Source organism: Hippocampus zosterae, chromosome 11 (assembly GCF_025434085.1).
Source record: "Hippocampus zosterae strain Florida chromosome 11, ASM2543408v3, whole genome shotgun sequence".
Classification (NCBI taxonomy): domain Eukaryota; kingdom Metazoa; phylum Chordata; class Actinopteri; order Syngnathiformes; family Syngnathidae; genus Hippocampus; species Hippocampus zosterae.
Window position 1 is genome coordinate 22,776,366 of NC_067461.1, and position 141,992 is coordinate 22,918,357.

General features: G+C 45.6%; 3 protein-coding genes and 1 long non-coding RNA gene across 7 annotated transcripts in view; 3 read left to right on the plus strand and 1 right to left on the minus strand.

Moving 5' to 3' along the window:
* Positions 1 to 9,013: 9,013 nt before the first annotated feature.
* On the plus strand, positions 9,014 to 26,760 carry LOC127610694 (core histone macro-H2A.2). 3 transcript variants are annotated; one of them, XM_052081136.1, is made up of 10 exons: positions 9,014 to 9,157; positions 9,245 to 9,293; positions 17,933 to 18,110; positions 20,810 to 20,916; positions 21,205 to 21,402; positions 24,456 to 24,560; positions 24,687 to 24,786; positions 24,865 to 24,954; positions 25,120 to 25,294; positions 25,489 to 26,760. In XM_052081136.1, the coding sequence occupies exons 3-10, from the start codon at positions 17,939 to 17,941 to the stop codon at positions 25,652 to 25,654; spliced, it is 1,113 nt and encodes a 370-aa protein (XP_051937096.1). In that variant the 5' UTR covers positions 9,014 to 9,157; positions 9,245 to 9,293; positions 17,933 to 17,938; the 3' UTR covers positions 25,655 to 26,760. The 3 variants fall into 3 exon arrangements, with proteins under 3 accessions (XP_051937096.1, XP_051937097.1, XP_051937095.1); XM_052081137.1 differs by having other exon boundaries at positions 9,017 to 9,143; XM_052081135.1 differs by having other exon boundaries at positions 9,046 to 9,293.
* Positions 26,761 to 48,047: 21,287 nt separating this feature from the next.
* Positions 48,048 to 119,659, minus strand: pcca (propionyl-CoA carboxylase subunit alpha). 2 transcript variants are annotated; one of them, XM_052081051.1, is made up of 23 exons: positions 119,422 to 119,659; positions 118,918 to 118,995; positions 118,262 to 118,309; positions 98,276 to 98,344; positions 84,347 to 84,460; positions 82,141 to 82,194; positions 80,752 to 80,883; positions 80,533 to 80,569; positions 80,201 to 80,279; positions 72,748 to 72,850; positions 65,782 to 65,876; positions 63,720 to 63,870; positions 61,799 to 61,942; positions 59,718 to 59,792; positions 59,531 to 59,599; positions 56,205 to 56,280; positions 55,910 to 56,123; positions 54,805 to 54,907; positions 50,304 to 50,402; positions 50,155 to 50,208; positions 49,945 to 50,085; positions 48,505 to 48,582; positions 48,048 to 48,401 (listed from the first exon to the last, which is right to left on the minus strand). In XM_052081051.1, exons 1-23 carry the CDS (start codon positions 119,473 to 119,475, stop codon positions 48,333 to 48,335), a joined length of 2,136 nt encoding a protein of 711 aa, XP_051937011.1. In that variant the 5' UTR covers positions 119,476 to 119,659; the 3' UTR covers positions 48,048 to 48,332. The 2 variants fall into 2 exon arrangements, with proteins under 2 accessions (XP_051937011.1, XP_051937012.1); XM_052081052.1 differs by lacking the exons at positions 72,748 to 72,850; positions 80,201 to 80,279; positions 80,533 to 80,569; ... (5 more) ...; positions 118,918 to 118,995; positions 119,422 to 119,659 and having other exon boundaries at positions 65,762 to 65,876.
* Positions 107,489 to 117,846, plus strand: LOC127610755 (uncharacterized). The gene is made up of 3 exons (XR_007965026.1): positions 107,489 to 108,374; positions 117,585 to 117,628; positions 117,701 to 117,846. It is a non-coding gene; the product is annotated as an uncharacterized LOC127610755 (long non-coding RNA).
* Positions 119,660 to 140,709: 21,050 nt separating the features above from the next.
* Positions 140,710 to 141,992, plus strand: part of chchd1 (coiled-coil-helix-coiled-coil-helix domain containing 1) — a 5,316-nt gene continuing 4,033 nt past the window's right edge. The window contains exon 1 of the mRNA XM_052081188.1: positions 140,710 to 141,026. Coding sequence (XP_051937148.1) covers positions 140,888 to 141,026 — 139 coding nt within the window. The 5' untranslated portion in view covers positions 140,710 to 140,887. The remainder of the gene's footprint in view (positions 141,027 to 141,992) is intronic.

A 141,992-nucleotide genomic window follows, 5' to 3' on the forward strand; every position in this document is an offset into this window, starting at 1 on the left:
CTATCAGTGGCAAGTCAACAGTCTGATTTTCATACTTCACTTTAGCCATGAACTGTCCTTTTACAGGGATTGTCTCTCTGTAGCCTTTTAGTGCTACACTACTTCCCTCTAGTGGTATACGAGAGAATGATCGTTCATACACGTTTTGAGAGATAACGTCAAGTCAAGATGGCGCCCGAGTAGGCAGCCGTCAGCAAGTGCTCTCTTGAGCCTTGCTTTTTTTGTTGTTCTTGTGTTTCTTTTGTCACTTTGTGTTTGTTGTTACGTCGTGTGGACTTGATGTGGACCTTTTTTCAGCATTTTTTGGCCACGACATTCATCAAGGAGGAGACTCTGTGCTTGGTGGTTGCGCCTTCTCGGCAGCATGGGTATACCAGCACTGTTTTTGACTGGAGGAATGTCGGCGCCATTTGACTGTCGTTGCTGGACAGTCCCGGGGCGCTTGTGTCTTGCGCCTGTAATGGGCAGCATTTTTCACAGCCCCGCTTTGTTCAGCGGAGAGATCGGTGCTGTTGAACGGTCTGCGGCTGGATGGATGGAGGTCTTGAGGAGCCGACGATGAGAAGAAAGGAGCGTTGGCGCGGAGTGCTGATGCGGATTTGGAGCTGGGAGTCGCGGCTTGGAGTTTGAAGCGGATTACGTGGGACAGGAGAAGTGAAGTAATCTCTTTTCGTCAATGGATGCTATAGCTTTGTGTTTGCTTTCAAAACTTAGCTTGTAGCAGACGTGTGCACATTTTCAGCATGACGTCTCTGATCCACTGGAGAAAGGACACTTTGATCCTCTTTCATCTATAACTGCTTCAGACAACAAAGTGTATGCAGAAAAGTGGTGAAGATTGCACGACTGTCTCTGTCCTATGTGTTGTGTTGTTATTTTTGTTATTTTTGACTTCAAAATGGCACCGCGAGAGTGGCTGCCTTTCCAGCAGCTCCTATTTTTTTGTTGTTCTACTTCTTCCTTTCATAACTTTGCTGCTGTGAATCTGGAATTTCTCCATTGTGAGACTAATAAAGGTTTTCTTCTTCTTCTTCTTAATGCTGACTCCTGCTCCAGTGTCAATTTCCATTGGAACCTTCCTTCCATTTACTCAAAAATGGCCCTATATCCCTCTTCCTCAACTGGCGGACCGCGATCCACGACCGGACCGCCGACCTCCTCTGTCCGGGCCTCCTCTGTCCGGACCCTCTGCAAATTGTATAAAATAAGAAATTATAAAGTGATTTTTACGTTATACATTTTCTATTTTTGGACTATAATCTGCGCATTACTGCGATCGCTTGTTAAAATTATCCGTTGTATTATTTGCGTGCACGAACAGATGTATTGCAGAGGACGCAGCAGCGCAACTCTGTGTGTGTACAATGTTTGACGAACTGGAGACGGGGGCATGTCGGCGATAAGGATGCGCTGATTGGCTCCTCTGAACTTAAGGTGTGCCCATACATCAGCGTCACGCATTCAAAATGGATGATTCTGTCAGGAAACAGACGCATGCGCGACGCCACAGTGTGCGCAAAGCTTCAGCACAGGAGAGCCACACAGAGACATTAATTAGACAAGACAAATCGCGGGACGTTTCGATTGCGTCCCGCAATCGAAAAGTGACCCGGAGATCTTTGCAGCTGTTTAACAGCAGAACACCGCAACATGTTAAATAAACATCCCAATGGCGTCCTCAAATAATATTTGCATGCCTCAGACATTGCATTCACCTTTAGTGGAAGAACAGCACTGCACATTCCTGTGCTCCCTTGTGTCAGTATTTAATATGGTTCTTAACTCCTCTTCTGATATATTTTTCAATGATTTCAGAGGGGATGTGAAAAGGGGAAATGTACAAATGAAAATAATATTTTTGTTTTAATTTTTAGTATTTATTTTGGTAAAATTAGTATTTTGATTTTCTTTTGTTAAATTAAGGGGGAAAAAGACAACTACTGTTACTATTAAGCAGGCACAACTTCACAAAATAAAAGAGTTCCTCTGCCTCAACACAATACCTCTCATTATTTGCGGTGTACTGGTGGTATATTAAGATATTTTGTGATGTTTTCTTTAATCAATGTACCGTATTTTCACGACTATAAGGCGCCATTAAAAGTCTTAAATTTTCTCCAAAATGGACAGGACGCCTTATGGTGCGGAGCGTCCTTTATATGCGCTGAGTTCCAAAATCTGACTGACAGCCGACACGCTGTTTATACAGAGAAAAGGCGGAAGTGACTGTGAAAGAAGTCGGCCAATCAGGGAAGGGTGGGCGTGTATATATACATATATGGAGAGGGAGAGAGAGAGAGAGGGAGAGAGAGGACAGACAAGCTAGTCCGCCAATGGTGAAGGGTGGGCGTGTAAGTGGACGCCTCAAGCCAGTACCAACACTTGTATAGCGTGTGGCAATGTGCATTGTTGCAAAACAACTCCGGTTTTGGTTTCTAAGAACCCCTGAAAATAAATTCGACAAAGAGACATGCCTACGAAGCTCAGTTAAAACTTAAAGCCACCGGTTATGCTTTTGGCATGCGTGACCATCTCACAGCAGCGGTGAAAAATCAAGTCAAGCAAATGAACTCTGAGCTTGCCGTTATTCCCGGAGGCTTGACTAAAGAACTCCAACCGCTGGACATTGGCATCAACCGGGCGTTCAAAGTAAAGTTGCGAACAGCATGGGAACAATGATCGATGGCAAACACAACTTTACAAAGAGTGAGAGGCAGCGCTGGGCGAGTTACGCCACAATACGCAACAACGAGAGGGAACGCGGCGTTTTTGATGGATTACGGTACTTGCACAATTGTTCAATTCTTTCTACACACACACGCGCTGCCACCATTTTTCGCTCTGTTCTTTACTTTCAAATGTGGGAAAGCTTCACACGAGAGAAATGTTGACTTTGCTGTTGCTACTCCTTCTTTCCGCTCGGCAATGCGTAGCAACTCACACTAGCATGTGATGCATTCAATGACAACTGAGATGTGCAGTCCTCTGCTTCTGATACAGAGGATGAGGACTTTGATGGATTTCTGGGTGATGATTGATCGAAAACGTGAGAACATTGTACGATGGCTAAATAAAATACACCCGAACTCAGTTCTGCTTTCGTTGCCTTTTTAAAAACGTGTTTTTATCTTATCTGTATGTCTTGGCATGCTACCGTATGCTTCAAGCTAACGTGTTTGAGTGCGCGCATGCATGCCGTATGTTTAAGCTGGCGTATGTTTTACCACTGTAAAACTGCGGCTATTCGTACGATGCGTCCTGTGTATGTGTAAAATACAGAAATGTCACGCATTAATGAGACTGCGGCCATTAGTACGATGCGTCGAATAGTCGTGAAAATACGGTATATCTTCTCAGTGAAAAACTGCTTTGAGATGATTGCATGACTTGGTGACTTGCTTGCCTAAGCAATTTCAGAGATGGACTCTGGAGCCTGCCTTGACGACTTCAGAGATAAACTATTGAGCCTGCTTTGACGACTTCATAGTCTGCTTTGCTTGAATTGTCAAAACTTGATTGTGATCAATGCCACTTGATTACACAACAAACAGTGTGGCGTAGGGAGGGATGAGAATGGCCACTCACCCCTCCCGATGCACACACTTTAGAGGATAAAAGGAGGGGAGCGATGCTCCTCAGCAGAGTCCGCTGTGGGTTAACGTACGAACGGCCAGCTCGTATTGAAGCTCACTCTGCTGAGGGTGTTGGCTCTCCACCCTAATGGCATACGGTAAGAGTTCTTTAGCTTCATACAACTTGTTTGAACTGTGTTATCATTTCTGTGTGGGACCAATAAAGTGCCTATTGTTGGTAGCCAGAAGTGTCTTGTCGTTATTTCTGAGTGCCTATCTCCGACGATCCTTTATAAAACTTGATATTCATTCAAATTGAGTATCAGAAGTGTTTCAAAACAACTGGCAAAGTGAATAATTGTTATTTTCATGCACCCCATTATTGGTTGGTTGTGAGGAGTGTTGATTTGTATAAGCTTGGCTTGACCATACTAAATGGGCATATAGCCCTGCTCCCCATGACCACTGTGCATGGGACCGGACCTTGGTCTTAAAAAAAAAAAAGTGGACCGACAGCATTTCTAGTTGAGGACCACTGCCCTATATGGTCTACGGCCGCCGTTAGCACAATACACATGGACATGGAACATGGGAACATCATCATCTTTCTTTTCATCAGTTTTGCACATAGCCAGTCATTTTACTAAATTTTCTCTCATTGCTCATCTTCTTCCCCCTTTTCTTGCTCTTATCATCAGATACAGGTGCTCGAGCCCGACATGCTTTCTGAATGTGACCAACTTTACCACACTGATGGCATTTTGAAGTCTTGTAGAAGCAGTCACTTGCACTATGATTCATGCCTTTACATCGGAAGCATTCATTTTGGTGTGTGGGTGAGCGTCCTCTCCTTTGGTTTTCCTTAACCTTGTGTGCAGGTGTGGCGACATCTTCACCTTTCCTCATCTGCTATGCATCCCGGTGGGCAGTCTCCATGTTGACAGCAAGCTCCACGGCTCTAACAAAACGACAGGCCATCCTCTGAGAGTAACTTGCGTTGCAAAGCCTCCGAAGCAACACCGCTGACGAAGCCATCACGGAGAGCCTCGTCCAGTGTGTCCCCGAAATCACACCTTGTAACTAGTTGACGTAGCTCAGCGGCATATTCTGTAACCGTCTGGCTGTTCTTCTGCACACATTTTCGGTATCTGAAACGCTCCGATATCATCAACGGCTTGGGCTCATAATAATTCCTCAATATAGATACAATATCCGCAAAAGTCTTGTCTCTGGGCTTGGCAGGTTGCACTAAATTACGGAGAAGTCCATACGCTGATGCGCCCAAAGAGCTCAGTAAAACGGCAAAACGTCGCTGACATCATGCGCCTAGAACAGCAGTTCCATGCGTTCCATCCATCCATCCATCCATCATCTACCGCTTATCCGGGGCCGGGTCGCGGGGGCAACAGCTTTAGCAGGGAAGCCCAGACTTCCTTCTCCCTAGCTACTTCTTCCAGCTCTCCCCGGGGGATCCCGAGTCGTTCCCAGGCAAGCTGGGTGACATAGTCTCTCCAGCGTGTCCTGGGTCTTCCTCGGGGTCTCCTCCCGGTGGGACATGACCGGAACACCTCACCAGGGAGGCATCCGAATCAGATGCCCAAGCCACCTCATCTGGCTCCTCTCGATGTGGAGGAGAAGCGGCTCGACTCTGAGCCCCTCCCGGATGACTGAGCTTCTCACCTTATCTCTAAGGGAGAGCCTGCGGAGAAAACTCATTTCAGCCGCTTGTATCCGGGATCTCGTTCTTTCGGTCACGACCCATAGCTCATGACCATAGATGAGGGTTGGGACGTAGATCGACCGGTAAATTGAGAGCTTCGCCCTTTGGCTCAGCTCCTTCTTCACCACGACAGACCGATACAACGTCCGCATCACAGCAGACGCTGCACCGATCCGCCTGTCGATCTCCCGCTCCCTCCTACCCCCACTCGTGAACAAGACCCCAAGATACTTGAACTCCTCCACTTGGGGCAAGATCTCCTCCCCGACCCGGAGGGGGCACTCCACCCTTTTCCGACTGAGGACCATGGTTTCAGATTTGGAGGTGCTGATTTTCATCCCAACCGCTTCACACTCGGCTGCGAAACGCTCCAGTGAGAGTTGGAGAGCCCCGTTTGAAGGAGCCAACAGCACCACATCATCTGCAAAAAGCAGGGATGCAATACTGCGGCCCCCAAAACGGACCCCCTCAACGCTTCGGCTGCGCCTAGAAATTCTGACCATAAAGGTTATGAACAGAATCGGCGACAAAGGGCAGCCTTGGCGGAGTCCTACCCCCACTAGAAACGATTCCGACTTACTGCCGGCAATGCGAACCAAACTCTGACATCGGTGGTATAGTGACCGAACAGCCCGTATCAGGGGGTTCGGTAGCCCATACCCACGAAGCACCCCCCACAGAACTCCCCGAGGGACACGGTCAAACGCCTTCTCCAAGTCTACAAAACACATGTAGACTGGTTGGGCGAATTCCCACATACCCTCGAGAACCGTGCTAAGGGTGTAGAGCTGGTCCACTGTTCCACGGCCGGGACGAAAACCACACTGCTCCTCCTCAATCTGAGGCTCGACTTCCTGACGGACCCTTCTCTCCAGCACCCCTGAATAGACCTTACCAGGGAGGCTGAGGAGTGTGATCCCTCTGTAGTTGGAACACACCCTCCGGTCCCCCTTTTTAAAAAGAGGGACTACCACCCCGGTCTGCCAATCCAGAGGCACTCTCCCTGTTGACCACGCGATGTTGCAGAGGCGTGTCAACCAGGACAGCCCCACAACATCCAGAGCCTTGAGGAATTCCGGGCGGAATTCACCTCAGAGTCCCCAGGCTCTGCTTCCTCCAAGGAAGGCGTGTTGGTGGAGTTGAGGAGGTCTTCGAAGTACTCTGCCCACCAGTTCACAATGTCCCGAGTCGAAGTCAGCAGCGCCCCATCCCCACTGTACACAGTGTTAGTGGTGCACTGCTTCCCCCTCCTGAGACGTCGGATGGTGGACCAGAATTTCCTCGAAGCCGTCCAGAAGCCGTCCATGGCCTCACCGAACTCTTCCCACGCTCGGGTTTTTGCCTCGGCGACCACCGAAGCGGTGGTCCGCTTGGCCAGTCGATACCCGTCAGCTGCCTCTGGGGTCCCACAGGCCATAAAGGCTCGATAGGACTCCTTCTTCAGCTTGACGACATCCCTTACTGCTGGTGTCCACCAGCGAGTACGGGGATTGCCGCCACGACAGGCACCAACCACCTTACGGCCACAACTCAGATTGGCCGCCTCAACAATAGAGGCACGGAACATGGTCCACTCGGGCTCAATGTCCCCCGCCTCCCCCGGAACATGGGAAAAGCTCTGTCGGAGGTGGGAGTTGAAACTCCTTCTGACAGGAGATTCCGCCAGACGCTCCCAACAAACCCTCACTATACGTTTGGGTCTGCCAGGACGGACCGGCATCTTCCCCCACCATCGGAGCCTACTCACCACCAGGTGGTGATCAGTTGACAGCTCCGCCCCTCTCTTCACCCGAGTGTCCAGAACATGCGGCCGCAAATCCGATGATACAACAACAAAGTCGATCATCGAACTGCGACCTAGAGTGTCCTGGTGCCAAGTGCACATATGGACAACCTTATGTTTGAACAAGGTCTTCGTTATGGACAATCCGTGACGAGCACAGAAGTCCAATAACAAAACACCACTTGGGTTCAGGTCGGGGGGGCCGTTCCTCCCAATCACGCCCCTCCAGGTCTCACTGTCATTGCCCACGTGAGTATTGAAGTCCCCCAGCAGAACAATGGAGTCCCCAGCAGGAGTACTCTCCAGCACACCCTCCAAGGACTTCAAAAAGGGTGGGTATGCTGAGCTGCTGTTTGGTGCATATGCACAAACAACAGTCAGGACCCGTCCACCCACCCGAAGGCGGAGGGAGGCAACCCTCTCGTCTACCGGTGTGAACCCCAATGTACAGGCACTGAGCCGGGGGGCAATGAGTATGCCCACACCTGCTCTGCGCCTCTCACCGTGAGCAACTCCAGAGTGGAAGAGAGTCCAACCCCTCTCGAGAGAACTGGTACCAGAACCCAGGCTGTGTGTGGAGGCAAGTCCGACTATATCCAGTCGGAAATTCTCTGCCTCACACACCAGCTCGGGCTCTTTCCCTGCCAGAGAGGTGACATTCCATGTCCCAAGAGCTAGCTTCTGCAGCCGAGGATCGGACCGCCAGGGTCCCCGCCTTTGGCTGCCGCCCAGCTCACATAGCACCCGACCCCTTTGGCCCCTCTCATGGGTGGTGAGCCCATGGGAAGGGGGACCCACGTTGCCTCTTCGGGCTGTGCCCAACCGGGCCCCATGGGTGTAGGCCCGGCCACCAGGCACTTGCCAACGAGCCCCACCTCCAGGCCTGGCTCCAGAGGGGGGCCCCGGTGACCCGCGTCCGGGCAAGGGAAACCTAGATCCATTTATTTCATTCATCATAGGGGTCTTTGAGCCGTGCTTTGTCTGGCCCCTCACCTAGAACCTGTTTGCCATGGGTGACCCTGCCAGGGGCATAAAGCCCCAGACAACTTAGCTTCTAGGATCATTGGGACACACAAACCCCTCCACCACGGTAAGGTGACGACTCTCGGAGGCCATAGGCCGATCACGATTCATTCTCGGGTTTAAACTCGTCCGGTCTTTGAGAAAAGTAAGCCATCTTACCTCACTAAACTTTAGAGTAATGCCTCCTACCCTAAAATCGACTTTTACTCGTCGCCAGATGTTGTGTCTTGAAATGACGAGGCACACACACGCGTTTTCTATAATGTATTTGACCGTCGAGTTGCACCATTAACCTCGTGGGGATTGGGGCTTAGACCTCCCAGGTAACATTTCACACGTGCGCAGTAGATGGCAATACAAAGTACGGGAAGTCAATGCGTCCAAACAACATAAAAATCTATGATGGTTAATACACCACACATACTAAATATCTGATTGCTGCTGCTAACTGTAGACTCTCACTTTGACTCAAGCCAATTTAATTGTATGAATTATCCATGTTGCTTGACACCTCGATAAATGATCGTTGCCTGTTTATTTTAACGTGTAAAAAATTTTAATAACTTGAAAAACATAGCGTAACAACAACCTGAATGGAATTACAAGAGGCTTGCAGAGACATTTTCCTCTCAAATTTTAGGTCCGTTTTGGCATTCTATTTTGGATATAAAGGTACGTGATTAGAAAAACGATGCTGCTTACATTAGTTCAAACATTGTTGTCAAATTTTACAATGAGTCTCAAATTACGTGTTGTGCGAAATTGCTGTACCTTCGTTATCATTTTATAGCTGCTCCACAGATCAAAAGGTGACATTATTTTTGTTTTGTTTCCAATCTGCCTGATTTAACACGTTCAAATCACATCGCCATTGATCAAACGTTTCTTTTGGACTGTCGCTCCGGGGGGAGGGGGGGGGGTGTTATTTTCATCGACTTTTCTCCGGTATTGAATTTTTCCCCTTTTCAGCATCAGTAGCACAGAGACAGCCTCCATACAGCTTGCGCGTGCCCTTCTTGCTTTATTTTTTAAGAGGGGCTTGAGGGTAATTAACCTTAGGTAGTACACACGAGCAGTGAATTCAAATTAAGACTTTGGCTTTCTTTGGCTGGGGGTGTGTTGGTTCATCTGCTGTGTTCTCTTCAGGAGCAACGAGGGCGCGTGTGTGTCGAGTGACAGGAGGACAGAAAAACAGGTAGGAAACTTGGACCATTTGTCTAATTTTCACGCATCGGCGCCTCATGTTTGGCAGGCAGGACAGGTTCTATTCCTAGTCTCCGTTGCCTGATGAGGTTGTCGTAAGCACCGGAGCTGTACATGAGAAAATAAGTGGGCGGGAATGGCCTTGTTGAAGTGTGTTATTGAGGGAAAATGTATCAGAATAACTAACAGTCGAAGCTCGCGAGCTGTGCGGAGTAATATGACACAGGCAACTCGCTATTTCTTCATGTATGTACATATAAATGTATAGGTATAGACATATATTGGCACTGCATTACGTTGATTGCTTCGTGTTTGTCAGTGTTGCACGAGTCGCTCAAGCCATTACTGCTGGGGATAGCTTTTGTACAAAGTAAATGGCTGAAATGCTTAAATCGAGCGTCTGCGTAGCTATGTTGAGTTGTGCTTAGCACCGTCTTTTCCATTGGCTGAGTGAACTGTGCCTGTATCCCTCCACTAAAATGCCAGCCTTTCAGCCCCGGAGAACCCGTGCGAGTTAGTGCGAACACGAACATGATGCACGATAACCAAATAGCGTCGACATACGTCGCCGTGTTCCAAAATGATGCAATAACGAGGGCCAACAACCTTTTATACATACAAACGTTATGAAATGATTCCTAAAAACACATAAAAAACTAGACCCAATATTATTGCTTCCTACTCAGGGTGAACGTGACGTAAATGGACAAACGAATTGGGACACCTGGCCATTCCATTATCAGGTTATGAAAAAGCAAAACATGTTGAAGCCTCCACTTCCTTCTCAGTTGGCAGATAGACAGTGTACAATGCTTACCAGTTTGTTTGTTTTTAACTTTTTTTTTTTTTACATTTTTGTTCTGTGCCTGACGGGCCACAAAAGGGTACTGTGTGGATCCCTCAACTTTTCCTCCTGTAAGTCTGACCCAAACTGTCTCTGTAAAGTAGGAAGCACAGAATAGATTAAAACTTGAATGATTGGTTAACTAATTGATCAAGATATATGATACAAGAGTTTTTCTATGGCACCGGTGTCAAACTGGAGGTCCGCACCAATTTATGTGGACCGCAAAATTAAATCATGTGGAGAAACTTCCATAATTATTTCAAATTTTTTTTACCAAAATTTAAAATTGTCACGTCTAATAACAGAGATGGGCACTTTACCCTATTTTGCAGGTCCATCGTGTGTCTGCGACCCAGACACCCTTCCATCATCGTCTCTCTCTCCTTATAAATAAAATAGTCGTCTTCTGTCCCTATTAGTCTTTGTCCTTTTAAAGCACTGCCGTCCTTACGTTTCACGTTTCCTTTGGGGTGTTGTATTTAAGTCCACGCACGCCTTCCTGAAGCTCTGCCAGCACGTTCCCAAAGCAGTACACACAGTTGGGTGATCAGTGTTCCAAGGCAATTTTTGTTTTAACCCGTTTTGCCCAAGTAGGTTGAAATGAACTTTTGGCCACCTTGCGTCGGTGTACAGTACGTCACATGCATGCACATAAAAAAGCGGACGCAACCAAATAAAATTAAAAAGTAAAAAAAACCCAGCCGGCTGGATTGAACCGTTTACAACTGTTGAAGTCTCAACCAAGATACGAAAACCTTTATTAGTTTTGCAATGGAGAAATTCCCAATTTACAGCAGCAAAGTTATGAAAGGAAGAAGTAGAACAACAAAATATAGGAGCTGCTGGAAAGGCAGCCACTCTCGCGGCGCCATTTTGAAGTCAAAATAACAAAAACAACACAACACAAGACATAGGACACAGACAGTCGTGCAATCTTCACCACTTTTCTGCATACACTTTGTTGTCTGAAGAAGTTATAGATGAAAGAGGAGAGGATCAAAGTGTCCTTTCACCAGTGGGTCAGAGACGTCATGCTGAAAATGTGCACACGTCTGCTATAAGCTAAGTTTTGAAAGCAGACACGGAGCCGGAGCGTCTATTGACGAAAAGAGATTAGTTCACTTCTCCTGTCCCACGTAATCAGCTTCAAACTCCAAGCTGCGACTCCCAGTTCCAAATCCGCATTGGCGCTCCGCGCTAACGCTCCTTTCTTCTCATCGTCGGCTCCTCAAGCCTTACATCCATCCAGCCGCAGACCGTTCAACTGTCAACACAACCACCATCGGTCACCAGACTGATTGGCAATGTGTAAGCTTTCTTTGGATGGAGAACGAGTGCTTCTCTTCTTTGTCTACTTGAAACAAAGTGAAGTCACTCCCTCCCGTTATACAAAAACGGTCAACACGCATGAAGACAAAGCGGCGCGTCACTTTCGGTCAGAAGTAGTGTATTGGCGGATTAACCACGCAAGACAGGCTGGGCGTGTTTCTGTCAGAAATGGTTATCCGTAGGTACAAGACCCGGTTAGGAACGATTATAGGAACAGAGAAAAACGTACTTATGTCCTTGAGTAGTCCATCCTTTAAAAAAAAACAACAACTTCTTGTCCTCCATCCACAAAATGGGTGTCCGTCCGCATCGTACTGTCCCAGGAACAGAATGGCCATTTCTGTTTAATCAAAACGTTGAGATTTTGCAAGGATTTGGTTTGGTTTTTGGTTTTGGTTTGTTTATTGAACATAAAACATATACAGTAATAATTTGACAGAAAATAAGGTAGATAAAAAAGTAAAAGAAAGAAATCAGTCTTCATTCAACACAGTTATTATGTTCAAGGGAGTAGGATGAAGTAAAAAAACTTATCTAGTCCTACCCCGTTATGTGTTTATATCTACTAAATCATTTTTTAATCAATCAGAAAAGAAAAAGTAATGAGAAGTCTCCATTAAGGCCCATACTTTACCCTTAACCGTGATATTTTCACAACTTTTGGTTTGTATCGGGATTATATACATCCTCACCCTGGCACTCTTGTGTCAATTTTCTCTTGTATTCATAATGGATATTGCAATACCTTTCTCTATTTATCAACTTAGTTCTGATTTATCATTATATTTAATGTTTAGAATTTATCATTTTAACTCTGATTGATGTAGGTTGTTTGTACTATTTTTTTAATTAGTTTTTGAACTCGGCAAGCGATTTACTCATTTTCAGGTCCGTTTTGAGATTATTCCACAGATTAACACCTTTGCTAGATACACTTCTTTGCTTGATGTTTGTTCTTGTTTTGAGTTTTTTGAAAAAGTTGGTACCTCTTAATTCATAGTTGCTTTCTCGAATTTCAAAAAACTTCTGAATGTTTTGGCAGAGCAGGTTATTGTGTGCTTTGTACATTAATTGGGCGATTTTAAAGTCAACCAGGTCATAAAATTTCATCGTATTTAATTTAATAAATAGTGGATTTGTGGGTTCCGTATATTTTGATCTATTAATAATTCGAATTGCTTTTTTTTGCAGTTTGAGAATAGGGAGTGTGTTTGTTTTGCAGGCATTTCCCCATATTTCCACACAGTAGGTCATGTATGGTAATAATAATGAAGTGTATAATGTGTACAAGGATCTCTTATTTAGCACTTCCTTGGTTTTGTAGAGGATCCCTACGGTCTTGGCTATTTTTCTTTTTACGTTATCGATATGTGGTTTCCAACATAGTTTTGAGTCTATTACTAATCCGAGAAACTTGGTTTCATACGCTCTTTCTATTTCAATTGAGTTTACCATAATTTTAGCTTGGTGTTTGATTGGTCTTGTGCCAAAAACAATTGACTTCGATTTTTTCAGGTTAAGTGACAATTTATTTCTGTCGAACCAGTTTTTTAATTTGTTTAATTCGTTTTCTACGGTTGTCAGGAGCTGTTTCAGATTTATTCCAGAACAGTAGAAAGTTGTATCATCAGCAAATAGGACACATTTAAATAGTTTTGAGACCTTGCAGATATCATTTATATATAAGATGAATAGTTTTGGACCAAGCACTGACCCCTGAGGTACTCCGTGAGTGATTTTCAGTTGATTCGTTTTTTTATTGTTGAGTTGCACGTACTGATATCTGTTTTTTAAATAACTTTTTATCCATTTATAAGCTACACCTCTAATGCCATATCTTTCTAGTTTTTTCAATAATATACTGTGATCTATTGTGTCAAAAGCTTTTTTTAGATCTAGGAAAACCCCAACAGTAAATTCTTTGTTGTCTATATTAGTGGCTATTGCTTCCACAAACTCCATAACTGCCATTGAGGTGGTCCGTTTTTCCCTGAAGCCATATTGATTCTCACTTAACAGCGCATGCTTTTGTATAAAACTATCAAGTCTGCGAGAAAATAGTTTTTCTAATATTTTTGAAAATTGTGGTAGTAGTGATATTGGTCTATAATTTGTAAACAGATGTTTTTCTCCACTTTTATAGATTGGAATAACTTTAGCAATTTTCATTTTTGATGGAAAGATACCAGCTTTGAATGACAGGTTGCATATGTGTGTGAAAGGTCGCACTACATATTCTATAATCTGCTTGATTATTGTCATATCAATATTAAAGCAATCAGTTGACTTTTTATTTTTAAAAGTTTTTATAATATTTGATACTTCTTCTTGTTTTACTGCAGTAAGGAACATCGTGGAGGAGTTTTTTTCTACGTATCTATCCACTTCAAACAGGTCTGTTGGATCAGGAATTTGTTTTGCTAGGTTACTGCCGATGTTGACAAAATACTCATTAAATTCAGTTGCTATTTCTGAAGTTTTTTCCAAAATAGTATTTTTGCCTTTGATAAAATACTCTGGATAATCCATTTTTTTAGGACTATTTCTGATTACTTGGTTAAGTATTTTCCATATTTCTTGTGTGTTACCTTTATTCTGCTCTAATAGTGCATGATAATGATCTCTTTTACTGGTTCTTATAATATTTACTAATTTATTTTTATAGGTCTTATATTTTTTTTCTGCTTCTTCAGTTCTGAATTGTAAAAACAATTTATATAAATTGTTTTTCTTTTTACATGCGTTTTCTATGCCTTTCGTTATCCATGGCTTACTTGGGTCTTTATACTTTTTGGAAACTTTAGTTAATGGAAAATGTTTATCATATAAGAAGATTATGGTAGACTGAAATACTTCAAACGCTGTATTTGGGTCTTCGTTTGAGTAGACCTCGGTCCAGTTTTGTTTTTCTAGGTCTTGCTTAAAGGCATCGATGGAACGTTGGGTTCTTAGTCTTATTTCTGTTATACAAGTTGTTGATTTAGCTTTTCTATCGAAATAATTATGAAAAACTGCAAAAACAGGCAGGTGGTCACTTATGTCATTAATGAGAAGTCCACTTTCCATTTTATGATCAATCTTATTTATAAATATGTTATCTATTAATGTGGCCGTGTCAACTGTTATTCTGCTAGGTTTCAGGATTACTGGGAAAAAGCTGTTGCTGTACATAATATTTATGAAGTCAGTTGTTTTTTTGTGTCTATTTGGGTTTAATAAGTCAATGTTAAAGTCACCACATATTATTCGTGTTTTCTTATCGTTGCAGGAACTGAGCATATCTGTTAGTTTTTTATTGAATGTGTCAATACATGTTCCTGGTGTCCTATAGATGCAACTTATGATGATATTTGATGCCTTTTTATTGTGTATAGACATTCCATTAGGTTTTCTATTGTGTTTGTCAATCTCTCGATTTTACTGCATTTAAGTGCTTTGTCTACATATATTGCAACCCCCCCTCCTTTTTTGTTTTCTCTATTAGTTGCAAACATTTCATAACCTTCTATTTCCATTTCAGTTCTTTTATCTTCATCAAGCCAAGTTTCTGATATGGCAATTATTTTAAATTTATTGAATTTAGTCAGGTATTCTTTAATTTTTGTGAAGTTTTTATAGAGACTTCTACTGTTTAAGTGTATTACCGAAAGTGCATTTTCGAATTTTATATTAGTGTTGAATTGTTCATCCAGGTAATAGTCAGAGTTTGTTACCCTTTGTTTGTTGTTGAAGAAGTTATTGTGTGGGTCCAAATTGTTCTCGGGATCGAATGGCTTATAGTCAATATCTTCAAAGGGTTGGAAGTTCATGTTTTTGGGATGTGAATTTCCCGCTCCCACACGGTCGTCGATGGCTCCCTCACGGCCGTCGTTGGTTCCCTCGCTGTCGTCGCTCGCTCTCTCACCGTCATCACTGGGTCCCTCGTGGTCACTGGCTCCCTTGCGGTCGTCGCCGACTCCCTCACGCTCGCCGGCTGGCTGCCTCCCGGCTCTCTCACGCGCGCTGGCTGGTTGTCTCCCGGCTGCCTCAGGCTCGCCGTCTCCCGGCTCCCTCGCGGTCACTGGCTCCCCTGCAGTCGTCGCTGGTTTCCTCTCGGTCGTCTCTCGCTCCCTTGCGGTCGTCGTTGGCTCTCTCACGGTGGTCGCAGGCTGGTTGTCTCCAGGCTTCCTCACGGTCGCTGGCTTTCCTGCAGTCGTCGCTGGCTTCCTCGTGGTCATCACTGGCTCCCTCACGGTCGGTCGTCGCTGGCTGCCTCGCGGTCGGTCGGTCTTGAAAAAGTTATTGTCCGGGTCCAAGTTGTTCTCAGGGTCAAACGTCTTGTGGTCAGTAGGGTTGGAGGTCATCAAAGGGTTGGAAGGGTCATCAAAGGATTCGAAGTCCATGTTTTTTGGTATGTGAATTTCCTGCTTCAGTAGGGTCAGAGTTTTTATTGTCGGGTGGTGAAAAATTCTCAGTATGCTGCTTGATGGTGTTGAACTCGAGCCTGTTGTGTTGGAGTACTGGTGCGGGGGTGGACAATAAGTTTGTTATGTCTTAAGTAGGCAGTTTACCCTCTGTCACGTGCAGCTTTTAATTTTGGGAGGAGCTCTTTTCTTTTTTGTCGTACGGCATCTGTAAAGTCTTCGTTAATGTAGATGTTGGAGCCTTTTAAATATTTTGCATTTTGTAGGATCCTTGATCTGTCCTTGTATCTTAGAAATTTCACCACAACTGGCCTTGGTCGAGGTCTTCCAGGGTCTTGTCTTCCTGTGCGGTGAGCTCTCTCCACCTCAATTTGCCCCTGTATCAGCAGTTTCTCCTTAAGGATTTTTTGAACTTTTTCCTCTGTTTCAGTCCACGTTTCTCCCGGTTTTTCCTCAATTCCATCAATTACTAAGTTGTTTCTTCTTGACTGTCCTTCCAAGTAGTCCACCTTGTCCGTTAATACAAGCATCCCGTCACATACTTTGTAGAATTCCGTTTGCATGTCTTTGGAATGGCCAGTTTGACAGATTAGATTTTTTTTAATGTCGTCTACCTCTTTTTGGGTAAAGTTGATGCTGGTTTTTATTTCTTGGACTTCCCTGGTAAAAGTGTCAAGTCGTGAGTTTGTTGAGTCTATTATCATCTTGACAAATCCTTTGAAATTTTCCTGTTGTTGTTGCAAGAGCGCCGTGAAAAGTTCTTTTTGTTGCTGGAGTAATTCATTTACTTGAGTGAGGGTCAGGGAATCCTCTTCCTGCTTTGTGTCTTGCTTCTGTTTGGGTGGCATTTTGTTGGGTCTCGTTGCTAGCCGGTTGTATTCTAGTTTGTGACGTGTCCAGTAGGCTTGCTGCTGGGTGTTTCTAACGTCGCAAGTGGGTTTACCGGCTCCCTCACGCTCGCTGGCGTTTGGTTGGTTGGTCTCTGGTCGTGGGTTCCAGCTGCGTAGCGACTTTTCGCAGTTAGCTTCCGTGCTAACGTCCGCGGTTAGCTTCCGTGCTAACCAGCTAGCGTTTCGTCCAGCCCCCTCTTCACGTCGCCAATTTCTACACACGCGCTGCCACCGTGTTTCGCTCTGTTCTTTACTTTCAAATGGTTATTTTTTATTCACATGAAAAAAACATGATCCTTGACTTCTGATTTCAAAAGTAGTCATCCATCAATTTGCTGTGAATATGTAATAATATCCATCCATCGATTTATCGATCCGCTTATCCTCACATGGGTCGAGGGGGGCGGGAGCTGGAGCTTATCCCAGCCGTCTTCGGGCAGTAGGCGGGGGACACCTTGAACCGGTTGCCAGCCAATCGCAGGGCACAGAGACGAACAACCATCCACGCTCACTAAGGGGCAAAATTGGAGTGGTCAATCAGCCTGCCATGCATGTTTTTGTAATGTGGGAGGAAGTGTTCTTTACATGTTGTGCCCCAGGGACAACATGCAAACTTAACACAAGGAGGCCGGAGCTGGAATTGAACCCGGTGACTCAGCACTGTGAGGTCGACGCGCTTACCACTGGCCCACCGGGCCGCCCATGTATTAATATGATAAGATAATTAAACATTTACTATATTTTTTTAGTCAGAATGGCCATTTGAAGGTAGCCGTAATTCCAATATAGCCTGCGGGGGTGTAAAAAAAAAAAAAAAAGAAGAAGACACTTCTGGTTTATGGTTTGAAAGTTGAAATGCCTTTCAGTTTTAACAAACGTGAGTCATGTGTGCAAAATCAACCTTTTACTTGTTATTAAATAACCGAGTAATATTACTGTACATATTGTTGGTATTTTGCCTACTCATATAATCAAATAACTAAAATATTACAAACACCACTCTTGAGTATGGAGTGCAGTTCTACGCCCACAATAATAAACTGTTACAATGCCCTGCATGACTGTCTCACTTGAAACCATCCTTTGATATCTTTGGAAAGGTACAGTGTGTGTCCTTTTGATATTCTTGGACTCTTGTCTCTTACCCTGTTTGGTGCTGCAGAAGGAGATGTCTGCCAGAGGGGGGAAAAAGAAGGTCACCAAGCTGTCCCGCTCATCTCGGGCAGGGGTCATCTTCCCTGTTGGCCGAATGATGAGGTATCTGCGCACCGGCACACATAAATATCGCATCGGCATGGGAGCACCCGTCTACATGGCAGCAGTCATCGAATACTTGGCAGGTAGGGTGACAGCACAATGTGTTTATCCAAAAAGGCTGCCCTCTGTTTACATTTAATGTGGCAAACATCGAACGGTGCCCGCTCATCTTGATCACTCCGGACTGCCACTTGATTGTAATTTCTTCCTGTTGGCATATACTATATTATGTTACACAAGTTTGATTTTATAATCTTTAAAAAAAAACGTTTTTTAATGTAATGAATTTGTAGCTGAAGGGGAACAGTGAAATCTTGGTTAACTTTAGGCCCTCATGTGCCGAAAAACACACATGCCACATCGATTAAAGACAAATTTGTCCAATGGTGCACAATTGCACACACAAGTATGAATTGTTGGATGAACTGTGACCAGTCCGGGGCGTATCATGTGCATTCTGAAGATATGAGATATTTTAGCACTTCAGTGATCCCTCGCTATTTTGCGGTTCGTTAGCGCGGATTTGGTGCATCGCAGATTTGTTCAAATGTACTGTAGTACTGTATATGTTGCTCTATGTGACTCGCTGTTGTTTTGCAGGTTCTCACAGACTGTTCGCGGACTTACCTGTATATGTTAATTGATCGCTACTTTGCAGATTTTCGTTTATCACGGGTGGTTTTGGTCCCCACTAACCCCGATAAACGAGGGATTGCCGTATTTACATTTCAAGTTACCAACATCCAATATCACTGTTTATGTTTTCATCTGAAAAGGGGTCCGACCTTAAAACGATGGCCCGGAGCCACCATATGTCTGCGTCAGACAAACCGGGCCACAAGAACAAATGTCATAAATAAATGAGATGAAATCAACAAGTTCTCACTTGAAATCTACAAGTTCTCACAATATTGAATATGAAATATTTATAGTTGTATCTCCATAAATTGATCAATAATCTTTTCTCCCTGCTGTGCACATTGAATTGTCACTGACACTTTGTGTGCCATGTACTCGCGTGCATTGTGTCGCATTTCTTTAAGAATTGTTTTAAATAACACTAGCTGGTTCGCCGCCCGGAGGGTGGCTCATCAGCTAGTTCCTGCGGAAGGCTGGTAAGGTGGTGGTTCGCCGCCCTCCGGGCGGCTCATCAGCTAGTTCCTGCGGAAGGCTGGTAAGGTGGGCCTTTGGCCCACAAAAGTGTTGTTGCTTGGTTCAACTTTTTGTTCATCTTCATTGCTTATCGCGAAAATAAAGAGATGTTTAGCTCTACTAAATAACTAACAATTTTATTGCAATGCTTGTGGGTAGACAACATTTTTTCGCTAAGATGCCCGCGCGATCGTAGTGAGCCACTGCCTGAGCGGCGCGCAGTGGCGGCGCGCAGTGGCGGCGCGCAGTGGCGGCGCGCAGCGACGCGGTGAAGTAGGTACGTTTTGAAAAGGGACAGACGGAAGGACAGACCGCGTGCGGGACGACGCGCAATATATATATATATAGATGACCAAAATGCATGCAAGTACGGGCGATCAAGATCTATATCGGGGATGGTCAAGGGGCGGCCTGCAAGCACCACACTGAGTGGTCCCAAAAAATTACGCTGATACACATTCATTCATTCATCTTCCGAGCCGCTTGATCCTCACTAGGGTCGCGGGGGGTGCTGGAGCCTATCCCAGCTGTCTTCGGGCAGTAGGCGGGGGACACCCTGAATCGGTTGCCAGCCAATCGCAGGGCACACAGAAACGAACAACCATTCGCACTCACACTCACACCTAGGGACAATCTAGAGCGCCCAATCAACCTGCCATGCATGTTTTTGGAATGTGGGAGGAAACCGGAGCACCTGGAGAAAACCCACGCAGGGGAGAACATGCAAACTCCACACAGGGAGGCCGGAGCTGGAATCGAACCCGGTACCTCTGCACTGTGAAGCCGACGTGCTAACCACTGGACTACCGGGCCGCCCGCTGATACACATTCAATATTTATTTCTCTTAAAAAAATAAAAATACAAACATGGGAGGAATTGGCAGGAAAATATCCTGGGGAAAAATATCTAATATGTAAAAAATATTAAACGTTTAATTTTAATCTAAATTTGAATGTAACATGCATTAAATAAATATATTTAAGAAAAATGACAGTTCTGCAAATATGTGAACTACCAAACTGCAAATAGCAGACTGTCGTTTCAAAGTTGTTTTATTACCAATCACCAATAGATGGCAGACATGTCTTTGTTGTGCTGACATTGGGTTTTATAGTGCCTTACGCTACAATGTGAGTAGGCTTAATATTTTTATGTGGATTTGGAATAACATGCAGGACAAACATAATATCGCAGTTATACAATTTTAGTTGAGTTGGGTTTTTTTTTTGTGATTAAAAAAAAAGTTCAAAGTGAGTCCTTGAACTCAATTATGATTTCTTGGTCAGAGGTGTAGTGCTGTCCTTTAATGGTCATGTTTTCATGCGCGAGAGCCCTTTGCACTGAAAAAAAAGTGTTGCCTATCCCTCATCTATATACTGGGGAGTGGCTGTCTTGCTCGCCCGTACTTGCATGCATTTTGGTCATTGAGATTACACTTTTGACTATTTCATTCACTGGGAGGCCCACATTTCTCGTTCAGTACTCCACATTGCGCTTTCAGAGAGATAGAAAACGAATCGGCTCGTTTTCTTTCCAATTGTTCCCAAGACAATGGGCATCAACTACATGAATTAAAATGTAAATTAACATGTTGTATATGTCATGGATTTCCACTTGCCTTCTTTATAGCTGAGATTTTGGAGTTAGCCGGAAACGCCGCACGGGACAACAAGAAAGGCAGAATCACTCCGAGACATATTAAGCTGGCTGTGGCAAACGATGAGGAGCTTAATCAGGTAGGCGCAACATTCTCTGAGCAACCACTTTCTGTTGGTAGTTACCATTTTACGATAAAGATGATTTTCTAGTAAAATGAAGGTATCATTTTCAACTTAAAAATACTTTGCATGTTACATGGAAGACATTCGCATATGTCCTGTATTGCCCCACTTCCCTGTTCAGCATTATAGAAGGGGGTGTTTCTGACGTGAGCTACGTCGTCATATGTACGAAAAATTGAGAACATACAGTGTCATAAGAAATACCTTTCCCGATGAGTTGGTTAAAAGTTGGATGTTTTCCAGCTTCTTCGTGGCGTGACCATCTCAAATGGAGGAGTCCTGCCTCGCATTCACCCGGAGCTTCTTTCCAAGAAGAGAGGAAGCCGAGTCAAACCGGACAGCCAGGCATCCGTCCCCGAGAAGAAGGCATTACGCGCCAAAAGCACCAAAGCCGTCAAACCCTTGAAAAAGGTTAAAGGCAAACGAGGGCGAAAGCCAAAGGTCGGTCAGTTGAATGTGTCTCTTCCTTTCATGTATGCACGAGAAACAGCCGCGATCCAGGCCAAGTTTGACTTCACTTGTAGCTCTCTATAATGCTTTTGCTTCAGGTGTCAATAGGAACTGAACAATGAATCAAAGTCAAATTGACATTGCAATGTCATAGAATGCAAGTTTCAAATCGCAAAGGCTGAAGTTTAAAAAAAGCATTATTTTTATTTACTATTGTTTATATGATACATTTACCCTCACCGACCACTTTATTAGGTACGTCTGTCCAACTGCACGTTGACACTTAATTTCTAATCAGCCAATCACATGGCGGCAACTCAGTGCAGACATGGTCAAGACAATCTCTTGCAGTTCAAACCGATCAGTATGGGGAAGAAAGGTGATTTGATTGACTTTGAGCGTGGCATGGTTGTTGGTGCCAGAAGGGCTGGTCTGAGTATTTCAGAAACTGCTGATCTACTGGGATTTTCACGCACAACCATCTCTAGGGTTTACAGAGAAGGGTCCGAAAAAGGAAAACTATCCAGTGAGCGGCAGTTCTCCGGGCGGAAATGCCTTGTTGATGCCAGAGATCAGAGGAGAATGGCCAGATTGGTTCGAGGTGATAGATAGGCAACAGTGACTCAAATAACCACCCGTTACAACCAAGGTAGGCAGAAGAGCATCTCTGAATGCACAGTACGTCAAACTTTGAGGCAGATGGGCTACAGCAGCAGAAGACCACGCTGGGTGCCACTCCTTTCAGCTAAGAACAGGAAACTTAGGCTACAATTTGCACAAGCTCATCGAAATTGGACAATAGAAGATTGGAAAAACGTTGCCTGGTCTGACGAGTCTCGATTTCTGCTGCGACATTCAGATGGTAGCATGGATCCATCCTGCATTGTGTCAACAGTTCAGACTGGTGGTGGTGGTGTAATGGTGTGGGGAACATTTTCTTGGCACTTTTTGGGCCCCTTGGTACCAATTTAGCATAGTTGCAACGCCAGAGACTACCTGAATACTGCTGCTGACCATGTCCATCCCTTTATGACCACAATGTGTACTCAACTTCTGATGGCTACATTCAGCAGGATAATGCGCCATGTCATAAAGCTAGAATCATCTCAGACTGGTTTTTTGAACATGACAATGAGTTCACTGTACTCAAATAGCCCCCACAGTCACCAGATCTCAATCCAATTGAGCAGGGGGGCCCAAACTCTTTGGACCGAAGATCTACTTTTCGATCAAGTAACCTCCCGGGATCTACCCTTACCGGCACGCACACGCGCGCGCACACACACACACACGCCATGATGAGAAACAGCCTGAAACTGAGGCAACTGACTTATGCAGCCCTGTTAACGATAGTAGCTCACACGTACCAGTGCTTCCCTGGGCCCACCTAGATTCCTATTCTTTGCCTGTGCCCTCAGTGAATTGTACATGAAGCAAACTCTTTAATGAGAATAATGACGATAATAGATAGAGCGCAACAGCTCTGATCACAAGCTGCAATTGTAGACTGCTGAGCGTTAACAACTTCCGGTGACATAATCACGTGCTACTGTAAATTCAAGATTTACCTGCTTTATTTTATTTTTTAAATATTTTTTTGTGAAAATGAGACTTTGTCAAAATGAGACTGATTATTAGGGTGCAGTGTACATTAAAACAAACAATATATTTCTAACATTTACAAAGGCACACAAATGGTTGTTTGTTTGTTTTTCTCCTTGACACTCCTCTGATCTACTTGGGACCTATCTCAGATTTACTGGAAGATCAGGATCGATGTAATGGGCACCCCTGCAATAGAGCATCTTTGGGATGTGGTGGGACGGGAGATTCGCATCATGGATGTGCAGCCGACAAATCTGCGGCAACTGTGTGATGCCATCATGTCAATATGGACCAAACTATCTGAGGAATGCTTCCAGCACCTTGTTGATTCTATGCCACGAAGAATTGAGACAGTTCTAAAGGCAAAAGGGGGTCCAACCCGTTACTAGCATGGTGTACCTAATAAGGTAGCCGGTGAGTGTATATTGTGTCTAGATAAGTGCAGTACTTAAGTTCAGTCCACATATATTTTTTCTGAACGTTGTAGTGATAAAGCCATAGATTTGTTGTTATTATCGTTGTAATTTGATGTATGATTTACTGATTCCAGGTTTTTGCTCGTTTGGTAGCAATTTTGTTGGCGCGAATGCTTAAAGACTGCAAGTTCAAGTGTTTACGAAGTTACTGTAACTAAAGAAGATAAAGTCTCATATTATTCATGGTAATTTTAGACTATGCGTACTATTACGAGGTGTCAAAAATGAGTTGAGGGAAAAACACAGTATCACTTGAGAGTTGTTTTATTCACAAATCAGAGTGGTGATAGGATTAAAAAGTACAAAGGGAGCAGTAGCACATGAGGAAAAAAATCAACACAAAAGTACAAAAGCTCAAGATAGAAAGTACATACTGAAATAGGCTAAGACAAAATGCTGACGCAAAACTAACATAAAATAAGATGAGATTGAAGTAAGCTTCACAAAAACAGAAGGTTCCACTTACAGGGACTCTGAACTCAAAAAATACTCACAAGATTAGACATGCAGGACCAAAAAAACAACAAAAACCCCACTGGTGAGCAAAGCAAGCAATAATCTGATGTCATCCCTCATTGGGAGCAGCCTTCAAGTACCCTGCTAATCATCATAACGGGTGTGAAGCAGAAAGCTCAGCCCACCAGCCCATTACTGCAGGTAACTGGAGAAGAAAAAACAAGTAAAAGCAGACCAGGAACATAATATAACCTGTAAAGATGAAAACATTTACTGTATGTCCAAGAAATCTGGTATTGTTATATTACAATACAAACAGATACATTTCTTGCCCGTGTTTTGTTAAAAAAAAGAAATATCACACATGGCAAGAGGACGTAAAAACATTTGCATATAAAATTGCAGATGGACTCACACTTGAATCATTTTTCGATATCATTCAGCTTCAGTGTTAATGTGTGTGTTCGGTTTCATGGTGCCATTCTTGTACCTCTGCATGGTAAAAAGAACACTGCAAAGGACAAAGAATCTGTACCAAACTCCACGGTGGAAGATGGCCCAGGAGATGGATTTACCATCCTCTCAGCCAAGAGCCTGTTCCTTGGTCAAAAGGTAATACCGCATAATAAGGGCCGGATTTCTTTATTATTATTATTTTTTGCTTTGGTCCAATGTCACGTCAGCTGCTTGCATGCTAACTTGGACTCACACAATGCCGTTAACGGTTGGGAACGTCAGCTTTCTCTCACAGTGACTGAAATTGGCAAAATTGGAACAATCAAGGTAGATGCCATAATTAACCCAACAAATGCAGAGATGGACCTCAGAGATGGTGTAGGTGAGAAAGCAGCGCTTTGGAGAAATGGTTCGGCCTTTTTGCATTCACCTGATCTTCTGCTGCTGGTGTTGTTTGCAGGGAACGCTTTGGAGAAGGCAGGAGGCCAAGAATTCCTGGAGGATGTCAAGGAACTACGGAAAGCACAGGGACCTTTGGGGGTGGCATCAGGTACCGATTGCACTGATCCTACACAGATGTTGGACGATTGGCTGTTAAAACAGAAGTATGGAATAAACGATTGTTCTTTTGTGTGTTGTGCTTGCGAGTCGTGTCGACAGTTGAACAAAGTGCACATCTTTGAAGTTGAACAGTACGTTTCTCCCCCCCGCGCAGTGGCAGTGAGCCAGGCCATTGGAATGACAGCCCGCGTCATCATCCACTGCAACGTTCCACAGTGGGGGTCGGACAAGTGTGAAGAGCATCTAGAAAAGACTGTGGAGAACTGCCTCTCGGCTGCAGAGGAGAAGAAATTCAAGTCTTTGGCTTTTCCTTCACTCCCTGCTGGACGGTGAGGACACACCCACTTTTATGCAAATACCTGACCTGCGTTTCAGATCAAGCGTTCTGACAACTTCCGAGGGGTAGCTTCAAATCCAGTCACAAATGAAATAGAAACCCGGCCCCGTTTCCCAGTACGGGACCAACTGAATTTGAGAGCCTTCATTGTTGTAACAACTGTTCTTCCATAAACTTCTTCCGCAGGCATGGATTCCCAAAGCCGACAGCTGCCCAACTCATTCTCAAGGCCATCTCCAACCACTTTGTGTCATCGACCAACTCCTCTCTGAAAAACATATACTTTGTTGTGTTTGACAGTGAGAGCATCGGAATATACATTCAGGAAATGGCCAAGTTGGACTCCAAGTGAGGAATTTGACTTGTTGGTTTTTCTTTGTTGGTCATGCTGATGGTGCCAGTACAGTGCTGTGAAAAAGAACTTATCCTCTTCTCCCTAAAAAAAAATATTTGTGTGTGTGTGTGTGTGTGTGTGTGTGTGTATTTCTTTTTCTTCCCAACAGAGTTTTCACACTTTGTATAACACCATCAGACAAAGTAAACATTACACATTTTACTTATAAAACGTGGGGTGGGGGGACTATTCAAAGCTACTTCTTCCACACAGGGCCAAGTAGCCTTGAAAATGTGTTTTTGCCCCCTTAATAAATGCAGTAATCCCTCGTTTATCGCTGTTAATGGGGACCAAAACCACCCGTGATAAACAAAATTCTGCGAAGTAGCGACCAATTAACACACACAGGCCAGTGCTCCCCAGGCGTGCAGCAGACTTGTTTATGATTAGTCAATTAAGGTTGTTTAGACAATTAAGGAGGAGAGACCTGCTTTTGTTCTTATAAGTCTCTCTCTTTCTCTCAGCAACACACATACACTCACCTGCTCCACGGTCCATGCGCTCCCACACACACAGTGCCCCACGTGGACCTTCAGCGCTTGAGCAGAGTGCGCACACACAGCACGCATAGTAAACAACATTTAGACACTGATTTTTGCGGACTTTAAATTTTTTTTTATTTTTTATGAATGTTTGAAAAAATCCGCGATGCACCGAAGCCGCGATAAACGAACCGCGAAATAGCGAGGGATCACTGTATGCCATTTATGTTTTTCTAATATTTACATGTTTGATCATCTTTAAGGGAAACTATGCACAAAGAAAGTGTGAATTTGAGAAGAGGACATCCTTATTCATGGCACTGTAGTGGATAACAGAAGTAGGTGACAGTTAAATCAAGAAATGTTCGAGGGAAGCTGTTGGCTGAAATTGTATGTTGCTCTCCTTTAGAGATTAGATAATTTAAGTACCTGAAGTTTACTGTTATGTTGGTGTGTCACGGATGGTTTTACATTCCATGTAGAAATAGAAGTTATTTCTGGGCTTATGTAGTTTCTGGTACTCTAGTTATTAAAAAAAAGAAAATGTTCTCATTCTGCTTTGAAATAAAACGTTTTACATCATTTGCGTGAAGACTACTCATTTCAATGAACAGAGTACAAAAAGCCAAACCTGCACTTTTTGTCCAAATATAACACAAGCCGACACAAAAAGAACACCGTAGTGAAACATGGCCGTGGAATCGTCCCGCTTTGTGGCTATTTTCCATCCAGCTGCACCAGAGGTAAGATCTTTGGGCCGGGCCTAAAATGTCAATCATTGCTTTGGGTCGGGCTGGGCTTCTGTCTCGCTGACTTTTTTAAAATAAATATGTGTTTAGTGCGCTGAGGCGTTTCGAGCCCATGAATAGTTTTGGCCACGAGAGGCCGTGGTTCGCAAATAAACAACCGTCGCCTTCTCACAACATATACTGTACTAAACTCTTGCAATGACAATTCAAATAACTCCTTCCTGTCTCTGTCTACTGTCCACCCGTCATTGTTCTTCGTCTCTCTGCTTCTCTCTCTTAAAGTGCCGCACTAGATTCTTAAGAACGTACAGCTGCAGTGGTTTGTGGCCCAATTTTCAACCCGTCAAAATGACGGATGGCCTGAAATTTTTCCCGTCAACTCTTAAAAAAATTGTCAAAGATAGAAAATTGTAGCGTACACTCTGCAAAAACAGATATACTGTATAAAAGATGTAAATGTTTATACATTCTTGTTTAACTCAGATTTTGTTACAAAAGACAGGCTTTAATTTGTTTTCACAAATCACCCCTCCTCCTCCCGAATCCTCACAAATAAAATATGAAATTTCGGGTTTGCTTCGGGCTTGGGCCTGCAAATCAAGTTAATTGGTTGGGCTCAACCAATTAACTTGACCCGTGGGCCAGGTCGGGTCGGGCTGGATTTTTTAGGCCCGATCTTACCTCTTAACTGCACCAGGGACCTAAGACAAGGTCGAGGGATTGGAGGCGGTATTGGCACAGCACCTTCAGGCGGCTGCTAGGAAGTAAAGCAAAAGCCAGGAAAAGCCTCCGAGAACAACTTTAAATGGTGGTGGGTGTGTGCTGACTCCAATTTAACAAGAGTTTGAATCTGGTTGTTTAATTTTGAACACATTTTAGTGGGGCAGACTGGGGTAACCATGTTATTTCAGATGTTTGTTTTGAAAAACTAAGATTTTTTTCAGTCGAGTTATACAGGTTGTAGGACACATTAATCTCTCTCTCTCTATCTCTCTCTCTCTCTCTCTCTGTCTCAAACCCCCCCCCCCACCCTCCAAGGGTGTGTAAACTGGAGGTGTCAAATTATCGCAGTAATTGTGAATAATTTATTAAAGATTTTTGCGCGTTATGGTTTTTAATCGCGTTAATCTACATTTTAATTTCTAACGTTATTGTTTCTGTAGGTGGATTGCCTTTTTGTAATACAGTGCACTCCGCTTAATAGAACACCATTGGGCCGAAGCGCTTCTGTTCTACTAAGCGGGGTTTCTATTAACTGGAGACACTTATTAGGTACACCTTCAGACACGTCGACGACCAAGTTATGCACGCAGAAAAACCCCTGCTGACGAGTTAGAAGAGATATTTCGACTGTGGACGTCCATATCTTTAATCAAACAACAAAACAACAACTTTAATCAACTTCAGTCAAACATCTCAAATCACGAGAAAAATTTCGTTACTTTTGTCTGGAAACAGGAGTCCGTAATTTTGCGGTTGACTTCCCTCTCAATGCGCTGGATAAGAGGGAAGTCCTGGAAACCGCGGGCGTCCCTTCTGAGAATCCGGCAATGCATCGTATCGTCTGAGTGTGTCCTTCTTATCCGCAGGTGATAGCCCTCGTCTCTTGAATGAAGTTGAAGCCATTGTGACGTGCGTGTGTCTATGTGTGGAGTGACGCGTGCTACCCGTTACTGTATACGGCTAGAACTACCGCGTTTTCTCGCGATAGTGGTACAGTATCGCGATAGCTACACTTCGTCTCTCTCTCGTCTCTTAAATGAAGTTGAAGCCATTGTGACGTGCGTGTGTCTATGTGTGGAGTGACGCGTGCTACCTGTTACTGTATACGGCTAGAACTACCGCGTTTTCTCGCGATTGTGGTACAGTATCGCGATAGCTACACTTCGAAAACCACTAGTTTACAATGTTCATTGCTTACGGCCTGTTCTACTAAGCGGAGATCTGTTCTACTAAGCGGAGTATCTTTATAGGAAATTGCATTAGGCAAATCGGTTCCAGAGCCTTTTGCTCTATTAAGCGGATTACTCTATTAACCGGTGTTCTATTAAGCGGAGTGCACTGTATCAATTTTTATGTGTTGGCTTCCTGTGTTCGAGTTGTTGAGGGTGGGGAAACAATGGTCAGTCACAGCCTGAAGCGGACATTGATTCGCTGTCCTTATGTTTGGGCGTGTTTAGCAGAAGCTGATAGGCTCACTTTGGAGTTGGGAGGTCCAGCTAAGCAGCTGTGAGGAGTTCTCGGCCCAAGGAATTTATTTTCAATAAACGCCCTAACTGTACTATTGAAAGCATTTGCATGTTGTGCCTAATTTGTAAGAAGGAGTTTGCTTCCCATCGAAGCAAGTTTAGCCTACCACATCAATGCAAAGCACCCGTCGCAAGTGCAGCCACAGGTAACGTTAGCACCGAAAGCGTTCGCAATGTAGCGAGTCGTAGCAAACTAAACACGAGAACTGCCCGCGTCCGAGGCATGAAGTTAGCATAGCTGCTGTGCCCTCTTTAGCCTACTAGAAGTGGTTGATGTTTATTTCAGCACTTTATTTTGCCATAATGTGCAGTGTTATTTTTGAAGTGCTGACTTATGGCACTGTGATTTAAGGGTCTCTTTTTTTTCTTCTCCAAAGTAAGTTCAGTGTTCAGTACTTATATTGCTCAGAAAAGTCTTCTGTTTTTGACATGTTAACCTCAGCACTTTTAATGGACCTGATGTCCTATTTTATTTTTATTTTGTAATTTGTTGGAGATTTACAAAGACAAACAAAACTGTGACATTCCTCCTCGTGGTTGAAACTGACGAGTCACAAATACAGCAGAAAGTAAATGGCTAGGACTGCATCTGTCCAAGTCTGCTGAAAAACAATGAAATACGTTATCATAATAATAATAATACATTTTATTTGTGGGTGCCTTTCTAGAAACTCAAGGACACCTTACTAGAAGCAGTTAAAATCCCGAATACTATGTTAAAAACAACATCAAATAAAATAAGAAAAAATACAACAAAAATAAATAAATAAAAATAATGGCTTTAAGGTTTGAGTGAATAGGCTTGTCTAAACAGATGTGTTTTGAGGCTGGATTTGAAATGTGTTAATGAGTCTGTATTACGAAGGTCAGCAGGGAGTGAGTTCCAGAGCTGGGGAGCAGAGTGACTGAAGGCTCTGTTTCCCATGGTGACGAGGCGAGCAGGGGGGACAGAGAGGAGGAGAGAGGAGGAGGAACGAAGAGAGCGGACAGGTGTAGGAATATAGATGAGGTCAGATAGGTATGGAGAGGCTAGGTTATGGATGGATTTGAATGTGAGGAGCAGGATTTTATATTGAATGCGGTGTAAAATGGAGAGCCAGTGGAGATGTTGGAGGACGGGTGGACGAGAGGGGAAGATGGAAGAGCTGTCGAAGGGAATGGAGAAATTGTTTATTTTGTTTAGGTTGGATTTGGTGCCAATGAGGAGGAGTTCAGTTTTATTGCTATTCAGTTTGAGGAAATTTGAGGTGAACCAAGATTTTAATTCCTGCAGGCAGTTGGTTAGGGAGGATGGTGGAAGTATGGTATTAGGTTTGGTAGAGATGTAGAGCTGGGTGTCATCCGCGTAGCAATGAAAGTGAATGTGATGTTTCCTGAAGATATTACCAAGGGGAAGAAGATAGACTAGAAACAGCAAGGGGCCAAGGACAGAACCCTGAGGAACACCTGAAGTGAGGGGAAAGGGGTGAGATCTAAAACTGGAGAGAGCTGGATAAACTGGATGTGGTCAGAAAGATAGGACCGGAACCAGGAGAGGGGAATGTTGGTGATGCCAATGGAGTCTGTCGAGGAGGATGGAGTGAGAGATGGTGTCAAAGGTTGCACTGAGGAGGAGGATGGCGAGTGAACCGGAGTCAACAGAGAGAAGAAGGTCATTATATATTTTGAGGAGGGCAGTTTCGGTACTATGGAGGGGACGGAAGCCAGATTGAAATTGTTCAAAGAGGTTATTGGAGGAAAGATGGGTGTGAAGTTGAGCAGCTACTGTTTTTTCTAGAAGTTTGGAGATGAACGGAAGGTTTGATATGGGACGAAAGTTGTTCAAGTCGGAGGGATCAGAGCCAGGTTTCTTCAGTATGGGAGTGACAGCAGCAGTTTTGAGATGGGAGGGTACAATGCCAGTAGAGAGGGAAGTTTGAATAATGTTAGTGATGAGAGGGGAGAGGGCCGGGATAGAAGCTTTGACTAGAACAGTAGGGAGAGGGTCAAGTTGACAAGTAGAGGATTTGGACTTCTGGATTAAGGTGGAGATTTGGTGGACAGATGAGAATGTGAATGCAGAATGCAGAGAACAGGTGTTTCCCATTTTGACCTTGAGGTTTACAGTCCATGCCTCTTTGCACACCCTACACCTTGGGTCTTGTCTGGTGTGTCTTGTATGCGGTAGGCAGTGGCGTGAAGGATCTTGCCCAAGGACCCACACTGGATGGTGTTATGTGCTCATTTTTTTTGCCCCAAGCAGGATTCGAACCACCGTCTCCCGTACGCCAAACCGATGCCTTACCAAATGAGCTATCCAGTGTGTGTGTGTGTGTGTGTGTGTGTGTGTGTGTGTGTGTGTGTGTGTGTGTGTGTGTGTGTGTGTGTGTGTCTCTCTCTCTCTCTCTCTCTCTCTCTCTCTCTCTCTCTCTCTCTCTCTCTCTCTCTCTCTCTCTCTCTCTCTCTCTCTCTCTCTCTCTCTCTCTCTCTCTCTCTCTCTCTCTCTCTCTCTCTCTCTCTCTCTCTCTCTCTCTCTCTCTCTCTCTCTCTCTCTCTCTCTCTCTCTCTCTCTCTCTCTCTCTCTCTCTCTCTCTCTCTCTCTCTCTCTCTCTCTCTCTCTCTCTCTCTCTCTCTCTCTCTCTCTCTCTCTCTCTCTCTCTCTCTCTCTCTCTCTCTCTCTCTCTCTCTCTCCTCTCTCTCTCTCTCTCTCTCTCTCTCTCTCTCTGCAGAAACTGGCACCTAAAAAAAAGTTAATTTTTTTGTAAGCTAATTACCGTATTTTCCGCACTAAAAGGCGCACTGGATTATGAAGCTCACGTTCAATGAATGGCTATTTTGTAATTTTCTTTCATAGATTGGATGCGTCGCATTATAAGGCACAATCTACAATGCCTCCACTAGACAGTGCTACGCTCCTTACATTCAACTGGAGAGGCGTCTGTTCAACTCGAGAGGCGTGACCGCCTCTGAAAAATGTAAATTATTACTGTACTTAAATGAAACTATGAAAATTGAAAATAATGCATCAAAAGCGAGGAAATCACAAAATAAATTCTATATCCTCCCCTACAGAATTAATTTTGTGATTTCCAAACTCGATTTTCACAGTAGTTTCATTGAAGTAATCATTAATTTACGTTTTTAGGAGGCGGCCATGAACGCCTCTCGAGTGTAATGGAAGAAGAGAAGGCACAGAGACGGACAAAGACGTACAGTACCTGTATTTGTTGACTGTGAAAACCATTAATAAAGTCTGAAAAACGCATTGACACTTCCTTGATCATAGCTCCAACAGAACGATCAAATGTAAGTTGTAGTTGTTTATTGCTTTGTTGAGTATTCACAGTGGGGGGCCCGGTAGTCCAGTGGTTAGCACGTCGGCACAGTGCAGAGGTACCGGGTTCGATTCCAACTCCGGCCTTCCTGTGTGGAGTTTGCATGTTCTCCCCTGCGTGGGTTTTCTCCAGGTGCTCCGGTTTCCTCCCACATTCCAAAAACATGCATGGCAGGTTGATTGGGCGCTCTAAATTGTCCCTCAGTGTGAGTGTGGGCGTGGATGGTTGTTCGTCTCTGTGTGCCCTGCGATTGGCTGGCAACTGATTCAGGGTGTCCCCCGCCTACTGCCCGAAGATGCCTGGAATAGGCTCCAGCGACCCTAGTGAGGATCAAGCGGTTCGGAAAATGGATGGATGGATGGATGAGTATTCACAAGTGATGGAATCACAATATAAATTCTGTAGGGGCTATAGAATTTATTTTGTGATATGCTCACTTGCTTACAAGTTTTGATGTATTATGAAGAAAATAATAATAATAATAATAATTTTCGTAGTTTCATTGAAGTAATTATTAGTTTACGTTTTTTTGGAGGCGGTCTTAAACGCCTCTCGAGTCGAACTGAAGAAGAGAATGCACGGAGATGTAGCTGCATTTGTTGAGACTGTTTTAAAAAAACACCACCACAGCTCTCCTTTTTTCGGAGCCACAACAAAAACCTATTTAATAAAGCAGTGACACAGTGCACTGAACCAACAGCAAGTTATAACATAGTAAGCATCTCTCCAGCAAGGAGCCATTTTGGAGTCAACATATTACTGTAATGACCATACGCAAGGCGCACCGGATTTTTAAGGCGCGCGGTGAGCTAAACAGCAATAAAACTGAACTCATACTCGTCGGTACCAAATCCACTCTAAACAACGCCGACAGTTTCTCCCTCACAATTGATAATGCTACTATATTTCCCTCAGGTGAAGAGTCTGGGTGTCATCCTTGACAGTTCACTATCCTTTCACTCCCACATCAATAACATTACCCGGTCCGCTCATTTCCATCTTCGCAATATAAACCGCCTCCGTCCCTCACTCACTCTGCACACCACCGCTATCCTTGTTCACAGTCCCGTCACTTCCCGTATTGACTACTGCAACTCACTCCTCTTCGGTGTCCATCAGAAATTCCTCCATAAACTTCAACTTGTTCAGAATTCAGCAGCCCGGATCATCACGAGAACCCCCTCCTTCCATCATATCACCCCCATCCTCCGACAGCTCCACGGCTTCCTGTCAAACTTAGAATCAACTTCAAATTACTTCTCTATACATTCAAATCCATCCACAACCTTGCACCCCCCTATCTGTCAGATCTTCTTCAAATCTCCATTCCCTCTCGCCCACTCAGGTCCTCATCCTCCCTCCACCTTTTTCTACCCTCTGCCCGTCTCAGTACAATGGGGTGCAGAGCCTTCAGTCGCTCTGTCCCCAAACTCTGGAACTCACTTCCTCCCAACATTTGTAATGTTGACTCTCTTTCCTTATTCAAAACCCAGATCAAAACCCACCTATTCAGACTTGCCTACCCGCCTTAAATCTTTCTTTCTTTATTTATTATTTTATCCGTGTTTTACCATTGGTCTTGGCTGTACAGTGTCCTTGAGTGTTGTGAAAGGCGCTTACAAATGTGATGTATTATTATTATTATTGAGCTTTTAAGAAAGTGGAAGACTTTTTGGTGCGCCCTATAGTGCGGAAAATACGGTATTAAGAAAATGTCACTCGGCATAACATTAAGTACAGCTACACCGTACAAAGAGATCTAGTCGAAGAGCTGTCAAAATCCAAGAGGTTTTCAGAGAGAATCAGCAGCTGAGAGTTGAGACCCAGTGCCTGAGAGATGTCTGCAGCCAAGAGACCAAGAAAGCTCAGGTACGACCGCAAGGAAAGTTTCTGCATTTTCAGCATGTTTTAGAGGTAAGATCGGGCCTAAAAAAATTCAGCCCGATCCAACCCGCGGGTATTAAAGCCCAACCAATTAACTTGATTTGCTGGCCCGAGCCCAAAGCAAACCCGAAATTTCATGTTTTATTTGTGAGGGCTAGGGAGGAGGAGGGGTGATTTATGATAACTAATTAAAGCCTGTCTTTTGTAACAAAATCTATGTTAAACAAGACTCTATAAACATTTACATCTTTTATATATGTTTCTGCAGAGGGTACATTAACCGACAATTTTCCATAATTGACAGATTTTTTTCAGTGTTGACGGGAAAAATTTAAGGCTAGTACAGGTTAAAAATTGGGCCACAAACCACAGCAGCAGTACGTCCTTCAGAATATAGCGCGGCACTGTGAGAGAATCAAAGAGACAAAGAACAATGACGGATGGTTAATAGACAGGGAACTCTCAATGAGAAACTGATTCACTTTCACGTAGTGTTCATGGAACGGCGCTGCAGTCACACACTTGAAATGCCACTTGAGGCACAGGACTCGATTCACGTTCAGAAACCATATCGCTAAAATTAACGCTCCTTTGCCAACATCAACGGTGCATGTTCAGTCAATGTACTGTACATTGACCTCGCGAACAGAAACGTCCCTTCCCCAAGCAGCAAATGAATGAAGCATATTCGCCAAGATTCGTGTTTTTCAATCTTTTTCGAGCAAAGGCACATTTCTTTCATTGAAAAAATCCCGCGGCACACCACCATCTGAAAAGGTGAAAAAAGTGTATTTTAACAATTAAGAGTTATATTGTTACTATAATAGTTTTTTAACATTGAAAAATAACGCTATATTATAACACATTGAAAAGGAATCAAATCAATCGAACATTTGGTGCATTCATTTTAATGGCAAGTAAAATATAGTCAATTAGAATTTTAACTTGCTACGGATCGCATTTTTTACTGTGTGACAGCCGGTTTGTTTTCTCCCAGTCGTTTGCGCTCTCCCGCAATATTTTTCCAATCACTTTTCCCTTGAGTGTTTGTACAATTCCAACACAATTCAAATGACTTTTCTGCTGAATGTGTCCCTTGAGGTAGTTCAGCTTCCATTTAGTCCATAGAGTATTTTTCGCTTACAACTTGAGCTTTGTTGCATGTTTTGCAGAACATACCTTTCTGTTAGAGGAAACTATGAGCTAAGTTGTATCATGTTTAAAGTTTCATTTAATCTGGGCACATCTAAACATTTGGGTGCATATCCAGCACCCCCAAATGCCTACACACAAAGGCGCCGGCCATTCGGCCGGCGGGCTGTTAAAGTCCACACTAACACGTTAATACAGGTGGGCGACCACAGGGGAGAAGGCGAAACTTGGTCACAAAAGTGGAATGAATAATTCGGGAACAGCGGGTGAGCAACAAAAGACGAGGTGAGAACACACGTCGCGCCCAGGCGACATTGGCCATCCGCAAAGTCTGCAACATGTTGATTCAATGTAGATCAGACAGAAAAGGCGCCAATGTACTGGTGGTTCGAGGTTGAAAAACAGGTAACCAATCACTACTGAGGGGCCCGACCGGGCGTGCGCTATGCAAATATCGGGGCAGTGTTTTTCTTGTATTTTGCATATGTTACAATAAAATATAGAACTCGCGGAGACGGGATTTTGAGTGTGATCGCGGAGCAACAACCGTCGTTCGCTCTCAGAGGTCCGCTTCCGCCGATATTGAAGACTATTTTCCTGTGTGCCGATCGTTTCTTTAACTTTCCGAGTCGTTTCTTTAACTTTGTCCGAGAAAATCTCTGACACTTTCTCACTCGAAAAAGAAAATATCTCACGAAGTTTCATTTCTTGTTCTATTTGCACATATTCATTCCAACTTAAAAGAGCCGCAGTTCATTCTTATTTTGGTTTGGGGGGGTTAACGTATCACATTCACTGCCCTGTCGTTTCGCCATGTTAAAGGATTAGCATCCATTCCTCTCTGTCGACTGGAATTGTTCCTGTGCTCTTCAAAACTGCAGCTGTCACCCCAATCCTGAAAAAAACTGGTTCAGATCCCAATGACTTCAATAACCTACGCCCCATTTCCCATCTTCCCTTCATCTCGAAAATTCTGGAGAAAACTGTCGCCTCTCAGCTCCACTCCCACCTCACCGACAATAGTCTTTATGAACAATTCCAGTCCGGCTTCCGTCCCCGTCACAGTACTGAAACAGCCCTCATAAAAATCACAAACGATCTTCTCATGGCAGCAGACTCTGGCCTTATTTCCATCCTCATCCTCCTTGACCTGAGTGCAGCCTTCGACACAATCTCTCACCCCATCCTCCTCAATAGACTCTCTACCATAGGCATCACCAACACCCCTGTACATTGGTTCCACTCATATCTCACTGGCCGCTCTCAGTTCATTCAAGTTGATTCTTTTACTTCACAATCCCTCCCCGTTTCTTCTGGTGTTCCCCAGGGTTCTGTCCTCGGTCCGCTCCTCTTCATTGTCTACCTCCTTCCACTCGGAAACATTTTCCGCAAATGTGGCTTACACTTTCACTGCTTTGCGGATGACACCCAGCTCTATCTCTCCAGCAAACCCGACGCTTCTCTCCTACCCTCGTCCCTCTCTCACTGTCTCTCAGAAATCAAATCTTGGTTCACCCACAATTTCCTCAAGCTAAACAGCAATAAAACTGAACTCCTACTCGTCGGTACCAAATCCACTCTAAACAAAGCCGACAGTTTCTCCCTCACAATTGATAATGCCACTATATCTCCTTCCCCCCAGGTGAAGAGTCTGGGTGTCATCCTTGACAGTTCACTATCCTTTCACTCCCACATCAATAACATTACCCGGTCCGCTCATTTCCACCTTCGCAATATAAACCGCCTCCGTCCCTCACTCACTCCGCACACCACCGCTATCCTTGTTCACAGTCTCGTCACTTCCCGTATTGACTACTGCAACTCACTCCTCTTCGGTGTCCATCCAAAATTCCTCCATAAACTTCAACTTGTTCAGAATTCAGCAGCCCGGATCATCACGAGAACCCCCTCCTTCCATCATATCACCCCCATCCTCCGACAGCTCCACTGGCTTCCTGTCAAACTTGGAATCAACTTCAAAATACTTTTCTATACATTCAAAGCCATCCATAACCTTGCGCCCCCCTATCTGTCAGATCTTCTTCAAATCTCCATTCCCTCTCGCTCACTCAGGTCCTCATCCTCCCTCCACCTTTTTCTACCCTCTGCCCGTCTCAGTACAATGGGGTGCAGAGCCTTCAGTCGCTCTGCACCCAAACTCTGGAACTCACTTCCTCCCAACATTCGTAATATTGACTCCCTTTCCTTATTCAAACCCAGCTCAAAACCCACCTATTCAGACTTGCCTACCCGCCTTAAATCTTTCTTTCTTTATTTATTATTTTATCTGTGTTTTACTATTGGTCTTGGCTGTACAGTGTCCTTGAGTGTTGTGAAAGGCGCTTACAAATGTGATGTATTATTATTATTATTATTATTAGCATGCGCGTCACTTATCGCAGCCGCACTGTTATTGTTATGGAGCAGAGAACATGCGCAAGTGCTGTCAGTGCCGTGATTGGCTGCATAGCTTCATTGCATCGTATCGTGTGGATTGGCTGGACAGCTGAGTTGCTGGCATGTCACTCACTGAATTGCACAGCAAATTGATAGAGGAAAAAAAAGTTATACTGTAGAGTCATAGCTCGGTTTTCGATTATAATCCGCTCCAGAAGGCTGTTCGAAAACCAAAACCATGATTCCCATTATACTGTAGTCAATGTAATAAATTTTAATCTGTTCCAAGTCTAGAAAACAACTTTTTAACGCATTTTTTTTTTTACTATTTTTACACCATAAACTCTATACACATATAATAAGAGAGCAGGTAATATGTAAAATACTGTGTCGACTCAGTCCAGGTTGTGTCGACGCCGCAAAAGCCCGCTAAACTGTGTTGATAAGGAAGTGCATCGAGCCGCGCGATGCCGTCTGCCGAAACAAGCCAGACCTCACCCTCGCTTGAATAAAAATATATATTTGGGCAAAAAGGAAAACACACAGATTATCAGAAAAACATGTCCGTCTGACTTCGAGCGTTGTGTCGGCAAGGCTAGCTTAGCTGTTGTCGTAGTTCAAAGCTTTGATATGTGACGTAGGTTGCGTCGGCGCTGATTGTTTGAACCATGCGAGTACGTGCTCGCACTCACACGCGCACAGTGGACAGCTGCGGACTATCGACTGCTGAGGCGCGCTTCACTCGAGTGGCGTTGCTACAGTACGTGCAGGATGGAGCAGCTCCCGGAGAAACGCAAATTGTCTGCTGTGTAGGGACATTTTGATCTCCTTTTGGAGAATAGGGTATTTCTTCAAATCTCGTCTCACCAAGTGCCTCTTGGATTTTTGACATGTCTTATTCCATTCTAGTTCAAATTAATTTCAAGGTAACTCTTAGTTTACTATTCACATATTTTATTGCAGGTGAAATGTCGAATTTACCATACAGAAATATCATATACCAACAAAAGCACCTCTGCAACTAGATCTGGCATGTTACTCATCATTATTAGTTTGTTTTTTGGAACCTGTTCTAAATGCCAATTTTGTTAGGTTTGGTTTTTTAGATGACCTGTGGCAACATTTGGATGATGAGGTAGGGAGACTGGGAAGAAGTGCAACAGTAGATGCTATGTCTGGACCTCAGACATAGCATCATAGCAGACAATCAAAATTGCACGCAGTCAAGACCCGCTGTTATAATCAAAGGACCAACAAACTACTTTTCCAAAACATCTCCCACCTCGCAAAGCAGTTTCCTCTGTATGCCACCATCACCAGTGCCATGCGAGCGTGTGTTCTCCACAGCAGGGGAAATAGCATGGAAGAAATGCAACAAACTGAAATCCAAAACAATGAAGCAACATATTTTTCTGAATAAAAATTTGTGAAGACAAAGCGCACAAGCATCCTCGTTTAAATAATTTTGACCTTATTCAAACATATTCAAACTTTTCTTTTGATGGCCTCGCGGACACCCGCACCTCTTGTTTTATGTTGAGAGGGAAGAAATTTCATCTGTGCTGTATGGTACAGATACACAGGGATGACGATGGCTAGTGATGAAAAAAGCGGAAGGGGCGTGGCCACTTACAAAAGTGGCACTAAACATGCTGAAGATGAAGTGTATTCAATTTACACGCTATTTGAAACTTGAACAGAAAAACATTCCAAGATTGTTCACTATTCTTTCAAGTGAAAATTTGTGCAATTTTGCTTATGCGACCTCATACTCAAATCCAAGCCCACCACTTGCCAGCTTGATCCCCTGCCTTCATCCCTTGTTAAATCCTGCCTTCCTTCTGTGCTTCCTCACATATCTGCTATTATCCACTCCTCACTCTCTTCTGGTATTGTCCCATCACTCCTCAAAACTGCTGCTATCACCCCCACACTGAAAAAACATGGCTCTGACCCCAACAACTTTGATAACCTCCGCCCCATCTCCAACCTTCCATTTATCTCAAAAATCCTTGAAAAAACTGTTGCTGCCCAACTCCACTCCCACCTGTCCCTTCACTCTCTCTATGAACCCTTTCAGTCCGGTTTCCGCCCCCGCCACAGCACAGAGACTGCCCTAATCCGTATTGTAAATTATCTCCTCATAGCATCTGACTCCGGTTTAGTCTCCATCCTCATCCTCTTAGACTTGAGTGCTGCCTTTGACACAATCTCTCACCCTATCCTCCTCAATAGACTCTCCTCCATTGGTCTCTCCCACACTCCCCTCAGTTGGTTCCACTCCTACCTCACTGGCCGCACACAGTTTGTCCAGCTCAAATCATTCACCTCAAAGGCCTCCCCAGTCACCACAGGTGTACCACAGGGATCTGTCCTAGGTCCACTTCTCTTCATCATCTACTTCCTGCCTCTTGGCCATATCCTCCGCAAATTTAACATCCACTTTCACTGCTTTGCTGATGACACTCAGCTCTACCTCTCCTGCAAGCCAAACTCCATACTCCCACCCCCCTCCCTCACCTCTTGCCTCTCCGAACTCAAAACATGGTTCACAACAAACTTTCTCAAATTAAATGCTAATAAAACTGAAGTCCTCCTTCTTGGCACCAAATCCACTTTATCCAAAGTAAACAGTTTTTCCTTCAACATTGACAGTTCCCTCGTGTCCCCCTCCCCCCAGGTTAAGAGTCTGGGTGTCATCCTGGATAGTATGCTCACCTTCCACTCACATATCAACACCATCACCCGCACTGCTTATTTCCACCTCCGCAATATTACCAGACTTCGCCCTTCCCTCACCGCCCGCACCACTGCTATCCTTGTCCACAGTCTTGTCACATCCCGCCTTGATTACTGCAACGCTCTCCTCTTCGGTCTACCTCAAAAGTCCCTTCATAAAATCCAGCTGGTTCAGAACGCGTCTGCTCGTATCATCACAAAAACATCTTCCCACCAGCACATCACCCCCGTTCTCCAACAGCTCCACTGGCTCCCTGTTCAACATCGAATCAACTACAAACTGCTTCTATATACATATATGGCCATCCACAATCTGGCCCCTCCTTACCTATCTGACCTTCTCCAGGTGCATATCCCCTCTCGCTCCCTCAGATCCTCGTCCTCCCTCCGCCTGTCAGTGCCCCCTGCCCGACTGATCACCATGGGAGCCAGAGCCTTCAGTCACGCTGCTCCAAAGCTCTGGAACAACCTACCTCCGGACCTCCAAAACTGCACACCTCTTTCCACATTCAAGTCCCGACTAAAAACACACCTGTTCAGGATTGCCTACAACAAATAGCTCTTCCATTTCCTATGTTTTTATGATTTTATGTCCTGTTTTTATATAACATCTCGTTTACAAATTTTTTACATTGTATTTTCTTATTGTTTGTACAGTGTCCTTGGGTGGCATGAAAGGCGCTTTTAAATAAAATGCATTATTATTATTATTATTATGCATTCCTGGTGAGCACCAATATGTAACTTCAAATTTGCTACTCAAAATCAAAACTAAAAAAGCAAACACATTCCCTGCCATATTTAAGATTTGTTCATTACTTGTATTCATAAAGTGTTGTGTAAATGTGATAAAAAGCTGTTGATTCTTGCCTCATACAGTGATAGTGAAGTCCCACACTGTTTACTATATATGGGTTATGAATGTACAGTATTTTATTAAGATAAGATATCCTTTATTCGTCCCACACTGGGGAAATTTACAGCCTCCAGCAGCAAGAATGTATGTAGAAAGAAGAAAGGAGAAAGAGAAAAAAAAAACCATCTTTCAATTAAATACAATATGAACACAAATGGATAAATCACAGTACTATTTACAATTTTCCTTCACATAATTTAATTATTATTATTATTATGATTGTTATTTTTTATTCATCAGCCTGACAGCAGTCGGTAGGAACGAGCGTCGGTATCTCTCCTTCTTGCAGCGCGGGTGTAACAGTCTCTGGCTGAAGGAGCTACCAAGTGCTGTCAGGGTGGGCTGGAGTGGGTGGGAGGGACTGGCCATCATCGCTTTTACCTTAGTTAGCATCCTTCTGTTACCCACCTCCTCCAGAGTGTCAAGGGAGCAACCCAGGACAGATATTTATATATATATATATATATATATATATATAAAAATCCTCATCTCACCCCTCGGGTGGTGTCCGTCCCTCATTCAGCTCGGGTCCTCTACCAGAGGCCAGGAAGCTTGAGGGTTCTGCGCAGTATCCTTGCTGTTCCCAGCACTGCACATTTCTGGACTGAGATGTCCGATGTTGTTCCCGGGATCTGTTGCAACCACTCATCTAGTTTGGGGGTCACTGCCCCGAGTGCTCCGACCACCACAGGCACGACTGTCACTTTTACCTTCCAGGCTCTCTCCAGCTCCTCTCTGAGCCCTTGGTATTTCTCGAGTTTCTCATGTTCCTTCTTCCTGATGTTTCCATCACTTGGGACCGCTACATCCACTACAACGGCTTTCCTCTGCCCTTTATCTATGATCACGATATCTGGTTGGTTCGCCATTACCATCTTGTCAGTCTGGATCTGGAAGTCCCACAGGATCTTCGCTCTGTCATTCTCCACCACCTTCGGAGGTGTTTCCCATTTTGACCTTGGGGTTTCCAATCCATACTGCGCACAGATGTTTCGGTAGACTATGCCAGCCACCTGGTTATGGCGTTCCATGTAGGCTTTCCCTGCCAGCATCTTACACCCTGCAGTTATGTGTTGGATCGTCTCAGGTGCCTCTTTGCACAACCTACACCTTGGGTCTTGTCTGGTGTGGTATATCTGGGCCTCGATGGCTCTGGTGCTCAAGGCCTGCTCCTGAGCAGCCAGGATGAGTGCCTCTGTGCTGTCCTTCAGGCCAGCCCTCTCTAGCCACTGATAGGACTTCTTGAGATCAGCCACTTCAGTTATGGTCCGGTGGTACATCCCGTGTAGGGGCTTGTCCTCCCATGATGGTCCCTCTTCCAGCGCCTCATCTTCTGTTCCCCATTGTCTTAGACATTCTCTGAGTACGTCATCCGTTGGAGCCTTCTCCTTGATGTATTCATGGAGCTTGGATGTTTCATCCTGGACAGTGGCTCTCACACTCACTAGTCCCCGGCCTCCTTCCTTTCGGCTTGCGTACAGTCTCAGGGTGCTGGATTTGGGATGGAACCCTCCATGCATGGTTAGGAGCTTTGGCCACCTTATTATTCCTGCAGGGTATCTGATCACTGGCAGGGCATAGCTGTTTATTGCCCGGGTCTTATTCTTGCCATTGAGCTGGCTTCTTAGGACTTGCCTCACTCGCTGGAGGTATTTGGCCGTAGCCGCTTTCCTTGTTGCCAGTTCGAGGTTGCCATTGGCTTGTGGTATACCAAGGTACTTGTAGCTGTCCTCAATGTCTGCAATTGTTCCTTCAGGGAGTGAGACCCCTTCAGTGCGGACTACCCTTCCTCTCTTAGTCACCATCCGACTACATTTCTCAAGCCCGAATGACCGAATGATATATATATATATATATATATATATATATATATATATATATATATATATATATATATATATATATATATATATATCCATATACCATGGAAAAGACGGTTGGAGGCTAAGATCAAGGCGGCCCGGAAAGATGTGAGTCAATTGACGGAGGCCCAGAGAGGTGTGATGAAAAGGCCGATACCCGAGAGGTACATCCAGATGACCATACCTGAAGCACTCGAAACTGCCAAACAAAGGCTCCAAGCCTTGTCCAGTCGCCTAAAGCGGTACACGAAAGAGAATGAGGCCAGACGAATAAACAGGCTGTTCGCAACACAACCTGCGAAAGTGTACGCTCAGTGGCAGGGTCCTAACAACAGAGCTGACCCACCAAGACTGGAAACTGAAAGGTACTGGAAAGGCATATGGGAGAAGGAGGTTGCACATAACAGCAGTGCACAATGGCTGGTGACCCTGAGAGAGGAGCACAGACACCTCCCTGAACAGAACCCAGTTACCATAACAGTGGCAGACATACAGGAAAGAGTCTCAGATATGAAGAACTGGACAGCACCAGGCCCGGACATGGTCCACACCTACTGGCTAAAGAAACTCACAGCACTCCATGAGCGCCTAGCAGTACAAATGAACCAGCTGCTGAGGGATGGGACTCACCCAGAATGGCTAACCAAAGGGCGAACGATCCTGATCATGAAGGATCCCTCGAAGGGTGCAGTCCCATCCAACTATCGGCCAATAACCTGTCTCTCCACAACATGGAAGCTCATGTCAGGCATCATTGCGGCTAAGATAAGTGGACACATGGATCAATACATGAACGAAGCGCAGAAGGGCATTGGTAGAGATACCAGAGGAGCCAAACATCAGCTCCTGGTTGACAGAACAGTCGCACAAGACTGCAGGTCCCGACGTACCAACCTGTGCACAGCTTGGATTGATTACAAGAAAGCCTATGACTCGATGCCACATACATGGATCACTGAATGCTTGGAGTTGTATAAGGTGAACAGGACCCTTAGAGCCTTCGTTGCGAACTCGATGAGGATGTGGAAAACCACACTTGAAGCCAATGGCAGGCCACTTACCCAAGTGTCCATCAAATGTGGCATATACCAAGGTGATGCACTCTCCCCACTGCTGTTCTGCATAGGACTGAACCCCCTAAGCCAAGTAATCACCAAGACAGGCTATGGATACCGCCTCCGAAATGGAGCTACAATCAGTCACCTCCTCTACATGGAAGACATAAAGCTGTATGCTAAGAGCGAAAGGGACATAGATTCCCTGATCCACACAACCAGGATCTACAGCAGCGACATCGGGATGTCATTCGGGCTTGAGAAATGTAGTCAGATGGTGACTAAGAGAGGAAAGGTAGTCCGCACTGAAGGGGTCTCACTCCCTGAAGGAACAATAGCAGACATTGAGGACAGCTACAAGTACCTTGGTATACCACAAGCCAATGGCAACCTCGAACTGGCAACAAGGAAAGCGGCTACGGCCAAATACCTCCAGCGAGTGAGGCAAGTCCTAAGAAGCCAGCTCAATGGCAAGAATAAGACCCGGGCAATAAACAGGTATGCCCTGCCAGTGATCAGATACCCTGCAGGAATAATAAGGTGGCCAAAGGAAGAGATTCAGACCACGGACGTTAAGACCCGAAAGCTCCTAACCATGCATGGAGGGTTCCATCCCAAATCCAGCACCCTGAGACTGTACGCAAGCCGAAAGGAAGGAGGCCGGGGACTAGTGAGTGTGAGAGCCACTGTCCAGGATGAAACATCCAAGCTCCATGAATACATCAAGGAGAAGGCTCCAACGGATGACGTACTCAGAGAATGTCTCAGACAATGGGGAACAGAAGATGAGGCGCTGGAAGAGGGACCATCATGGGAGGACAAGCCCCTACACGGGATGTACCACCGGACCATAACTGAAGTGGCTGATCTCAAGAAGTCCTATCAGTGGCTAGAGAGGGCTGGCCTGAAGGACAGCACAGAGGCACTCATCCTGGCTGCTCAGGAGCAGGCCTTGAGCACCAGAGCCATCGAGGCCCAGATATACCACACCAGACAAGACCCAAGGTGTAGGTTGTGCAAAGAGGCACCTGAGACGATCCAACACATAACTGCAGGGTGTAAGATGCTGGCAGGGAAAGCCTACATGGAACGCCATAACCAGGTGGCTGGCATAGTCTACCGAAACATCTGTGCGGAGTATGGACTGGAAACCCCAAGGTCAAAATGGGAAACACCTCCGAAGGTGGTGGAGAATGACAGAGTGAAGATCCTGTGGGACTTCCAGATCCAGACTGACAAGATGGTAATGGCGAACCAACCAGATATCGTGATCATAGATAAAGGGCAGCGGAAAGCCGTTGTAGTGGATGTAGCGGTCCCAAGTGATGGAAACATCAGGAAGAAGGAACATGAGAAACTCGAGAAATACCAAGGGCTCAGAGAGGAGCTGGAGAGAGCCTGGAAGGTAAAGGTGACAGTCGTGCCTGTGGTGGTCGGAGCACTCGGGGCAGTGACCCCCAAACTAGATGAGTGGTTGCAACAGATCCCGGGAACAACATCGGACATCTCAGTCCAGAAATGTGCAGTGCTGGGAACAGCAAGGATACTGCGCAGAACCCTCAAGCTTCCTGGCCTCTGGTAGAGGACCCGAGCTGAATGAGGGACGGACACCACCCGAGGGGTGAGATGAGGATTTTTTTTTTTTTATAAACTGGATGTCCATTTACAGTATATTCAACAATATACAGTTTCATGAGGTAAGATACTTTATTTTCTCTTAATTTTAAGCTTTTTAGCAAGCGCTAAAAGCTTATTGGTCCTCTCCGTCTTTTTCCACTCTCTTTTTAGCCAAATCCTCTTGTTTTTACACATGCTCCAGGCTGTCGAAAAGCGCTTGAGATTGAGTACCGGTAGTTACTTTTCAGTAGAAATGTCTGTTTTTGGTGTTTCACCGAGGTTGCGTGACTGTAAAGCTTTCCACCCTCTCGATCCGTATAGAATGATATCGTCACATATTGTACACAGAGCTTTACCAGCGACATTGAGCTTTTTCACGAAATCCGACAAAAGCACAATGGTTCCTCTTTACTGTTCCCTGCTGGGGACACCGTCAGCTTTCTATCCAACCAGTCCCATCGAAACGTGTTTTTCAGATCCGCATCTATCTGACGCATTTTAACTTCGTCGCGAGTCTCGATAACATTCAGCATTCGCGAGAAAGGGGTTTAAGAAGGCGAACACGGATTGGTTGTGATTTGCATTTGCCGATGTTGCGAACAATCACAACAAGTAAGACATCATACACGTCCAATCGCAGGTTTGTTTACAATCGGAAGATGGAAAGACTGATCGGGAAAGCTCGTGAAAACTTGACGATAAGGTACCTGACCCCCTAAAATTTTCTCAACGGATTTAGACGATTCACAAAAATGATCAATTTAAGAAATAAAATGGCGGATTTCCGCTTATCCGCAGGAAATTGCCATCCCAGCATACAGTACACATTTGACAATAAAGCTTATCCAATCCAATCCAAACATTTTTTACTCAGATTTAGGGTCCAACATTAAACACCACATTTAAAAAAACAAAACAAAACAATACAGCAAGTTATAAAAATGGCTGCTTGGTGCCCCTTTCAGATGTGGTGTGCTGACTCCCATATAACATGAGTTTGTGTCACGTTGAGCCCGAGGCGATGAGAAATCGCCTCGTGCACAACAGAAAAAAACGAGGTGGATCCCAGGAAAAAGCAGACAACGAAAAGAACAGGGAAAACGGTAACAGAAAACGCTGGTCAAATAAGGACCAGGAAAATAAGGAAGACAACCGAAAACGCTCGCGAAACAATAAAGGGCGAGGAATTACCGAAATAGGAGAACCGTAGCGATAACAATTTGGTCACAACGCGAAATACACGAAGGTAGTGGCCGTAAGGCAATAGGGCAGCGAGAAATAGTCAAACGACGAGATTAGCGATAGAGAGCAATGGCACGGTAAGGAATTCTCCGGCAGTGAGAGGACTGCCGGAGTCTCTTAATATAGAAGGGCAATCAGTCCGAGATTGCGAACAGGTGTACCGAACAGGCGGAGGGAAAAACCCGCCACCTGCCGGCGAGCACGCGACGTGACAGTTTGAAGGTCATCATCCAGAACACAGCCACAATCCTGGTTACAAGAGTGTGTGCGCACTTCCGCAAACATTTTATCGAGGTTTATTTTTGCCTCCTCTTTATCAAGTATATATTTCTTCAGCTGAGGCCATATTAAAGTGAGTAAAATTTTGAAATATATATTTTTTTACATTGCAAAAACCTGGCAATATGTTAATATATCCACCGTCAGTGAAAGTTAAGCTCGGTCAGCCTCTCCACGTCACAGCGGTAAGCAAGAGCTCATTTTAATCACCAAAGATGTCCATGACTGTGGCATCCGTTGACAAGATGAACAGACCTTATATGCTTGAGGACAACAGTTTTCCTTTCCTCATATTGGCAACAAAACCTCTGCTGAGGAATCTGCATACGAATATGAAAAAAGAATGAATGTGATCCAAAGTGAGGGATGGCCCCCAAAGGATTTACTTTCATGAAGCCAAAAAAGGCAGCAGTCTTAGAAAACTGGTGAGATGATTTTATTTTTATGTTTAAATGAAAGTTACAGAAACTCTTTGAAACCAAAGTTCAAATAGATGATTGGCTGGAATAAGATTTGTTGATAAAGCTCAACACTCAGGCACTGTTGAGGTCACCGATCTCTCTCGGTATTCTATGATGACAGGAGAGGTTAATCAAAAGTCAAGAGTTTTTAAAAAATCTTTTTGTGGGGTTTTTCCCCCAATGTTGCTCATCCATGATGGACTCAAGAGGGCTAATAAATATCATGCCATTGCTTGATTTATTCAAGCTCCACCAGCAAATCTCCTTCGCCAACTGTCTCTCCTGGCTTACAGTGGACACGCTTGACCTGACGAGACACAAAAATAGACAATCGTATTAGTACTCAAGATGAACATTTCTTTCACCCACTGGTGACGCACTATTTATTATAACTAAATAATTTCACTGACCTTTGCTTGTTTGACGGCAGTCATACTGTTCTGCATTTTCATAGCTTCTATGACACAAATCTCCTGGCCTTCTGCAACCTTTGTGTCCACAGCAACAGAACAAATGAAGAAAAAAAAACATCACAAGTGCATTCACGATGAGTTTTCAAACTGCCCGAATAAGTATTAGATATTATTGCGGAGATAAGAGCCCACTGTACTGAGTGATTAGTATTTATTTGATGACAATGATATACCGTATTTTCACGACTACAAGGTGCCATTAAAAGTTTTACATTTTCTCCAAAATGGACAGGACGCCTTATAATGCGGAGCGTCTTTTGTATGCGCTTACTGACAGCCGACACGCTGTTTATATAGAGAAAAGGCGGAAGTGAGTGTGGACAGGCATGCGGCGAAGAAGTCAGCCAATGGGCATGTAAGTGGACGCTGAAGGGACGCCCCTAGCAGGTACTAACACCTGTATAGAGTGTGGCTATGTGCATTATTGCGAAACAACTTCGGTTTTGGTTTCTAAGAACCCCCGAAAATAAATTCTACAAAGAGACGCGCCTACGAAGCTCAGTTCAAACTTCAAGCATCGGTTATGCTTTTGGCATGCGTGCCCATCTCCCAGCAGCGGTGAAAAACAGAGTCAAGCAAATAAACTCTGAGCTTGCCGTCATTCCCGGAGGCTTGACTAAAGAACTCCAACCGCTGGACAATGGCGTCAACCGGTGGTTCAAAGTTAAGTTGCGAGCGGCATTGGAACAATGGATGATCGATGGCAAACACAACTTTACAAAGACTGAGAAGCAGCGCCGGGCGAGTTACGCCACAATTTGCGAATGGATTCTGGCTGCTTGGACGAACGTGTCTGCTTGCACTGTTGTTCGAGCTTTTGGCAAAGCCGTCATCATTTCTGTGGAGCCACATGGCAATGAGAGTGACTCTGACAACGAGAGGGAACCCGGCGTTTTTGATGGATTACCGGTAATTGCACAATTGTACAATTATGATACGTGTTAGCGTGCGCGCATGAATGCCGTATGTTTAAGCTGGCGTATGTTTTACCACTGTAAAACTGCGCCCAATAATACAGAGCGTTTTGTCTATTTGTCAAATACAGAAATAGCACCCGTTAATGAGACTGCGCCCAACAATACGGTGTGCCGAATGGTCGTGAAAAAACGGTACTTATTTATTTTGAAAACACAAGCCCCTTTTGAGTTATTGGACATTTTCAATGTGGTCCTAGTTACTTCATCTCTAGGCAGTAAAAAAAAAAAAAAACAAAAAACAAAAAACCAGGAGAGCAAAAGTGCCTTCTGAAAAAAGTCCCTGCAAAGTACCCCAATAACACAAAGGGTGAATGTAATGGAAGAACAGTTTGGCTTGGCCATTGACACAGTATGTTATCTATCCTATGTGACGGACACACAGTGCACGCACATCACTTACCTTATCACCGGGCTTCACAGTAACTGCCACCACTGTGCCGGGCATTGGGGACCGCAGGATGCTGCTGGTGTCTTCAGGAACTTTATCTGGCATATAAGTGTTTAATTTTGCCGCCAACTTGGACAGAATGTGAACTTTAAACTGGGGAAAAAAAGATGTAAGTAATTAAGTAATTATGAACAAAGTAATGAGAAAGCCATATAACCTTACCGATGTGCCCAGATACTGTAGAACTATGTTTCCTGAAGCATCTCGACATAGGCACTACACCAAAATATGAAACCATTGTGAGCACAGATGTAATAATGAAAATATCTATTTTTAAGAAGTAGTACAAGATCGCATATTTTGTTCATTACCTGTAACATTCTGTGCTTACTATTGATAGTGAGCGGTAACAGCGGTGAAGCCAAGTTCCACTGTCCGTGGACCTCCACCCGTTCTCCGTCGATGTACACCTTTGGAGAGAAACCTACCTTTGAGACTTGTGACGTGATACAATAGCTCCAAATAGAGCTTAGAAAGGCATTGTGTCAACACGCAATACCTCAAGCTGCATCATCTTTGACAATTAGTCGACGTTCATGTTTTGAAATCATGTAGTGAGCTCCGGTTTCCTCACACATTCCAAAAACATGCATGGTAGGCTGATTGAACACATTGAATTGTCCCTAGGTGTGAGTGTGAGTGCGCATGGTTGTTCGTCTCTGTCTGCCCCGGTTCAGGGTGTCCCCCGCCTACTGCCCGAAGACGGCTGGGATGGGCTCCAGCACCCTCCGCGACCCTAGTGAGGATTGAGTGGTTCGGAAAATGCATGGATGGATGGATGTTTTGTTTCAGCCTTATTCAAAAATTGAGTGCTTTGACCGATCCGGCCAGCTGTTTTTTTAGACACGTCACAAGGAAGACATGACACTGACAGCTCAGGCGAAGATAGAGAAAACGGTGAGTTCGGTAAGATTTTTTTTTTTCCTTCAATAAAAAAAAGACCATTGTCTGATAAAAGAGAAATGGCTCATACGCACTCTGTGGCTAGTTTCCCCAGACATGCTGTGGTATGCTTCTCCCGCTACCGTAACTGAGCACCCGGATGCAACTTTGCGGGTTGCTTCCCCCCCCTATTTCGCCCTTTTTCTTCATGTTCAACTCATTCATCATCAGGACTCTTCATCATCGTGACCAAGGTCTATATACTCTCCTTAACGATGGTGCATATTGACTTTTGAAAGCATAATCTGGCCTTTGGATGCTTCACACGTTGACCCTCTTTATTCACTTTTCACACACCCATTTCTCAATCATCTCTGTTACTCTTTGCAGTTTCCATTTTTCCCTCATTCACCTTTCTTTTGGTTGAGCTTGTTTCCGAAACAGAAGTCCATTTTGAATTGTTTGTGTGTTTGCATGTGCTTGAATTGGAACTCCAAATTGTTATTATCAGTGGGGCTCCTCCATACCCATCTCAAACTGAGGTTTTTCAGTCCATTTTGACCTATTAAAGCAAAGGTGGGCAAAGTACGGCCCACAGGCCCGATCTGGCCGTTTGTCTTTTTAATCCGGGCCACCGAAGGTTGGCACACAATTAAGGTTCGATGTGAATGATTGCATTCATTTCATTTGGACTTGTAATGACAGGCTTTTCAACACCAGGTGGCGCAGTTACTTGAAGCTGCAGAGCACAGGGAGGCATGGGGAGATGAAGAGAGCGGGAGAAAGATAGAAAAAATCCTATCTACCATCTGCAGACCTCTTTCAAATGGAAATTCCCGATCCCAGTAAAAAATAAATAAAAAAACGTATGCATTAAACTTTTGACTACTACAGTACATTAACGATCTATTCTTAAGAACACAAGTTTCGGAAGTCATACGCAAGCCTGCAGTAGCGCCAACTGCAGCACCTCCGGCTCGATACGATGTAATAAGCGTGTCCGCGCCGCAGCTATTTTCTATCATTGGATCCAGAACGGCGACATGCAAGTGACTCTTGATTGCAGTGAGTTTTACTGGAATTGCGAAAGTTTTTAATTTAATTCATTTACGTCCTGTGGATAATGGCATCCAAACGAAGAGGAACAGTAATGATCACGGAAGAGAAAGTGAACTGTATCTGATTAAACGAAGCGGGCTACAAGGTATGAAACATTCAGGAGACGCTTGGAGTCGGAAAGACTCAAATCAACGAGACTTTGAAAAACAAAGAAGAGATTCTTGCAATTTCCATGCCCAGAGTGACTTGCTTGAGGCTCGACGGACAGTCAAGTAAATCAACGTTTCCTAGAATGGTTTGACTGTTATTGCGCTAAAAACTTGACGCAAACTGGACCGCTAATAAGAGAGGAAGCGTGTTCCATAGCGCTTTGGGCATTGAAGACTTCAAAGCGTCCCATGGCTGGCTTCAAAAGTTCGTTGCACAACATCAGCTGAGCAACGCTGTCATGTGTGGTGATCGAGGCGAAGTAAAGTTAGAAACTGTGAGCGAGTGGAAAGAAAAGCCACCTGGGTCTGTTACTCGTCTCATTTTGTAGCAAATAGTCCTAACTTTGTTATATTTTATATTTTGTAGATACCTGTATTGTATGCTGCAGTTTTGGGGCAATATATTGTTGCACTTTGTTGCTTGTGTTGTCACACGTATATTGTTAACATACTTGGACGTTCATACAGGATACAGACCAGAGTTGTTTCACTGTTCTCATTAAAAAAGTATGTTAATACTTTAATGCTTTTGTTCTGTTGATGTTTGGTATGTTTGTCAACATATGCAGTTTTATAGCTATAGTGTATCTTACGCTGACCCGGCCCGCCTGTCAAATTTTAGAATCAATGTGGTCCCAGAGACAAAAGGTTTGCTTACCCCTGTATTAAAGTAAACCAAAAGAGACGTGGTGCTCCAAGCCCTGCGTATGATTATTGTGGTATTGTCCGTTTTCATCGTGTTGCTCCACTGTTTGTTCAAATATGTGAAGATTGGCCCAATAGTTCCTGAGATGTAAGCGTTCAAGGAAGGCAGCCTTTTTGCCGAACTAATAGGTCAGTGGGCCACAGCTCCCAAACACAGGAATGAGAGTGGCTAGTGATGGAAAAAGCGGAAGGGGGCGTGGCCGGCACAGGGGGCGGGGCCACTTACAAGTGGCACGAAACATGCTGAAGATGAAGTGTATTCAATTTACACACTACAGTAGTTGAAAATTTGACAGACAGTTTGAAAGTCCAGAAACCCCCCCCCCCCTCCCACACACACACACACACCCTGGGGTTTACGGATTTGGAACAATATAAAATAGGTCCATTTTGACAGAAAAAAAGCGTAATTCCGCCAAAAAGCGGAAAAATCTCATCCCTGCAAACACCTGCCCCGACTGACCTAAAATTTGAGATGCCGTGTGGTGCCATCACATCACATCAGTCATTTTTCAGATTTTTGTGGGGAGTGAATTGGCATGGAATAGTTTCCCTCACACACTGTAATTTTTGAATCAACAGCATTTTTATGAAATACCGTATTTTCCGCACGAAAAGACGCACTGTATTATGAGGTGCACCTTCAATGAATGGCTATTTTGTAAATTTTTTTCATAGATTAGACGCCTCGCACTAAAAGGCGCAACCTACAATGCGTCCACTAGATGGTGCTACGCTCCTTCCATTCAACTCGAGAGGCGTTCATGACCGCCTCTGAAAAATGTAAATTAACTATTACTGTACTTAAATGAAACTACGAAAATTGAAAATAATGCATCAAAACAGAAAATCAAGCGAGGAAATCACAAAATAAATTATATATCCCCCATACAGAATCTATTTTGTCATTTTCTCACTTGATTTACTTCGTGGTTTCATTGAAGTAAGAATTAATTTACGTTTTTCGTAGTCTTGAGTGGAACAGAAGAAAGCACGGAGACGGACAAAGACGTACAGTATCTGGACTTGCTGAGACTGTGAAAACCATTAATAAAGTCTGCGTTTAAAAAATAATAAAACTACAACCACAGCTCTCATTTTTTTCAACAAACTCAGGTGCGTCTTTGTCCATCACCTTCCCTTTTTCTTCCGGTCAACTTGAGAGGCGTTCATGACCACCTCCGAAAAACCCATTTGGCATTTCCTTTATCGTAGCTCCAAGAGTACAATCAGATAAGATAAAATAAGAAAACTTTTAATAGTCTCACAATGGAGAAATTCCCACTTCACAGCAGCAAAGTTATGAGAGGAAGAAGGAGAAGAACAAAATAAATAGGAGCTGCTGGAAAGGCAGCCACTCTTGCGGCGCCATCTTGAAGTCAAAATAACACAGCAAGATGTCAGTCCTACTTATTTATTCCTTTGTTGTGTATTCACAAATGATGAAATCACAATATGAATTCTGTAGGGGGGGAATAGAATTATTTTTTTTATATCCTCACTTGCTTTTCAGTTTTGATGTATTATTTTCCATTTTTGTAGTAATCGTTAGTATTAGTAAGTTTTTCGATGGCGGTCTTGAACGCCTCTCGAGTTGAACGGAAGAAAGCACGGAGATCGACAAAGACCTACCTGAATTTGTTGAGACTGTTTTAAAAAAATAACACCACAGCTCTCCTTTTTTCGGAGCTGCAACACATACTTATTTAATGAAGCAGCGACACAGTTCACTGAACCAACAGCAAGTTATAACATTGGAAGCATGTCTCCAGCAAGGAGCCATTTTGGAGTCAACATATTACTGTAATGACCATACACAAGGAGCACCGGATTTTTAAGGCGCTCGGTGAGCTGTTAAGAAAATGGAAGACTTTTTGGTGCGCCCAACAGTGCAGAAAATGTGGTATGTTGTGTGGCTGAAATGTTGATAAATTCAGCAGAAACAAACTTTACTCACCGTATAAATGGGTCCGGATTTATTCACTTCCACGTCATGCCATTGCTCTCCCAGCTGTGCACTTAGCCGCCAGCAACTACTCTCCACGGGTATTGAGGGTACCCTGCAAAGAAAACACACGTTACAAATAAATTGGGTGTTTTGGGAGAGCGAGGAACAGATTAATTTCATTTGCCTTGACTTCAGTGACGAAAGAGGACTTGTGACAACATGAATGTCATGTGTCAAGGCACTGCTAGTAGTCCAGTCTTTTTACAGCCCGCAGATTTAAACAAACAACAAAAATGTGCATTTGTGGAACGCAAGCTGCTTCTTTCTCGTACTGACTAAAACTGTCTTGAATGGCATTTGCTAGTTCATAACGATTCACTACAGTCAACACACGTATGTGTCTTGTCAGTCTTGAATTAATTTTATTGAAAACCAAACCTTGCTAACGTTTCATTTCACAGAGGCGTATAAAACTCATCTCACAACAAAGATTTTCTGCAAACACTGGAACTTCTATCGATGTGCAACCACTCAATTAAATAACTTTTCACCAAAGTTTTTGATGGCGGGTGATTTGCTAACTCACTTTGAAGCATTTCTAATGAACGGGAACTTAACATATAATGCTTTTTTCCCAAAACATGATTTCATCACAGAGACACAAAAGATGACTATCGTCTATTTAAGCTGTTCATGTTTCCATGCATAGTATACTTGTATTAGTAACTGATATGAAGTATGTGCATTACATATTTATCCAAAGACACCAGCCATAATATATAAGCAATCATGTCATCGATCTTTTTATGACCAATTTCTGCAGAACCCGTTTCTTACAACTGCATCAACCAAACGGCCTCCTTAAAATTGCATTCTCACTCATCCTGAAACGAAAGTCTCAAGAAACTTTTCAATGCATTTGCAATCTTAGTTGAGAAATGTGAACACGAAGACTTTCCAGAAGGACATTGTCCAAAACGAGCTATAAAACACAGGCAATATTTCTAGACGACTGTGAATCGATCGAACCTCTTTTCTCGGTTTTTCCTGCCGAGGTATAAATTTGAGAGGATGAAAGAAAATAACGCCTGCTGTAATGTACGGGGATTCTTACCTTAAATTACCTCGTACGTTCTGGAAAGTGAGCTGGGATGTGATGTAAAGTGCTGCTGCAGAGGCTACCAGTTCTCGCTGTTGTTCCACCTGCAGCTGGTGACCTTTAAAGCCATCAGGGTAAACCTCTGGAAGGAAATTCGTGCTAATGTCGCCGGAAATAAAGCGTGGATGGGTGATTATTTCTCTCAGGAGTGGAATGTTGTGGGTTACACCTGGAGTCAAAACCACACATCGTTATGAGCCCAAAAAATATTCAAAAGAAAAAGATGTTTGGATCCTCAAAATCATAATACCTCTGATAACGTAGTTATCCAAAGCATCTTCCATCTTGGCAAGGGCTTCTGCTCTCGTAGCACCATAGGTTATCAACTGCAAAGAGATACAAGATTGAATCAGAGCCATGCTTGCTTTTCATAATTTACTTGCTATTGTGACCATATCATCTAGAGCTGGATAAAAATTTAAATCGTGACTTGGATTTAGGCTTCCCTCAATCTTTTAAACATGACAATCAAACAAAAACTATTAATAAGCAGGATGACACGGTTCCGGAAATTGTGAGACAGCCCTGAACTGTAGTATCAAGAACACATGCTTTGTATGAAGACAAGAGGGCTTGGCGGAAAAACATGCCTTAAAAAAATAAACAACAACAAAAAAAAAACAATGCAAATATCGCCGTCAGAGGTAATCATTGGACTTCGTTGAACAATGATAACTACTTGGGGGTAAAACTGCATTTTATTGACAAAGAATGGACTCTGCAGTCATTTGTGTGAGACATGCGCTGACCATTTTGTGGATGCCGCAAATAAATAGGCAACGGAGAAGCTAATGGCATTGATAGGACTTGAACATGAATGCAGCCGTGGGGACTACTTCCATTTGAACACCTGCCTGCATAGCCCACAGTCTGCAAAGAACAGACTGAGTGTTTCCTTTTGGTGACAGTGGCTTTGAAAGTGTGTTGGCCAAACGTCGCAAGATTTTTGAACAGGTGTTTGCCGTCCATCAAGACAGAGAGAGTGTTCCTATGAAGGCTGTGATGTATCAAAAGCGGAATAGATCGAAAAAGAGGGAGAGAGAGACTCAAAGGGGAAAAAAAGACACAAGTGGTGCGCACGGCTGTGTATGTTAAGTTGAAGTGTTTAATTTGAGCAAAGAGTCAAGTGCAATACAGCCATCCCTTCAGTGCGACCCCAATCTAAGCTCATCTGTGAATTTGCCTGGTGTGACAACAATGCTTCGGGGGGCATTGTTCGGTTAAAAAAAAAAAGTATCATGGTATTTATAATATATAATAATAACATGGAGATCTGAGGCGATTGGCCCAACACACTTTTCCACACGACATGACACAAAATACAATCCCCGAGATCCCAGGTTAGCCTGGTAACTCCCATAACTTGTGAAAAGAACATACAAACCCAATTCCAATGAAGTGGGGACATTGGGTTAAACATAAAAAAAAAACTGAATACAATGATTTGCAAATCATGTTCAGCCAATATGTGTTGTTAATATTATTATTGTTTTTAGCAAATAATAATTAACTTAACATTTTATGGCTGCAGGCATTGTAAAAAATCTAGGGGACAGGTTTACCACTGTGTTACATCTCCTTTTTTTTTTCAACAAGATTCAATAAACATTTGGGAACTGAGGACACGAATTGCTGAAGTTTTGTTGGTGGAACTATTTCCCATTCTTGCTTGATGTACAGCTTCAGCTGTGCAAAAGTCCGGGGTCTCCGTTGGCGCTTGATAACACATTTTCAATGGGAGACAGGTCTGGACTGCAGGTAGGCCACTCTAATACCCGCACTCTTTTACGACAAAGCCAGATTGTTGTAACACGAGCAGAATGTGGTTTGCCATTGTCTTGATAAAATAAGGGGAGTCTATGAAAAACACGTTGTTTGGATGGCATGTTTTTCCAAAACCTGTATGTACCTGTCAGCATTAATGGTGCCTTCACACAGATGAATAAGTTGCCCAGGCCATTGGCACTAACACAGTCCCATACCATCACAGATAAAAACATTTAAACTATGCGTCCATAACAATCTGGTTGGTTCTTTTCTTCTTTGGCCTAGAGCATGGGTCCCCAACCTGTTTTGCCCCACGGACCGTTTTATGTCAGACAATATTTTCAGGGACTGGCATTTAAGGTGTGGCGGAAATAATACAACCAAATAATAAGGTATGAGCTGCCTGAAAACTGTGGTGTTTTCGAAATATAATAACAATAAACACAAGGAGCGTATCATCTGGCCGCAACACTCTGATCATGATGGTAATGTTTAATGCCTTCAAAATACGATACAATGCAAATTCAAAGTGCATGAAAATGATGACTCACCATAGCCCCAAGCTTGATTTTCTGCAACCAGATGGTCCCATCTCGTGTTAATAGGAGACAATGACACTTCAAGTGTGTGTTTTATGTCCAGTCTACTTTGTAATTTTGTTTTAGTCGCCGTGTCTGCAGAAAACTCCCGCCTCATACAGGTAGCATGTCAGAAATAGCAACAGTGCTATTGTGGTGATCTCAGAATATTCAGCCATAACTTTAATCCAGTTGTCTCAAACGTCCTTTTAAGGCCACCGTCATTTGCGATCTCCAGCAGTTAAAATTATATTTTTTTTTTAAGCGTAATCGGTCACGTGACGCAGAAGCGTGGTTTGACGCGTGTCAAGCGTGACACAGACGGATCTAACGGAGAATCTGGTAATTTTTCAAAATAAAACATTTCGTATTCCGAAATAAATAAAACCGAATTAAGGCAAGTTCTTTTTGTGCGGCCCGGTACCAAATGCCCCGCGGACCACCGGCGTTTGGGGACCCCTGGCCTAGAGAACGTGACATCCACAATTTTCAAAAACAATTTGAAATGCGGACTCGTCAGACCACAGAAAACACTTTTCCACTTTGCATCAGACCATCTTAGATGAGCTTAGGTTCAGAGAAGCCAGCCACGTTTCAGGGTGTTGCAGATAACCAGCTTTTGCTTCACATAGATTTAAGTTGCACTCATAGTGATGTAGTGCCAAACTGTATTTATTGACATTGGTTTTATGAAGTCTTCCTGAGCTCATGTGGTGATCTCCTTTCCAGACTGATACAAGTTTTTGATGAACTGCCACCTGAGGGCTCGAAGGTCACCGGCATTCAATGTTGGATTATGGCCTTGCTGCTTACATGAAGTGATTTAACCAGATTCTCTCAACCTTTTGATGATATTAAAGACCATAAATGAAGAAATCTCAAAATTCCTTGCAAATGTACACAGAGAACATTGATAAGCCTATCTCCACAAGGTCAGTCATTTTTGCCATCCGTGCAGGCTTTTTTTGTGTATTTTGTGTTCAAAGTAACATGCAGAGATGAATCAACAGGAGGCTCCAGTGATCCATGATGTTTGAGAAGATGAGTTTTAGTCGTTGAATAAATATGTTTTGAAATCAATACTATGATCATTTTAACAATCGTGATTTAAATCTTAATTCAAATAATCATGATTGTTTTCCCATCATCGTCCAGCCCCAATACCTTTTCATAAACGTTTGTGTTAAAAGAAAAAAAATAGTTCTAATATACAGTATAATGATTGACTAACCTTAGAAATCATAGGATCATAATAGATGCTGATGTCACTTCCTTCCTCAATGCCACTGTCCACCCGGACCTGTCAGTAACAAATTGATTTAGCCCAAAATGTGAAAACGTTTATCCGAGTAAAGATGTAATGTCTCGTTGAGGTCGTATAGAGACATTCAAAGCATTTTCAGAAGCACACTACCTACATTGTTGAGATCCGTTGGCTCTTGGTATTGGGACAACCTTCCAATGGAAGGGAGACCAAATGACTTGTAAGGGTCCTAAAAGAACAAATGCAAAGATGAAGTGCAACTTCAGGTTCACGTACATGTGAAGAACAGGAATATGAGAAACAGACCCTTTAAAATGACAAACTCACCCAGAGTCATGTACCTGATTGTGTGCATTACATTCAAATGTTATAAAAACACCAGTGGCATTTGTTACTGCTCTTGCATCAGTGATATTCACATTCAAATGAGTTATCAACTTTCAGATTGTAACAAAGTCTACCGCTCATCAGGATGAGCGCCGCTAGTCAGGATGAGCGCAAGCCAGAAGCTTGGATGTATGGCGCTCGCCCCAGGCATTTCATGCTCCTTACCCAATATGTTTTAAAGTGGGAAGTTGATGCACATCCTTATTATATTTTAAATTATAATTTATATTTATTTCTATACTTTTTGTTCTATATTATTACTTGTACACAAAAAAATGATGGCTCATTAGTTTTGAAGTCAGTCAAGTATTTGTTCATTTATTGCTCAACCGAGCGACGCGGACGAAAAATGACCAGCTGCACGGTCACCGTTGCGCTCCGCATTCATTGGAGCAATGAAGACGATGATAACAAGGATGTGTATGCGCGTGTGCTTGTCCAGTCGCGTATGTGTATGCGTGTACAGGTCATAGCTTCTTCGTTGAGGTCTGCTCATCATGAAGACAGTCCCAGCTTATCAGTCCATGTCCGAGAAAGAGGGGGGTGGTGGTGGGGGCCCTAGACTCCATGCATATTTCCATCCAGGGGAAAGGCCAGATAGCGTTGTTTGTTTTGTAGAGACGGCCGCCAACAATTCCAGACAGCCTTGAGTACTTGGTCTGTATCTCCTCACTGGCGCCAATCATTCAGATCCCAAAATTCTTTCGCAGCGTGGATTCCAACGTCTCCATGGTATTTTCAATCGCGCGGAGTCGCTCCAAAACCGCAGTCGCAAAAGTCGCAACAAAATTTCGGTTGAGCTCAGTCCCCGCTTAGGTGTGAGTGTTGGACATTCACGCCAAGCCATCCAGAGTGACCAGCAGCTTCTTCACTTCCAATAGAGCCGCTCCCGTCGGTTGAATTTTGCGATAGAACAGCAAGCTGCCAACACCAAACGGCAGCATACCTGTTATCAAAAGGCCAATGATGTAGATGTCTTCCACATCCTCCACGGACAGTACTGTCAGGCACACCGGTCTACACTTTCTCCATGGATCCAGGGCGTATCCGGCACCAAGTGTCCCCCCTGATGGCAAGCAGGCTCCCCACTGCCCGCTCTTTCCGTCGAAAAAATGTTGTCGATTACATCGAGAGACCAGCCAACTAATTCCATGGTTAGTTCTTCGGATGAAAACATGGTAGGAGGCTAGGGAAAAAAAGTTGGACAAAGACAGCACAAAAGACTAAGTGGTGAGCAGGGGAAAAAAAGGTGGGAGGGCAGGGGAGCTGTGCAAAAAGCGTCCGCCTTTGTCGAGAGCCAAGCAGAAAAGAATCTGTGCCATAAAGCCTTGAGTTTGACACCCGTGTCTTCAAGGATCTGAACTCTGAATGCTATGTAGTTATACTTGGATACCTCCGTTTATATTTTGCTAGCTGCTTTCAACAATTAGATCTCTGTAGAAGACTTTATTTAGCTTTTGAAGCAAGCGGAAATGTAAGCAGAAAAAAAAAGAATCCACAATGGACCGCTCTATACTATTTAACATAATGTTTGAATATGACTGGTCAATCTTACACATAGGCACGCTGGATCAGACGAAACATTGATTCATTTCAATTTGAAGTAAGCTTTTTTTTAACTTTCTTTGCAAACTGCAACTTGTTTCCAAATAAACTAAATAATTGTTTTTCCTCCTTCAGTTTCGAGGGGAAACTGTACTGTAATTAAAGGCTCAAAGTGACAGGTTGTTGTTTTAACTGATGATTGTTGATCCTTATTTTTTTTAAATACAGTTTGAAGTGTTTTCATGAAGGATGATTCGGAGAAGTTTGCAATAAATGCAAGCATGTGGAGAGAGCAATTCAAACCTCAGCATAGACGCGGCTCTCAAAGGCCCAACCATTTATTGGGATATCTTCCTGTTTGTGCTGCAGTTGGTAACCCTTGGCAACTCGGATCATCTGCTCAACCAGGTCAAGACCGGTAATACACTCCGTTATGGGATGTTCAACCTAGAGACCAAAGTTAAGACAACAATGGTTAAACGCCCGTATTTTCTGCACTATAAGGCACGTTGTAGTATAAGGCGCACCCTCAATGAATGGCCTATTTCGAAATGGTTTTCATATACAGTGATCTCTTGCTCTAACGCGGTTCACTTTCTTCGGCTTCGCTGTTTTACGGATTTTTTTGTGCAGTTTTTAAAAATGTTTTTAAACCGTGAATTGCATTCTGCATCCTGATTGGCTAAGGCACTGACCGACGTGAACAGTCCAACCTTGTACTGACTATTAAGAATATTATTTTACAGTACAGTATTTCCAAAAACTATTATAGATATTTGTTGAAAAAGTTTTTTGTGCTTGGGCCTGAAAACAGGTTTTGCTCTTTGGTTTCATTCTATACATAGTTCAGCATTGTATAATAACTGTAAAAAATATAGTTCACTACTTCACGGATTTCACTGGTTCTTTTTGGACCGTAACCCCCGTGATGAACGAGAGATTATTGTATTGGGCATACCGCATTATAAGGCGCATAGAATTAATTGAAGTTACAACAGTGGCTGCGTTTGCTTTATGCATCCACTAGATGGAGCTCCACTAAAGATAATACAACATAATACAGCTTTTTTTATATAGAGCCTTCACAACCGCTGTTGTGAAGGCTCTATATAAGTATTGTAAAGTGCTGTAAGAAAGCACTTTACAATACTTCATCCAAGAAATCAGAATATTGGTCTATGTATTAGGCGCATCAGTGCTTTTAGGTGTGTTTTATGGTGCGGAAAGTATGGTAACTAGGATCGTAGAGCATGAAATGGAAACTCAGGCCATTACAGACTGCTAAAAACTGAGAAAGGTTTCAGGACAGGTTTTTATAAATAAGAACAACAATACAAAGGTGCCGAAAACATAATAAAGCCTAGAGTGTTGGTGTTTTTTGTGAGCATACCCATACTGAAACATCTAACTCATGTCATTATTGTCATGTGTCCCTGATCCAGATGTATCATAAATACTTGCAAAAAGAGATCGAACTGCTGAACTCCTTTCTTATATTAAGCTGTTGATAACAAGCCCAAATATGTTCGGGAATAATAAAATAAAGGAATTGCTGCTCCCAAAGTATTGCAACAGAGGTCAATTTCACAACTTTTGCCATGTTTCATGAAAAATGCTGCCAAGCCAAACATCATCCCTCTCATAGAAGTGAGTGCGGCATACCCATCACATTTTTTGTAAACATTTCATTCGGTTTCTCATTGGACAACACTGAAAAAAATGACACTTTGCTACAATGTACAGCAGTCTCTGTGTATGGCTTATGACACCGGGAATTTACAGTACTGTCCCTTCAAGATAACTCAGCACAGTAATAAATCTCAAAACCGCTGGCACCAAATATGAGGACAACATTATGTGAATTGAAAATCTGCGTAAAGATGGCCTCCGCTATCAGATTACCAATTCTTTGAACTGCAGAAATGTGGCCAAGACCATTTAGAGATTTCGTGGCGGTAGCAGCTTATGTGTAAAAACTTTTGAGCTTTTGAACCAGACGGTTCCTGTTCAAGTCTCAATTAGGACAAAGAAATTAGGGGGAAAAAAGGCAACTCATTGTTGGAGAGATACTAGTCTACTTCCAGACTGCTTTTCAAACAATTGTTTGCTTCTTCTCTTGTGTCTAGAATGTGCGGATTCAATTCAATTGCAAAACACAACATGTCGAATAAAAACAAACGGAATGCACATGAATAAATTTCGACACACACATGCCTGCACAGACCTGCAACCGTGTGTTCATTTCCAAGAAATAGAAGTTCTTCGAAGAATCGACTAGGAACTCGACGGTACCAGCAGAAGAGTACTGCACTGCCTTTGCAAGCTGAACTGCTTGCTCACCCATCGCTCGTCTTGTCTCAGAGTCCAGGAAGGTACTACAAGAGTCAAAATTGCAGAATAAGAACACGTATTTCTGTCGAACATTAAAGTACTCATCGAGAACACTGTGAAATGAGACTTTAACCCCAACTGTATGCAGAAAATTGGTGAAGATTGCACGACTGTCTGTGTCCTATGTGTTGTGTTGTGTTATTTTTGTTATTCTGACTTCAAAATGGCGCCGCGAGAGTGGCTGCCTTTCCAGCAGCTCCTATATTTTGTTGTTCTACTTCTTCCTTTCATAACTTTGCTGCTGTGAATTGGGAATTTCTCCATTGCGAGACTAATAAAGGTTTTCTCATCTTATTCACTGTTTGGAGACAGAGTACTGTTTGCGCTCACAAAGCAAAACAATCCCTAAAAATCTGCTGGATGTGATTTGTTGCAAAAAAAAAAAAATGCTGATCTGACACTTGATATCTGAGGCATCTTGAATCTGGTGTCATTGAAACTGATTTATACAATGCCTTGAAAAAGGATTCACATCTTCCTTGAAATGTTCAAAACTTGAAGTCTTTTAAGAATCTAAACATCCTTTGAACCTGTCCACAACTTTAGCCCCGACCTGTCTGTTGTTGGTCTCTGGTCTCATTCTCAAATAAACTGCTGAGGCTTTCACAAAATATGTGTACCCTATTTTCCGAAGAATAAGTCGCTCCTGAGTATAAGTTGCACCGGCCATAAAATGCATTATAAAGAAGAAGAAAAAAGAACTCCATAAGTCACACTGGAGTATAAGTCGCATTTTGGGGGGAATTTTTTTGATAAAATCCAACACCAAGAAAAGACATGTCATCTTAAAAGGCAAATAAATAGAGAATAACAGGCTGAATAAGTGTACAATGTGCTAACATTACATGACGCAAAAACAACAAACTGAGAACGTGCCTGGCATGTTCACATAAGGGTTACCCACTCTTCCACTTGCTTTTGATTTATGGACCTTTTAAGGACTTTTGAGGGCTAATTTAGCCATTTTTAAGAACCTTATCTCTATTCAGCAGCGGATTCACAGTGGATTTAATGCCCGCTCAGCAATAGGCGGGCTGAGCAGAAAGACACATATCACTAAGCTGGTGTTCAAATTATTGCTGCCAAAGGAAGGGCACACATCTTTATTTTTCGGGGCAATCAGCTAACCCTTTATTTGACATACTGTATGAAAAAAACTTGAATTCAAAATGAAAATTAAGGACAATTTAAAAAGTAATTTTACAACTTCTTTTTTTATGGATTTTTATGGATCTTCATCCTCGATGTCACTTTTAACGAACTCCACAAATTCCGGAGGCAGAAGATGCGGTGGTTACACTTCTATGTGGCTTTTGTCTGAGTCATTGTCAGTTGTTTTTATCAGTTACCGCCAATGTGGACAGTATCAACACAGGCCTAGAGCACCCTCTTATATACCGGTACTGTAATGTGTTAATCGATTCAAACATAGGTTGCTCCAGAGGATAAATCGCATCACCGGCCAAACTATGGAAAAAAACCCCGGACATTTTCGTCTGGAAAATTACGGAACTAATACTGAGAACAAATTACACACAAGGGGACTTCATTAGGTTACACTTGAAGACAATCGATTGCACTGGATATTGTATTTGGGGTTCTCGGAGTACAAGAGGCTGAATAGAAATACACCATACCTGCAATTCTACAATCAATTGCCCTGTTAATTTGTCATGTTGTTTTTCTTTAATTGTTTGATGAAAACTTTGCTTCAGGTTCCCGGGAAAAAATAACGATCCTCAAAATTTTAAAAATGCTCCTCAAATGAAGTCAGTGCTGAACAAAACTGCTCCCCCCACCCAAAAAAAAGGTTTCAAGCCTTGAATATATCAATTTATACCTCTTAAAAGGAAATATTATTTTTTTAAAGCAAACCTCATTCCTTTCTTGCTAACCTGGGAGCTTCTTCCACGACCTTCTGGTTCCTCCTTTGGATAGAACACTCTCTTTCATTCAACCAAAGAGCATTACCGTGTTTATCAGCCAGTACCTATGAGAAGAAACATAGCTCATTTAAGAGTTAATTGTGTAACAATAAATATGACTTAAACAAGAATGTAATTACTGTACTTTGCAAAACATCAATTTGTAAATTACAAAATATTTGTTTTATTTGGACCTAGTATTGAAATATCACATATTTGCACTCAATATATTTAGCAGAGTCCCAGAGAACAATTTCAAAGCAAATGATTCTTAAAACACTGAAAAATAAATATCAAATGAGGATTAAAATGGGCTAGGACAATAATGTTGAATGCTTGGAATCATTTGCAAAAATGAGTGCATCCAAACTGGCATCCAGGACCGGAAAAAAAAGTACCGTAAATTCTGGATTACAAGCCGCTACTTTTTTTCCACACTTTCACAATACTGGGGCGTGTAATATGAAGTGGCATTTTAAATTTTTTTTCCCATCGCGGGAAAAACATGGACCAATAAAATGAATGAGTCTTTCACTGAGGTCCAATGAGATTGTATGACTAATCACAACTTCCGCTCTTTTTGCCGTAGCGGGGGAAAAATGTGTTACCTGGCAACAGTCGACCAATAAAATGAATGAGTAGTACACACAGGTCCAATGAAATTGTATCATTACCGGTAATCACAACTTCCTTATTTCAGTCTTTCTTCTAACCCTGATCAACATGGAGGATACCAGACGAAAAGCATACGATGCAGCATTTAAACTAAAAGCGATCACTCTGGCAGTTAAAGAAGGAAATCAAGCTGCTGCCCGTAATCTTGGCATAGACGAACAAGTCGATGGTGTGAAGGTGGAGGCTCCGGCAAGAAGAACTGAGCTAGTGTAAAAAGACAACCAAAGCTTTTAAAAGTTTTAAAGGTGGGCCGTCGTGGTATTATAGATTCATGAAACGAAAAGCCTGTCTATTAGGGAACGCACAACGTTGTGTCAGCAAGCTCCCTCCCAATTACGAGGACAAACTTGCTTCGTTCAGCACATTCACACAAACAAAGACAGCGGAGAATTCCATCAGCCCAGATGAAATAATAAATATGGACGAATACCCTCGCACTCGGACTGTAAATAAAAAAGGTGACTCCGCCGTCATACTGAAAACAAGCGGCCACGAGAGAACACATTTTACCTGTGTTTTGAGCCGCGCAGCATCGGGCCTAAAGCTGCCAACGATGATCATTTTTAAGCGGCTGACTAGAGAAATCATTTCATACATCTTTTCCCATTTATATGATTTGCATTATTCTATTTAAAGCATAGAGGGCTGCAGTATTTCTCCTCCTAATTACGCAAATGCACATCAAGATTTCTCTTTGTCTGGCCTCTTATTATGTGTTTCAGCGTAATTTCGTTGTGCAAATGCATTGATCATGCTCATAAAAATATGGAGATTATTTTAACCTGAAGAAATTTTGCTTTTTATTTCTGCGGAGGTTCAGCAGGAGACCGCGTCAGCGGCCTCACCGGGAGGCGATCCACGGCGGCAGGGACGCAGAAGCAAACCCCCGCCTACTCATTGGCCAGCGGTTTATAGTACAGTGCGCCGCATATAATAACAAAATTGATGCGGCTCTTAATCAGGTTTGGTCTGTAGCCCGGAATTTACGTTATGTGCCCGCTCCTTTCTTTCAGATTTGCTTTTTTACACATTAATCACACTTTGTTTCATATCATTAATCCGATTTTAATATCTCACAGACAACCACACACAGGCAACCTTATGACCAACAGATTTGTTTAAAGATATCAATTACATAGTACCTGTCAGACAAAATTAAATGTAAACCCCATTTCCAGACTCAAAAAAAGTTAAGACGTTGTGTAAACCGTAAATAAAAATACAGTAAGATGATTGGAAAATCCTTTTCAACATATAATCAATTCAATATACTCCAAAGACATTAGTAGTTTCATTTGTTTTGAATTTACAATAAATGGATCTAATTTTCCCTTGCCTGGACGCGGGTCACCGGGGCCTCCCTCTGGAGCCAGACCTGGAGGTGGGGCTCGTTGGCAAGCGCCTGGTGGGCGGGCCTACACCCATGGGGCCCGGCCGGGCACAGCCCGAAGAGGCAACGTGGGTCCCCATTCCCATGGGCTCACCACCCATGAGAGGGGCCAAAGGGGTCGGGTGCAATGTGAGCTGGGCGGCAGCCAAAGGCAGGGACCCTGGCGGTCCGATCCTCGGCTGCAGAAGCTAGCTCTTGGGACATGGAATGTCACCTCTCTGACAGGGAAGGAGCCCGAGCTGGTGTGTGAGGCAGAGAATTTCCGACTGGATATAGTCGGACTTGCCTCCACACACAGCCTGGGTTCTGGTACCAGTTCTCTTGAGAGGGGTTGGACTCTCTTCCACTCTGGAGTTGCTCACGGTGAGAGGTGCAGAGCAGGGGTGGGCATACTTATTGCCCCCAGGCTCAGTGCCTGTACATTGGGGTTTGTTAAGGAATTATTCCGCTAGAAGTAGTAGTAGAACATTGTTGAGGAATTTCATCTTGCTATGAGAACTATTGACACTAGTCTCTGTCCTGAACATCTGCTGAAGTACTTAAAACAAAGAATGTAGTGTGAAGTTCAGATCCTATTTTCACTTGGTTAATTAACAGCCCCCGAGGGTTTTTCTGCATCCACCACCTCGTAAAAATCCCTGAAGGCTGTCAAGTGCCCTCAAAGAGGAACCCTAATCTGTGACCAGCAGCTGTGGTCCATACTTTGTCATCATATCAAGATCGAACTTTGCTTGACCTTCTTTGTCTCTACTTTTTCTTGGTTAGGTTTAATGGTTATGGTGTTATTCCTCTCTGTTAGTTGTGTTTGTTCAGACACTAAAAGAAACAATGTACAAAGCGGTTGAAGGTATTCCTGCTCACTGTTTTTACAATCACCTTTAGTGCCCTCGACCCCCACCACCCACCACTTTTAGGGCCCCCCTCCACAGGACTCGTTTACCGTCAAAAGAGGGGCTGTTATCTCAAGTGTCTGTGTTCCTGCCATCGCACCAAATGGGGGGTAGTGGTGGTCTGGTCTCACCTCACCGCTCCTGGCTTCCTCCGGCCACATCGGGTCAGCTGACATGTTACTTTCTTTGTTTCGGGATTTGCATGAGAGGCGTACCTCCCCGCCTCTCATTATCATATTGTCTCTATATAATCTCATGAATGTGTTTCTTCGGGGCTTCCTGGTGAAATCTGAGCCTCACAGGAGCCTGAATCGATTTATGTTGCGTTGTGATAAACTGAAGAAAAGACTACGTGGTGTTGGGTCTTCTTCCACCTTATAGAGAGATAAAAGAACCTGTAACCAAGGAGGGCCAAGAGCAAATTGACAGCTCCCATTCCTCAACAGGTTCACACCGGTAGACGAGAGGGTTGCCTCCCTCCGCCTTCGGGTGGGTGGACGGGTCCTGACTGTTGTTTGTGCATATGCACCAAACAGCAGCTCAGCATTCACACCCTTTTAGGAGTCCTTGGAGGGTGTGCTGGAGAGTACTCCTGCTGGGGACTCCCTTGTTCTGCTGAGGGACTTCAATGCTCACATGGGCAATGACAGTGAGACCTGGAGAGGCGTGATTGGGAGGAATGGCCCCCCCGATCAGAACTCGAGTGGTGTTTTGTTATTGGACTTCTGTGCTCGTCACGGATTGTCCATAACGAACACCTTGTTCAAACATAAGGGTGTCCATATGTGCACTTGGCACCAGGACACCCTAGGCCGCAGTTCGATGATCGACTTTGTAGTTGTATCATGGGATTTGCGGCCGCATGCTCTGGACACTCGGGTGAAGAGAGGGGCGGAGCTGTCAACTGATCACCACCTGGTGGTGAGTAGGCTCCGATGGTGGGGGAAGATGCCGGTCCGTCCTGGCAGACCCAAACGTATTGTGAGGGTTTGTTGGGAGCGTCTGGCGGAATCCCCTGTCAGAAGGAGTTTCAACTCCCACCTCCGACAGAGCTTTTCCCATGTTCCGAGAGAGGCGGGGGACATTGAGCCCGAGTGGACCATGTTCCGTGTCTCTATTGTTGAGGCAGCCAATCTGAGTTGTGGCCGTAAGGTTTTTGGTGCCTGTCGTGGCGGCAACCTCCGTACTCGATGGTGGACACCAGCAGTAAGGGATGCCGTCAAGCTAAAGAAGGAGTCCTATCGAGCCTTTATGGCCTGTGGGACCCCAGAGGCAGCTGACGGGTATCGACTGGCCAAGCGGAACGCAGCTTCGGTGGTCGCCGAGGCAAAAACCAGAGCATGGGAAGAGTTCGGTGAGGCCATGGAAGCCGACTTCCAGATGGCTTCGAGGAAATTCTGGTCCACCATCCGACGTCTCAGGAGGGGGAAGAGTGCACCACTAACACTGTGTACAGTGGGGATGGGGCGCTTCTGACTTCGACTCGGGACGTTGTGAACCGGTGAGCAGAGTACTTCGAAGACCTCCTCAACTCCACCAACACACCACCTGGGGACTCTGAGGTGGGCTCTCCTATCTCTGTGGTTGAAGTCACCGATGTGGTTAAAAATCTCCTCGGTTGCAATGCCCCAGGGGTGGATGAGATCCGCCCAGAGTTCCTCAAGGCTCTGGGTGTTGTGGGGCTGCCCTGGTTGACACGCCTCTGCAACATCGCGTGGTCAACGGGGAGAGTGCCTCTGGATTGGCAGACCGGGGTGGTAGTCCCTCTTTTTAAAAAGGGGGACCGGAGGGTGTGTTCCAACTACAGAGGGATCACACTCCTCAGCCTCCCTCGTAAGGCCTATTAAGGGGTGCTGGAGAGGAGGGTCCATTAGGAAGTCGAGCCTCAGATTGAGGAGGAGCAGTGTGGTTTTCGTCCCGGCCGTGGAACAGTGGACCAGCTCTACAATCTTAGCAGGGTCCTCGAGGGTATGTGGGAATTCGCCCAACCAGTCTACATGTGTTTTGTGGACTTGGAGAAGGCGTTTGACGTGTCCCTCGGGGAGTTCTGTGGGGGGTGCTTCGTGGGTATGGGGTACCGAACCCCCTGATACGGGCTGTTCGGTCACTATACCACAGATGAAAGAGTTTGGTTCGCATTGCCGGCAGTAAGTCAGAATCGTTTCCAGTGGGGGTAGGACTCCGCCAAGGCTGCCCTTTGTCGCCGATTCTGTTCATAACCTTTATGGACAGAATTTCTAGGCGCAGCCGAAGCGTTGAGGGGGTCCGTTTTAGTGGCCTCAGTATTGCATCTCTGCCTTTTGCAGATGATGTGGTACTGTTGGCTCCTTCAAGCAGGGCTTTCCAACTCTCACTGGAGCGTTTCGCAGCCGAGTGGGAAGCGGTTGGGATGAAAATCAGCACCTCCAAATCTGAAACCATGGTCCTCAGTCGGAAAAGGGTGGAGTGCCACCTGCGGGTCGGGGAGGAGATCTTGCCCCAAGTGGAGGAGTTCAAGTACCTTGGGGTCTTGTTCACAAGTGGGGGCAGGAGGAAGCAGGAGATCGACAGGCGGATCGGTGCAGCGTCTGCTGTGATGCAGGCGTTGTATCGGTCTGTCGTGGTGAAGAAGGAGCTGAGCCAAAGGGCGAAGCTCTCAATTTACCGGTCGATCTACGTTCTAACCCTCATCTATGGTCACGAGCTATGGGTCGTGACCGAAAGAACGAGATCCCGGATACAAGCAGCCGAAATGAGTTTTCTCCGCAGTGTGTCCGGGCTCTCCCTTAGAGATAAGGTGAGAAGCTCGGTCATCCGGAAGAGTCGAGCCGCTTCTCCTCCACATCAAGAGGAGTCAGATGAGGTGGCTTGGGCATCTGATTCGGATGCCTCCTGAGCGCCTCCCTGGTGAGGTGTTCCGGGCATGTCCCACTGGGAGGAGACCCCGAGGGAGACCCAGGACACGCTGGAGAGACTACGTCACCCCGCTGGCCTGGGAACGTCTCGGGATCCCCCGGAGAGAGCTGGAAGACGTAGCTAGGGAGAGGGAAGTCTGGGCTTCCCTGCTAAAGCTATTGCCCCCGCGACCCGGCCCCGGATAAGCGGTAGATGATGGATGGATGGATGGATGGATGGATGAATTTGATGCCTGCAAAACCTTATAAAAAAGCTGGGGCAGTGGCATGTGTTCCACTGTGTTACATCATCTTTTCTTTTATCCATCCATCCATTATCCGAACCGCTTATCCTCACAAGGGTCACGGGTATGCTTAAGCCTATACCAGCTGTCTTTGGGCAGTAGGCGGGGTACACCCTTTGAACAACATTTAATAGTCGTGTGGAAACTGACAACACAAATTATTTTAGCTATGTAGATGGATTCTTTCACATTCTTGCCTGACTTCCAACTTCAATTGCTCAACAGTTCGGGCTCTCATTGTATTTTGCACTTCATAATGCGCCACTGACCTTTAATTGGAAACAGGTGTGGACTGCTGGCGTGGCAGTCTAATACATGTACTTTTTTACTATGAAGCAGCACAGTTGTGACATATGCAGAATGTCTGGATGGCAACTTATTCGGGTCCTACAAAAGCTGGCCAAAATCCTGAAGGCTTGTATGTTGGAGGCCTCCAAAGAGCGCACATGGATGAATCAGTAGCCGACATATTTTGTGGGACAAGGTGCAGGGGCTCCTTGACTACCAGGAGCAAAAGATCAATTTTGAAAGCAGGATAGGAATGCAGCATAAGAGTTGATTTTGATCATCACATACACAAGGCAAAAACTTGGGTTCAAATATAAATATAATACCGCAAGGGCGGTACAAGCAGTTTTTAGGTTCAGGCGGCAATCACATTTCCACATAAGCCGAGAGAGAATATTTATTCCATAATTAATTTTATTAAACATTCAATGACACTAGCTTACAGTGTACAGGATTTTGAGACAAAAATTGATGGAACACATCAAAACATTTTCTGTACACTTACTGCGGCATACCTGTATCTCTATGTGTCTCGGGTTATCGATGTATTTCTCAATAAGAAGTCTATCATCTCCAAAGCTTGATGCTGCTTCCTGGGATGAAAACCGGAACCCTTCCCTATAATAACAAACAAGAAAACACACAAACAAACACATTTCAGCAGCAGCAGCAGAGCTTGATATATTGTGTACACCATGTTGGTGTATTTCATCAATTAAAAACCACTTAATAATAATAATAATAATAATAATAATACATCACATTTGTAAGCGCCTTTCATAACACTCAAAGACACTGTACAACCAAGAGCAATAATAAAACACAGGTAAAATAATAAATAAAGAAAGAACGATTTAAGGCGGGTAGGCGAGTCTGAACAGGTGGGTTTTGAGCTGGGTTTTGAATATGGAAAGAGAGTCAATGTTTACGAATGTTGGGAGGAAGTGAGTTCCAGAGTTTGGGGGCAGAGCGACTGAAGGCTCTGCACCCCATTGTACTGAGACGGGCAGAGGGTAGAAAAAGGTGGAGGGAGGATGAGGACCTGAGTGAGCGAGAGGAAATGGAGATTTGAAGAAGATCTGACAGATAGGGGGGCGCAAAGTTATGGATGGCTTTGAATGTATAGAGAAGTAATTTGAAGTTGATTCCAAGTTTGACAGTAAGCCAGTGGAGCTGTCGGAAGATGGGGGTGATATGGTGGAAGGAGGGGGTTCTCGTGATGATCCGGGCTGCTGAATTTTGAACAAGTTGAAGTTTATGGAGGATTTTTTTGATGGACGCCGAAGAGGAGTGAGTTGCAGTAGTCAGTACGGGAAGTGACGAGACTGTGAACAAGGATAGCATTGGTGTGAGGAGTGAGTGAGGGACAGAGGCGGTTTATATTGCGAAGGTGGAAATGAGCGGACCGGGTAATGTTATTGATGTGGGAGTGAAAGGATAGTGAACTGTCAAGGATGACACCCAGACTCTTCACCTGGGGGGAGTGAGATATAGTGGCATTATCAATTATGAGGGAGAAACTGTCGGCTTTGTTTAGAGTGGATTTGGTACCGACGAGTATGAGTTCAGTTTTATTGCCGTTTACCTTGAGGAAATTATGGGTGAACCAAGATTTGATTTCTGAGAGACAGTGAGAGAGGGATGAGGGTGGGAGATGCCATGAGAAGATTGTTTGTTATTTTTATGAGGGCTGTTTCAGTACTGTGACGGGGACGGAAGCCGGACTGGAATTGTTCATAAAGACTATTGTCGGTGAGGTGAGAGTGGAGCTGAGAGGCGACAGTTTTCTCCAGAATTTTCGAAATGAAGGGAAGATGGGAAATGGGGTGTAGGTTATCGAAGTCATTGGGATCTGAACCGGGTTTTTTCAGGATTGGGGTGACAGCTGCAGTTTTGAAGAGCACAGGAACAATTCCAGTCGACAGAGAGGAATGGATAATGGCTGAGATGAAGGGAAGCAGAGAGGGTAGGCAGGATTTGACCAGAACTGTGGGGAGGGGATCGAGCTGACAGGAGGAAGGTCCCATTTATACCACATTATGAAGCAAGTGGCAAATTTGTCAACGAAACACTGTTGCGGAGGATAATAACCTGTTGTCTGATGCCCAAACGGCTACTTGCCTTCCGTTAAAAATAGAATAGAGAAACAGCAACTTGAACCAAAGTCAAAGAAAATCAGAGCTGGCATGATCAGCGTAGTTCTGGCATTGAAGGCAAAGCTGTTGTTTGAGACTGAGCAATTTAGAAAAACTGTTAACATTTTTCCTCTATTGAAACAGCATTTTTTTTCAGTTTTTAGTCATCAAATTTAGGCAGACATTAAAACCATTCTCTTTTGTGTGGTGTGTCAAATTTATAAGATGCATTCTGCGTGCATTCTGCAGTGCGCGTAAGCTGTCCAGTACAGCATGAAGATGAAACATATATTTCACATTTTGTTTCTGTTAAACTGCCAACTGACATACGGCCCCACAACAAGTGACAGTGCAGGACATACTTGGCCCATAATGCTCACCTACAGCCACCGACTTCCCAAAGGTCGTACGTGTTTCCCACCACATTACACCTACGGCCAAATGTTGACAAATTGTATCATAATAATTATAGAAGAATAGAACAATGATATTTTATTTATATATGCACGCAGCACATGGGTGAGAGCAATGTTGGTGCTGGATTTTCCGTTGCCGCATCCTAACCTGCCTCTACGCTCGACGGTTCAGTATCGCAACGTTATATTCTTGGCTAGATTTTGCACAAAATTTAGAACTCAACGACTGAAATCTTAAATACTTCTCTTCAACATGTGAAATCTAGTAGTTGGTACCTTTTTAAGACCATATCCCATATCAGACACCTACCCAAAAAGGAATATTTTTTGGTTTGGATTTCACCTTCACAACCATCCGTTCATTAGGTAGTCCTTCAAAAAAAAAATATATAAAAAAAATATATATTCCTGTATATATATATAATATACTAGCTGGTTCGCCCCCCTCCGGGCGGCTCATCAGCTAGTTCCTGCGGAAGGCTGGTAAGGTGGTGGTTCGCCGCCCTCCGGGGGGTTCATCAGCTAGTTCCTGTGGAAGGGTGGTAAGGTGGGCCTTCGGCCCACAAAAGTGTTGTTGCTTGGTTCAACTTTTTGTTCATCTTCATTGCTTATCGCGAAAATAAAGAGATGTTTCGCTCTACTAAATAACTAACAATTTCATTGCAATGCTTGTGGGTAGACAACATTTTTTCGCTAAGATGCCCGCGCGATCGTAGTGAGCCACTGCCTGAGCGGCGCAGTGGCGGCACGCAGCGGCTCAGTAAAGTAGGTACGTTTTGAAAAGGGATAGACGGAAGGACAGACCGCGTGCGGGACGACGCGCAATATATATAGGAATATATAATATATATATATATATAATATAATCTATATATCATATACATATGTATATATATAAAAGACCTTAGAAAGAATATATTATATATATATAATATATTTAATATCTATATATATTATATGATATATATATATATATAATTATATATATATATATATATATATATATATACCCCTCCGTGAGCCGTGGTGGAGGGGTTTGCGTGTCCCAATGATCCTAGGAGCTAAGTTGTCTGGGGCTTTATGCCCCTGGCAGGGTCACCCATGGCAAACAGGTTCTAGGTGAGGGGCCAGACAAAGCACGGCTCATAGACCCTCATGATGAATACAATAGATGGACCACGGTTTCCCTTGCCTGGACGCGGGTCACCGGGGCCCCACTCTGGAGCCAGGCCTGGAGGTGGGGCTCGTTGGCAAGCGCCTGGTTGCCGGGCCTACACCCATGGGGCCCGGCCGGGCACAGCCCGAAGAGGCAACGTGGGTCCCCCTTCCAATGGGCTCACCACCCATGAGAGGGGCCAAAGGGGTCGGGTGCAATGTGAGCTGGGCGGCAGCCAAAGGCGGGGACCCTGGCGGTCCGATCCTCGGCTGCAGAAGCTAGCTCTTGGGACATTGTGGTTCACACCGGTAGACGAGAGGGTTGCTTCACTCCGTCTTCGGCTGGGTGGACGGGTCCTGACTGTTGTTTGTGCATATGCACCAAACAGCAGCTAAGCATACCCACCCTTTTTGGAGTCCTTGGAGGGTGTGCTGGAGAGTACTCCTGCTGGGGACTCCCTTGTTCTGCTGGGGGACTTCAATGCTCACGTGGGCAACGACAGTGAGACCTGGAGGGGCGTGATTGGGAGGAACGGCCCCCACCGATCAGAACTCGAGTGGTGTTTTGTTATTGGACTTCTGTGCTCGCCACGGATTGTCCATAACGAACACCTTGTTCAAACCTAAGGGTGTCCATATGTGCACTTGGCACCAGGACACCCCAGGCCACAGTTCGATGATCGACTTTGTAGTTGTATCATCGGATTTGCGGCCGCATGTTCTGGACACTCGGGTGAAGAGAGGGGCGGAGCTGTCAACTGATCACCACCTGGTGGTGAGTAGGCTCCGATGGTGGGGGAAGATGCCGGTCCGTCCTGGCAGACCCAAACGTATTGTGAGGGTTTGTTGGGCGCGTCTGGCGGAATCCCCTGTCAGAAAGAGTTTCAACTCCCACCTTCGACAGAGCTTTTCCCATGTTCCGGGGGCGGCGGGGGACATTGAGCCCGAGTGGACCATGTTCCGTGCCTCTATTGTTGAGGCGGCCAATCTGAGTTATGGCCGTAAGGTGGTTGGTGCCTGTCGTGGCGGCAACCCCCGTACTCGCTGGTGGACACCAGCAGTAAGGGATGCCGTCAAGCTGAAGAAGGAGTCATATCGAGCCTTTATGGCCTGTGGGACCCCAGAGGCAGCTGACGGGTATCGACTGGCCAAGCGGAACGCAGCTTCGGTGGTCGCCGAGGCAAAAACCCGAGCGTGGGAAGAGTTTGGTGAGGCCATGGAAGCCGACTTCCGGACGGCTTCGAGGAAATTCTGGTCCACATACGACGTCTCAGGAGGGGGAAGCAGTGCACCACTAACACTGTGTACAGTGGGGATGGGGCGCTGCTGACTTCGACTCGGGACGTTGTGAACCGGTGGGCAGAGTACTTCGAAGACCTCCTCAACTCCACCAACACGTCTTCCTTGGAGGAAACAGAGCCCGGGGACTCTGAGGTGGGCTCTCCTATCTCTGTGGCTGAAGTCACCGATGTGGTTAAAAAAGCTCCTCGGTGGCAAGGCCCCAGGGGTGGATGAGGTCCGCCCGGAGTTCCTCAGGGCTCTGGATGTTGTGGCGCTGTCCTGGTTGACACGCCTCTGCAACATCGCGTGGTCAACAGGGAGAGTGCCTCTGGATTGGCAGACTGGGATGGTAGTCCCTCTTTTTAAAAAGGGGGACCGGAGGGTGTGTTCCAACTACAGAGGGATCACACTCCTCAGCCTCCCTGGTAAGGTCTATTCATGGGTGCTGGAGAGGAGGGTCCGTCAGGAAGTCGAGCCTCAGATTGAGGAGGAGCAGTGTGGTTTTCGTCCCGGCCGTGGAACAGTGGACCAGCTCTACACCCTTAGCAGGGTCCTCGAGGGTATGTGAGAATTCGCCCCACCAGTCTACATGTGTTTTGTGGACTTGGAGAAGGCGTTTGACCGTGTCCCTCGGGGAGTTCTGTGGGGGGTGCTTCGAGGGTATGGGGTACCGAACCCCCTGATACGGGCTGTTCGGTCACTATACCACCGATGTCAGAGTTTGGTTCGCATTGCCAGCAGTAAGTCGGAGTTTCCAGTGGGGGTAGGACTCCGCCAAGGCTGCCCTTGACGATTCTGTTCATAACTTTTATGGACAGAATTTCTAGGCGCAGCCGAAGCTTTGAGGGGGTCCGTTTTGGGGGCCTCAGTATTGCGTCCCTACTTTTTGCAGATGATGTGGTGCGGTTGGCTCCTTCAAACAGGGCTCTCCAACTATCACTGGAGCGTTTCGCAGCCGAGTGTGAAGCGGTTGGGATGAAGATCAGCACCTCCAAATCTGAAACCATGGTCCTCAGTCGAAAAAGGGTAGAGTGCCCCCTCCGGGTCGGGGAGGAGATCTTGCCCCAAGTGGAGGAGTTCAAGTATCTTGGGGTCTTGTTCACGAGTGGGGGCAGAAGGGAGCGCGAGATCGACAGGCGGATTGGTGCAGCGTCTGCTGTGATGCGGACGTTGTATCGGTCTGTCGTGGTGAAGAAGGAGCTGAGCCAAAGGGCGAAGCTCTCTACAATTTACCGGTCGATCTACGTTCCAACCCTCATCTATGGTCACGAGCTATGGGTCGTGACCGAAAGAACGAGATCCCGGTTACAAGCGGCCGAAATGAGTTTTCTCCGCAGGGTGTCCGGGCTCTCCCTTAGAGATAAGGTGAGAAGCTCGGTCATCCGGGAGGGGCTCAGAGTCGAGCCGCTTCTCCTCCATATCGAGAGGAGCCAGATGAGGTGGCTTGGGCATCTGATTCGGATGCCTCCTGAGCGCTTCCCCGGTGAGGTGTTCCGGTCATGCCCCACCGGGAGGAGACCCTGAGGAAGACCTCGGACACGCTGGAGAGACTATGTCACCCAGCTTGCCTGGGAACGACTCGGGATCCCCCGGGGAGAGCTGGACGAAGTAGCTAGGGAGAGGGAATTCTGGGCTTCCCTGCTAAAGCTGTTGCCCCCGCGACCCGGCCCCGGATAAGCGGTAGATGATGGATGGATGGATGGATATATATATATATATAGATTAATTATGTAGTGTATAATATGATGGGGGGTAGTCGGGTGGGGGGAGGGGGGGGGGTCCTGATTGGCATGAATTTCGGCTGGAAATAAACCGGCTGTTCAGGAATCTCTAGATATTCCCAATGGCCACCACACACTTGGTATAAGTATAAGATGTAACCTCACACCACACTATTGTATTCATTATAGTGTGATTCTTATTAAACATTAGAGAGGTAAAAAGGCAGAGAGGCAGTAATGCCTGCACGGCATAGCACTGAGCTATTGTGTGTTGCAGAGACAGAGGGAAGACATGCTGTGTAATGACGCCTTTTATCATTTCTTCAGATTTCAGCCACTGAAGGGAAGCAAAACAATCAGGGGCCAGATGAACTTTTTGTCCCAAGAGCTAATGTACCATGAACTAAATCACAATTTCGGTGTGAAAGGGCCAACAGTACGAAACGTTAAGTTCAATGGGAAAAAAAGTGTCTTTTAATTTTTTTTAACTTAAAAAAAGACCAATTTCATGACTAAATTTCATGCTACAGTGGAACTTTTTGCAGCAAAAAAAATTCACAACAGGGGACTTTTTACTCTCGCAAATTTATGTCAGCTGTAAACACACACACATACACGCACATACAAACGTATGTGTACTCTTTATTTTAATTCCAACAGTGCATACATACTGTATGAGCATACACGTATTTGACACTTCATATAGACCACTTGGAAAGAAGGAAAAGGGACAGAAATAGCTAAATTTACAATCAGCATTCACTTTCATCGATTTCTTGCCTGTCTTTTACTTTGCTTCCTACTTCTTTCATTTTTATTACTTTTATCTTGTCTTCAAGCGTTAAAGCTTTTCTTTTCTTCACTCCTTGGTCTGCAAAGGTCCGTTTTTGTAGCCATTTTAGCAATGCAACGTTCGTACTGCGTTTGAAACTAACAATAACAAATACTTCCTGTACAACTGTGCATGTGCAAACCAGTGTGGTGGTTGCTGTTGTCGTTTTCAAGCTAAGCAGTAGGAGTCGCTGTAGGCTGAGGTTGGATTAGACTTTTGTGGAAGGCTTGTTTTTGCTGTCCTGAATCTTGTTGCGAGGCAAGGGCAGAGAAAAATGTTTCGTAAAACGCAACAGGGGGACTTTTCGTTGTACAGGGAACAGAAAAGTTGAAATGGTTTTAATGCACGAAGATTTTTCACACTAGGGGGTATTTTCGCCCCTGTAGGTTTCGTTGTAGAGGAGTTTCACTGTACTGAAAGAGATGTACCTTGTGTCCTCATCATTCCATGCAACTCTCATTCCTTTCCCTCCTCCTCCTGCAGATGCTTTTATCATTACTGGGTAGCCTAGCAGTAACAAAAACAACCAAGCAAAAAATAACAGTCAAAAATAAGTACACAAACAAATAAATACAATTTCATTTTGCCAAAATGATGAATCTTTAGAACATCACCAATGAATGCTCACACAGTGAAAAAACAGAAAATGTAAACAGCAAAAGCAGCTTTTGTCTTGACAACAGCAGAAAAGGTCAAATTGGTTAAGAGGTTTTTGTTTGTTTCGATACAAAAATCTAACTGGTCATAAATGATGACTTACCAATGTCTTTGGCGATTTTTACAGCTTCCTCTGGAGTCTAAAACAGAGGGTTTTGGTTTCAGAAAACACATGGAAACTGATAGTTGCATTTTACAAACAACGAGCCATTAAGATGTTAAGAATACAAATTTCCTTACATTAATCATCCTAAACAACTTGAATGATCAGATCACACATAAACTCAGAAAATGATTCATGGAGTCAGTGCTTTTCACATACCTTGACCACCCCATCAAATCCTGGGATAGTGTTGACCTTTGCAGCCTTAGCAATCAGTTTGCTCTCAATTTTATCCCCCATGGCTTGGATCGCATGAGTGTCTGGGCCAATAAATGTCACACACTCTTTTGCCTAGGAAATGCATAACAATAACACATTACAGTTAAAGCGAAAAGTGATTGGTCCTTACCTGACATCAGCAACTGTGATGTCATTTTCAGTTGACAGAAAGTGGCAAAATGGCTGCTCCCTGAGATGGCTAAAAACAGGTGCATTGTGCTGCTTAACTCATATCCACAAACTGTCTTTTTTAATATAGTTCATCAGGGCATGTGTGCATGTTTTACATGTGTGTGTGTGTGTGCGTGCGTGCGTGCATGCACAACCACCATCGTAATACCCACTCATTTATTTTTGGTGGGTGGCACCTCCTTCCAAGTCCGACCACTTTGTTTTACTCCTTCCGTCGTGCCCGGCGTGTTTTGTCGTCTTTTGTGGTCGCTGCCAATTTAGCCACCAAACAATATTCCCTTCCTTTTTTCCACGGAGTGAATTCATTTTCATTTATTGCTCCTACATTGACCGCTGGGCATGTGCAGTGTACGTGGGTTACCAGGTTCAGTCACTTATCAAGGGAAAATGTCCTCCAGTTTGATAGGTCAGATTTTTTCGCACAACGATTTCAGGTTTTGTGCATACAGTCGAACCTCATTCCAACATACGTCAAGGGACATAACGAATCTATATGTTATAATGGTAGTTCGTTGTAGCCATTTCCAATAAAATGGCCACCAAATGTTAGCAAAGCAAATGCTACTCGCCATAGGCAACTGCCAGTGCCGCCGACAAAGCCAACAATCATCAATTCACCCATTCTCGGGCTGAGCTTCGCCTGGGAGATTCCCTTTCGAAAGTGAGAAACAGTTTTAACCTTCACGGTCAGTGAGATTTGTTTTCGTTTACCATATATGTTTTCAGACCACGCCCGGACCTCCATAAATTACGGCAGGAAGTACAACAGGAACCGAGTTGATCAGTAGTGTGGCGAAGCAACGGAGGGGAATCCAGCGCCGTACATTTTTGTTCAGAAGCAAGGTCGCAGCGGCAGCTATCTTCCCACGGTTTGTTGTAACTAAGGCCTTTTCACTATTTTGTGAGAAATATCTGGTCATTATAATGAAGTTTACATTATAAAGGTGTTTATTGGAGGGAAAATAGGCAATTGAATGATGTGAAATCGGGATTTTGAAGTATGAACCTTATAGTGGTGAAAACATAAACAAGGTACGTTGAAACGAGTTACAACTGAACATACACTTTAAGTTAGAATGCTTGGTACTCCTTGATAAGTGAGACCCCTGGCCAGTGAGGAATGAGGACTGTACTCACTAGTCTCTTGGCAAACTCTTTGTTTTCGGAAAGAAAGCCATATCCTGGGTGAACCTTGACAAAGAAGGAAATAAAATGAACACATTGGAGATATACATAGCTGGGGTAACAACATTAACATTTCAAAACAGTGGTGTTAGCCTGTTAGCTGAGGGGCGGTAATAGCTGCCTGCTTTTGTGTCAAATCAAACTTGAGCATCGCTAAATGTCTGAAAACACCAACCGATAATAGCTATTGTAACGTCACGCAAATGATCTTATCTTTTCCAAATTCCACAGATTTGATGATAATCCAGGCCTGAAGACATCTATTAACTTATTTTTCATATTAGTGGTGGTGCCACCTGCTGGCTAAAGGAAATAAATTTTTTATTCTATGATGTTTTGCTCCTTGCCGTATAACCAGATATACCTCATCTTTGCTCCAAAGAATGTTTTGACCTTCATGATGTGAAAAGACAGTTTGTGTGTTTTTCAAGCCTGACAAAATTTTCAATATTGTATTAGTTTAGTGTTCAATTTTAACATTATACTTAGTTGCGCCCCTTACAAATAAAAATACATTTGAACTTGTTTCAAACACATTCAAATTTGTACCAACTTTAACCTAACGTACAAGTACCGTATTTTCACAACTATAAGGCGCCATAAGTAAGTCTTAAATTTTTACCAAAATGGACAGGACGCCTTATTCGTCGAACTGTTTATTGTGTATGTTAAATCGCTCCATGTACAGCACTTTGTATACAGCGATGGCTGTTTGGAAGTGCTCTATAAATACTGTTGACTTGACTTATAATGTGTATGCGCCAAGTTCCAAAACCTGACTGACAGCCGACGCGCTGTTTATACAGAGAAAAGGCAGACGTGAGTGAGGACAGGCATGCGGCGAAGAAGTCCGCCAATGAGTGAAGGGTGGGCGTGTAAGTGGACGCTAAAGGGTCGCCCCAAGCAGGTACCAACACCTGTATAGAGTGTGGCTATGTGCATTGTTGCAAAACAACTTCGGTTTTGGTTTCTAAGAACCCCCGAAAATAAATTCTACAAAGAGACACGCGTACGAAGCTCAGTTCAAACTTCAAGCCATCGGTTATGCTTTTGGCATGTGTGCCCAACTCACAGCAGTGGTGAAAAACCAAGTCAAGCAAATGAACTCTTGAGCTTGCCGTTATTCCCGCTGGACATCGGCATCAACCGGGCGTTCAAAGTAAAGTTGCGAATGGCATGGGAACAATGGATGATCGATGGCAAACAACTTTACAAAGAGTGAGAGGCAGCGCTGCGTGAGTTAAGCCACCATTTGTGAATGGATTCTGGCTGCTTGGACGAACGTGTCTGCTGGCACTGTTGTTCGAGTTTTTGGCAAAGCCACATGTCAATGAGAGTGACTCTGACAACGAGAGGGAACCCGGCGTTTTTGATGGATTACCGGTACTTGCACAATTGTTCAATTCTGAAACAGAGGATGAGGACTTTGATGGATTCCTGGGTGATGATTGATCGAAAAACGTGAGTACATTGTACGATGGCTAAATAAAATACGACGGAACTCAGTTTTGCTTCCGTTGCCTTTCTAAAAACGTGTTTTTAGCTTGTATCTGTATGTCTTGGCATGCTACCGTATGCTTCAAGCTAACGTGTTTTTCGCGTGCGCGCATGCATGCCGTATGTTTAAGCTGTCGTATGTTTTACCATTTTAAAACTGCGGCCAAAATACAGTGCGTTTTGTCCATGTGTAAAATACAGAAATGGCACCCATTAATGAGACTGCGCCCAACCATACGGTGCGCCGAAGGGTCGTGAAAATACGATAAATAAAAGACTTCGGTAGATAGTGTTTGGATATTTTAATAAGTCTTGTGATTGGCCAAGAACATGAGGAGAAAGGCAGGATGGTGCAGCAGTGGGAGAAGCGTTAAATTATGCAGATATATGAATTTGGGCCAAAGAATAACTGAGGCAATTAACATATGTGCCTAATAATATTCTTTAAAATTATCTGTCACTCGTTTGATGAAAAGTTTAGGTATCTAAACTACTTGTGGTATTGGTGCTTGGTATCCGTGCTTACTCAAAAGTTGAATACTCGTACAGGTATCGGTGTGGAAATAAAAGTGCTATCGAACATCCCTAGCTAAGGGTGTAAGTAACCAGCCCGAAATGTTAATAAATATTGGGCACACATTATTCAACAGGAAAGACTTACAGCTTGGGATTTAGTATCTCTGACAGCATCCAAAATTGTATCCATGTTGAGGTAGCTCTGACTAGTGGGAGCAGGGCCAACACATACTGCCTCATCAGCCATCTTGACATGAACCTGTATACACAGGACAGTACACAGTAATTTACAATACAATACAATATATCCTGACTAATGGAGCTGCAGCTGTTAACAAAGCGCTTCACAAAACAGTTAACAGAGAAAAATAACAAACAACACATAACGTAAAAACCCGGACAGTCGTGCAATTTTAACGACCTATCCCTCATACGCTTCAGTTTAGATGAATGAGGAGAGAATCAAAGTGTCCTTTCACTCGTGGATCAGAGACTTCGTGCTCAAAATGTGCACTCGTTGCACGCTAAGGTTGAAATTAAACAAGAAGCTGTAGCATCCTTTGATGAAAAAAAAGAGATTATTTCACTTCTCCTGTTCCATATAAATTCATTTCAATTCCAAGTGGCGACTCTCAGTTCCAAATATGCACCCGCGCTCCGCGCCGAGGCTCCTCTCTCCTCATCCTCTGCTTCATCCAGCTGCACCAACGCAGACTGTCCAACAGCGCCACCATCTCCGTTGAACAAAACAGCACTGTGAAAAATGCTGCCCATGACAGACGCAAAAAACACAAGTGCCCCGGGGCTGTCCAGAGGCGACAGTCAAATAGCGCCGACATTCCTCCCAATCAAAATCAGTGCTGCTTCACGTGCGCTGCCGAGAAGGCGCAACCACCAAGCACTTTACAATCCCATTGATTTCTTCCAAGTGTTTGTTTTTGTGTATTAATCACATCACGAGCGAAGTGTTTCCAAAGCTGTACGGAGATTGTAATGGATTACACTTGTTGACTCTGTTTGCGCACAAGTAAAAGACAACTCCGCTTGACTCCTCGTCTCTCTTGTGTTTTAAAGTTTGCCTTACGGGTCTGATTCAGTGATGTGTCGTTCGCGAACGAGCCGGCTCTAAGAGCAACATCACATAGGACACAGACAGTCGTGCAATCTTCACCACTTTTCTGCATACACTTTGTTGTCTGAAGCAGTTATAGATGAAAGAGGAGAGGATCAAAAGAGTCCTTTCACCAGTGGGTCAGAGACGTCATGATGAAAATGTGCCCACGTCTGCTACAAGCTAAGTTTTGAAAGCAAACACGAAGCTGTAGCGTCCATTGCCGAAAACTTCTCCTGTCCCACGTAATCCGCTTCAAACTCCAAGCCGCGACCCCCAGTTCCAAATTCGCATGGGCGCTCCGCTCTCACGCTCCTTTCTTCTCTTCGTCGGCTCCTCAAGCCTTACATCAGGGACGTGCGGTCAGGGGAGGCAGGTGAGGCAGAGCCGCACCTCTGAATGCGCATTGCTTTGTGCAATCATCACAAACTGGGTTGATACATGAACTGGCACGTGCTGCTTGCTGTACATCTGCACGTCAATATAACGTTTGCAGATAAATTTATTTGACCTGCTTTTCCAAAGTCTGGCTAATGTTTTTAAACCATTAAAGTTTAATGTTTTTTTAGTGACATACCGTATTTTCACGACTATAAGGCGCCATTAAAAGTCTTAAATTTTCTCCAAAATGGACAGGACGCCTTATGGTGCGGAGCGTCCTTTATATGCGCCGAGTTCCAAAATCTGACTGACAGCCGACACGCTGTTTATATAGAGAAAAGGCGGAAGTGACGGTGGCCAGGCATGAAAGAAGTCGGCCAATCAGGGAAGGGTGGGCGTGTATATATACATATATGGAGAGGGAGAGAGAGCGAGAGAGGGAGAGAGAGGACAGACAAGCAAGTCCGCCAATGGTGAAGGGTGGGCGTGTAAGTGGACGCCTCAAGCCAGTACCAACACTTGTATAGAGTGTGGCAATGTGCATTGTCGCAAAACAACTCCGGTTTTGGTTTCTAAGAACCCCTGAAAATAAATTCGACAAAAAGACGCCTACGAAGCTCAGTTCAAACTTAAAGCCACCGGTTATGCTTTTGGCATGCGTCCCCATCTCACAGCAGCGGTGAAAAAAAAGTCAAGCAAATGAACTCTGAGCTTGCCGTTATTCCCGGAGGCTTGACTAAAGAACTCCAACCGCTGGACATTGGCATCAACCGGGCGTTCAAAGTAAAGTTGCAAACGGCATGGGAACAATGGATGATCGGTGGCAAACACAACTTTACAAAGAGTGAGAGGCAGCGCTTGGCGAGTTACGCCACAATACGCAACAACGAGCGGGAACGCGGCGTTTTTGATGGATTACGGTACTTGCACAATTGTTCAATTCTTTCTACACACACACGCGCTGCCACCATGTTTCGCTCTGTTCTTTACTTTCAAATGTGGGAAAGCTTCACACGAGAGAAATGTTGACTTTGCTGTTGCTACTCCTTCTTTCCGCTCGGCAATGCGTAGCAACTCACACTAGCATGTGATGCATTCAATGACAACTGAGATGTGCAGTCCTCTGCTTCTGATACAGAGGATGAGGACTTTGATGGATTTCTGGGTGATGATTGATCGAAAAACATGAGAACATTGTACGATGGCTAAATAAAATACACCCAAACTCAGTTCTGCTTTCGTTGCCTTTTTAAAAACGTGTTTTTATCTTATCTGTATGTCTTGGCGTGCTACCGTATGCTTCAAGCTAACGTGTTAGAGTGCGCGCATGCATGCCGTATGTTTAAGCTGGCGTATGTTTTACCACTGTAAAACTGCGCCCATTCGTACGATGCGTCCTGTGTATGTATAAAATACAGAAATGTCACGCATTACTGAGACTGCGGCCATTAGTACAATGCGTCGAATAGTCGTGAAAATACGGTATTTAGATTTGCTGATGGGAAATAAAACCGCAGTGAAAAGGAACAGGCTGCGGCAGATCGTTCTCTGCCCCAATTAAGAGGGCGTACGTGAGCAAACGGGTACATTGCGCTGTTCTTCTGCGCAGAGGCGCCAGGCGAGTCAAGTACGATCCTTTTTTAAATTTGCTACGTCGGACTGCCAAATTGGAAGAAAGGGATTATATATCGAAGCTTAAAAACTTCTCAAAACTGGGCTTTCAGTCAAAAGTTAATTAACACAGGTAGACCAACGCCGGAGCGAAAAGGTTTGCTTCAAACTACGGGACACCCGGACAACTTTTCAAACGGAGTGGTACAGCCGAAAATTACGGTGATGTGGCTGTCCTTCGAAAACCCGTCTTTACTGATTTCCCTGCCTTTTGTTCTCAACTTGCTATTATAATAATAATAATAATAATACATTTTATTTGTGGGCGCCTTTCTAGAAACTCAAGGACACCTTACAACAAGCAGTTAAAATCACAAGTACAATGTTAAAAACAACATCAAATAAGATAAGAAAAATTACAACAAAAATAAAATAATGGCTTTATGGTCTGAGTGAATAGGCTTGTCGAAACAGATGTGTTTTGAGGCTGGATTTGAAATGTGTTAGTGAGTCTGAATTACGAAGGTCAGCTGGGAGTGAGTTCCAAAGCTGGGGAGCAGAGCGACTGAAGGCTCTATTTCCCATGGTGACGAGGCGAGCAGGGGGGACAGAGAGGACAGAGGAGGAGGAACGAAGAGAGCGAACAGGCGTAGGAATATGGATGAGGTCAGATAGGTATGGAGGGGCTAGGTTATGAATGGATTTGAATGTGAGGAGCAGGATTTTATATTGAATGCGGTGTAAAATGGGGAGCCAGTGGAGATGTTGAAGGACAGGTGCAGGTGTAATATGGTTTATGTATGGCGTGAGTGTGATAATGCAGGCGGCTGAATTTTGGACCAGCTGAAGCTTATGGAGGGTTTTTTGAGGGAGACCAAACAGAAAGGAATTACAGTAATCGAGTCGCGAGGTGACGAGGGTCTGTACAAGTATAGCAGTGGACTGAGGAGTGAGAGAAGAGCGGAGCCGGTGGATGTTTCGAAGATGATAATATGCAGAACGAGTGATGTGGTTGATATGTGAGGTGAAGGAGAGGGTGCTATCAAGGATGACACCCAGACTCTTGACCTGAGGGGAGGGGGAGATGGAAGAGCTTTCGAAGGGAGTGGAGAAATTGTTTATTTTGTTTAGAGTGGATTTAGTGCCAATGAGGAGGAATTCAGTTTTATTGCTATTCAGTTTGAGGAAATTTGAGGCGAACCAAGATTTTAATTCCTGCAGGCAGTTGGTTAGGGAGGATGGTGGAAGTATGGTATTAGGTTTGGTAGAGATGTAGAGCTGGGTGTCATCCGCGTAGCAATGAAAGTGAATGTGATGTTTCCTGAAGATATTACCAAGGGGAAGAAGATAGATTAGAAATAGCAATGGGCCAAGGACAGAACCGTGAGGAACACCTGAAGTGAGGGGAAAGGGGTGAGATCTAAAACGTTTGAGCTGGATAAACTGGGTGCGGTCAGAAAGATAGGAGCGGAACCAGGAGAGGGGGATGCTGGTGATGCCAATGGAGGAGAGTCTGTCGAGGAGGATGGAGTGAGAGATGGTGTCAAAGGCTGCACTGAGGTGAAGCAGGAGGAGGATGGCGAGTGAACCGGAGTCAGCAGAGAGAAGAAGGTCATTGCATATTTTGAGGAGGGCAGTTTCGGTACTATGGAGGGGTGGAAGCCAGATTGAAATTGTTCGTAGAGGTTATTGGAGGAAAGATGGGTGTGAAGTTGAGCAGCTACTGTTTTTTCTAGAAGTTTGGAGATGAACGGAAGGTTTAATATGGGACGAAAGTTGTTCAAGTCGGAAGGATCAGAGCCAGGTTTCTTCAGTATGGGAGTGACAGCAGCAGTTTTGAGATGGGATGGTACAATGCCAGTAGAGAGGGAAGTTTGAATAATGTTAGTGATGAGAGGGGAGAGGGCCGGGATAGAAGCTTTGACTAAAACAGTAGGGAGAGGGTCAAGTTGACAAGTAGAGGATTTGGACTTCTGGATTAAGATGGAGATTTGGTGGACAGATTGGGATGTGAATGCAGAGAATTGGTGGGTAGGAACCGGGGAGAATGGAGAAGGAGGGTTAGGAGCAGCTGAAGGGGTGAGTTGCTGGTGGATAAGTTGGATTTTGGATGTAAAAAATGAGGCCAGAGTATTACAAAAATCAGTGGAATAGAGATGTGAGGGAAGAGTGTCAGCAGGTTTAGTGAGTTTAGAAATGAGTGAAAAGAGTGATCTGGGGTTGCCTTCATTGGAACTGATTAATCCAGAGTAGAAGATTGATTTGGCTTTGGATATTGAGTCCTTGTAATGGAGAAAGTGGGTAGTGTACATTTCTTTATGAATGGCGAGTCCAGTTTTTCTATATAATCTTTCAAGTTGACGGCCTTTTGATTTAAGTTGTCAGAGGGTAGGGGTGAACCAGGGTGCTGTTTGGTTGATGGAGACAGTTCGGGTTTTGAGTGGGGCCAGGATATTGAGAATGTTATGGAGATTTGCATTGTAGTGTGTCAAAAACTCATCTGTTGTAGAAAGACAATCAGTACTGGGGAGGTTGTTGATAAGTGATTCTAAATTGTCCGGGTTAATGTCCTTGATTTTACGGAAATGTATAATGCGTTGTGGGTTGGATTTGAAAAATGACAGGTTAACATTGAATGAAAGCAATAGATGATCTGTGTATGGGAGGAGATCGGTTTTACAGTTTGTTGGTGATAATCCAATACAGCAGATCAAGTCCAGAATATGTACTTTACTGTGTGTGGGAAAGTTGACATACTGTTGAAAACCAAAACTGTCCAGACAGGAGGTAAAGTCTTAGGTGAGTGAGTTATTGATATTGTCCATGTGTATATTAAAATCTCCTAAGAGAATCACATTTGGTGATAGTGTATACAGATGAGTGAGGAGTGTAGTAATGTCAGTGATAAAATTCTTGTTTGGTTTTGGTGGACGGTAAATAGTGGCAATCAGTGTGGGAGTTGATCCAGAGAGCTGTATAACTGTAGCTTAAAAAGATAAAAAAGCAGGCACATTTACAGGTGCAAATTTCCAATCCTCGTGCAGAATCATCGCGAGGCCGCCTCCCCTCCCAGTCGTGCGCGGCACAGCGTGATAAACAAAGCCCGGTGGAGTAGCTTCATTAAGAGTACCATAATCATTTGGCTGCTGCCAGGTCTCAGTCAGACACAGAATGTCAAACTCACGGTCTGTCAGGAGGTCGTGGACGAACTGCCCCTTGCTCGTAAGGGAGCGGATGTTCAGTAGGCCAACGTTGACAGCAGTGGAGCTGCGAGTGACCGCGATGCTATCCGACCTCGGGACGCGTGTCAACACAGAGGCATCCGCACGGCGTCCGGTGTTCTTCCGTGGGCGGCGAGCGGTGGACCAGAACGACCTGATGGAGCTGGAGTTGTTGTATTGATAGTTTCGGCATGAGCCGCGGTGAGTGCACCTTCGCCGGGGCACGTAAAGGATGTCCGGGTGTTGGAGCAGAGCAGGCGGTGGTGGACCGTGTGGATTAAAGTTGAGTTTGAGCTCAGTGGCTGCATATTGGTGAAGCGCTTCCAATGGGTGGTGGAAAACACACAGCGCGAACCAGCAGAAAGCAAGCCACTCGCAGCTGATCGACATAGCCGGACCGGAGTAATGAAGTCGGGAAGCAGCAACAGGTAGTAGGTAAGCTAGCCGCAACTCAACGACAACTCAATACTCGATGACAGGTAATGACAGTTCGGCCGATCGAGTGTGGATTGATCATTGTTCACTCGGTGACCATAAAAGCAGGTCGACATAAAATATGTCGGCTATAAAAGATTTTTTTAAAATTGACATAAAAATGGACTTAAAAATAAAAAAATCACAGGGAGTAGCGGCGTCCAAAATTCGCCAGCGTTCACTCCGGAAGTGACGTCACAGGTGTCCTGTGGTCTGTGTTATAGGATATTGTGACATGAAAAGCGCAAGGATCGATTTGGCATTGAACGAACAGCGGAGACTCAACGATAGCATCCGCAATGCCAAGGTAAGGGAAAACCAAGAGATTTTGAAAGACCTCATTCATGCAACCTGCTTTTTCGCTAAACGGGAGTTGGCATTTCGTGGTCACGACGAGAGGGCAAGCTCTTCTAATCGTGATGATTACCGGTATGTAGAACTATTACATGGTTTTGCTGAAGAGACATTTGGACTCATCCACTATGTTTTCTGGCTTGTCCAATAGAATACAGAACGATCTAATTGAAGCTTTCGGTGACGTAATAAAAAATTATCTAAAAAGGGAGATCAATGCTGCCCCATTTGTTGCCGTATAGTTGGACGAGACAACGGATATCACAAACAAAGCACAGATCTCTGTTATTTTGCGCTATGTAGCCAAAAGTGAAGTGGACTGTGGCGATGGAAGCATTCTTATGTTTTGATGACGCAAGTGATGATAGGCGAGCCCCTGCTGAAGCTACGTATGTTTTGGAAGTGTTGGAGAAAACAGCTGTGTTAAAAAACTAGTAGAGCAAACATATGATCCCGATCGCTGGGACAATGATACTCAAATGATGGTCACTGGATATGATCGATGGCTGTCAAAAGCATCGACACGCTTTTTAATGATGGCATAAGAGGGCATTTTCAGTGAAACTGATGCACTTTTTAGAGTGCTGCAAAACAAAGTCATAGACATTGGATATTGTTGTGTGCGAACCCACGACACCATCGGAGTTGTTGAACGCATGAGACGCGACTTTAACACACCGTATGAGCGATTTGAGCAGAAATGCAGCACACTTGGCCGAAACGACAGTGGAAGAAATCAGTCGGTCAGAGATGAGAGAAAAAAAAATGTTCGACAAGATTATGGACAACATCAGTGTTCAGATGAAAGCTAGGTTGGATAATTTTGTGAGCTAGCTTTTCTCGGTTTGGTCGACTGTACAAAATCTAATGAGATGTCACAACATTTTGATGACACCAAACTGCAGAGCCTGTCAAAATCTTATAACAAAATAGATTAGTCTAAGAAAAATACATTAGAATATTGAACCCTGGAGAACCCACGGGGTCAAATTTGGGATATGAAATAACCAGTAGCCAATTGAATAAGCTACTGTTTTTGGTTTTTGTAAATCTGACACTAAAGGGGTCGGTGCCTCACCAACCATGAACCTCACCGCACGCCACTGCCTTACATCCATCCAGCCGCAGACCCTTCAACAGCACCGATCTCTCCGCTGAACAAAGCGGGGCTGTGAAAAATGCACCCATTACAGGCAAAAGACACAAGCGCCCCGGGACTGTCCAGCAACGACAGTCAAATGCCGCTGACATTCCTCCCAGTCAAAAAGAGTGCTGGTATACCCGCGCTGCCGAGAAGGCGCAACCACCAGGCACAGAGTCTCCCTCCTTGATGAATGTCGTGGCCAAAAAATGCTGAAAATAGTCCACATCAGGTCCACACGACGTAACAACAAACATAAAGTGACAAAACAAACACAAAAACAACAAATAAAGCAAGGCTCATGAGAGCACTTGCCAACGGCTGCCTACTCGGGCGCCATCTTGACTTCAAAGAGACGGGGAGACGAGAGAGAGAGAGAGTTAGCGCTATAGAGAAAAAAACAACATGTTGGAAAGCGGAAAGGTGAGAAAATGGATAGGAAACGCAGTGAAATTTGGACTCATTTCAACTTAATTGATAGTTCAAAGGCAGCGTGTAGACTGTGCAAGGTTGAAATATCCCATAGATCAGGCTCCACAAATAACCTGCACAGGCAAATAAGAAAAGTCCACCCATCAGTACAATTTGAAGAGAAAAGACAAGCAAGGGAACCAGCTATTACTGAAGGTGCTAGTGTGTCTGCAACTGTTGCTGTTGCTGCAATGCCACAACTGTCTAGATGTACAACCCAGAGCTCTATGAGCCACTTTATGCAAAAAGCTATAAAACCAGCAAAACAGAACACAATTGATGAGGAACTGGGTAAAATGATTGCAAGTGATTTTCAACCATTTTAAATCGTGCATGACAAAGGATTCAGAAGATATACTCATGCTCTCAATCCAATGTATGCAATTCCAAGCAGGAAAACAGTTTCTCAAAGAATCATCCCAGGCCTATATGACAGAGAATGTGCTGCACTCCAAGAATGGATCAAAAAATCCATAGCTGTTTCTCTAACAACCGACTGCTGGACATGCCCAACCACTACATCCTACATGTCAGTTCCATGCCAATTTGTTGAAAATTTCGAAATAGTGACCTGTCTACTGGATTGCTTTGAGTTCAGTGAAACACACACTTCTGAGAACTTATCAGAGGAGCTGCTCAAAGTGGCCAAAGAGTGGAATGTGGAAAACAAAGTGGCTTGCTGTGTAAGCGACAATGCAGCTAACATCACCAAAGCAACCTGAAATGGACCCATCACCCATGTCTTGCACACACCCTTAGCCTGGTTGTAAGAGATGCTCTGAAGGTGATGAAGCCCACTGCGGACAAAGTGAAGGGGATAGTGGAATTCTTCCACAGGAGCACAACAGCCACACAGAAGCTCAAATCTACCCAACAACAGGTGGGCATGCCTGAGCTGAAGCTAAAGCAAGAGTGTATTACAAGTTGGAACTCCACCTTTCACATGCTAAAACGGATCTTTGAGTCCAAGGATGCAGTCATCTCTACCCTGGCTGTTATAAATGCACCTGTTGATCCTCTGAGCCAAGAGGAATTGGAGGTACTGCAGGAGGCATGCACTGTTCTGGAGCCATTTGAGCAGGTCACTGTGGAGACCAGTGCAGACAGGTACAGTGTACAAAGTTTATTACATGATTCTATGTTATTATTATCATTTTTATTAGTTGCTATTTTTGCATTATTAATATGAAAATTGTATTAGGCACAACCAGAAATAATAATACTGCTAAAAAAATAAAAAGCATAATTTTAACACTAATTGTTTACTCTTTTTCAGCTATGTTACAGCTTCTCTACAGTGTTGATCCTGTGCAAGGGTATTCAGAAAGTGACCGCTGAGCATCAGACCAGAGTAACCACAGGGAAAGTGAAAGAGTTCGTGGATGCTCTCCGTGCATCCATGGACAGAAAATTCCAATGAATAGAATGGAACACTGTTTTGTCAGAAACCACCATTCTTGACCCAAGATTCAAGAAGCTGGCCTTCACTGACAATAGAGCGGTTGATGAAGCTCTTCAAAGAATAACTGCAGCAGCAGCAGCAAGATCCAGCCAGACAACTCCACTGCCAGGGGGCCAAGAGGGAGAAGAGGGAGCAGAGCACCAACAAGAAGAGCCACAAGCATCTGCTGGTTGGAGGTTCTTTGAAGAACGAGTAACTGGAAGCACTACAAGACTGAATCCTTCATCAGATGCAATTCTGGAAGTGAAATCCTATCTTGGGGAGCCCCTTTTCCAGAGGAGTGCAGACCATTTGAGCTGGTGGGAGGCCAAGGATTCACTGTACCCACGTCTTACACATGTGATGACACGGAGGCAGTGTTGTCGCAACATCTGTCCTCTCAGAGAGAATCTTCTCCAAAACAGGGCAGATATTAACAGAGAGGAGAAACAGGATCAACCCCTCAAAGCTGAGGCACTTGTTTTTTTTAATGCCAATCGTCGCTAAAGACAAGTTAAAACTTTTACCTGGGTGCTGCTTTGTTCTTTGTGTTTTACAAATTTTAATTTATATTTTGTTGTGCCCACCGTGGTGGAGGGCTTTGTGTGTCCCAATGATCCGAGGAGCTAACCTGGCAGGGTCACCCATGGCAAACAGGTTCTAGGTGAGGGACCAGACAAAGCACGGCTCAAAGACCCCGGATGAAGATTAAAATAAATGGATCCAAGATTCCCTTGCCCGGACGCGGGACACCGGGGCCCCCCTCTGGAGCCAGGCCTGGAGGTGGGGCTCGTTGGCAAGCGCCTGGTGGCCTACACCCATGGGGCCCGGCCGGGCACAGCCCGAAGAGGCAACGTGGGTCCCCCTTTCCCATGGGGTCACCACCCATGAGAGGGGCCAAAGGGGTCGGGTGCAATGTGAGCTGGGCGGCAGCCAAAGGCGGGGACCCTGGCGGTCCGATCCTCGGCTACAGAAGCTAGCTCTTGGGACATGGAATGTCACCTCTCTGGCAGGGAAGGAACCCGAGCTGGTGTGTGAGGCAGAGAATTTCCGACTGGATATAGTCGGACTTGCCTCCACACACAGCCTGGGTTCTGGTACCAGTTCCCTCGAGAGGGGTTGGACTCTCTTCCACTCTGGAGGTGCTCACGGTGAAAGCCGCAGAGCAGGTGTGGGCATACTCATTGCCCCACGGCTCAGTGCCTGTACATTGGGGTTCACACCGGTAGACGAGAGGGTTGCCTCCCTCCGCCTTCGGGTGGGTGGACGGGTCCTGACTGTTGTTTGTGCATATGCACCAAACAGCAGCTCAGCATACCCACCCTTTTTGGAGTCCTTGGATGGTGTGCTGGAGAGTACTCCTGCTGGGGACTCCCTTGTTCTGCTGGGGGACTTCAATGCTCACGTGGGCAATGACAGTGAGACCTGGAGGGGCGTGATTGGGAGGAACGGCCCCCCCCCGATCAGAACCCGAGCGGTGTTTTGTTATTGGACTTCTGTGCTCGTCACGGATTGTCCATAACGAACACCTTGTTCAAACATAAGGGTGTCCATGTGTGCACTTGGCACCAGGACACCCTAGGCCGCAGTTCGATGATCGACTTTGTAGTTGTATCATCGGATTTGCGGCCGCATGTTCTGGACACTCGGGTGAAGAGAGGGGCGGAGCTGTCAACTGATCACCACCTGGTGGTGAGTAGGCTCCGATGGTGGGGGAAGATGCCGGTCCGTCCTGGCAGACCCAAACGTATTGTGAGGGTTTGTTGGGAGCGTCTGGCGGAATCCCCTGTCAGAAGGAGTTTCAACTCCCACCTCCGACAGAGCTTTTCCCATGTTCCGGGGGAGGCGAGGGACATTGAGCCCGAGTGGACCATGTTCCGTGCCTCTATTGTTGAGGCGGCCAATCTGAGTTGTGGCCGTAAGGTGGTTGGTGCCTGTCGTGGCGGCAACCCCCGTACTCGCTGGTGGACACCAGCAGTAAGGGATGCCGTCAAGCTGAAGAAGGAGTCCTATCGAGCCTTCATGGCCTGTGGGACCCCAGAGGCAGCTGACGGGTATCGACTGGCCAAGCGGAACGCAGCTTCGGTGGTCGCCGAGGCAAAAACCCGAGCGTGGGAAGAGTTCGGTGAGGCCATGGAAGCCGACTTCCAGACGGCGTCGAGGAAATTCTGGTCCACCATCCGACGTCTCAGGAGGGGTAAGCAGTGCACCACTAACACTGTGTACAGTGGGGATGGGGCGCTGCTGACTTCGACTCGGGACGTTGTGAACCGGTGGGCAGAGTACTTCGAAGACCTCCTCAACTCCACCAACACGCCTTCCTTGGAGGAAGCAGAGCCTTGGGACTCTGAGGTGGGCTCTCCTATCTCTGTGGTTGAAGTCACCAATGTGGTTAAAAAGCTCCTCGGTGGCAAGGCCCCAGGGGTGGATGAGATCCGCCCGGAGTTCCTCAAGGCTCTGGATGTTGTGGGGCTGTCCTGGTTGACACGCCTCTGCAACATCGCGTGGACAACAGGGAGAGTGCCTCTGGATTGTCAGACCGGGGTGGTAGTCCCTCTTTTTAAAAAGGGGGACCGGAGGGTGTGTTCCAACTACAGAGGGATCACACTCCTCAGCCTCCCTGGTAAGGTCTATTCAGGGGTGCTGGAGAGGAGGGTCCGTCAGGAAGTCGAGCCTCAGATTGAGGAGGAGCAGTGTGGTTTTTGTCCCGGCCGTGGAACAGTGGACCAGCTCTACACCCTTAGCAGGGTCCTTGAGGGTATGTGGGAATTCGCCCAACCAGTCTACATGTGTTTTGTGGACTTGGAGAAGGCGTTTGACCGTGTCCCTCGGGGAGTTCTGTGGGGGGTGCTTCGTGGGTATGGGGTACCGAACCCCCTGATACGGGCTGTTCGATCACTATACCACCGATGTCAGAGTTTGGTTCGCCTTGCCGGCAGTAAGTCGGAATCGTTTCCAGTGGGGGTAGGACTCCGCCAAGGCTGCCCTTTGTCGCAGATTCTGTTCATAACTTTTATGGACCTCTCAGATTTTTGTTGTCACATGATAAAAGTTTGCAGATTATTTTAAACGCACTGCAGAAATCCACTTGCTCCCTAATAGTTTTTAAGACTTGAATCTGCTTATTTTTTGACTCTCAACTCCTCCTTCACTCTACCCGGCCTCATCCAGGGGGTCGGGCTCTCTCTCTGTCTCTGTCTCTCTGTGTCTCTGTGTCTCTGTGTCTCTGTGTCTCTGTGTCTCTGTGTCTCTGTGTCTCTGTGTCTCTGTGTCTCTGTGTCTCTGTGTCTCTGTGTCTCTGTGTCTCTGTGTCTCTGTGTCTCTGTGTCTCTCTCTCTCTCTCTCTCTCTCTCTCTCTCTCTCTCTCTCTCTCTCTCTCTTCTCTCTCTCTCTCTCTCTCTCTCTCTCTCTCTCTCTCTCTCTCTCTCTCTCTCTCTCTCTCTCTCTCTCTCTCTCTCTCTCTCTCTCTCTCTCTCTCTCTCTCTCTCTCTCTCTCTCTCTCTCTCTCTCTCTCTCTCTCTCTCTCTCTCTCTCTCTCTCTCTCTCTCTCTCTCTCTCTCTCTCTCTCTCTCTCTCTCTCTCTCTCTCTCTCTCTCTCTCTCTCTCTCTCTCTCTCTCTCTCTCTCTCTCTCTCTCTCTCTCTCTCTCTCTCTCTCTCTCTCTCTCTCTCTCTCTCTCTCTCTCTCTCTCTCTCTCTCTCTCTCTCTCTCCCCCTCTCTCTCAACACCTTCAATATGTCATAATTCTTTTAACAGCGCCCCACTCTTTTATTGTTGAATAACCTGCTCGTTGTGTGGGCCACACTCGCTCCCCCCGCACAAATACAGAGCTAAACAGCCAACTCAAAAGTCAAATAAAACTGAACTCACAGCATTTGAGTCGACGTCACTATGGACAGCAACGGTCCGAATACCCATCTTCTTGCACGTCTTGATCACCTGATGTGAATAGGGGGACATAAGCACAGTTATCCACAGTGCTCCACAGACAAGAAATATTTTTCATCACAGATTACAAATGTTTTTCGACTTTTTAAATGTCATTTTACAGCAATTTACTCCATCAAATGTAGGCCTTTGATTATAAATTAAATTTCTCAATGTATACACAGAAAAAAATATTTTTCTAATATATTACAAAAAGACAACACACCAATTTAATTCAAGCAAAAGCTAAATTGTGCATTAAAAAAATAACACACCACAATTTAATCGCAGCTTAGTTTCTTCAACATTCTGAAAATATTCTTGTATACAATGAGAAACTGTTTTTGCAAAGTAGTGCACTTGTTTATATTGTGCACTACAGATGTCTCAAAGGGGATCCAAACTTTATTCTTGTTACTTTACGATATTTAATTATTGTTCGATGAGGAAAAAAATGGAAATTATTGTTTGTTTTTTAGATTTGACTCGTTACATGGTCATTTGCATGCTTGTTTGTTTACATAAGTCATGATCATGCAGTCGCGCTGCATCGCTCTCCTTTCTTTGAACTTCTTTGCCGAGTTTGGGAGGTGGGAGTTGGTACACACGCACTCACACGTGCATATTTATGCACTATGGGTTCTGAAAACATTTGCGATGTCAGCCAGGAAATTAAAAAGACTTGACGACCCGCACCAGATACAAATTGTAGAATTTACAGACTATACTTACTAGACTTACTAGATTTCCGAGACTACCCAGTCTAGAACATAGTCTGTATGGCTCCGATGCGAGATCTTTGGTGCATCAAGATTATAGGTCACTTGGAGGCGGCGCATTAGATTACATTAGATTATTTTTTTCTCTGCTTGGCTCTCGACGAAGGCGGACGCTTTTTTGCTCTGCTCCTGTCCTCCCCTCACCCTTCCTTGCTCGCCACTCAGTTTATGTACTGTCCTTGTCCGACTATGCTAGCCTCCTTCCGTATTTTCATCCTAAAAACAAACCATGGAATTGGTTGGCTGGTCTCTCAATGCCATCGATAAAATGTTCTCAAGGAGAAGAGCAGGCAGTGGGGAGCCTATTTGCCCCTTGGGGACATGTGCTGCTGGGTACATCCTAGATCCCTGGAGGAAGTGGAGAATGGTGTGCCTGTCCATACTGTCCGTTGAGGATGTGGAAGACATCTACATTATCGTCCTTCTGATAGCAGATCTATCGCAAAATTCAACCGACGGGAGCGGCTTTATTGGAAGTGAAGAAGCTGCCGGTCTTTATGGATGGTATGGGTCGGAAGTCCAACACTCAGACCCAAGCGACGTGAACTGATCTGCGGGGCGCTCGAATGGGCTGAGCAGCAGGTCGGGCGGGCCGCGTCGCGCTCCCACCCCTTCCCATCCATCCGCCCACTTATTACATGTTATGTCTTGTGACTTGTTGTAACTGTCATATGCTTGTTTACGTGCTGGGGTCTTTTTTTCTCTCCTGGACTCAAATTATCCTCAGAAGAAGATAGTTCGAGCGTGTTTTTTCCCCTCTCCCTCCCTAGTGGTTTCCTTTCTGAACTAAGATCTCGGGGCGCTGTGCACACAGCGAGTACCGACAGGCCCTTTGCACTGTATCCCATGTTCGCCATTGTTTGTTTCTTGTGCAGAGCGTGCCTGTTAAGTGATGTTTTGTTGCACAAACGTGTAATGACAATAAAAAAAGCAATTCAATTCATTCATTCAACAAAATAGCCATTCATTGAAGCTGCGCCTCATAATCCAGTGCGTCTTTTAGTGCGAAATATACGGTATATTATATACATATAAAACATACACCAATACATATATACTGCCTGTTTGCTGCGCCTTAATAATTAAATTGTCATTTAGAAACTGCAGTTTTTATTTCCTTGGGTTCTCTCTGTGATTTGCTGATCTGAAACCTGAAGAATATGCAAAGAGTACAGAAATCAGGAACGAGGCTAATACGTTCTCATGACACTGACATGTTATAGCTTTTTCAATCATTTGGAGTGTGTTCTGCAGATGTTGGCAAATGTTAGGAAAATGGGCATAATAGTCATTTGAAATTGTGCTCTAATTTACCTACTGTTTCGTAATTGTAAATTCAGGGGAAAGTCCCAAATATTTAGGGACACTGTGTGGATGTGTCCTCTCCGTGAGCCGTCACCTTACCGTGGTGGAGGGGTTTGTGTGTCCCAATGATCCTAGGAGCTAAGTTGTCTGGGGCTTTATGCCCCTGGCAGGGTCACCCATGGCAAACAGGTCCTAGGTGAGGGACCAGACAAAGCACGGCTCACAAAGCCCCTTATGACAAAATCGATGGTACCCAGTTTCCCTTGCCCGGACGCGGGTCACCGGGGCCCCCCTCTGGAGCCAGGCCTGGAGGTGGGGCTCGTTGGCGAGCGCCTGGTGGCCGGGCCTACACCCATGGGGCCCGGCCGGGCTCAGCCCGAAGAGGCAACGTGGGTGCCCCTTCTCATGGTCTCACCACCCGTGGGAGGGGTCAAAGGGGTCGGGTGCAATGCGAGCTGGGCGGCAGCCAAAGGCGGGGACCCTGGCGGTCCGATCCTCGGCTGCAGAAGCTAGCTCTTGGGACATGGAATGTCACCTCTCTGGCAGGGAAGGAGCCCAAACTGGTGTGTGAGGCAGAGAAGTTCCGACTGGATATAGTCGGACTTGCCTCCACACACAGCCTAGGTTCTGGTACCAGTCCTCTCGAGAGGGGTTGGACTCTCTTTCACTCTGGAGTTGCTCACGGTGAGAGGCGCAGAGCAGGTGTGGGCATACTTATTGCCCCCCGGCTCAGTGCCTGTACATTGGGGTTCACACCGGTGGACGAGAGGGTTGCATCCCTCCGCCTGCGGGTGGGGGGACGGGTCCTGACTGTTGTTTGTGCATATGCACCAAACAGCAGCTCAGCATACCCACCCTTTTTGGAGTCCTTGGAGGGTGTGCTGGAGAGTACTCCTGCTGGGGACTCCCTTGTTCTACTGGGGGACTTCAATGCTCACGTGGGCAATGACAGTGAGACCTGGAGGGGCGTGATTGGGAGGAACGGCCCCCCCCCGATCAGAACTCGAGTGGTGTTTTGTTATTGGACTTCTGTGCTCGTCACGGACTGTCCATAACGAACACCTTGTTCAAGCATAAGGGTGTCCACATGTGCACTTGGCACCAGGACACCCTAGGCCGTAGTTCGATGATCGACTTTGTAGTTGTATCATCGGATTTGCGGCCGCATGTTCTGGACACTCGGGTGAAGAGAGGGGCGGAGCTGTCAACTGATCACCACCTGGTGGTGAGTAGGCTCCGATGGTGGGGGAAGATGCCGGTCCGTCCTGGCAGACCCAAACGTATTGTGAGGGTTTGTTGGGAGCGTCTGGCGGAATCCCCTGTCAGAAGGAGTTTCAACTCCCACCTCCGACAGAGTTTTTCCCATGTTCCGGGGGAGACGGGGGACATTGAGTCCGAGTGGACCATGTTCCGTGCCTCTATTGTTGAGGCGGCCAATCTGAGTTGTGGCCGTAAGGTGGTTGGTGCCTGTCGTGGCGGCAACCCCCGTACTCGCTGGTGGACACCAGCAGTAAGGGATGCCGTCAAGCTGAAGAAGGAGTCATATCGAGCCTTTATGGCCTGTGGGACCCCAGAGGCAGCTGACGGATACCGACTGGCCAAGCGGAACGCAGCTTCGGTGGTCGCCGAGGCAAAAACCCGAGCGTGGGAAGAGTTCGGTGAGGCCATGGAAGCCGACTTCCGGACGGCTTCGAGGAAATTCTGGTCCACCATCCGACGTTGTGAACCGGTGGGCAGAGTACTTCGAAGACCTCCTCAACTCCACCAACATGCCTTCCTTGGAGGAAGCAGAGCCTGGGGACTCTGAGGTGGGCTCTCCTATCTCCTAAAAAAACTGGTTCAGATCCCAATGACTTCAATAACCTACGCCCCATTTCCCATCTTCCCTTCATCTCGAAAATTCTGGAGAAAACTGTCGCCTCTCAGATCCACTCCCACCTCACCGACAATAGTCTTTATGAACAATTCCAGTCCGGCTTCCGTCCCCGTCACAGTACTGAAACAGCCCTCATAAAAATCACAAACGATCTTCTCATGGCAGCAGACTCTGGCCTTATCTCCATCCTCATCCTCCTTGACCTGAGTGCAGCCTTCGACACAATCTCTCACCCCATCCTCCTCAATCGACTCTCTACCATAGGCATCACCAACACCCCTCTACATTGGTTCCACTCATATCTCACTGGCCGCTCTCAGTTCATTCAAGTTGATTCTTTTACTTCACAATCCCTCCCCGTTTCTTCTGGTGTTCCCCAGGGTTCTGTCCTCGGTCCGCTCCTCTTCATTGTCTACCTCCTTCCACTCGGAAACATTTTCCGCAAATTTGGCTTACACTTTCACTGCTTTGCGGATGACACCCAGCTCTATCTCTCCAGCAAACCCGACGCTTCTCTCCCACCCTCGTCCCTCTCTCACTGTCTCTCAGAAATCAAATCTTGGTTCACCCACAATTTCCTCAAGCTAAACAGCAATAAAACTGAACTCCTACTCGTCGGTACCAAATCCACTCTAAACAAAGCCGACAGTTTCTCCCTCACAATTGATAATGCCACTATATCTCCTTCCCCCCAGGTGAAGAGTCTGGGTGTCATCCTTGACAGTTCACTATCCTTTCACTCCCACATCAATAACATTACCCGGTCCGCTCATTTCCACCTTCGCAATATAAACCGCCTCCGTCCCTCACTCACTCCGCACACCACCGCTATCCTTGTTCACAGTCTCGTCACTTCCCGTATTGACTACTGCAACTCACTCCTCTTCGGTGTCCATCAAAAATTCCTCCATAAACTTCAACTTGTTCAGAATTCAGCAGCCCGGATCATCACGAGAACCCCCTCCTTCCATCATATCACCCCCATCCTCCGACAGCTCCACTGGCTTCCTGTCAAACTTAGAATCAACTTCAAAATACTTCTCTATACATTCAAAGCCATCCATAACCTTGCGCCCCCCTATCTGTCAGATCTTCTTCAAATCTCCATTCCCTCTCGCTCACTCAGGTCCTCATCCTCCCTCCACCTTTTTCTACCCTCTGCCCGTCTCAGTACAATGGGGTGCAGAGCCTTCAGTCGCTCTGCCCCCAAACTCTGGAACTCACTTCCTCCCAACATTCGTAATATTGACTCTCTTTCCTTATTCAAAACCCAGCTCAAAACCCACCTATTCAGACTTGCCTACCCGCCTTAAATCTTTCTTTCTTTATTTATTATTTTATCTGTGTTTTATTATTGGTCTTGGCTGTACAGTGTCCTTGAGTGTTGTGAAAGGCGCTTACAAATGTGATGTATTATTATTGTTATTATTATCTCTGTGGTTGAAGTCACCGATGTGGTTAAAAAGCTCCTCGGTGGCAAGGCCCCAGGGGTGGATGAGATCCGCCCAGAGTTCCTCAAGGTTCTGGATGTTGTGGGGCTGTCCTGGTTGACACGCCTCTGCAACATCGCGTGGTCAACGGGGAGAGTGCCTCTGGATTGGCAGACCGGGGTGGTAGTCCCTCTTTTTAAAAAGGGGGACCGGAGGGTGTGTTCCAACTACAGAGGGATCACACTCCTCAGCCTCCCTGGTAAGGTCTATTCAGGGGTGCTGGAGAGGAGGGTCCGTCAGGAAGTCGAGCCTCAGATTGAGGAGGAGCAGTGTGGTTTTCGTCCCGGCCGTGGAACAGTGGACCAGCTCTACACCCTTAGCAGGGTTCTCGAGGGTATGTGGGAATTCGCCCAACCAGTCTACATGTGTTTTGTGGACTTGGAGAAGGCGTTTGACCGTGTCCCTCGGGGAGTTCTGTGGGGGGTGCTTCGTGGGTATGGAGTACCGAACCCCCTGATACGGGCTGTTCGGTCACTATACCACTGATGTCAGAGTTTGGTCCGCATTGCCGGCAGTAAGTCGGAATCGTTTCCAGTGAGGGTAGGACTCCGCCAAGGCTGCCCTTTGTCACCGATTCTGTTCATAACCTTCATGGACAGAATCTCTAGGTGCAGCCGAAGCGTTGAGGGGGTCCGTTTTGGTGGCCTCAGTATTGCATCCCTGCTTTTTGCAGATGATGTGGTGCTGTTGGCTCCTTCAAACGGGGCTCTCCAACTCTCACTGGAGCGTTTCGCAGCCGAGTGTGAAGCGGTTGGGATGAAAATCAGCACCTCCAAATCTGAAACCATGGTCCTCAGTCGGAAAAGGGTGGAGTGCCCCCTCCAGGTCGGGGGGGAGATCTTGCCCCAAGTGGAGGAGTTTAAGTATCTTGGGGTCTTGTTCACGAGTGAGGGCAGGAGGGAGCGAGAGATCGACAGGCGGATCGGTGCAGCGTCTGCTGTGATGCGGACGTTGTATCGGTCTGTCGTGGTGAAGAAGGAGCTGAGCCAAAGGGCGAAGCTCTCAATTTACCGGTCGATCTACGTTCCAACCCTCATCTATGGTCACGAGCTATGGGTCGTGACCGAAAGAACGAGATCCCGGATACAAGCGGCCGAAATGAGTCTCGAACCGTCTCCTCAAGATGTGCGCACAGCAACTCGGTGGAATCTACACAGAAATCTTCAACTGGTCACTTCGTCTTTGCAAAGTTCCTGCACTTTTCAAAGCATCTGTCATCATTCCCGTACCAAAACGCTCGCCGATAACTACTCTAAACGACTTCCGCCCAGTGGCTCTGACTTCAAATGTCATGAAGTCTTTCGAACGCCTAGTGAAGGATGTTCTCCAGTCGTTACTACCCCGTTCTATGGACCCGTACCAGTTTGCCTACAAGGCGAACCGGTCAGTAGATGACGCTGTGTCTATAGCGCTTGAGAAAGTGTACCGACATCTTGACAAGAGTACTCCGACCTACTGCCGACTTCTTTTCATAGACTTTAGTTCCGCCTTCAACACAATTCTTCCGTCCAAGCTTTTTACAAAACTTCTAAATTTAGGACTTCCGCTGAACTTGTGTCACTGGATTTATGACTTTCTTTGTCTGAGACCGCAGGTTGTTAAAGTCGGCTCCTCAGTGTCCAGTGAACTAATTCTGAGTACAGGCGCTCCACAGGGATGCTGCCTGTCTCCCCTTCTGTATTCCCTGATGACACATGATTGCGTGGCCTCATTTACTGATCGTCACTTCTTTAAAATTGCCGACGACATCACCGTTGCTGGGTTCATTGTGGCCAGTGAGCGCGACTACCGCCGCCAGGTCGACGAACTGGTGATGTGGTGCACCGAGAACAATCTCGAGCTCAATGTCTCGAAGACGAAGGAAGTAATCGTCGACTTCCGTCAGGACAATCCGAAGAAACCCTTGGCTCCTCTGGAGCCGATGGTTATCAACGGCACGGACGTCGAAATCGTTGAAACCTTCAAGTTCCTGGGGATTCACATCTCTAGTGACTTGACCTGGTCGGCGCATGTCGGCCACTGTGTAGCAAAAGCTCAGCAACGCATGTTCTTTCTGCGACGCTTGAGGAGCTTCGGGGTCGGCCAGCGCATTCTGACCAAATTCTACCGGGCGGTGATCGAGAGCGTTTTATCGCTCTCGATCACGGTCTGGTTTGGTCGTGCAACGGTCGACGACCAGCGCTTGCTCGAGCGAGTCGTTAAAACCGCTTCCAGAATTATCGGTCATGATGTAACGTCTCTGGACGAGATCTATGTTCAGCGCTCACTGCGGAGAGCTCATTCAATCACACAAGATGACTCTCATCCTGCTAACGAATTTTTTGAAGAACTTCCATCCGGTAGAAGATACAGATCGATACTTGGTAAAACTAGTCGCCATCGCGAAAGTTTTTTCCCTAATGCAGTCCGTCTTCTGAACAAGATTTAAGCACAGAGTGTTTTAAGCATTTTAAGCATTGACTAGTCCAGTAATGTAATGTTTGATCCTAGCAATTTATGCATGCGTCCGCACCTGTTGAATTCTGTTATGTGTATACATATATAGCTAATAAATGATGATGATGGATGGAGTTTTCTCCGCAGGGTGTCCGGGCTCTCCCTTAGAGATAAGGTGAGAAGCTCGGTCATCCGGGAGGGACTCCGAGTCGAGCCGCTTCTCCTCCACATCGAGAGGAGCCAGATGAGGTGGCTTGGGCATCTGATTCGGATGCCTCCTGAACGCCTCCCTGGTGAGGTGTTCCGGGCATGTCCCACCAGGAGGAGACCCCGAGGAAGACCCAGGACACGCTGGAGAGACTATGTCACCCAGCTGGCCTGGGAACGCCTCGGGATCCCCCGGGGAGAGCTGGAAGAAGTAGCTAGGGAGAGGGAAGTCTGGGCTTCCCTGCTAAAGCTGTTGCCCCCGCGACCCGGCCCCGGATAAGCGGTAGAAGATGGATGGATGGATGGATGGTGTGGATGCGTGTGCATGTGCATTTTTTAAAAACTTTTGCAACACTATAAATGCTGTGATTAACATGTAAACTGACAATACTGTAATACAAAAATAAAATAAAATATAAAAATAAAATACAAAAATATACTGTCCAAAAACTGTTTATATAACAAAAACTGCAATACAGGTGTATCACAAAAAAAAAATCACAACAGTAAAATACATACAGTATTTAACAGTATTTAAGTATTTTTTCTGTCTTGGGAAAAAAATGTGGATTTTGGATTGTTTTGTTGGATGCATTCTTTGGTTTATGACAATATTTGCCTGCGTGTCATACAGTTTTCTTGCTAGTTGCAAGTAACTGTCCCATTGACCACTGATGTCTGGTAATTCTTGTGCATAATGACGGATTTTTGTTGCCATTTGCATTGCTTCCTTGCTGGATGGTGGCTTGTCATCAGGAATTTGAATCAATGCTTTGTTTTTTTAAAGTTTCGTGAATTTGCGTCTTTCCGACTCCAAGTGTCTGCTGGATCTTTTTAACTTTGTGTGCAGCCTGCTCAAACGGATGCATTTCCCTCGCTCCGCTCTAGTCGTTACAGTTCTTCTACGTTTCGATGCGATGATCCACACGACGTAAGTGAATAAAGTTGAAATCTTTCGCAATTACAGTAAAACGCACGCCAATAAAAAGTCGTTTATGTCTTCGTTTCGAATCTGATGAATGAAAACGGCGAATCGAACATGTTTCTTCAGTCATGTCGAGTGGGTGCTGCTTTTAAGAGTGCCACGTTCTCACAGTTTCAGTAAAGCGCACGGCAATAAACACTCACTTACACGTCGTTGTTTAGAATCTGATGATCGAAAAACGCAAAGTGAAAACCTGTTTCAGCGTCAATATTTTCCGTTGCATCGAGTGGGAGTTGCGTGTATTTAAGCTCCCGCGGCATAACACCTCCATCCGGGTTACGGGTCGTGGAATTTCCGCTTACGCAACATCCGGTAACACGTAATATCGTAGTCAAAATGTTAATGCATAGGTTTTTATTCCGGGTGAAGGATATTCCTTTCTATAGAATTCCGGGGATGGGAATATTTACTGTACAAGCCTCAAAAAACATCATCATCATCAAGATTACAGTGGTGCGCTAAAAAAAAAAAAAGCTACATTGGAGCTATTAAAGCGAGAGCTAAATTGGAAGACAAGATCCCAAATCAAGGCGAGACAAGTGAGACGGGACAAAAAAAAAGAAAAATAATACATGGGGGCCGAGAGCCACTCTGCATCAATGATATTTGTGGAACATATATTTAAAGAGAATGAGAAGATCTGAGAGAGAGAGAGAGAGAGAGACAGAGAGAGAGAGAGAGAGAGAGAGAGGAAGAGGGAGAGGGTGAGGGAGAGGGAGAGAGATGGAGATAGAGACGTGCCTGTACAACACAGCACAGGAAGCTACTACTAACATGGTGAGGAGAGGCCTTTCCGTGGCTCTACAAACCTCTGACGAGCTGGGCAGACAGAATTAAGAACCTGATGTCGCACAAGTCCCGGTCTCCAAAAGGAGGAGAGAGCAGCTGGAGGCACCATGGGAAAGTTGAAAAAAAAAGTCTGATTCATAAAGGCGAGCGAACAACTGAAATCGTTTCAAGTCTGGTAAGGTGACACTAGAATTGACATTGTTGGACAACCAGATGCATTGAAGATTGCATTGAAAAACATTTGGGTTACTTTATAAAAATGTATGTTTTTATCGAGTATGCTCACTTTTATATTAAATTGTTTTTTGTTGATAGCCAGTTAGCTCGCTCGCTAAATGGAGAGAGAGATAGCGATGCTGAGATATTTGAGACCATCTTTTGCTTCTTAAAACCGTGTGTGTCTGGGCTCTTACCAGTTCATAGCATGGATATCGCCTGCTTGATTTCAGATTCTCCAATTGGCTTATATAATTCCTAGCCTGTTGATTTTCGTTTGCTCGGTTAGTTTTATATGCTTTAAGTAATGTGAGAGTTCTGTATCATTGCAGCATGTGTCAGTGTTATTTGTACAATGATTCTTAGGGTTCTGCAAAGGCCCCAACTTTTTGGTTTTGTTGGGGCCATATTCATTTGTGAGTTAATCTTCTGCACAATATTCATAGATCAGTGCTTTCTCAGCCTGAATGTTAAAAATGTACTTGCCGTATTTCCATCCTCATAGTATTTCTGATTTGTAAATCTTAAGGTTCCCCCAGTCTTGTCAGACAAAAGGCTGTTCGTGTTCCTGTGGGGTGCCCTTAAATCAGGGTTGCCCTACATTTATTTTGACCAAAGATGTATTTTCAAGCAGCCACGATCCCACGATCCGACACACGTACACGCATACTCCCCAACAAACACACACACACACACACAGGCCATGATGAGCAACAGCTATAACGGGCCCTGATCATGAACGATATAGAAAAATATAGTACCGTATTTTCACGACTATTCGACGCAGCGTACTGTTGGGCGCAGTCTCATTAATGGGTGACATTTCTGTATTTTACACATAGACAGACCGCACTGTACCAATGGGCGCAGTTTTACAGTGGTAAAACATACGCCAGCTTAAACATACGGCATGCATGCGCGCACGCTAACACGTTAGCTTGAAGCATACGGTAGCATGCCAAGACATACAGGTACAAGCTAAAAACACGTTTTTAAAAAGGCAAAGAAAGCAGAACTGAGTTCGGGTGTATTTTATTTAGCCATCGTACAATGTTCTCACATTTTTCGATCAATCATCACCCAGAAATCCATCAAAGTCCTCATCCTCTGTATCAGAAGCAGACGACTGCACATCACAGTTGTCATTGAACGCATCACATGCTAGTGTGAGTTGCTACGCATTGCCGAGCGGAAAGAAGGAGCAGCAACAGCAAAGTCAACATTTATCTCGTGTGAAGCTTTCCCACATTTGAAAGTAAAGAACAGAGCGAAACATGGTGGCAGCGCGTGTGTGTGTCGAAAGAATTGAACAATTGTGCAAGTACCGTAATCCATCAAAAACGCCGCGTTCCCTCTCGTTGTTGCTTATTGTGGCGTAACTCGCCCAGCGCTGCCTCTCACTCTTTGTAAAGTTGTGTTTGCCATCGATCATCCATTATTCCCATGCCGTTCGCAACTTTACTTTGAACGCCCGGTTGATGCCAATGTCCAGCGGTTGGAGTTCTTTAGTCAAGCCTCCGGGAATAACGGCAAGCTCAGAGTTCATTTGCTTGACTTGGTTTTTCACCGCTGCTGTGAGATGGGCACGCATGCCAAAAGCATAACCGGTGGCTTTAAGTTTGAACTGAGCTTCGTAGGCGTGTCTCTTTGTCAAATTTATTTTCAGTGGTTCTTAGAAACCAAAACCGGAGTTGTTTTGCAACAATGCACATTGCCACACTCTATACAGGTGTTGGTGCCTGCTTGCGGCGTCCCTTTAGCGTGACGTCCACTTACACGCCCACCCTTGCCTGTCCTCTCTCTCTCTCTCCCTCTCCATATATGTATATATACACACCCACCCTTCCCTGATTGGCCGAACTGTTTCCCGCATGCCTGGCCACAGTCACTTCCGCCTTTTCTCTATATAAACAGCGTGTCGGCTGTCAGTCAGATTTTGGAACTCAGCGCATACAAAGGACGCTCCGCACCATAAGGCGTCCTGTCCATTTTGGAGAAAATTTAAGACTTTTAATGGCACCTTATAGTCGTGAAAATACGGTAGATACAAGAGTTTGTGAGTTTGAGAAAAGGAAATGACTGCCTACCTTAGTGGAAGACCTGACACGGAGGCTTATGCAGCGTGTTAAGTGCAGAAACATCACTATCATAGCTCACATGTACCGTTTTAAAATGCTTCTCCTGGCGCTCCAGATTCCCATTCTTTGCCAGTGCCATCGGTGAATTGCAGATAAACAAACTTTGACTGAGAATAAACAAAAAATAGATGCATCTCAACAGCTTTGATTGCCAGCTGCAATTGCAGACTATTGACCGCTAACAACTTCTGGTGAGCCAGGTCATCCCACCTGCTTTTTTATTTTATTTGATCCTTTTTTTGTGAAAGTGAAACTCATAGGATGCTTTGGATGCAGTGTACACTAACACGAAAATATATACTGTATTTTCACGATCATTCGGCACACCGTATTGTTGGGCGCAGTCTCAGTAACGGTTGCTATTTCTGTATTTGACACATATACAAAACGCACTGTATTATTGAGCACAGCCAGGCATGGTAAAACATACGCCAGCTTAAACATACGGCATGCATGCACGCGCGCTAAAAACACGTTAGCTTGAAGCATACGGTAGCATGCATGCACGCTAAAACATACCAGGTATGTTAGCTTAAGGCATACGATAGCAGCTAGGACATATGGACACACGCTAAAAACACGTTTTTAAAAAGGCAACGGAAGCAAAACTGAGTTCGGTTGTACTTTATTTAGCCATTTTACAATGTACTCACGCGACTGGTACCTGCTAGGGACGTGCCTTTAGTGTCCTCTTACACGCCCACCCTTCACTCAAAGGCGGACTTCCGCATGCCTGTCGTCACTCACGTCCGCTTTTTCTCTGTATAAAACAACGTGTCGGCCAGGTGCTCTCAGTCAGGCTTTGGAACTTGGCGCTTACACTAGACTAGACGCTCCGCATTATAAGGCGTCTTGTCCATTTTGGAGAAAATTTAAGAGTTTTAATGGCGCCTTATAGTCGTGAAAATACGGTAATAGTAATAACATGCGTGCGCACACATGCACGCACGCACACACACACACACACACACACACACCATCTCCCCCTACACCCCTCGCAGTTGACTTGGGGCCAGTCCACGGACTACCTGCCGACCGAGATCGACTGGCCTTATATCATTAATCCTGATTTATGCTGATTGCTTATGTTCCTGCTCGAAGCATTCGATTTTATCTTCTAATTGTCTCTGTGTAGTTTCCCTCAGTTTTTTTCTTTGCAGACATACAGTAAATGAAATAATTTCGCCTCTCAAATAAGGTTTGGCACAATCCCATAACATCAGAGGGTTTGTCTCGAGTGTAAGATACATCCTCAAATCTTTTAAAATTAAAGAAATAAAATCATTATCGTGAAGGAGTGCTGCGTTGAGCCTCACTCGGCGTACGGTAGATGTTTCTAGAAGGCCACGAGTTGTTACCATGAGCGCAGTATTGTTTCTGAAGGTTTTTGGCCATTTAGCTTATGGTTAGGTCACTCGTTTCATTATGTTCTCATAGGCAAGTATGGGATCAGTTATGTATATTTGGTTGTTTTTGTTTGAAAATCATTTCAGATGTGCAGGAGCTCTGAAAAATGCTTCCTCCTCAATGACTTGCTCATGGGACCCACCAGCAAGGCAGTTTTGAGAGGGAAAACTATTGCAAAAATGGCTTCATAAAAGAAGTTCAAATGGGAAAAATTGGAAAAAACAGAAAAAGTATTACCAGAAATATCTGGTGTCAATCTTCAATGTCCTCAGTGACAACTTCCAGATGAAAGTTGATTTATCCCGCACCTGCATCTCCCCATCGTCATCAAGGCGGACATGCAGCAGCGGTCCCTCCTCCTTCAGCGCCCTCTGGTGGGCCACATAACCGACCACGTCAACCGTTCCGGGGTCGTAACCCTCCATACCCCAGAGACAGTAAAAATGATGTCCGCTACAACGATGGGCAGCCAAGTCATTGGTCTAACCAGTGTTCCCACCCACGTCGCCAACATCGGAGCATAAAATCATGGGTGTTATCACAATCCCATCAATCAACGCCCACAGGGAGGGTTTAGTCCTGACAACCTTTCCCCGACTGACGATCCAACTCTGGGACACCACAGCCCACCGCAGGGTCCAATGCAGACAACAACTCACGCACACAACATCACAAGCTCATTGCAAAGAAGAGCCACTTGCTACTGATTCACTGCTTGCTTCAGTACAGGATAAGATACGCGAGTTGGAGGTTTCAACATCCACCCCAACAGGTAGATATATCGAGTGTGAAACAACAGCTTACTAACGACTTCCGACTGTGACATGCTTGGTGGCAGGAACTCATTTGTCTTTTTTAGTAGACTCCGGTGTAACATGTTCAGTCATTCGATCCAAAGATTTATCCGCTCCCTCTAAAATGAGCGGTCAGTCACTGTTCCCCGAGTTCCTTTGGCTAAACCCTGGAACAGACAGTGGCAGAATGTGGGACCCTTTGTCAAAAGGTGTGTGACGCCACCGATTGGGTCCCCACTCAGGCTTCATGTGGTGCTCTTTTTTCATCGTCTCTGAATGCCTTCCAACGACCCTTACACTTGTATGGCGAGGCGCAGCGGTCCCGTATCTTTCTGGTCCCCTGTCTCCCTCTCCGATCTCATGAGTCTCTCCACACCGGATGAGTGCTGCCTCTGGTGCCCAAAACCACTTGGGTGTTTTGTCCTTCCCAGAGGGTAATCCCTGCCTTCCACATGCCCTCCATCTCTTCTACGGCAAGTTGTCACAAAAATTGGACCATGTGTCAAAAGGAAGGATGTGTGCGGCAGTCAACGCTCAGTGGTTCAACTAAGGGTTTTCTGTCTTTGCCACGAGTTTTTACAAATAAATGCTTAATCTGTGCCCAAAACAACTCTGGAAGACCCACACCACTCACACAATAAGCTGCACATCTGCCACCTATCAGACCATTCCAACATGTCATAATGGATTTTATTGAGTCGACTCCAAATGAGGGTAAAAAGTACCGTATTTTCACGACTATAAGGCGCCACTAAAAGTCTTAAATTTTCTCCAAAATGGACAGGACGACTTATGGTGCGAAGCGTCCTTTGTATGCGCTGAGTTCCAAAATCTGACTGACAGCCGACACGCTGTTTGTATAGAGAAAAGGCGGAAGTGACTGTGGCCAGGCATGCGGGAAAGAAGTCGGCCAATCAGGGAAGGGTGGGCGTGTATATATACATATATGGAGAGGCAGAGAGAGAGAGAGAGAGAGAGAGAGAGAGAGAGAGAGAGAGAGAGAGAGAGAGAGAGAGAGAGAGAGAGAGAGAGAGAGAGAGAGAGAGAGAGAGAGAGAGAGAGAGAGAGAGAGAGAGAGAGAGAGAGAGAGAGAGAGAGAGAGAGAGAGAGAGAGAGAGAGAGAGAGAGAGAGAGAGAGAGAGAGAGAGAGAGAGAGAGAGAGAGAGAGAGAGAGAGAGAGAGAGAGAGAGAGAGAGAGAGAGAGAGAGAGAGAGAGAGGACAGGCAAGCTGGGGAGCAGTCCGCCGATGGTGAAGGGTGGGCGTGTAAGTGGATGCTAAAGGGACACCGCAAGCAGGTACCAACACCTGTATAGAGTGTGGCAATGTGCATTGTTGCAAAACAACTCCGGTTTTGGTTTCTAAGAACCCCTGAAAATAAATTTGACAAAGAGACACGCCTACGAAGCTCAGTTCAAACTTAAAGCCACCGGTTATGCTTTTGGCATGCATGCCCATCTCACAGCAGCGGTGAAAAACCAAGTCAAGCAAATGAACTCTGAGCTTGTCGTTGTTCCCGGAGGCTTGACTAAGAACTTCAACCGCTGGACATTGGCATCAACCGAGCGTTCAAAGTAAAGTTGCGAACGGCATGGGAACAATGGATGATCGATGGCAAACACAACTTTACAAAGAGTGAGAGGCAGCGCTGGGCGAGTTACGCCACAATACGCAACAACGAGAGGGAACGCGGCGTTTTTGATGGATTACGGTACTTGCACAATTGTTCAATTCTTTCTACACACACACGCGCTGCCACCATGTTTCGGCTCTGTTCTTTACTTTCAAATGTGGGAAAGCTTCACACGATAGAAATGTTGACTTTGCTGTTGCTGCTCCTTCTTTCCGCTCGGCAATGCGTAGCAACTCACACTAGCATGTGATGCGTTCAATGACAACTGGGATGTGCAGTCCTCTGCTTCTGATACAGAGGATGAGGACTTTGATGGATTTCTGGGTGATGATTGATCGAAAAACGTGAGAACATTGTACGATGGCAAAATAAAATACACCCGAACTCAGTTCTGCTTTCGTTGCCTTTTTAAAAACGTGTTTTTAGCTTGTATCTGTATGTCTTGGCATGCTACCGTATGCTTCAAGCTAACGTGTTAGCGTGCGCGCATGCATGCCGTATGTTTAAGCTGGCGTATGTTTTACCACTGTAAAACTGCGCCCATTGGTACAGTGCGGTCTGTCCATGTGTAAAATACAGAAATGTCACCCATTAATGAGACTGCGCCCAACCGTACGCTGCGTCGAATAGTCGTGAAAATACGGTACTGCCTCGTCAAGGTAGACATGTTTTCCAAATGGGTTGAAGCATTTAGCTAAACATGCATCCACCAGCAGGGTGACTAAGGCCCTCTTCATGGAAATAATTCCCGATGGGGAATCCCAGGAAAACTTTCCTCCAACAATTGGTACAACAATGGAAGTTTGACCTCAGAACACATTGAAGCTACCATCCTCAATCTTGAGGTGCTGTTGAACGTGAAAACTGGAGCGACTGGTCAGGAAGGCCAGTTCTGTCCTGGGCTGCTCCCTTGACACTCTGGCGGAGGTGGGCAACAGAAGGATGCTAACTAAGCTAAAAGCTATGATGGACAGTCCTTCCCACCCCCTCCTGCCCGCCCCGACAGCACTTGGGAAGCTCCTTCAGCCAGAGACTATTATACCCGCGCTGCAAGAAGGAGAGATACCGACGCTCGTTCCTACCGACTGCTGTCAGGCTGCTGAATAAAAATAACACAAATAATTAATAATAATACTTAAATGATGTGAAGGACAATTCTAAATAGGACTGTGATTTATCCCTTTTGTATTTATATTGCACTTAATTGAACAATGTTTTTTTTCTTCTTTCTTCTTTCTACCTACATTCTTGCTGCTGGAGGCTGTAAATTTCCCCAGTGTGGGACAAATAAAGGATATCTTAACTTAACTTAAAACGGCATAATCTAAGCCAAGCTCCTTAAATGTTAAGACACAGGTCTGGCCCAAATGGCTGCCCATTGTGTTGATGTATATGAGAATGAGAGCGTGACCCGGGTCCACGCCTTCCATTGCAAAAGGGAGACCAAAGTAAGTAGAGCCAAAGTAAGGCTAAATAAGATAAGATATCCTTTATTCGTCTTAAGCAATTCTTTCAGTTTAGAAAGGGGGTGTCGAGAGAGATGCCTTATTTCCCCACTCTTATTTGCCATTTTTATAAAGCCCCTCAACTCATTTACACCCTTTGACGTATACGTCAATTAGCGCAGAGCCGCTCCCTCCCCATGACGTATTAATACGTCAATCACGTTTTTTCATGGGGCAGGGTGCAAGAGAGTCTGATGCAACTTCTCACCAAAGGATTAGGCTTGACGGCAATGTTAAATAGCAAAAAAATGGCCATCGGGTGGCAGTGGTGCAAAAATCCACCAGGATTAGGCCGCAGAAGTAGTAGAAAGGACGTATACCGTATTTTCACGACTATTCGACGCACCGTACGGTTGGGTACAGCTGGTACCTGCTAGAAGCCCTCCGGGCGGCTCATCAGCTAGTTCCTGCGAAAGGCTGGTAAGGTGGCTTATCGCGAAAATAAAGAGATGTTTAGCTCTACTAAATAACTAACAATTTCATTGCAATGCTTGTGGGTAGACAACATTTTTTTGCTAAGATGCCCGCGCGATCGTAGTGAGCCACTGCCTGAGCGGCGCAGTGGCGGCACGCAGCGGCGCGGTGAAGTAGGTACGTTTTGAAAAGGGACAGACGGAAGGACAGACCGCGTGCGGGACGACGCGCAATATATATATATATAGATATATGTGCACGGACGCGCTTCACTGATTGGCCGACCTCTTCTCCGCAGGCGTGCGTGTCGTCACTCACGTACACATTTTCTCTCTCTCCATAATTTACATATAAGTGCACGGACGCGCTTCACTGATTGGCCGACCTCTTCTCCGCACTTCACTGATTGGCCGAGCTCTTCTCCGCATGCGTGCGCGTCGTCACTCACGTACACATTTTCTCTCTCTCCATAATTTACATATAAGTGCACGGACGCGCTTCACTGATTGGCCGACCTCTTCTTCGCATGCGTGCGTGTCGTCACTCACGTACACATTTTCTCTCTCTCCATATATTTACATATAAGTGCACGGACGCGCTTCACTGATTGGTCGACCTCACTTCCGCCTTTTCTCTATATAAACAGCGTGTCGGGTCTCAGCCAGATTTTGGAACTCGGCTCATATAAAAGACGCTCCGCTCCGCATTATAAGGCGTCCTGTCCATTTTGGAGAAAATTTTAGACTTTTAATGGCGCCTTATAGTCGTGAAAATACGGTAGTGGAGGAGGAGCGTATGTGGATAGTGGATTAGAACATTAGCAACTAGCAACGATGGAGAAAAGGAAAGGATTGTTTTTTTCGGTATAAAAACATCCTCGAAACAAAACAGAGGAGATGGTTATTTGTGTGGAAGAGAAGATGACGCTTCGGTCACGTAATCGAAAGCAGCACCCGTCAAACGAACGTCAGCCTGCGCAAACATGGCGTGCTGCACGCGGCCCGCATGGCTCATGCCAAGTTTCGAATTCATCTGATGAAGATGAACATGCTCCACGTCAGGGACCATCGCTTGGCAGAGCATCGTGCGCCTCCCGTGGGGCTAGTGTTAAATTCATATTCCATTTCATTTCAAATTGGATGCTGAGCAACGTGGAATGAATGGTGTAAATAGCAGTGTGCGAGCATGTATGCGTGTGTGGAAGATGTTGAAATGTAAGTGGAAAGCAACAATAAAAAAAATAAAAGTGTGGTAATTGTACATACTTCTATAAATTACAGATTGTCCAACCAGAAGCCAAAAGATGACGGTGGTGGACAGAAAGGTAAATAAAATTGTTGTGCCTCACTCTGCAGCAAGATATATTAGCAATTTTTTATGTTTCTATAATTTATAGGTCGTGCATCTGGACGTGGTGGGATGAATCGATGTGGTGACAAACTGGTGGAAAGCCAAAAACCATCCTCTCCACAGCTGCACTTTCGTTCATTGTTCAATTTGCACTTTTGTTCATAGTTCAATGGTTTTGTTGTGTGCAAATAAATTATTATTTATTACAAAAACATTATTTGTAATGTTCTTTTGTAGGAGGAACACATTATTGAGGTATTTGAGCTGTCATAAAAGCAAAAAATAGTGTAAAAAGCTTTGCAAAAAGCTCATTTTCTCTGGATTTTTGCAGATTTTTCCATAAAACTTAGCAGTTTTCTAATGCTGATTGCCAACGAACGGAGAAAGATAGAAACAAACTTTTCTTCTGGTGAAAGAAGAGAGTCTCACTTTTCTTTTGACAGGTTGCATGTATATATAGCTATAGAACAGAAAATTCGGTGGGCCTTGCAATCAGTCAAAATTCAGTAAAATGTGAGGGATTGAGGGGGTTGCTCCAGTGAAAAGGGGTGGTATTCAATGAGTTAAAGGTGAATTACATTTTTGGAAGTAGTCCATGCAGTCTTACCCTACAAGCAATCTCCCCTCTGTTTGCTATTAGAATCTTGTCAAATGTCTGTGGAAGGAAATGAAAACAATTAAGTTGTAAAAAAATCTATGCCTTTTTTTCAGTGATTAGTGAGAAAACTAATACAACGTACCACACTTCACACACACACAAAAAAACAGGTATTCAATGATGAGCAGGGGGTGAAAATAAAGACTTAATGTATTACTGCCTGGCAACATGGCCTTAAACTGATATCAAAGATTTTCTTCACAAAAAATATAGAAAGCAAATGACAATGACGTCTTGCCTCCACGCCTCTTCTAAAATTTGGCAAATGTCTTTATTCATCCTGATACCAAACAAACAGAACAATACATTCACCTCTATACCCACAAGCCACAATAAAAATCCAAGATAGGTGGCAGGCCATTTTTCGAGCAAAAAATATATGTGCTTCCTAAGATTTATGAGATATTTTCAAATATACAAAGCAGTAATTTTGACAAATATCTTTCAATGGCAAGGATTACACCACAAATGAACTTTTTTTAAGTGTCCAGAATTAGGGTCCAATTCTATTTGACAATAGGATCCTCAGAAATCACTACGTAGTCAAAAGCAGACAAGAGTTTAATATTTAAATATATATATATATATACATATATATATATTACCTTTTCATTCAGATTAGGGGCGGTGGAATACTGAGCCTTGCTGTTAATAGCACACCATCCGGACTGGAAGGGGGCATGCTGCAAAACAACACATCTTTTGGTCATTTCAGGAATTATTGACATTTATCAAACACTCTGCCTTTTATACATGTGTGACTTTCAAAACAGACATTATTTAGAATATTTTGCAGTAGAGCTCTACTGCATCATGCAACTACATTATGATAATTGTTGTGATGATTGTTCTTTCTGTAATAAGAAAAAAGTGTGCAATTAAAAGTGTAAATTAAAATCGAGTATTGTAATCGGGAGCACGTTCAATGATCTGCTCGGGTACATTTGGTGACACGCTTCATCACCACGAACATAGAAGTCGACAAAAGAAGAGAATATCTGTTCGAGGTCTACCACGAAGGACGTTCGCTCTGTTTTAATGTTTTCCGGTTAGCTAAAAGGTGATGACTTGCTATCTCAAACCTTCCATTCATGCACGACTCTTCTCACCTTTAAAACAAACAGCAACCTGGTTGGTGGTGGCAAGATACTACGTGTCGCCATATTGACTCCAAATATAAAAGTATCTTGTACGCTTTATTATGTTTTGTATATTATATTATATTTTCTTCTTCTTCTTCTTCTTCTTCTTCTTCTTCTTCTTCTTCTTCTTCTTCTTCTTCTTCTTCTTCTTCTTCTTCTTCTTCTTCTTCTTCTTCTTCTTCTTCTTCTTCTTTTTCTTTTTCTTTTTCTTTTTCTTCTTCTTCTTCTTCATCTTCCGATTCCCCACACGCCTCCCAGTTGCGCATATCCGCCAAGGCTACGAGTGTATACTGTATAGCAGGGGTGCCCATTAGGTAGATCCTGATCTAGCGGTAGATCTAAGACAGGTCCCAAGTAGATCCGAGGAGAAAAAAATATAAGTAAATTAATATTTTGTGTTAATGTGCTCTGCACCCTAATCATCCTCGGTCTCATTTCCACACAAAAAAATAAAAAATAAAAATAAAAAATAAAATAAAGATCTTGAATTTACGGTGGCGCGTGAGTACGTCACCGGAAGTTGTTAGCGTTCAGCAGTCTGCAATTGCAGCTTGTAATCAGAGCTGTTGCGCTCTATCTTTTATCGTTATTATTCTCATTCCGAGTTTGCTTCATGTACAATTCACCGAGGGCGCGGGCAAAGAATAGGACTCTCGGAGGGCCCAGGGAAGCACTTTAAAACTGTACGTGTGAGCTACGATAGTTAACAGGCTCCAAAAGTTCATCGCATCCCTCAAAAGATACAACAAAAATGTCATTTTTATATGTGTCATTTCAATCGATGGCCCCATCCAATTTTCCCACATTTCATGTTAGTAGAAGAGTCCACATATTTTCATTCGGAGGTTACAAGGGTACGAAAACTGTAGGACACTGTATGTGACGCCATCAACCAGCGTCATCAACCGTACACTGTACTAACAAGTTGTGGAAAGATGTATCCGATTCATTATTAGTTATGTTAAATTTACTACATGTACTGTTTGGTTTCTTCAACAAATATGGTTAAAACATTAAACCATTTTATTATTAATTTATTAGTTATTTTAGCAAAATTCCATACCCCAATTCCAAGTGTAGTCACTCAAAGCCTCTCTTCTTAATTTTTTGGGAGGTCAATGTATAATAATAATATAATAATAATGCTCTTGCGACGCGGGGGCCCAGTCTCATTCGGCTGGGTCGTCGCAGTGCGTAGAGCCGATCAGCTTCACCAGGGTCCGCCAATGACCACGGTCATGGGCCAGGTCCGCTGCATCCTCCAGGGTGAGGCCCTGGTGTTTGAGATCCTCTCTGATGACATCGAGCCATCTGGTGTGGGGTCTGCCGAGTGGCCTTTTCCAGCCGGCTGTCGCTGGATCAAATGAGAAGATGGCACGAGTTGGGTGTTCCGGGGGTAATCGGAGGAGATGACCAAGCCAACGGATGCGCCTCTGAGCGGCCAGTCGGGATGCAGGGGGCTGAAGGGTATGTTTTCGGAGGTCTGAGTTGGAAACATGGAGGTGCCAGCTGATGTTCAAAATGGTTCTTAGTGACCTGCTGTCAAAGCCGTCGATCCTCTTGGCCTGGGTCTTGTTTAATGGCCAGGATTCTGCACCATACAGGAGGATGGGAAGAACTGCTGCGTTATAAATGCGCATCTTGGTCTTTTGGGACACTGAGTGGTGGCGCCAGAGGGGCCGCCACAGTGACTGCATTGCCGCGGCCGCGAGGGCGCGTCTGCGGTCAATCTCTGGCTTGAGATCGCCGCTGCTGGTAATAGTGGAGCCCAGGTAAATGATGGAGTTGACAAATTGCACTTCGTCTCTGCCAAAGATCAGGGGGGACGGGTTGGGTCCGTCACCGATATACCTAAGTTTGGTTTTCTGCCAGCTTACTTGGAGGCCCAGCTTTGCTGCTTCTGTTTGGTATATGGAGAGGGCACTGCTGAGGTGTTGGAGGGAGTTGCTGAACAGGGTGGTGTCATCAGCGTATTCAAGGTCGGTCAGGTGGAAGTTGCCGAGCGACACGCCTGAGACTTGCTCCCGTACTCGGATCATAAGGTGGTCAATGACACAGTTAAATAGATCAGGAGCGGCCACGCAGCCCTGTCTGACCCCGCTGTTAGTGGGGAACCACTCTGAGTCCTTCCCATTCACACGAACACAGCTCTCTGAGTTGTTGTAGTGTCGCTGGAACAATGTGGTTATTTTGGGTGGCACTCCAAGGTATTTCAGAATGTTCCAAAAGGGAGAGGTGGTCGACTGTATCAAAGGCAGCTTTGAGATCTATGAAGGCTATAAAAAGATGTTGGTCCTTCCGAAAATCTCTAACCTTCTCAACAATGAGTCTAACTGCTGAGATGTGATCGATGGTGGACCGGTTGGGCATGAAGCCAGCTTGTTGGGGGCAGCGATGGCTTCGAATGGCGGGAAGGGCGCGGGTGAGAAGGATCCGGGTGAACAGTTTTGCGGGTATGGAGAGCAGTGAGACGCCTCTGTAGTTGTTGCAGAGTTGCTTGTCGCCTTTCCGCTTCCAGAATGGCAGGATGATGCCTCAGGTCCAGTCTGTGGGGGGCTGTTCTGCCACCCAGACATGGTTAATGATGTGGGTGAGCCACTGGGCCATGGAGTCACCACCTTCTTTGAGCAGCTCTGCGGTGATGGCACAGATTCCAGGGGCCTTGTGATTTTTTAGTGATTTTATTGCTGCTCTGACCTCGTCGATTGTGACTGGGTCAGTTTTGCAGTTGGGGTTGGGGGTGGTAGAGTTGGCAGCAGTGACAAGACGGGGGTCGGTGGGAACTGGAGGGTGATGAAGGAGGTTGCTGAAGTGCTCTTTCCAGAGTTCAAGGCAGTCTGTTTCAGTGGTGATGCGATTTCCACTGGCATCCTTCATGAGGGCGGTCTTGATGTGTGGTCCGATGCGGGCTTGGCGCAGCATTTGAAAGACCTGTCTAAGGTCGTTGCGCTGTGCTGCTGATTCCATGCGTTCGGCCTCTTCTCCCCAGTATCTCTCCCTGTCAGTTGCAATTGCCGCATTCCGTGCTGCATTGAGCCTTCGGTACTCTGTGATGTCACCGCGCAGGCGAGCAGCACGGCGGCGGTCAATGATGTCGAGGGTCGGTTGTGGAGATCCATGGTTGTTTGGGAAGAGATCTTGATCTTCCCAGTACATCCTGGGCAGACTGGTTGACCTTTAATTTGAAAGACTCCCAGTCTGCGATGTCATCAACGGCCAGAGCGGTGAAGGCGTTGGTGATGGAGCGGCGATATGCGGAGGCAGTGGTGGGGTCGCAGAGTCTGGAAGACATTAAGCGTGGCTGTGGCCTGATAGACGTGTCTGGTCGTATTTTAAGTCTTAGCTCTGCAACCACTCTGAAGACCCTGCAGTTGGTGACGGAGGATCGCCAGCGGCGGGAGATGATGATATGGTCTATCGCCTTCCGGGTTCTTCCATCAGGGCTATACCAGGTCCAGTGATGGATCTGCTTGCGGGGGAACCATGTGTCGGTGATACAGAGGTTATTTGAATGGCAGAGGAGAAGCAGACGTTTGCCGTTATCATTTGTGGTGTTATCGACAAAGGTGGTGCCAATGGGTTGTGTGGGGGTTTGGTGAGATGGTCCTTCTCTGGAGGAAGAAGAGAAGGTTGCATTGGCGTCCGTGAGGATGATGACGATGTCATGTGGTGGGGTTTGGCTAACGACCTGATGGAGTTGGTCGAAGAAGGTGTCCTTCACTGTATCATCGGCGAGTTCTGTGGGGGCATAAGCAACGATGACTGTCATCTTGCCATGTCGGTGGAGGAACCGTGCAGACAGGAGTCGATCGTTAATTGGGATCCAGCTGATAAGTGATTGCCGTGTGTGTTTGGACATGGCCAGTGCAACTCCATGGAGGCCCGTCCGGATTTCAGGGCCACTCCATATGAAGCTGTGTTCTCCTTCTGTAATTTCGCCGCTGCCTTGCCATCTTGATTCACAAAGACCCGCCATGGTGATTTTGTAGCGGGAGAGCTCCAAGGACAGCAGTAAAGGAGCTCCATCCCGAAGAAGCGTTCGGACGTTCCATGTGGCAATGCGCGTCTTCAGGCGTAGGTCAATCCGTACTCGTTGGTCGGGGGCGTTCCTATGTCTTGTCTTGGTTTGGGCAGTCTGGTTTCTTCTGGTCGGTTTCGTAACAATTAATTTCTCCTGAGTGGGTTGTTGGCCCTCTGCAGGATAGTCGGATGATGGGGCTGCCATCTCAGCGGCGTACCGACACACCGTTGGGACCTTGTTAGTCTGGAACCTCCCCGAAGACCGGCCCGCCAAGGGAGACCCTACCTGGAGCAAGCTCCAGACGGTAACGCTCTCCGGATCATTGGAACACACAAGCCTCCTTGCCACGGCAAGGCCAGGACCCACAAGGAGGCAGGTCAATGTATACTATTTTAGATTCTTAAAACAATAAACCAGTTAAGAGCTTTTTGTTCTTTATGTTTATATGTAACTTTATGTTCTTTATTTAGAATTTTTCTTCAAAATTTCCTGGCTCTTCTTTTGTCTCTCTCTGACTGCATATGTGTTAATAACTTCCTTGGTTTGTTCTCTATGCTTTTGTAATCTGACATGTTCAATCAAGATTGTTTAGTGGAAAAAACGTGGAGTGTGGGTATGAGGATTGTGCCTTCTTTATTTTCTTTAATGTCTATGCCGAACATGATTACAGTTATCGGAAATGTAGTCATTCTAAAAGGCTCGAACTGTGGAAAGTAGCTTTTGCAAAAATGCTGTAGAAATACAACTGGTCACAGTTGGATGAAAAATATAATTCACAATGGCAGTCATATTACCGGTAGTCAAAGTAATAAGTCAGATCAGGAAATTGGAAAGATGTTAAAATTAAAATATATATATATATATATATATATATATATATATTGCAAAAGCCACTTCAAATGTTTTTTCACCTCATATTTAGGGCTTTTGAAATGAACATGCATATAATATAGCTATTGTAGCAACAAGTGCTACGAAATACAATATGCAACAATGGAAATATTTACGAAACTAAAGAAACATGGATCCAAAAAATTGTGGGAAAAGATGAAAATGTGAAATGCAAAATATGTAATGAATGCAATCAAGTGCCCCTCCGTGAGTCGTCACCTTACCGTGGTGGAGGGGTTTGTGTGTCCCAATGATCCTAGAAGCTAAGTTGTCTGGGGCTTTATGCCCCTGGCAGGGTCACCCATGGCAAACAGGTTCTAGGTGAGGGGCCAGACAAAGCACGGCTCAAAGACCCCAATGATGATTACGATAAATGGATCTCCGTTTCCCTTGCCCGGACGCGGGTCACCGGGGCCCCCCTCTGGAGCCAGGCCTGGAGGTGGGGCTCGTTGGCAAGCGCCTGGTGGCCGGGCCTACACCCATGGGGCCCGGCCGGGCACAGCCCGAAGAGGCAACGTGGGTCCCCCTTCCCATGGGCTGACCACCCATGAGAGGGGCCAAAGGGGTCGGGTGCAATGTGAGCTGGGCGGCAGCCAAAGGCGGGGACCCTGGCGGTCCGATCCTCGGCTGCAGAAGCTAGCTCTTGGGACATGGAATGTCACCTCTCTGGCAGGGAAGGAGCCCGAGCTGGTGTGTGAGGCAGAGAATTTCCGACTGGATATAGTCGGACTTGCCTCCACACACAGCCTGGGTTCTGGTACCAGTTCTCTCGAGAGGGGTTGGACTCTCTTCCACTCTGGAGTTGCTCACGGTAAGAGGCGCAGAGCAGGTGTGGGCATACTCATTGCCCCCCGGCTCAGTGCCTGTACATTGGGGTTCACACCGGTAGACGAGAGGGTGGCCTCCCTCCGCCTTCGGGTGGGTGGACGGGTCCTGACTGTTGTTTGTGCATATGCACCAAACAGCAGCTCAGCATACCCATCCTTTTTGGAGTCCCTGGAGGGTGTGCTGGAGAGTACTCCTGCTGGGGACTCCCTTGTTCTGCTGGGGGACTTCAATGCTCACGTGGGCAATGACAGTGAGACCTGGAGGGGCGTGATTGGGAGGAACGGCCCCCCCGATCAGAACCCGAGTGGTGTTTTGTTATTGGACTTCTGTGCTCGTCACGGATTGTCCATAACGAACACCTTGTTCAAACATAAGAGTGTCCATATGTGCACTTGGCACCAGGACACCCTAGGCCGCAGTTCGATGATCGACTTTGTAGTTGTATCATCGGATTTGCTGCCGCATGTTCTGGACACTCGGGTGAAGAGAGGGGCGGAGCTGTCAACTGATCACCACCTGGTGGTGAGTAGGCTCCGATGGTGGGGGAAGATGCCGGTCCGTCCTGGCAGACCTAAACGTATTGTGAGGGTTTGTTGGGAGCGTCTGGCGGAATCCCCTGTCAGAAGGAGTTTCAACTCCCACCTCCAACAGAGCTTTTCCCATGTTCCGGGGGAGGCGGGGGACATTGAGCCCGAGTGGACCATGTTCCGTGCCTCTATTGTTGAGGCGGCCAATCTGAGTTGTGGCCGTAAGGTTGTTGGTGCCTGTCGTGGCGGCAACCCCCGTACTCGCTGGTGGACACCAGCAGTAAGGGATGCCGTCAAGCTGAAGAAGGAGTCCTATCGAGCCTTTATGGCCTGTGGGACCCCAGAGGCAGCTGACGGGTATCGATTGGCCAAGCGCGCCGCGGCTTCGGTGGTCGCCGAGGCAAAAACCCGAGCGTGGGAAGAGTTCGGTGAGGCCATGGAAGCCGACTTCCGGACGGCTTCGAGGAAATTCTGGTCCACCATCCGACGTCTCAGGAGGGGGAAGCAGTGCACCACTAACACTGTGTACAGTGGGGATGGGGCGCTGTTGACTTCGACTCGGGACGTTGTGAACCGGTGGGCAGAGTACTTCGAAGACCTCCTCAACTCCACCAACACGCATTCTTTGGAGGAAGCAGAGCCTTGGGACTCTGAGGTGGGCTCTCCTATCTCTGTGGTTGAAGTCACCAATGTGGTTAAAAAGCTCCTCGGTGGCAAGGCCCCAGGGGTGGATGAGATCCGCCCGGAGTTCCTCAAGGCTCTGGATGTTGTGGGGCTGTCCTGGTTGACACGCCTCTGCAACATCGCGTGGACAACAGGGAGAGTGCCTCTGGATTGTCAGACCGGGGTGGTAGTCCCTCTTTTTAAAAAGGGGGACCGGAGGGTGTGTTCCAACTACAGAGGGATCACACTCCTCAGCCTCCCTGGTAAGGTCTATTCAGGGGTGCTGGAGAGGAGGGTCCGTCAGGAAGTCGAGCCTCAGATTGAGGAGGAGCAGTGTGGTTTTCGTCCCGGCCGTGGAACAGTGGACCAGCTCTACACCCTTAGCAGGGTCCTTGAGGGTATGTGGGAATTCGCCCAACCAGTCTACATGTGTTTTGTGGACTTGGAGAAGGCGTTTGACCGTGTCCCTCGGGGAGTTCTGTGGGGGGTGCTTCGTGGGTATGGGGTACCAAACCCCCTGATACGGGCTGTTCGGTCACTATACCACCGATGTCAGAGTTTGGTTCGCATTGCCGGCAGTAAGTCGGAATCGTTTCCAGTGGAGGTAGGACTCCGCCAAGGCTGCCCTTTGTCGCCGATTCTGTTCATAACCTTTATGGACAGAATTTCTAGGCGCAGCCGAAGCGTTGAGGGGGTCCGTTTTGGGGGCCTCAGTATTGCATCCCTGCTTTTTGCAGATGATGTGGTGCTGTTGGCTCCTTCAAACGGGGCTCTCCAACTCTCACTGGAGCGTTTCGCAGCCGAGTGTGAAGCGGTTGGGCTGAGAATCAGCACCTCCAAATCTGAAACCATGGTCCTCAGTCGGAAAAGGGTGGAGTGCCCCCTCCGGGTCGGGGAGGAGATCTTACCCCAAGTGGAGGAGTTCAAGTATCTTGGGGTCTTGTTCACGAGTGGGGGTAGGAGGGAGCGGGAGATCGACAGGCGGATCGGTGCAGCGTCTGCTGTGATGCGGACGTTGTATCGGTCTGTCGTGGTGAAGAAGGAGCTGAGCCAAAAGGCGAAGCTCTCAATTTACCGGTCGATCTACGTCCCAACCCTCACCTATGGTCACGAGCTATGGGTCGTGACCGAAAGAACGAGATCCCGGATACAAGCGGCTGAAATGAGTTTTCTCCGCAGGGTGTCCGGACTCTCCCTTAGAGATAAGGTGAGAAGCTCAGTCATCCGGGAGGGGCTCAGAGTCGAGCCTCTTCTCCTCCACATCGAGAGGAACCAGATGAGGTGGCTTGGGCATCTGATTTGGATGCCTCCTGAGCGCCTCCCCGGTGAGGTGTTCCGGTCATGTCCCACCGGGAGGAGACCCCGAGGAAGACCCAGGACACGCTGGAGAGACTATGTCACCCAGCTTGCCTAGGAACGACTCGGGATCCCCCGGGGAGAGCTGGAAGAAGTAGCTAGGGAGAGGGAAGTCTGGGCTTCCCTGCTAAAGCTGTTGCCCCCGCGACCCGGCCCCGGATAAGCGGTAGATGATGGATGGATGGATGCAATCAAGTGGAATTGATTCAATTGGTGACTGAAGTGTAAAAATATGAGAGGAGCAAAATCAAGTGAGTGATCACCAAAATGTTCATTCTATGTCCTAAATATTGTCATATTATATATATATATATATATATATATATATATATATATATCAATAATCACTCGGAAATTAATGGGATTATGGTTGGAGAGTATGACTTTTGAATAAATCAATTTGTGGATGATACGGTTTTATTTTTAAAAGACAAATCAACAAAGTATAGTCATTGTTTCGTCATTTGAGCTTTCTTTTGTTTTGTCGTGTGAATTGGAGCCTTGTCATTTCGTTTGGTATTGGCGGTTGAACTATTTCCTTGCCTTTTGCAAGCGCTTTTTTGGTAAAACCGATGCCTTACCAACTGAGCTATCCAGCCGCTATATATATATATAATAAAATATATAAATATATATATATATATATATATATATATATATATATATAGGGTGGCCCGGTAGTCCAGTGGTTAGCACGTCGGCTTCACAGTGCAGAGGTACCGGGTTCGATTCCAGCTCCGGCCTCCCTGTGTGGCGTTTGCATGTTCTCCCCGGGCCTGCGTGGGTTTTCTCCGGGTGCTCCGGTTTCCTCCCACATTCCAAAAGTATGCATGGCAGGCTGATTGAACACTCTAAATTGTCCCTAGGTGTGAGTGTGAGCGTGGATGGTTGTTCGTCTATGTGTGCCCTGCGATTGGCTGGCAACCGATTCAGGGAGTCCCCCGCCTACTGCCCGGAGACGGCTGGGATGGGCTCCAGCACCCCCCGCGACCCTAGTGAGGATCAAGCGGTACGGAAAATGAATGAATGAATATATATATATATATATATATATATATATATGTATAAAAATCCTCATCTCACCCCTCGGGTGGTGTCCGTCCCTCATTCAGCTTGGGTCCTCTACCAGAGGCCAGGAAGCTTGAGGGTTCTGCGCAGTATCCTTGCTGTTCCCAGCACTGCACATTTCTGGACTGAGATGTCCGATGTTGTTCCCGGGATCTGTTGCAACCACTCATCTAGTTTGGGGGTCACTGCCCCGAGTGCTCCGACCACCACAGGCACGACTGTCACCTTTACCTTCCAGGCTCTCTCCAGCTCCTCTCTGAGCCCTTGGTATTTCTCGAGTTTCTCATGTTCCTTCTTCCTGATGTTTCCATCACTTGGGACCGCTACATCCACTACAACGGCTTTCCTCTGCCCTTTATCTATGATCACGATATCTGGTTGGTTCGCCATTACCATCTTGTCAGTCTGGATCTGGAAGTCCCACAGGATCTTCGCTCGGTCATTCTCCACCACCTTCGGAGGTGTTTCCCATTTTGACCTTGGGGTTTCCAGTCCATACTCCGCACAGATGTTTCGGTAGACTATGCCAGCCACCTGGTTATGGCGTTCCATGTAGGCTTTCCCTGCCAGCATCTTACACCCTGCAGTTATGTGTTGGATCGTCTCAGGTGCCTCTTTGCACAACCTACACCTTGGGTCTTGTCTGGTGTGGTATATCTGGGCCTCGATGGCTCTGGTGCTCAAGGCCTGCTCCTGAGCAGCCAGGATGAGTGCCTCTGTGCTGTCCTTCAGGCCAGCCCTCTCTAGCCACTGATAGGACTTCTTGAGATCAGCCACTTCAGTTATGGTCCGGTGGTACATCCCGTGTAGGGGCTTGTCCTCCCATGATGGTCCCTCTTCCAGCGCCTCATCTTCTGTTCCCCATTGTCTGAGACATTCTCTGAGTACGTCATCCGTTGGAGCCTTCTCCTTGATGTATTCATGGAGCTTGGATGTTTCATCCTGGACAGTGGCTCTCACACTCACTAGTCCCCGGCCTCCATCCTTTCGGCTTGCGTACAGTCTCAGGGTGCTGGATTTGGGATGGACCCCTCCATGCATGGTTAGGAGCTTTCGGGTCTTAACGTCTGTGGTCTGAATCTCTTCCTTTGGCCACCTTATTATTCCTGCAGGGTATCTGATCACTGGCAGGGCATAGCTGTTTATTGCCCGGGTCTTATTCTTGCCATTGAGCTGGCTTCTTAGGACTTGCCTCACTCGCTGGAGGTATTTGGCCGTAGCCGCTTTCCTTGTTGCCAGTTCGAGGTTGCCATTGGCTTGTGGTATACCAAGGTACTTGTAGCTGTCCTCAATGTCTGCTATTGTTCCTTCAGGGAGTGAGACCCCTTCAATGCGGACTACCTTTCCTCTCTTAGTCACCATCCGACTACATTTCTCAAGCCCGAATGACATCCCGATGTCGCTGCTGTAGATCCTGGTTGTGTGGATCAGGGAATCTATGTCCCTTTCGCTCTTAGCATACAGCTTTATGTCATCCATGTAGAGGAGGTGACTGATCATAGCTCCATTTCTGAGGCGGTATCCATAGCCTGTCTTGGTGATTACGTGGCTTAGGGGGTTCAGTCCTATGCAGAACAGCAGTGGGGAGAGTGCATCACCTTGGTATATGCCACATTTGATGGACACTTGGGTAAGTGGCTTGCCATTGGCTTCAAGTGTGGTTTTCCACATCCTCATCGAGTTCGCAACGAAGGCTCTTAGGGTCCTGTTCACCTTATACAACTCCAAGCATTCAGTGATCCATGTATGTGGCATCGAGTCATAGGCTTTCTTGTAATCAATCCAAGCTGTGCACAGGTTGGTACGTCGGGACCTGCAGTCTTGTGCGACTGTTCTGTCAACCAGGAGCTGATGTTTGGCTCCTCTGGTATCTCTACCAATGCCCTTCTGTGCTTCGTTCATGTATTGATCCATGTGTCCACTTATCTTAGCCGCAATGATGCCTGACATGAGCTTCCATGTTGTGGAGAGACAGGTTATTGGCCGATAGTTAGATGGGGCTGCACCCTTCGAGGGATCCTTCATGATCAGGATCGTTCGCCCTTCGGTTAGCCATTCTGGGTGAGTCCCATCCCTCAGCAGCTGGTTCATTTGTACTGCTAGGCGCTCATGGAGTGCTGTGAGTTTCTTTAGCCAGTAAGTGTGGACCATGTCCGGGCCTGGTGCTGTCCAGTTCTTCATATCTGAGACTCTTTCCTGTATGTCTGCCACTGTTATGGTAACCGGGTTCTGTTCAGGGAGGTTGCTGTGTTCCTCTCTCAGGGTCACCAGCCATTGTGCACTGCTGTTATGTGCAACCTCCTTCTCCCATATGCCTTTCCAGTACCTTTCAGTTTCCAGTGTTGGTGGGTCAGCTATGGTGTTAGGACCCTGCCACTGAGCGTACACTTTCGCAGGTTGTGTTGCGAACAGCCTGTTTATTCGTCTGGCCTCATTCTCTTTCGTGTACCGCTTTAGGCGACTGGACAAGGCTTGGAGCCTTTGTTTGGCAGTTTCGAGTGCTTCAGGTATGGTCATCTGGATGTACCTCTCGGGTATCGGCCTTTTCATCACACCTCTCTGGGCCTCCGTCAATTGACTCACATCTTTCCGGGCCGCCTTGCTCTTAGCCTCCAACCGTCTTTTCCATGGTGGGTAACGTATCTCATGGCTTCCATGGTTGCTCTTATAGCCCAGAGTCTCCAGGATCACTGATGCTGAAGCGTATATCAGCTCATTGGTTTCTGTGATCGTTACGGTAGGGATCGCCCTCAGTGCTGCATTCACACTTTCTATGAGACTTTCAGATGATACTTCACATAGCCGTTGTAATCGGTTTCTAGGTTGCCCAGCTTTCATTCTCGCCATGATCTTAGCTTTCAGGTCAGTTGCTGCCTCGCTCAGCATTTCATTCATTGGGGCTGGCCACCCAATCTCATCATCTGCATTCATTGGGGCTTGCCTCCCAATCTCTTGTATGACCTCCTCCTCTGATCTGGCAGCCTGGGGCCCTTCACCATGGAACCTGCGTTGTACCTCATCAATCTCAAGTTGTGACAGCAGTTGCCGTTTGTGGATGTTGGAACACTGAGCTACTAGTTGTTTCGCGGTCAACCGTGACTGTGGGTTTCGAAGTAACCATTTAGCCCACATTCTCTGCATGTAACCCCTCTGACTAGGGTTGCTTGAGTAGTAGCATTCCAACAGAGCCATGTTATCGCATCTCATATATATATATATATATATATATATATATATATATATATATATATATATATATATATTTGCACTCAAATATATTTTTGTAAAAAGCCTTGTAAATGTTATTTTTATCTTTCTGCTATTTATATATATATATATATATATATTATCTTTTAAAATAATTCTACAAAAAAAAATTCAAGCGAGTGTAATGAATTTGCATTTTATAGCCTATAGGAAGAATTTTGAGAGGACAATCAAAATAACCCTTTTTTTTATGAGGTTGAGTGGGTTATAGAAATTAATTTGACAATCTCACAATCAAAAACATTCACGGTTGGTGAATGGAACGCTCTAAATCAGGTGTAGGCAAACTGCGGTCCGCGGGCCGGATCCGGCCCCTTTGGTCTTTTTAATCCGGACCGCCGTAGATTGGTGTACAATTAAGGTTTGATTGCATTCAATTCGTTTGGACTTGTTCGACAGGTATTTCAACACCGGGTGGCGCAGTAACTTCAAGTTGCAGAGCACAGGGAGGGAGGGGAAGACGAAGAAAGAGGGCGAGAGTAATGACCATGGAAGGGAAAGTGATATGTATCTGATTAAACGAATCGGGTAACAAAGTATGAAACATTCAGGAGACGCCTGGAGTCGGAAAGACTCAAATCTATGAGACTTTGAAAAGCAAGAAAGCGATTCTTACTCAGTCCGATTCTGGCAATTTCCATGCTCAGAGTGAATTGCTTGTGGCTCGAGTAAATGAACATTTCCTAGAATGGTTTGATTGTTATCATGTTAAAAACTTTCCGCAAACTGGACCACTAATAAGAGTCAGAGAGCAGTCAAATGTGTAGAGCGTGAACAACAGGGGGCTAGGTACACATCCTTGAGGAGAACCGGTGCTGAGTGTGATGGTGGAGGAGAATGTTACATTATTACTGGCATACAAAGACATTGTGCTGTCTTCTTTATTTTCTATTTCCTTTTCTAACTTATGGCCCGGCCCTCCACAATATTATCTACTTCTCATTTGGCCCCCCCGGGAAAATAATTGCCCACCCCTGCTCTAAAGTGTCCCTCTAAGCAATGTTCCTTCAAATGTTTCATATGTCTGGGCATACAGACAACATCCCTGACTGCGCACATCGAGGACCACTGTGAGTAACAACATCGTAAGTGCTCGCTGTGGCCACACGCCAGTATTAGGTGGACACTAGGACCGTGCGTCTCACCCACCAGGCATACAGTAGGGGGCGTGTTTATGTGAATGTCTTTGCCGCAAATTTGTAATTGTTGAGATCCACTTGTTGGCAGTTGTGGAATAAAGACGTGTTTACAGTCAATCGTGTGTGCTCCTTTTGACTGCAATATTGGTGACCCTGACGTGAAGATGTTTCGGTTAACGGATGAAGAGGTGTCTTCCTCGGCCACGTCGCCCCAACTCCCGCAACTTGCAGCCGCCGCCTCTGCCGCGAGGCTACCGGAGTTCTGATAGAGCGACCCGGCTTCGTGGTTTCAGCATGTGGAAGCGCTTTTCCACCTACGGGGAATCACTACCGATGAGCCGAAATATTACATGGTCGTGGCGTCCCTCGACCAACAGACTGCACGTCGTGCGATGCAGCTCTTGCGGGCGCCTCCGCAAGGCGGGAAATACAAAGCGCTCAAACAGCTTCTGCTCAGGAGGTTCAGTTTATCGGACTCGGAGAGAGCAGACAGACTCCGATGGCACGGCAGTGGATCTGATGGACAAAATGCTGCCGCTGTTAGGCTCGGATGAAGGCGGATTTCTTTTCCCGCGCATTTACCTACGCCAGCTACCAGTCCCAGTGCGCGCGGTGTTGGCTAACTCGGCAAGTCTGACGACCGGCTGAAGAAGCGGATCGAGTTTTGCTGGCTACACGACAGTTCGCCGTGCAAAGTGCGATGGCTGATCCCCTCCTCGAGACGACACCAGGCGTTGACCCGACAGTGGTGGACGGAGTGATTACACCAGGCATGTCCAGCTCCGGGCCGGGAGGGCCACTGTCCTGCCTGTTTTCCATCTCTCTCTGCTGCAATACACCTGATTCAGGTGATCAGCTCATCAGCTAGCTCTGAAATAGCATTAGAATGATCCTGATTATTTGAATCAGGTGTGTTGCTCCTGGGAGAGCTGGAAAACAGGCATGACAGCAGTCCTTGAGGACCGACTTTGGACACCCCTGTGTTACACGGAAGCAGCGCGAAAAGGCTCTTTGCTTTTTCCATCAGCGTTTTGGCGCCAAGGCTCGGCGTCGTGTTCCCCCCTGCAACTACGAGGCCCCGGGAAACACCAGTGCCAGCGTTCACTAGCAGCCGTGGACGCCAGCAACAAAAACGAGCTGCTTTTCATCACAGACTCATCATCAGGAAGACGTTTCCTGATGGACAGCCGATCGCAGGTCAGCCTGTTTACACTAACCGCCGCGGACAAGGCGGCCGGTGGCTGCGGACCGCCTCTGTGTGCAGCCAACGGCTCACTCATCATCCACTTTGGTTCCAGGTCGGTGACCGTGTGCTTCCATGGACGCAATTTCCAGTGGAATTTTGTCGTGACCTCAATCACAGATCCGATCATCGGCGCGGATTTTCTGTGTGCACGTGGACTGCTCGTTGATGTCGCTAAGCGCTGGTTGATTGACGCTGTGTCGTTCGCCACTTTTCCGTGTGAGGCTGGAGAACTCGGACCATTAACGCACGCAATTTTTTTGGCATCGGGTGACGTTTATCAAGGTTTACTGACAGACTTCCCGTCGAAAACGATTCCCGCCTTTTCCGACGCCGATACTAAGCACGGGGTGGAGCATTTCATCGCCACAGTTGGCCCGCCGGTGTTGGCCAGCGCGCGTCGCCTTGACGCGGCAAAACTTGCAATTGGGAAAGGGGAGTTTGCTCCAATGGAGCGTTTGGGAATCGTTAGGCATTCAAACAGTCCGTGGGCCTAAAAGCGACAGTTCCTGGCGGCCCTGTGGTGATTTTCGTCAGCTTAACAATGTTACCACACATGACCGCTACACCATTCCACACATTCAGGATTTTTCCACGCGTTTGGCTGGCAACACAATTTTTTCCAAAGTGGATTTGGTCCGTGGTTATCACCCGGTGCCCATGCAGGCGGATGATGTGCCTAAAACTGCAGTGATAACCCCATTTCGGGCTTTTCGAATTCCTGCGCATGACTTTTGGGCTGAAGGGGGCTGCACAAACCTTTCAAAGATTGATGAACTCCGTGTTGCGTGACCTCGATTTTGTGTTTGTCTATCTTGACGACATTTTGGTGGTCAGTCCTTCACCTGAGGAACACCTGTCACACCTAACGATGGTTTTCAAGCGTCTTTATTCACACGGCCTGATCGTTAACCCAGTGAAATGTCAATTTGGTCTGTCTGAAATCGATTTCTTGGGCCATCGCATTTCAGCACGGGGCGCTATCCTCTTGCCCGCCAAAGTGCAGGCGGTGGGGGATTTCCCCCGCCCCGCTTCAGTTAAGGCGCTGCATGAGTTTTTGGGCATGGTTAATTTTTATAACCGGTTCCTTCCTCGTGCAGCCACTTTACGGCACTTTGAGAAAGAAGAAGGCTAATGATCCTATCGAGTGGTCTCCACAACGGGCACAGGTGTTTCAACAAGCTAAGGACGCTCTCGCAAGTGCAGCCCTCCTGGTCCACCCGCGCAAGTGGCTTTAACTACAGATGCATCTGCTATTGCTGTTGGGGCGGTGGTTGAGCTGCTGGTGGAGAACCTATGGCAGCCCTTGCGTTTTTCAGTCTTAAGCTGCGGGATAACGAATACAAGTTTAGCGTTTTTGACAAAGTTGCTGGCACTCTATCTTGCGACGCGCCATTTTCATTTCCTTCTTGCAGGACGCCCTTTTAACCGCTTTTGTGGATCACAGGCCACTTACATTTGCAATGTCAAAAATTACGGAACCGTGGTCGGCTAGGCAGCAACAGCACTTAGCGGCCATTTCTGAGTCCACAACTGACATTCAGCATGTGGCCGGTAAGTGCAACCCTGTGGCTGATTGTTTGTCGCGTGCAATCGGATGGTAACTGGGTCAACCGCCTTCCGTGGGTTTTGCTCGGGGTATGTTCGGCTCCGAAGGAAGATTTTAATGCCGCCCCTGCTGAGTTCATGCTTGGTCAGCCACTTCGTAAATTTCTGCCAGAAGGTTCCGGCGCGCCTTCCTTCCCCTTTTTGTCGGAAGGACCCCAAACTCCGACACCGGTTCACCATTTTGTTCCGAAAGTGTTCGTACCGTCTGCGGTTATGTCGCCCCGTTTTGCCCACCGCTCACCCCTCCAGCCACCGTATGACGGTCCATTTAGGGTGCTCAAGCACAGTGATAAGAGTTTTGTGATTGATATGGGTGGGCAAAAGGAGTATGTTTCGTTAGATAGGCTCAAACCAGCTCATTTGGTTGCGGACAATGTGCAGTTGCCTGCCCAGGTCCCTCGCCGTGGTCGTCTTTGGCGCAAATTTGTAATTGTTGAGATCCACTTGTGGGCAGTCGTGGAATAAAGACGTGTTTACAGTCAATCGTGTGTGCTTCTTTTGACTGCCACAGTATCACACCTGGGATCATCGAAGGTTTCATGGCTTATTAAAATAAACTAATGACAACAACAATTAATGCATTCATTTTGATGGCAAGTAAAATGTTGTCAATGCGGATTTTAATTTGCTCAGGCTCATATTTATTTTCTTTTCTGTTCGGACAGCCGATTCTTTTTCTCCCCGAAATCATGTACCAATCCCTTTTCCCATCTTGAGTCTTCGTATAATTCAAACAGAATTCAAATTAGTGTAATATTTGTTTCTTGTATTTGTGTGACGTCATAGATAGGGGAGGAGCCCGGTTGGGGGAATATTGGCTCTGGTAGTTAGTCCGCGTGAGCCAAGGGTTCTATTGGGGTCAGCATCGACGGGACGTAGGGGACTTCTGCCGGCACGAGTGTGCGGCCAACAAGGGACCTTAAGACCAATCGCATGCACCGCTTCAGCAACAGAGGGTTGGGGCGCCCATGGAGAGGGTTGCTGTGGACATAATGGGCCCTTTCCCCGTGACGGAGAGAGGGAACCGTTAAGTGCTATGTGCGATGGACTATTTTACTAAGTGGCCCGAGGCATACGCACTGCCAGACGAAGAGGCGGAGACAGTGGCTGATGCGCTCCTGGAGGCCATGTTCTGCCGGTTTGGGACTGCAGATATCCTCCACAGTGACCAAGGCAGAAATTTTGAGTCCAAAGTTTTTGCTGCTCTTTGTAAACGCCTGGACATGCAGAAAACACGCACCACCCCTTTGCATCCGCAGAGCGATGGTCTTGTGGAACGATTTAACCGCACCATGCAGCAGCAGCTCGCCATCCTCACCTCCAAACACCAACGTGATTGGGACCAGCACAGCCCGCTGGTACTGATGGCTTATCGTTCAGCAGTCCAAAGTGCCACAAGCTGTACTCCTGCTCTGCTGATGCTGGGCCGGGAAATTCGGATACCGGCAGAGGCGTTTGGAAGACTTCCCGGCAGCTCAGAGGACCAGTCGGGGCTGGAGTATGCCCGGAGACTGCAGGATCGGCTGCAGGCAGCGCACGCGTTTGCACGGGACCAGCTGGAGAAAGCCGGTGCACGTCAAAAGCGAAACTATGAGGTGCGGAGCAAGGGGCGGAACTTCCAGATTGGGCAACTGGTTTGGATGTATACACCAAAAAGATAAAAAGGGCGCTGCCCCAAGGTAGACAGCCATTGGGACGGGCCATGTAGGGTAGACGAGAGACGGAGACGAGAGACGGAGACGAAGACCGCGACGGCTGGAGGACTTTTTTTGTTGAACCCTCGGGGTGAGGGTTTCATAAAGGGGAGGGCAGTGTAATATCTGTTTCTTGTATTTGTGTGACATCATAGAGAGGGGAGGAGCCCGGCTGGGGGAATATTGACTCCGGTAGTTAGTCTGAAGGGGTGTTCACATGGTACACATTTGATCGGGCGCTGCACCGATGTATTTTGTTGCAATATATTTTGCACTGCAGCAAATTGTGTGGAGCGTTCACACATACCAAGCCGCTGAGCGTGTCTGCACCGGCACAGCGTCGGTGCAGCCCCACTTGCATTCACACGGCAGTTTCTGCAGCGGAGCAAAACGACAGAAAACAAATGAGCTGTCGTGTTGGTTCTTCTTAAAACGTATACACAATTCAAGCGACTACTTGACAGGCACGTCTTTCTCCTTCTCGGTCTCCGTGCCTTCTGCTCGAGAGTGACCGCCCCCGAAAACATAAATCAAAGTGGACTTCAATGACACTCAGAAAAGCAAACACGTAATGCGCCAAACAGAAAATCAAGAGAGGAAATCACAAAATAAATTATATGGGGGGCGGGGGGTTGTGAACACACAACAAAGGAATAAACTACACAAACAACTCCGAGACAGTCCAGTCTCCTACAAAAGGAAAGATGTTACCAACCAAGTCTTGTGTCGTTATTACAGTGCACTCCGCTTAATAGAACACCATTGGGCCGAAGCGCTTCTGTTCTACTAAGCGGAGTTTCTATTAACCGGAGACACTTTATTAGGTACACCTTCAGACACGTCGACGACCAAGTTATGCACGCAGAAAAACCCCTGCTGACGAGTTAGAAGAGATATTTCGACTGTGGACGTCCATATCTTTAATCAAACAACAAAACAACAACTTTAATCAACTTCAGTCAAACATCTCAAATCACGAGAAAAATTTCGTTACTTTTGTCTGGAAACAGGAGTCCGTAATTTTGCGGTTGACTTCCCTCTCAATGCGCTGGATAAAAGGGAAGTCCTGGAAACCGCGGGCGTACCTTCTGAGAATCCGGCAATGCATCGTATCGTCTGAGTATGTCCTTCTTATCCGCAGGTGATAGCCCTCGTCTCTTGAATGAAGTTGAAGCCATTGTGACGTGCGTGTGTCTATGTGTAGAGTGACGCGTGCTACCTGTTACTGTATACGGCTAGAACTACCGCGTTTTCTCGCGATAGTGGTACAGTATCGCGATAGCTACACTTCGTCTCTCTCTCGTCTCTTGAATGAAGTTGAAGCCATTGTGATGTGCGTGTGTCTATGTGTGGAGTGACGCGTGCTACCTGTTACTGTATACGGCTAGAACTACCGCGTTTTCTCGCAATAGTGGTACAGTATCGCGATAGCTACACTTAGAAAACCACTAGTTTACAATGTTCATTGCTTACGGCCTGTTCTATTAAGCGGAGATCTGTTCTACTAAGCGGAGTATCTTTATAGGAAATTGCATTAGGCAAATCGGTTCCAGAGCCTTTTGCTCTATTAAGCGGATTACTCTATTAACCGGTGTTCGATTAAGCGGAGTGCACTGTAATATTAAACAAACACATGACGGAAGTCCGACAGAGCGCGAAAGCAACACATTCTCGCCGTACGTGAACTCTTCACAAGCATTTGCTCCGGAGCAAATTTTTAAACCCTTAGGTGGATCAAATTTGGTCCGGTGTAAGCTGTTTTCCGCGGCTACGCCGGAGCTAATTTGCACGTGTGAATGCTCTACTGGAGCAGCCCCGGCGTAGCACCGTACCAAATCTTGCCTTATGAACACCCATTGAGTGAGGAGCGCATGGGCGTGAGTTGTGGCTAACAGCAACTCCTTTGAATGCATGTGTTTATTACTTATTTTGTTCATTAAAAAAGATTAATAGTATCAGCAACTGCGAGCATCCTTCTCTCTGCTACTGAAGGGCATTACATTACTTTTCCGCTGAATGTGTCACTTGAGGTAGTCCAGCTGGCATTCAGTCCATATTTTTCCATCGGAAAATTTGCTTACAACTTTTGCTTCGCTGCATGTTTTGGAGAGCAGACCCTTCTCACTCGAAAAAGGAAAGATTTCACCCAGTTTCACAGCTTGTTCTTTTATTTGCACATACTTCGACAGCCGTTCCAACTCAAAAGAAACGCAGTTCATTTTTATTTTGATTTGGGGAGTCAACGTATCACATCCCTCGCTCATTTCGCCGTGATAAAGGGTTAGCATTAACGTCACTTATCTCCGCCGCATTGTTATTGTTATGGAGCGGGTATGCGCAATTACAGGACTTTGAGTGTCGTTATTGCGCTGAGAGTGTGCAACCAGACGCAGTTTAGAGGTGTTAAGAAACAGTATATTCTATCCTCATTTCTGTGATGCTGTGATGTGTTCTTTATGATAGAAGTGTGTCATTGGGACATAATATTTGTTTGTTTAGAACGGATCTGGCAACCCAAGAAACAATGCCATATCCGGTCTGCATCCGGTGCGAAATGTAGTTACTTCCGGTTCAGTAATGATGAGAAGCGGCTGCTCTCTGTGCAGTCGGCAAATAAACATGCCACCTGTTTGAGTCAAACCAGAAAATTCATCTCACGTCATTATTCTCTCAAATGCATCCCGAACAAAGCGGACATCTCAACAAGAGGGAACATTGCCTATATGTTTGCGTATGTGTGTCCTGCGATTGGCTGGCAACCAGTTCAGGCTGCGCGACGCACACACTGCCCTAAGACTGGGCTAGCACCCAGCAAGCCCACGATAAGCGTGGTTCAATTAAATCTAATATGTATGTATTTATTAATTTATTTATTTGGCCGTCCGCCCATCCGATTTTCGAAATTAAGCAGTAATAATCGCAAACCAATGGGTGGCGGTAGTGCACTTACAAAGAAGAGAGAATATGATAACGAAGAAGACAACAACGAAGAAGAAGAAGACGACAAGCAATACCAAATGAAACTCTATTTGCCGAGTAAAAATCGAGTCAAAAGTATTTATTATCCGGTTGACGTTTAAAAAAGTATTTGCTTCAAGATCGCTCAAGTTGCGCTGTTTAGCAATTCGATGGCGGCACAGGGTGGGATTGTGTTTCAGGAAAAGGTCAGCCGGATGCTCTGCAAACAGAATGGAAAACCTGTACTCAAACCTAACAAACCTCTTGTCCTGAAAGATTCAGTGACCAATCGCAAACCCCCAAAAGGAGGTAAACCTTTGCTTGTAATACGGTAACACCGATTTTATATATTACGAAACAAGATCATAACTACATTTGAATGTTGATTAATTAAAAGATGATTTTTTTCGGGAATCTGTCCGGCTTCGGGAACAGGAAAGTCCAATTAGGGAAATAAAATGTTGCATGTAATATAGTCCATAAGAGAAAGGCGGCGAGAAACTTTTCAATCAACGGGTGAATGCAACTTTAGTCTTTTATATATATCCTAATTTCTAGATATTATTATTATATACTGTATATTTTATTATTATCGCAGATAAATCCTAATTTCGATGCTATTGCTAATTTATTCTACAAATATATTGGTAATGCTTTATTTATATTGCACTTATATTGTACTACATACAGTTCTTTTCTGAAACATTTATTTTGTGCAATGAAACACTTTATTGCCCCGCCCCCCCCCCTGATCTGTATAGATCAGATTTTGTGATCTGATCTATACAAATATATACAGCTTTTTTGTACACGTGTATTTTTTACTGTGGTCAACAGTGCTGACAGGCCGCATATTTTAGTTCTATGTCAGAGGCTGTAGGCCGGTGGTTTTTGAAATCCAGACACATTTGGCCCCCGGGCAGACTTTGGACATACCTGTCCGAAAGGGATATTGGCAGGTGCCTTTTTCTAGTAGAGCCCGTGAAATTGCTGCCCTTAGAACACATTCTTAAACTGTTTTCTTACAGATTGCCATAACTTCGCAAAAGATCTGCGATCCCTAGGCTCAAAGGTGCGGATCAAACCGTCGCCAATTCCTAGTGGATCGCAGTGAAGTCCGTAAGGGAGCCTCCAAGCTGAATTGACGGGACTTTCCATCACTGGAGAGTTGGTGCGAAGTGGTAATGACCTTCGGGTCAGCAAAATCCCGCGGGGCCGCGTCCGGCGGTATACAAATCCACCGCAGTCCTGGCGTTAAGCGCCTAGCAAGGCTGC

What these genes read in the sequence shown, in the direction of transcription:
- LOC127610694 (XM_052081136.1), top strand. Translation starts at nt 17,939, where the DNA reads ATGTCTGCCAGAGGGGGGAAAAAGAAGGTCACCAAGCTGTCCCGCTCA. An exon ending in ACGATGAGGAGCTTAATCAG is followed by an intron (nt 20,917 to 21,204) that starts GTAGGCGCAACA and finishes GATGTTTTCCAG; the next exon opens with CTTCTTCGTGGCGTGACCAT. An exon ending in ACCTTTGGGGGTGGCATCAG is followed by an intron (nt 24,955 to 25,119) that starts GTACCGATTGCA and finishes CCCCCCGCGCAG; the next exon opens with TGGCAGTGAGCCAGGCCATT.
- pcca (XM_052081051.1), bottom strand. Translation starts at nt 119,475, where the DNA reads ATGGCGACACGTAGTATCTTGCCACCACCAACCAGGTTGCTGTTTGTT. An exon ending in AGCCAACGGATCTCAACAAT is followed by an intron (nt 59,600 to 59,717) that starts GTAGGTAGTGTG and finishes TGTTACTGACAG; the next exon opens with GTCCGGGTGGACAGTGGCAT. An exon ending in GTAAGCACAGAATGTTACAG is followed by an intron (nt 50,209 to 50,303) that starts GTAATGAACAAA and finishes ATTTTGGTGTAG; the next exon opens with TGCCTATGTCGAGATGCTTC.